General features: G+C 40.3%; 2 protein-coding genes across 6 annotated transcripts; one reads left to right on the top strand and one right to left on the bottom strand.

The window, feature by feature from the left end:
- Positions 1-63179: 63179 nt before the first annotated feature.
- On the bottom strand, positions 63180-101482 carry Hps5 (HPS5 biogenesis of lysosomal organelles complex 2 subunit 2). Of its 5 annotated transcripts, none has more exons than XM_013149889.3 (23): positions 101247-101482; positions 98003-98170; positions 95799-95909; positions 95594-95658; positions 94960-95152; positions 92428-92561; positions 89366-89578; positions 88721-88792; positions 84633-84721; positions 83340-83518; positions 82711-82869; positions 81191-81380; positions 80282-80405; positions 79294-79443; positions 78648-78725; positions 77787-78361; positions 74966-75086; positions 74471-74626; positions 73695-73814; positions 72219-72332; positions 70138-70244; positions 66048-66318; positions 63180-63952 (listed from the first exon to the last, which is right to left on the bottom strand). In XM_013149889.3, the coding sequence occupies exons 2-23, from the start codon at positions 98108-98110 to the stop codon at positions 63892-63894; spliced, it is 3390 nt and encodes a 1129-aa protein (XP_013005343.1). In that variant the 5' UTR covers positions 98111-98170; positions 101247-101482; the 3' UTR covers positions 63180-63891. The 5 variants fall into 5 exon arrangements, with proteins under 5 accessions (XP_013005343.1, XP_063112896.1, XP_013005351.1 ...); XM_063256826.1 differs by having other exon boundaries at positions 101116-101249; XM_013149897.2 differs by lacking the exon at positions 101247-101482 and adding an exon at positions 101053-101240.
- A 148-nt stretch (positions 101483-101630) lies between these two features.
- Positions 101631-143011, top strand: Gtf2h1 (general transcription factor IIH subunit 1). The gene is made up of 15 exons (XM_003461221.5): positions 101631-101852; positions 109507-109675; positions 113429-113621; positions 114589-114754; positions 115648-115741; positions 117430-117579; positions 117691-117770; positions 131172-131299; positions 131413-131500; positions 134000-134088; positions 134421-134538; positions 136576-136666; positions 136890-137005; positions 139619-139711; positions 141987-143011. Exons 2-15 carry the CDS (start codon positions 109522-109524, stop codon positions 142071-142073), a joined length of 1647 nt encoding a protein of 548 aa, XP_003461269.1. The 5' UTR covers positions 101631-101852; positions 109507-109521; the 3' UTR covers positions 142074-143011.
- The last annotated feature ends 1168 nt before the right edge of the window (positions 143012-144179 follow it).

Below are 144179 nucleotides of genomic sequence, written 5' to 3'. Positions count from 1 at the left end.
ATAAGTGCATGTTAAATACATACAACATCACTGTAAAATACAAGTGGGGCTCGTTCCTGGCTCTGACAGTGTGTGGATTTCAGGTATTTTCTTTATGCCTAGACTGTTTTGTGTATGGTATTGGGGGTTAAACCCCCAGTGCTCTGCCACTGAGCTACACACCCCTCCCTTTGTTTCCCTCTGTTTTCTTTATGTATTTATTTTTCCCACCTTAGGCCCCTGCTCTCCTGACTGGGATCAGGCAGAAATACAACACAGGAATGACCAGGTCAGCTTCAGTGGTTCTCCAAGTGCATTCCCTGCCAGGACCTCAGATGTCCTAGAGAAGTGGCTTTGTGGAAGCTCAGGGACAGGCTGGGCCGAGGTGGTGCTCTCAGGGTTATCTGAGGCGCTTGACCTAGGTCCCCCACACTCAGATGTCACAGAGGGGATCCCCGCTCCTGTGAGAGTCAAATGCCTGAGGATCTGACCAGAGAGGAGCTCAGGTGACACGAGCCCCTCAGGGACACTCATCATCCTTTACTTCATTGTATCTGCCAAATCTTTTTGGCTGTGTAAGGTGATTGATTCGCAGTCAGGACCTGGGGAATAGGTCTGGGGGCCACTGTACCGCCTCCCTGCGTGATGGACCAAGGGCTGTGTCCAGGTAAACCCATCATAAATTGAACCAGTCTTAAAGGAAACATGCACCTGGCCCTCTGAGCTCTGCACACAGCTCTCTGCAGAAGACCCATGGTTTGGCTGCCCAGCAAGGGTGTGTACTTCACATCACCAGCCAGGCAAAATCAGAATTTAAAATTGGAAGCATAGTTCCTACTGAGTGGGCATCACTTGCATGCTGTCACAGTGTAGAGTGATTGTAAAACTAAGCACAGGAAATTGGGGACTGTCCATTTCACTTAGCACTGGTCTTGTCACCAAGCAGGTGCTCTGCAATATCTAAAATAAAGAATAAATGATGGACTGAAAAAGGAAAAGGATGTGGTGGCACAGGCCTGAAATTCCAGCACTCGGGAAGCTGAGGTAGGAGAATCACTGTGAGTGGGAGGGCAGCCTAACATATGCAGCGAGTTCAGGGCCAGCCTGGGCTACATAACAAGACCTTGTCTGGAAAGAAGGAATAAGAAATCAGAAGCAAGATGAACCCTGGGCCCCACCAAGGGTCTCTGACTGGGTCTGGCTAAAACAAGGCCCCACAAGTGACCCCAGCACCATAGGTGTGGTGTAGATGAATGGGCAAAACTCAAAACCCAGTTTCGTGGGGCAGGACCAAGCCCTCCCACACACCAGGGCACCCAGGCCAGCAGCAGTTGGCTGACTGTGAGGGTCACCGAGGGAACTGGCTGATGAATCCCCAGTAGGCCACCTGCCATGCAAGCCCAGCAGCTCTGAGCCACCTATGCCTGGGCACGTGGCGGGACCTGCACAGACTGGACCCACCCACACCTTGCCTGCCCAGCCCTGAGGCCCGGGCTAGTCCAAACTTGAACTCTGCTCTGGATCTTCCTTGGTCCTTCTCTGAGGGGCTTGCAGTGCCTCTTTCATTAGAGGGCACTAGAGGGACTCCCTGCAGACCTCTAGTTGGGGCCAAAAATGTGCTGATATGAATGGGGGTCTGGGCTTTCGAAACTCACCCTCATCCATAGCATTGCATCGGTCACCTACCATCAGTCCCACAATGCACCTGCCCCCTGGTGACCAGTACCCACCGGGGAAGGGTCAGGGAAAGGGTTATAGCAGAAGAGGATGGAGGACCATGCCAGCCAGGGAGAGGGAGAGGCTGTGCCCCAAGGGTCCCATGGGAGGCTGAAGGAGGCTCTTTGTCACCAGCCTCCAGAATCTAGTGCAAGGACATGGATGGTCTGTGACGAGGACACCTGTGTGGGGCTGAAATGGCTACATGGGGTCCTCTGTGCTCTTCCCTTCCCTGTCTGTAGCAGCCCACTCCCTGGAGCTTTAATAGGGATTTCAGGAGAAGCCTCAAGCCCGACTTTGCTCCACAGAGATCCTGAGAGGGTATTGTTGTACTCTAAGAAAATAGCTTCGTTATATGTGTATTATAGCAAACCTGTAAAGTGGCTTACTAAATGTGTTTTTCTATCCTTTTTCCCTAACTGATATGTTAAGTGACCTAATTGATATGTTGAGCAATACTCTCCTCTGTAAAGAATTGCAAGAATCTCACCTAATTGATATGTTAACCATTGTTGCCCTCTACAAACTACAGAAATTGTGCTAAAACAAGCTAACAAGGGTTGTTAATCACTGTTAGGCACCTCTATTCTCCACTAAAGAGCTAAAGAAAACTAGAATGGCCCATTAATTTACACTTGTTTGAAGTAACCTGCTTGTGTGCAGAGAGATTTTCGTATGAGTTTAACCCTTTACCCTGACCTTGACACATAACCACCATTTTCTGTTCTGTATGATGCCTTTTTGCCTCCCTCTCCCCTCACCTATCTATCTAGGCCATAAAGAATTTGGGTTTCTGGTGACCTCTTCCTAACCCGGTGATGATCTGTCATAAAATGAGCCTGCCCCAAATTTTAAGAACTGTTTAGCTTCAAAGACATTACCGGGAAATACTATGGCCCAAACCCCAATCAGTGCTATCCTTTTGTTCTGTATGCATCAAATGAGTTAGATATCAGATCTTGTAAAACTTAAGTTTCAGCTTCTTGTAACTCTTGACCCCTTTGCACCCACTAGCGAAAACGAGCTGTCCTGGGATAATTAACTGTCCACTTTCTTCCCCAAATATTGCTGCAGATGTGCCACTCCGAGATAATGTCAGTCTGTAGGATGGGAGTAATTTGAGAAACACCAGGAACTCCCGAGATTGTCAGAGCTAAGTGGACAGCAATACAGTTTCCAGACTCGGGTCAACAAGTTTGATGGCTCTGCAGGTTTCTTTGTTTCTCACCCCCCCCCCTTTTCCTCCAGCCTCTTTTTAAAGTCCTCCCTTCAGTCTCTGGGACACAGTCTCCAAATTGGCTCCCGGAGACTGGTCGCCAGGCCTGGAAATTAAGCCTTTGCCACCTAAATTTTCGGTCTCTTGCCTCCTTGGATTTTATACCGGGGCCCAAGTTATAACATTTAGGGGCTCACCCGGGGTGGAAGCAAGACCCCAGACTCATTTCTGAACATTTGAAAGTAAGTGCTCTGGAGGATTTGTTTGGGCCATGGTCAATTTGTAATTTTGAGGGGACGCCCTCAATTTGGGAGCGGGAACCACCCGAGGACAGAGTCAGTTGGTTTCTCGGACAAATTCTGTCCATTTGTGACTCTGCCCCAGGTGGGGAACTGCTCCGTTTGGAAGGGGACGCCCTTAATTTGGGGAGTGAAACTCCCAAGGACAGAGTCAATTGGTTTTTGCCATTTGTGACTCTGCCCCGGGTGGGGAACCACTCTGTTGGTTAATTTGTTAATTCCTCCAGATCCCAAAATTTGACTAATTTTTGAGCAAAGGCCATTTTGCTGCAGCTTGTCTCGTCTTGTATGTCTGTTTGTGTGTCCATTTGTTCTAATTGTTCTCCTTTTGGTTACCCCAAATCTAACAGAACATTCTCTCCTAGGAACCCCTTCTATGAGCCCAGAATGGACTAAGGGATTTAGATCTTTATGTTCAGAATTTTTGTACTTTAGAATTGTTTGCCTGTTTAAATTTGTTACTAACTTAGCAAACTGTGGACCAGTCTTAATTTCAACCCCCAACTGTGCACCCTGATATAAGTCTCACCTCAGCTGGCACATCGGTAAAATGGGACCATGGGAGGCACAGGGCTTGGTGAGAATTCAGTGCGACAGTGAGCTCTTGATGCTTGGCAGCTGGCCTGTAACAGCAAGAACCTGGGAAGCGTATGCTTTTATGGCTTTTTTTTTTTTTTTTGCTTAGTTGTTGCAATAGGATCTTGCTATGTAGTCCATGCTGGCATTGAGTTCAGTATGTAGCTCAGGCTGGCCTTGAACTCAAGGTGACTCTCCTGCCTCAGCCTCCCAAATGCTGGGATTATAGGTGTGCACCACCACACCTGATCTGCTGTTATGCTTTAAACCCTCTAGTTAAAGTGAAGAACACCCTCCCCTCAGCCGTGTTTGGGTAAATGGGAACTTTCACGCCAGAGCCAATTGGATTTGTCACGGGGTTTATGGGCCACCCTGGGCAGTCTCCTGGCCAGTCAGGCTGGGCTGCAGTAGGCTCTCAGCTCTATGAGCTCATGAGCCAGAGGGAAACAGTTCTTTCCCCACATACCAGCTGCAGAACAGTCAGAGTCCCAAGGGTCAGCATGGTCCCGGCCCACCCTCTGGAAGTGTCCTAAGTACAGCCTAAAGGAGCACAGTGGGGGGAGGCCTGGGGGTGAATAGGTGCCCCCCAAAGACCTCAGCCACCTTGGCCTGAATCCCTGGGTGGCTGCTACTTGAGCTTCTTTCAAATGCAAATCACCTGGAGAGGCCACAACAGCCACCTTAGCACCTGTGCAGCTACTCTGGAGACTGACACAGGAAGATCCCAATTCAAGCCCAGCCTGGCCAATGGAATGAGGCCCTGTCTCAAAACAAAGGAAATAAAAGGGGCTGGGGTGTTGCTCGGTCAAAGAGAGCCCCTTGATTTGATTCCTGGTACCATAAACACAAGGCCCAGCGCTGAACGCAGGCCCAACCACACTGAATATCCTGATGTGCTCGCACAGACGACAGTATCACAGGGGAACTGGAAATCACTGGGGAGCCCCACAGCATAACAGGTAAGTGCTCTGGGTTTCTGTCTTTTGGTTTCTTTCCGTTTCCCCCCAGCCTTGTGAACTCATGCATGCACCTCCCCTGTGGGGCTCCTCTCTTCCCCGTGCACCTTTGCTTCCACACCAGGTCTCACGTACCCCATGTCTCATGGCCTTGTTTTGCACCACTAACAGCTGACACTTAGGTGGCTTCATGGCCCCTGCTGCTAGGGACAGTGCCAGGACTGCGTAAAGGCTTTTCTAGTTTTGTGATTGTAATAACTCGGACCCTGATATAAAATCCAAGGAAGCAAGAGACTAAAATTTGGGAAGCAAAGGCTTTATTTCCAGGCCTGGTGATAAGTCTCCAGGAGCCAATTTGGAGACTGTGTGCCAGAGACTGAAGGGAGGACTTTAAAAAGAGGCTGAAGGAAAAGGTGGGGGGGAGAAACAAAGAAACCTGCAGAGCCATCAAACTTGTTGACCCGAATCTGGAAACTGGATAGCTGTCCACTTAGTTCTGACAACCTCAGGAGCCTTTGGCGCCTTTTGAGTTACTCCCATCCTGCAGATAAGAATTATCTGCAGTAACAGTTGGAGAAGAAAGTAGAAAGCTAATTATCTCAGGACAGCTCGTTAACACTAACAGGTGGGAAGGGGTCAAAAGTTACAAGAAGCTGAAACTTAAGCCTTCAGAAGGATTTGGAACTTAACCCTTTTGGTGCATCAGGGTTAAGCCACAACATTTTCTTGTAATTTCTCTGAAGCTAAGGCACATTTTATGATAGACCACCACCGGGTCAGGAAGAGGCCACCAGAAACCCAAAATCTTTATGGCCTAGCCTAGATAGATAGGTAAGGGGAGAGGGAGGCAATAAGGTGCCATACAGAACAGAAAACGGTGGTTATGTTCATCTATCTTTCTGGGGAGGGTGATCAAGGTCAGGTAAAGGGTTATGCTAATAAGGAAATCTCCCTGCACACAAGCAAGTTACTTCAAACAAGTGTAAATTAGAGGGCCATCCTAGTTTTCTTTAGCTCTTTAGCGGAGAATAGAGGCGCCTAACAGTGATTAACAACCCTTGTTAGCTTGTTTTAGCACAACTTCTGTAGTTTGTAGAGGGCAACAATGGTTAACATATCAATTAGGTAAGGTTTTACAATTCTTTACAGAGGAGAGCATTGCTTAACATATCAATTAGGTCATCAAAAGGGAAAAGGAAAACACATAAGCCATGTTACAGGTTTTGTTATAATACACATATAACGAAGCTATTTTCTTAGAGTACAACAGTGATGATATTTTCCCTTCCACTCTGTGCTCAGAGTGGGTTGTGGGGAGAGGCGGGTCCACCTCAGCTTGCCTAGGGCCTGCAGACCAAGCAGGTGTAGGGTGTGGGAAGGGTGCTCCACCTGGGGACGGGCTGCAGGGTGTGAGCCCTTATGGCCAGGCAGTGGCTTCCTGCCCAGCAGAGAGACAAGCCTCCCTGAGAGCCGCCTTCTCCCTGTCCTCCCTGTCCTCCTCCCCCTGCTCACTTGGCCTGAGCACTACAGCGCTGCCCACAGGTCGGGCTGGGAGAGGGAGGATGCTGCCCTTCCCCACTGCCTGTAATGCAGGAAGTAAGAGCAATTGTGGCATGATGGGGAAAGACCTGCCCACCATCAGGCCCACTTAGCTGCTTGTTGGTGTCCTTGTTGTGTACCAGGGGAGGTGATGAGGACCCAGGCATGGTGGCTCGGCCACCAAGGTGCTGAGTAGAGAAGGCAGAGGTGCCACCGGCTGCACATCAGTGTCCAGAGTATTTTTTTTAAATTGAGACAGGGCCTCCTTGTGTACTCCAGGCTGGTCTCAAGCTCCCTATGCAGCCCAGGTGGGACTCAAACACTCAGTGACCCTCCTGCTTCAGCGTCACCAGTGCTGCAAGTACATACCTGACTGAAGGTCAAGGTTTTCAGCAAAAACTGCTTTTTCATAAATCCCTCTCTTGGAAGAAAATACAAATCATGTCTTTAATGAGCAACAGGTGAAGGGGCCTGGATTCACTTGTCCTCTGTCCCTGCAGGGATCCCTGACTGTCATCGAGGCAGACTGTGCCACAGAAAAGGGGCAAAGGGACTGCAGCTGTGGTCAGAAGTAGAAACCCAGCCAGAGAGAGGTGAGCTACTCAGCGGGGCCCCCGGATGGTGCTGTCTCTTCCTGCTCTGTAAAAGCAGCAGACAGGCTGAGGCCATAGGAGGCTCTGTCCAGGCAGCTGAAACATGCAGGTGATGGTGACAAACTCAGGGGCATGAGGTGTGGCCCTGTACTTCCTGGAGAAGGAGGAGAGAGCCCCATCGACACCCCCCACCCTGGCCCCATGGTCCTGCCTTCTGCCACCTGAGACTGCAGCCTAGGGTGGGAAAAGGGCCTACTCAGGGACAGGGCAGCAAGGGGTCTTCCTGGCCCCTGGACAGGTGTCCTGACCCGCAGAGCAGCAGCCGTGGGGAAAGAGAGTTCCCCTAGACTGGGGCGGGATTCCGTGCCTCCCCAACTCCCTGGTCCTGGCAGGAATCTGCAGACAGATCCCCAGGCAACAAAGAGAGCTCCCCCTGTGATAACTCGGACCCCAGTATAAAATTCAAAGAAGCAAAAAATTAAAATTTGGGTAGCAAAGGCTTTATTTCCAGGCCTGGTGACAGTCTCTCTAGGGTCAACCCAAAGACTGCGCACCTGACAGCTAAAAGTCAGGGCTTTTATCTTGTAAATCCACAAATAGCTGCTGGTCACACAACGTAAGGAGGGGGATGGGGGTGTGGCACACTACGGAAATGGTGATTACACATCTTGGAAAGGGCAAGATCAGGTAAGGGTTGTGCTAACAAGCAAGTCTCCCTGCATATAGCAAGTTTAAATAAGAAGAAATCTTGTTTTTCTTAGCAAAGAATAGAGAAGTCTAACAGCAATTAACAACCTTAGTTACCTTACTTTAGCACCACAACTGTTATTTGTAGAGGGCAACAATGGTTAACATATCAATTAGGTAAGATTTTATAATTCTTTACACAGGAGAGCGTTGATTAACATATCAATCCTTTACCCAGAGGGAAAGGAACACACAGGTATTGCTATGATATAAATAAAGCTATTACAATCTAATGCAATTAACACAATTTGTGACGGCTACAGGGTAGAGAAGGGGGTTGTCAGGAGCTATTACCTCAGGCCTTTGTTTTATGGCCTTTTAGGAAGTTAAAACTTAACCTAGTTAGATTTGAAGGGGGAAGAGGAGGGAAAGCAGCAGGCAGGCTTATACAGAACAGGCTTCACGGCGCAATAGTTAGGGGGCCTTAGGTTAGTACGTTCCCCTCTGGTGTTGTGACTGAGGTCAAATCTTTGACCTAAAGATCTCTGGGGACAAGTTCATATGTTTGTTGTTTAACCATCATTAATTTGATGCTCTGCATCTGACACCTGATATATGCAGTTAGCCTATTTACTATGTAGGGACCTAAAGTAACTAACACTAGAATCATAACAAGAGGACTGGCTATGGTCACTATTATGTTTGTCATCCATGGTGGGAAGGAGAACACTTGTTCTGCCCATCCCAGAGTTTCTCGCCTTAGTCTTTCTCTTTCTTGTATGCCTTTTTGGAGCTCAGCTAAATTTTGTTTTACCACCCCAGACTTATTAGCATACAGGTAGCATTGCTCTCCTAAAGCCAAGTATAGTCCTTTTTCGGCTAACAGGAGGTCTAGTCCTCTGCGATTTTTGGAGAGCTACTTCAGCTAAGGAGTCAATTAAAAGCAGCATCATTCCTGCAAGGCCACACAGATCCCTACTTGTTCTGCTGTTAGGAGATCTAGTCCCCTTCTGTTTTGGAGAACTACTTCATCCAACAAGTCTATTTGGTCTTGAATGACCTGAATGGTACTAGATAATGCCTGCACATCACTAACAATCTGGTTGGAAGGTTGGACAGAAACCCCTACTCCTGCTGCCCCCATACCTAAGACTCTTGATATCTATAGGCCTACCAATAAGGAATAAATTGAATTGCCCTCTTTGAGTGGCCTGTGATGTAATCTAAACTAGGAATGGGGACAGGCTCATCCCCAGGTAGGATCTCTATATCAGGCAACAGGACAGCTGTTACACATATCCCTGTCCAGTTAGTTGGGAGGAAAGTATAGGCCATATTTCCTCCACAAATAAATACTTGTTCTTTGGCAGGATAAAGGAGGTAGTCCGGTTAACTATGGATCTACAATTAATAAATGTAATGAACTCCACATCAATGTTGGAGATATCATTATGAAAACCTCTTTGGAGACAGAGAGAGTCCTTGAAGTCTACTGGTTGTACTCTAAAGGGCGACCAGCACTACAATTTAAGTAATCTTGTTTCTCCAGTGTAGCCAGAGAAACACTGCTGGGGATGGCAAGGGGGATGGGGGAGCCCTGTGCCATGCATAACCAGCAATTCTTCAGCCAAAGTTGGGTTGGAAGCATTTAAGGCTTTATGAGTGGCCTCTAGAATATCATAAGTTTGAGCATCCAGACCAACTCCCCGCAATTTAGGCAGCTTATTTTTATTAGCAGCTTGACTCATTCCTCAACCACCAGAGTTTTCTGATCTTATCTTGTGGCCCGCCCCTATCAGACACATGTATAGGGGCCACCCTCCTCCAGCACACTGATTTATCAACCATGCTGAGACATGAGGCTTGGGCATACTTTGAACTTCCTATCACTGTCAGATTTGTCAACCAATCACCTTTAACTCTTTCAGCCCTTGTCCTCATAAGCTCAGCAGTGAAGTAAGTTTTGCTATCTATGCCTATACATTCTTGTACAGAGTCATAGCAGGAGGAATGCATTTCTGAATACTAAGAACAATTCTGAGGGCATGGCCCTCACTGGCTGCCTTTGTTAGGTATCACATGGGGCTTTATCATTCACATCCACCTTTTAGTCAAACCCCCTGTAACTGAGGGTATAGCAACAAGGAATGTTAACTTGTCCCCACAATCTGTCCGAAGACTGTATGTATACAATTTATCATTTGTGTGGGAAGGATCTCGATCCTTGTTTCCTATTGTATGTATAATTCCCCCCAGTTGGTGTCTTTACCTTTAGTAATATAGCCCCCTCCACAATCACAGGAGCTCCCACATAAAGATCTTAACAATTGTTCTTTGCTTACAGGGGGACCAAAGCCACCGTGCAAGGTCAGCATCAATGTTATTAAAATCAAAGCAAGCAAATCTCAGTCAAAGCAACAAGCTCCGCCTTTTGGGCAGAGGTGCCAGGCTCTACCCACTTAACCCAGAGTACCTCCTTTTCAGTGGTCACTGCTGCCCCAGCCACTTGTTTGCCATTCTGGATGAAGCTGCTTCTATCGATGAAATAGTTGTCGGCATTTCCCAAAAGCTGGTCAGTAAGACCAGCCTGTAGGTTCCGCTGCAATTCAAGGAGGTCAGCACACTCATGGAGAGGTATCCTTTGTTCCTCCAGGTCATCATCAGGCATAAGGGTGGCTGGGTTTAAAGCTGAAGAAGTCTTGCATATCACTGACTCTGGGTCTAGAAGCAGGGCTTGAAAGTGTAGAATTCTGGCGTTCAAAAGCCTTTTTTTTTTTCAGGAGGGGTTTTGATAAGAGTCTCTAAACTGTGAGAGATTACCACAGAAATCACTTGCCCAAAGGGAGTTTCTTCGCCTCCTTAAGTAACATTGTCACAGCAGCTAATATTCTTAGGCAAAGGGGCCATACTCCTGTCACTGGATCAAGTCTTTTGGAGAGGTAGGCTATAGGCCTCTTCCAAGGGCCAATGTCCTGAGTTAGGACTCCTTTGGCAATGCCCCTGAGTTTATCTATGAACAAGGTGAATGGCTTGGTGACATCAGGGAGTCCCAGGGCTGGGACCTCTGTCAAGGCCCGCTTGAGCTGCTGGAAGGCCTGTTTACATTCATCAGTCCAGTTCAGTGAGTTTTGAGTTTCTCCCTTATGGGAGTCATATAGAGGCAAGCTTTTCAGTAAAATTTAGCCTACAGCATCCAACCGCCCCCAGAAACTCTTGTCTTTTTTTTAAATTTTCTCTCATAGAGCAATTCTAACACCTTGGTTATCTTTTTGTTAGTAGCTTTTTGTAAATTTTCTAGTTCTCAGAGACCTTTTGTGCTATATCTATTAACTGGCTGAGGGGCATTCCCTCAAACCTTTGCAATTTTTGTCTAACATGTGGGGCCCACTGAGTTGCAAAGAGAACAACTGGTGATACTGGGAAACCTCCTTACCTCTGGATGTCCAATAGGGGTGGGACAAAAGGAGAACATGGTTTTGGCATTCCAGATCAGAGAGCCGGCTTCATCTGGATGGCACACTGCTTTTTGTCCAAGGGTGTCACGTGGCAGGCCATCATTTTACTGAAATTATATTCTTAACAAAAAGGGGTTTTTCATAGGTAACAAAATTGTGCTGCATAATCTCCCAGATGTTCACAGCACATGCAAGAACTTGTATCTTATCTCTAGTATCACCTATAATCTCATTTTAATGGAAACATTTTGCAGCAAAGTACAAGCTTATGGATACTTCTATCAAAACTGATATAATACTGTCAAATTCTGAACATATTTACTTCTTGTCAAACCTGTTATTTGCAGTATTATAAACCAAGACAAATAAAATTCACATCCTCTTGAGCCTTGTACAACTTACAATATACCCCCCAAGTTAAGCTTGTATCTTTTTCCACATTCTGGCACAGCCAGACATTTTTACTTGAAGACAAAACACTTTTTTGTCCCTCTTTACTATTACCAGTCAATTACCTTTCCTCTTGCTTCTCAGACATCAAAACTCTTAACAAAACCCTTGAAGTCACCTTTTAGTAGTCTAAAACATACTTAATTATTTTATGTCTTTTTACCACATAAAAATGCTGTATTTTAAAAACAGAAGTGTAACCTTTTAACTGGCTCAAATATAGTACAACCTGGTTTTTATTTGGTAAAGTTGATATGATTCTTAAAAACCATAAATATACATGTATATGTGCACATATGTTTACATTTTAACCAGAAAGAAAAATACTCCTTTTAAAAGGCATGCCAAGGTTGCAAGCAAACAATTGAAGACTTACATATTAAACAAGGCACCACAACATTAAAGACACAAACAAAGGGTGCTTTGTGCATAGTTTGGTGAGCTAAAGGAAATAATTTTTCTTATTATGAACCTTGAATCTAATAAGCCATATGGATCCTGCAACAGAAATGGGCAACAAGCCCCTAAGTTAATAACAAATTTAAACAGGCAAACAATTCTAAAGTACAAAAACTCTGAACATAAAGATCTAAAATCCTTAGTCCGTTTTGGGCTCATAGAAGGGGTTCCTAGGAGAGAATGTTCTGTTAGACTTGGGGTAACCAAAAGGAGAACAATTAGAACAAATGGACACACAAACAGACATACGAGACGAGACAAGCTGCAGCAAAATGGCCTTTGCTCAAAAATTAGTCAAATTTTGGGATCTGGAGGAATTAACAAATTAACCAACAGAGTGGTTCCCCACCCAGGGCAGAGTCACAGACGGATGGAATTTGTCCAAAAAACCAATTGACTCTGTCCTCGGGAGGTGCCCACTGCCAAATTTTGAGGGCATCCCCTCCAAGAATACAACTACAACTGACCACAGCCCAAACAAACTCCTCCAGAGTACTTACTTTACTTTCAAATGTTCAAAAATCAGTCTGGGGTCTTGCTCCCATCCCAGACCGAGCCCCCAAATGTGATAAATCAGACCCCAGTATAAAATCCAAGGAAGCAAGAAATTAAAATTTGGGAAGCAAAGGCTTTAGTTCCAGGCCTGGTGACACAGCCTCCAGGAGCCAATTTGGAGACTGCACCCCTGACAGCTAAAAGTCAGGGCTTTTATCTTGTAAATCCACAAACAGCTGCTGGTCACACAATGTAAGGAAGGGGCTAGGGGTGAAACGGCGATTACACATCTTGGGAAGAGCAAGATCAGGTAAGGGTTGTGCTAACAAGCAAGTCTCCCTGCATACAAGCAAGTTTAGATAAGAAGAAATCTTGTTTTTTTTAGCAAAGAATAGAGAAGTCTAACAGCAATTAACAACCTTAATTACCCTACTTCAGCACCACAACTGTTATTTGTAGAGGGCAACAATGGTTAACATATCAATTAGGTAAGATTTTACAATTCTTTACACAGGAGAGCACTGATTAACATATCAATTAGGTCATCCAAAAGGAATAGGAAAACACAGACAGTAAGGCCAAGTTACAGGTATTGCTATGATACAAATATAACAAAGCTATTTTTGTGAAGAATAGTACAATCTAATACAATCTAATGCAATTAACACAATTTGTGATGGGCTACCAGGTAGGGAAGGGGTTGTCAGGAGCTACTACCTCAGGCCTTTGTTTTATGGTCTTTTAGGAAGTTAAAACTTAACCCAGTTAGATTTGAAGGGGGAAGAGGGGGAAAGCAGTAGGTGGGCTTATACAGAACAGGCTTCACAGTACGATATTTAGGGGGCCTTAGGTTATTACAGTTAACAGGAAGACAGATTTGAAGTCCAACAACCTGCTTTGGCAAAATCCCTCTTGCTTAATTCTTCCCAGCAAATAGCATGGGTGCTGAGTAACACTGTCTCCTTATTAACCACAGTTTTCCGAATCTAGTTTTGCAAATTATTTGTCTTCTGGCAGTTTCTCCTCACTGCCACTCCTTTACCCTTTCAGTTGCATAGTGTCACAGAGAAGAGTTGTATTTGCAAAATCAAGCAGAGTGGGGCACGGCCCAGGCTCCCTTTGTGTCTGGCAGAAGCGCCTGCCTGGCAAGCACAAGGTCATGAGATCAATTCCTGTTATCAAAAAAAAGAAAGGACTTCCCCCAAATTGCACACAGATATTATGCTCTTAGAGGTGGTCAGTATGATTAGAATATTAGTAAATATTCTAATAATATTACTGAATAATGATATTATTGAATATAATAATATTGAATAATGTTATCATATTAAATAATAATATAGTATAGCATAATAATGTATAGTACAATAATATATTACCTATTTCATATATATTATACTATATTATATATATTGTTAAAATATAATAATTATATATTATATAATGTATAAATATTATAGTATATATAGAATAATAAAATGATATAATATAAAATATAATAATAGATATTAGACAATATTATAATATCTAATATAGTCTAATAATCTAATGTAATCTAATAATATTATTCAACATTACTAAAAGAAAAGTTTATTCACCTCTTGTGACTTCTCTTGAGGGAATGTAAGGATAGGACAAGCAAAATTTGCCTCTAACCAGTCATCAGATGAGGTAACAATTCTGCATTACAGAGCAAGGAAAGGAATGAGCAGGGAGAACAAGTGTGACCAAGACAGTGGACTTTGTTGTACTCTAAGAAAATAGCTTCGTTATATGTATATTATAACAAAACCTGTAACAGGGGCTTACTGCATGTGTTTTCCTTCTTATGTCTTTGGATGACCTAATTGATATGTTAATCAGTGCTCTTCTCTGTAAAGAATTGTAAAACCTTACCTAATTGATATGTTAACCATTGTTGCCCTCTACAAACTACAGAAGTTGTGCTAAAACAAGCTAACAAGGGTTGTTAATCACTGTTAGGCGCCTCTATTCTCCGCTAAAGAGCTAAAGAAAACTAGGATGGCCCTCTAATTTACACTTGTTTGAAGTAACTTGCTTGTGTGCAGGGAGATTTCCTTATTAGCATAACCCTTTACCTGACCTTGATCACCCTCCCCAGAAAGATAGATGAACATAACCGCCGTTTTCTGTTCTGTACGGCACCTTATTGCCTCCCTCTCCCCTTACCTATCTATCTAGGCTAGGCCATAAAGATTTTGGGTTTCTGGTGGCCTCTTCCTGACCTGGTGGTGGTCTGTCATAAAATGTGCCTTAGCTTCAGAGAAATTACAAGAAAATGTTGTGGCTTAACCTTGATGCACCAAAAGGGTTAAGTTCCAAATCCTTCTGAAGGCTTAAGTTTCAGCTTCTTGTAACTTTTTTTTTTTTCTTTTTCGTTGTTTTTATTGGTACCAGGGATCGAACTCACGACTGCCTGTTTGCAAGGCAGGCGCTTATGCCGCTGAGCTAAATCCCCAGCCCCTGCTTCTTGTAACTTTTGACCTCTTCCCACCTGTTAGTGTTAACGAGCTGTCCTGAGATAATTAGCTTTCTACTTTCTTCTCCAACTGTTACTGCAGATAATTCTTATCTGCAGGATGGGAGTAACTCAAAAGGCGCCAAAGGCTCCTGAGGTTGTCAGAACTAAGTGGACAGCTATCCAGTTTCCAGATTCAGGTCAACAAGCTTGATGGCTCTGCAGGTTTCTTTGTTTCACACACACACACACACACACACACACACACACACACACACACACATTTTCCTCCAGCCTCTTTTTAAAGTCCTCCCTTCAGTTTCCGGCACACAGTCTCCAAATTGGCTCCCAGAGACTCGTCACCAGGCCTGGAAATAAAGCCTTTGCTTCCCAAATTTCAGTCTCTTGCTTCCTTGGATTTTATACCTGGGTCTAAGTTATTACAGACTTGATTAGATACAAGACAGTGTAACACACAGGAGGGGGGGAGCAGCAGACACTACTAGACTCATGGTAAGGCGTCATGGTGTGCCTGGGTGCAAGGCCATCTGCAGGGAAAGAGAAGTGTGATGGATAAAAAAAAAGGCAGGGGACATTAAGTGGGAAGATTTTATTTTATTTTTTATTTTTGGTACTGGGGATCGAACTCAAGACCTTGTGCTTAATAAACAGGTGTTTGTGTCACTGAACTAAACCCCCAGCTCGGATTGGAAGATTTTAATAGACATCTGTGGTCAAAGTTCTCTGGCTGTATTACACTTCAATGGGCAAGTCCTTGGAGTGTCTGGTGTAAATTTTCAGGTGTCTCCAGATGTTTCCAGATTGTCCCTGGGACCTGCACAATTCTTTGTCTTATCTCCTTTACATACCATGTAGTGCTGAACCAAGTTCCCTGCAGAGCGTAGTGCTTCGGCTGGAAAGCAGGTAGGAGGCTGAGAGAGCCAGGTTCAATTCAAACATTAGATAGATAGATAGATAGATAGATAGATAGATAGATAATAGGTAGATAGATAGTAGGTAGATAGATGGATAGATAAAAATAGAGTTTTCCTTTTCAGAGAAATACATACTATTCTGTACTTTTTAAAAGTTATATTGTAGCGATCCTTCCATATCATATTTCTTGTTTTTTTAATAGCTACTTACAGGGCTAGGGATTTAGCTCAGTGGCATAAGTGCCTGCCTTGCAAGCCCACAGTCATGAGTGCAATCCCTGGTACAAAAAAAAAAAAGAAATATCTACTTACTATATCAGTATGTGCATGAATCATAATTTAAACAAAACTGATGACTATTTTGACTGTTATCAATATTTTGTTGTTACAAATTGTGCTGCAGCTGTTAACCTTATTTATATATCCCTGGCATGTGAACAACTATAATATATCTGTAGAATAAATTTCTACATAAGAAGTTACACGATGAAAAAATATGACACTTTATACATTTTTTTTGTTTTGTATGTGTGTATAAATTTTTATGGACATTGTAAATTACCTTCCATGAAGGCTGTAAACATCTGCACTCTTGTAAGAAATAGGATAGCTTGGTCCCACACCAGCTCTCACACACATAAGCCTTCTGGTGTTTGAAATTTGGGTGAATGAACTATAACTTTGCACAATTTTAATTTATATTTCACTTTTATGAGTTTGGTTTTACGTCTGTGTTTAAGACCAGTTTGCATTTTCTAGACATTATAAATTTGTATCATCATATAAAAACAATCATTTTCTTACTGGTTTGTGGAATTTTTATTTATCATTTAGCAAGAGATTGTTTGTTTGAGACAGGGTCTTGCTATGCAGTGCCCTGGAATGCGTGCCTTGGCCTGCATTGAAGTCAAACAACTTCTTCATGAGTGTCTTTATAAGTCATTCATTTCTTGTGTCCTCCTTTTATTGCCCCAAACTCAACAACTTCACTACTTGCAATAGGTATCTAATTGTGCACATCCAAATAGCATCATAGTCTTTGGACACTTTTCACATCATTAGATTTTACTACACTGAACCTTAAACTTGACATCACCTTTTGATATAGGGGAATGAGTCTTGTTAAGATGCCTGGGTGGGGTTTGAATTTGGGCATTTCCTACCTCAGCCTTCCAGAGTGCTGGAATTACAGGTGTATGTCTCTATGCCTGTTAACGAAATTCATTTTTGTCAGTCTCAACTGTGGCACCCTACGTACTTTTTCTGCCATCGATGGACTACGGAATTTCCAATAAGAACCGCAGGTCAACTTCTAGAGGAACCTTCCTTAAGTTTACACCTCTGCTAATTAGCCTTAGCAATAAACCCTGTTACTAGTTATGTGAATAAGCTTTCCATCACTGTCAAAAATACCAATGGCTCATAGTTTCACAGGAGTTGTTCCATGATTGATTTGTCCCACTGCTGTGAGTTTGAGGAGAGGTTGAACATCATGGCAGAGAGTGAACAGAAGGACAAAGCTGCTTACCGCATGAAGGCTGGGAAACAGAGCAAAAGAGGAAAAGGTCTAGGCCAAGATGTAGGATGGCTCTCAGAGGCCTGCTTCCTCCAAATAGACTCCACCTCCTAAAGTGCCCCCCACAGTATTGCTAGTGAAGGAATCCACTGATGTTCCAGTCAACTTCTTGAAGGCCCTGCTCAAAACACTGCTGCACTGAAGACCAAGCCTTCAGCGCAGGAGCCACTGGGCCCAAAGCCAGACCACATTCGTTAATAAGTCCTTGTGTTACAAGCTCCCTTTCAAAGTGCTGTCTGGTTTCTGCTCCTGGCTGGATGTGACTGATAAGAGGCTCTTCTCTGTGCTTCTTGCTCTTCACTAATACCATTTCCATGATTTTGGTCTATAAAAGACGCAGATTGTCAGGAAACATCCACAAATGAAATGAGACTATATCAGCATTTAGACTTGAAATAAGGCATGGAAACAGAGTGAGACCACTAATTTGAAAGAATAGACAGAAATTGGTGAATAATTGCATTTGTAGGTAATAGAGAGAAACGAACAGATCAAGGTGGCAATGGCTGGGGCTGGATTTGAGGGACAGGTGCTCTAAGGTATGGATCCCCAGAAGCAGAGACCACTGAGGACTAACATCCTAAGACTAAAGATACAAGAACATAGATGACAAGAAGAATGGAGACCTAGACATAGAAAGGGCTGGAAGTACAAACAGTGGACCACAGGCCCCTGAAGAGGGGAGCAGGTCTGACTCTGGAACAGATGGGTGCTGGTGTCCATCCTGTGAGGCCACAGAAGTCATATCTTTAACACTCAATCCCCAGGCTGAGGCTGAATCTTCATGTTGGTGTTTGTTATTCAACTCTTCATAACAAACAGTTTGTCTTTACTGTAAAAACAACACATGATTGCAACTAATTGAATTCCTTAGGCATTTAGTAGACACCTATTATGCATCCTCTACTATCTTCTATGGAAACCAAACACCATCGTCCCATGTCCCTGTCCTCAGGGCTTCACAGTCAAGGCATCCAAGAGGCAGAGGAGGAAACTCAGTAATTGTCAGGCAGATCAGCAGACCTGGAGTGATCGGGTTGCCTAGTCGGTGTTCATGTCCTGACTCCATGGCCCATTGGTCTCCAGCATCATTGATAGACGAAGGAAGGAAAAAACATCACCCCAGTTTAATGAGCCAAGACCACCTTCTCATTTCTCCTCATTCACCAGAGTTGGCTCTCAGAGGCCCCAGGAAGGAAACGAAGGAGGGTCTAAGGTACTGACCCTGCCTGGCACACCCCTACTCAGCCCAGCTGGTCTCTGGAGGAGAAGCACCTGAGCAAAGGTTTGGACTCATTCCACTGCCCTCCCTTTGTCTGTTTGGAGTAGGCTCGCACATCTTCAGACATCTTCTGGCTCTGTGCGCAGCACAGGTCCTGCATTGGGGACAGATAGAGAGGGTGGCATGGAAGGAGAAGAAAGGGCCTGAGAGAAGCTTTAGGGCTCCTTTCATCCTGATCTCCTAAGACAGTCACCCTCTGCTCACCCAGGCCTGCCACCCCAGGAACCTGCGTTACCAGATCGCATCAGCAGGGGCACTGTCAGTTCTCCTTTAAGCCACATCATACTTCCTGCACATGGAAGAATCTCTGAATTGTGGTACTTGACTTCTGTTATGTCAGAGCAAGTTTGCAACTTGCCTCAAGGACCCCAGATCAGAAGAGGGAAAAAGGGCAACAGCTGAACACAAGACTCTTGACACCTCCATTGGCAAGAACCAAGAAATGGAAATAAGATTTCAGCCTGTGATTATAGCCAACAGAGATACCGTGGGTTGAAGAACATTCCCTAAACCTAGTCGAGTTCTCCAAGAAATTCTAATGAGAGCTGTTAGGGACACACTTGTGTTTGTTGGCCCATTGAGTTACTGTGAGCTGTACCTACTTAGCTGTGAAATGTTTAAAGGAGAGAACATGAGAACCTTCTTCGACACACTGAAGTGCTGGCCAGATGCTTCTTTGTTGGTAGGGCTGTCCCTAGCACTGCAGGATGTTAACCAGTACCCCTGGCCGCTGCCCCTAGGCGCTGGCAGCATGTCCCTCCTGTAGAAGGAACAAACATCTCCAGACACTGCAAATGTCTCCAGGCCAACACATTGTCCCTGGTGCAGAGCTAGGGTTCTTGAGTAAAGCTGCATACTCTTAGGAACTTCTAGGAGCGAGGTAGCAGAGTCAGAGCAATGCTGCAGACAGGGAGAGCTTCTCCTCTGGCTCCTAGGAAGTCTTTCTCACAGAGGGAGCACACGTCTCTGAGCACCTGTGGCCCTTCTCACAGACCCTTCTGATTTGGTGATTGCTTGGGGAAGTCCTGGAGCAATGATTCTCAGCTGAGAATGGGTGGCCTGAGACACTGTGGAGATGGTGAAAGTTGCAATGCCCAAGCCGCACCTCAGGTTAATTCCTGCGGAACAGGGAGGGAGAAGGGACCAAGGGGCTGTCATTTTTAAAGCTCTCCAGGTGATTTCATGTGTCTCTGTTAAAGAAAGGGGTAAGCAGATATAACAATCTTCGGCAAGATTTCGCCTTACATAAAGCTGGGCTTAAACCTCTGCACTGCCAACTGCTCTATTGAATAAGATTAAATAAATACTCCCATGACCACTTGGTGCACTGTGCCATGCAGGGCAGCACAACTCAGGACAGTGGCTGTCATCCTGGCAGCTGTCCCTCCATCCCTTACGTAAAGAATGATAACCAGCCTGGGCTGCTGACTCCCAGGACCAAGGGGCTGAAAATAAAGACCACAAGATGCTTTACCATGCTGAAAGGAAGAGAAAGATCAGAACCCCACACGTTACACGCACACGCTGGCCACCTCCCCCTGTAGCAACTGCATTTAAAGAGCCTGGTTGCTCATTTCCTCTACTTCTATTAGAATCTTTTTAAAATTTTTTCTTATTAGTACACATTTGCAGTATATGCAGTTTACACTCACCTTGGGGAGTGGGTACATGTATATAGTACAGCTTGATTCTTATTTTAATCTCTTTCCCTTCCCTCCCCCTCCCTACCCCATTTTCATTCTTAATGATACTATTAATCTTACCCCATGTTTATGACATATAATACTCATAGTCATTGAGGTTTTTAGGTTCCTGACATGCATATCTTTATTCTGTTTATTTCCCCTCCTCTCACCCACATTCTCTTGGCCCTCTTCCCATTTGCAAGAGATTTATCCCCTTGCCTCCTTCTATTCATTGTTTGCTTGATTGTTGGTTTTTTGAGAAAGGGATCCACTATGTATTCAGACTGGCTTTGAACTTTCTTTTGTAGCCCAGGCTGGCCTCAAACTTAGCAGTCCTCTTGCCTCAGCCTCCGAATGTTGGGATTATAGGCGTGTATCACCATGCCCATCTCTATTCATTTGTTGTGTACTTTGCCTTACTCAAATGAAAGGCCCTATAATGGTATTTTAACTTGTATGTCTGATTTATTTCACTGAACATTGTACTTTCCATAGTCATCCACTTTCCTACAAATGTCTGAAATTTGTCCTTTATCACCAAGTAGATTCCATTATATATAGATACCATATCTCCAATCATTTGTTGACGGATATACTGGCTACTTACAGAACTTAGCTATTAGAATCTTAGTGGTCCTCTTCTGAAACCTTGCAATTGGACCTCACGGAAACCCATAAGCCCTCAATTCTGATCCTATCAGTGTTGGACCAAGTATGTCTTAGAGGATAGCAAGAGGCCACTGATGGAAAAGAGGGGACTTCAGACTTGACCAGCACTCTCTAGGACAACCTATGTTTCATATACTTACATAAACACACACATACACACACACACACACACACACACACACACACACACACACATTTCCCATCTGCCCAGCACATACTTCACATGGAATAAACACAACCCAAGATAATTATTTTTTAAAAAACACTATAATCTTATTAGGCAAGAGAACACAGTGAGCATTTTTTAAATCATTGTTTGGATGTTTTGCTCACCTGGATTCATTGCTCACCTGATGTCTGGTGGGGCAGAGCTGCTGGTTCCTTCCTGGCTGCAGGGGAGGCTGGTGTTTACCCTGAGCCCTCCTCTCTGGTGTCATGGGCAGGGAGGTTTGGTGCCTAGGGAAGGTTCCCCCGGGTCATTCCGATAACAAACAATGCAATAGAAAATGTACTGGACTCCCATGTGTTTTTCCTCCACAGGTCGCCATCCTCAGTTATACAATGTGAGACATAAGATACCTTTGCTCCACTTTGGCAGCCTTCAGGTCACATGCTCTCCTCTGCCCATCATATGTGCTCTGCTGCTTTGGCAGAGCTGAAGCTGCGGAAGTGTAGGAAGGAGCAGGGCAACGCTGTCCTCAGAGCTCCTGGGAAGCGTGTGGTCAGCAGGGGCTGCTGCAGCCAAGTCTTGCCTTTCCTAGTCTTTGATTTAGGATGGGCCCTCCTGGAGCAGACAACAGATGCTTTAGAAATCAAGTCCCTTTTAGTTAATCTCTAAAGTCCTAAACTACAAACAGGACAGCTTAGATCTCCAAATCTGTGTCTCCTGGATGGCACCTTCCAGCACTCCTGGATGGCACCTTCCAACTCCAACATGTTAAGTTCTTAACTCTAAAAGCACAGAAATCCCCTGCTCACTTGACTCTGTCAGTTGACAAATGTGTTAGCTAAGTTGGCTTCTGAGAGGGGCATGGTAGTATAGGAAATTTTTTACTTTGCCATGTCAGTCATTAAGACCCAGAGTGGGAAGAAAGCAATTTCATGTTAGGAACTAAAGGGAAAACTCAAAATGGGGCGGGATGGGGGATGTGCACACTCTAAGAAGCTGTAACAGGACAAAGAGGGTAGTGGCAGCCCAGCTGAGGAAGTGCCAGGCTCATGGGCAAGAGAAAGTTGGGGAGAGCCCTTTGTGGTGTGTTACCTGGGGGGTCACTGTCTAACCACTTGTCATGTGAGGCAGAAATGTCTGCAGTAGGAGGATAAAGGTCTGCACAGGGGATAAAGTCCAGGGCTCACTGAAGCCCATGTGTATGAAGCATGATCAGACTCCTTGGCCAAAGTTTAACTTTAAAAATTTATTGCAGTAAAAGATACATTACCATTAACTCCTCTAAAATTACTCCTGCTCATTTTGAGCCAGCTTATCCCATTATCCTTTCTACTTCCTGATGCAGTTCTGAGCATCTTCTTTCATGAGGGTCATTATGAGACGTGCTTCAACAGACGGTGAACGCTACTACTAAACGTCACCAACGGGAAGGCAGACTCATAAAAACACCGCAGTGTGTCTTCTTCCACACTTTGCTGAATCTGCCACTGTGGGATTTCAGGCTCTTCTCCAAAGTCAAAATGACCTTGAAAAGTAAACATTTTGGAGATCTGGGGTGCCCTCACCGGCCTCTCTGCCTGTCTGGAGGACTCTGGATATCTGCGCCCAGACTGCTGGAGTTCCCTCAGGCTTCCAGGTGCAGTGAAGGAGAGAGGTGGGTTTGAGGCTTCCACATCAGGCTCCCCATTCCCGGCTTCACTTGGAGACCTGCTGAGCTCCCGATAGGTGGGCTGGCCCACACTACCAGCCTAGCCCAGCCTGTTTAGCTGCCGAGCCTGGCCATAGGTCTGCAGAGGAGGAGCTGGGCAGATCTGGGGTGCCCTCACCGGCCTCTCTGCGTGTCTGGAGGACTCTGGATATCTGCGCCCAGACTGCTGGAGTTCCCTCAGGCTTCCAGGTGCAGTGAAGGAGAGAGGTGGGTTTGAGGCTTCCACATCAGCCTCCCCATTCCCGGCTTCACTTGGAGACCTGCTGAGCTCCCCATAGGTGGGCTGGCCCACACTACCAGCCTAGCCCAGCCTGTTTAGCTGCCGCGCCTGGCCATTGGTCTGCAGAGGAGGAGCTGGGCAGATCTGGGGTGCCCTCACCAGCCTCTCTGCGTGTCTGGAGGACTCTGGATATCTGCACCCAGACTGCTGGAGTTCCCTCAGGCTTCCAGGTGCAGTGAAGGAGAGAGGTGGGTTTGAGGCTTCCACATCAACCTCCACATTCCCGGCTTCACTTGGAGACCTGCTGAGCTCCCCATAGGTGGGCTGGCCCACACTACCAGCCTAGCCCAGCCTGTTTAGCTGCCGAGCCTGGCCATAGGTCTGCAGAGGAGGAGCTGGGCAGATCTGGGGTGCCCTCACCGGCCTCTCTGCGTGTCTAGAGGACTCTGGATATCTGCGCCCAGACTGCTGGAGTTCCCTCAGGCTTCCAGGTGTAGTGAAGGAGAGAGGTGGGTTTGAGGCTTCCACATCAGGCTCCCCATTCCGGCTTCACTTGGAGACCTGCTGAGCTCCCATAGGTGGGCTGGCCCACACTACCAGCCTAGCCCAGCCTGTTTAGCTGCCGCGCCTGGCCATAGGCCTGCAGAGGAGGAGCTGGGCAGATCTGGGGTGCCCTCACCAGCCTCTCTGCGTGTCTGGAGGACTCTGGATATCTGCACCCAGACTGCTGGAGTTCCCTCAGGCTTCCAGGTGCAGTGAAGGAGAGAGGTGGGTTTGAGGCTTCCACATCAGCCTCCCCATTCCCGGCTTCACTTGGAGACCTGCTGAGCTCCCCATAGGTGGGCTGGCCCACACTACCAGCCTAGCCCAGCCTGTTTAGCTGCCGCGCCTGGCCATAGGTCTGCAGAGGAGGAGCTGAGCAGATCTGGGGTGCCCTCACCGGCCTCTCTGCGTGTCTGGAGGACTCTGGATATCTGCGCCCAGACTGCTGGAGTTCCCCCAGGCTTCCAGGTGCAGTGAAGGAGAGAGGTGGGTTTGAGGCTTCCACATCAACCTCCACATTCCGGCTTCACTTGGAGACCTGCTGAGCTCCCAATAGGTGGGCTGGCCCACACTACCAGCCTACCCCAGCCTGTTTAGCTGCCGCGCCTGGCCATTGGTCTGCAGAGGAGGAGCTGGGCAGATTTGGGGTGCCTGCATCGGCCTCTCCATGTGTCTGGAGGACTGTGGATATCTCTGCAACCAAGAAGGGTCCACAGATTCCTGAAGCACTCCGGCCTATGGTGAGTACCCTAACCCAGCTGCGATTGAAGAACTGTGGAGCTTCCAAGGGGCAGGTGGGCGCACAGTGTCCCTGAGGCCCAGCTTATCTGGAACTGCGGAGTTCTGAGCAGGCAGAGGAGGGCCACTGGTTCTATAGGCCTAAGGGCTTGGGGTAGCGCGGCGCCAGAGTCTCAGTAGCTCCAAACATAGAAGGGGATTTTCAACAGATCCTGAGGAAGCTTTCAAATAACACTTGAAACACAGAAATATAGGAAAATGACAAAACGAAAGACCAAATTACAACCTCAAACCTCCAGCCCATCTCAAGAAACCCTAGAAGCGATGTATATAGAAGAAAATATATCCCATCCACCTCATATATCAGACACAATAAACACTGAAATTGACAAGCAACTCCAGGAAGCTTTAAAGAAATTCAAACTCGAAATAATCTCCCAGATAAAAGATGAAATGATAAAAGAAATGAAAGAGATTCTAAATATATCTAAAGAAAACACAGATAAAAAATTGGAGGAACTAAACAAAAAGATAGAATCCCTAGATGAGCAATATAAGAAACAAACAGAATACATAATGCAGATGCACAGAGATATACAGGAAATAAAATACTCCACTGAAAGTTGTAAAAACCGCCTGAATGAAAGTGAAGTTAGAATTTCAGACCTTGAAGACAGGATTGCAGCTAGTGAACAGGAAAGGAAAGATCTTTTGAAAATAACAAGGAACCAGGAAACCACAATTCAACAACTGCAAGACGATGCAAAGAAGAATAACATAAGAATGATAGGGATTAATGAAAGAGAGGGAGACAACATGAAGGATGTCAGGAGGATATTTAGAGAAGTAATAGCTGAAAATTTCCCAAGCATGAGATCAGAAAATGACATCAGGATCAGTGAAGCATATAGAACTCCAAACAGTCATAACCAAAATAAAACTACACCCAGACATATACTAATCACCATCCCAGAAATCCAACACAAGAATAGATTATTAAAAGCTGTCAGAGAGAAAAGACAGATCACTTATAAAGGAAAACTTATCAGAATCACAGCAGACTTCTCAGCACAAACGATAAAGTCAAGAAGAGCATGGAGTGAAGTATTCCAGATCCTAAAGCAAAATGATTTCCAAACAAGACTGATATATCCTGCAAAACTATCATTCAAAATAGATGGTGCTATACGATACTTCCATGACAAAGAACAGCTGAAGAACTTCATGAACACCAAACCAACCCTGCAAAAAATATTGAAAGACAGTTTAGATACACAAAGGAAAAAACTACTAAGCAAAGCAAATAATTAAACAGAACAGAAAGATAAAGATGCAACAGCAGAGAGATAACATTCCTACAATCAACCAGCATTTAACAGTAATAACCATTAATGTAAATGGTCTCAATGCACCAATCAAAAGAAACAGACTAGCAGAATGGATCAAGAAACAAAATCCAACCATATGCTGTTTACAGGAAACCCATCTAACCCAGAAAGATACTCACAGACTGAAAGTCAAAGGATGGAAAACAATTCTTCATGCAGCAGGAATCCAAAAAAAGGCAGGAGTAGCCATTCTGTTTGCAGACAACGTGAACTTTAAACCAACAATGACCATAAAGGACAAAGAAGGTCACTACATACTCGTAAGGGGAAAACTCCAAGAGGAAGAGATAACTATCTTAAATATATACGCACCAAATTCCAGAGCACCCAGTTATATAAAACAATTATTAACAGAAATGAAAACTCAAATTATGAGTAACACAATTGTAACAGGAGACCTTAATACACCACTGACACCAAGGGACAGATCAACCAGACAGAAAATGAGCAAAGAAATAACAGAACTGAATCACACCTGTGAACAAATGGGTTTGATAGACATATACAGAATGTTCCACCCAACAACATCAGAATACACATTCTTCTCAGCAGTACATGGATCATTTTCTAAAATAGACCATATATTAGCTCACAGAACATATTTAAGCAAATGCAAAAGAGTTGAAATCATCCCTTGCATATTATCGGATCATAGCGCTCTGAAATTAGAAATTAATGAAAAAGGATACTGCAAAAATTCCGCAAACACATGGAAACTAAATAACACACTCTTGAGTAATCAGTGGGTCACAGAAGAAATTAAAGAAGAAATTAAACAATACCTAAAAGAAAATGAAAATGCAGATACAACTTACCGGAATCTGTGGGATGCAATGAAAGCCGTTCTGAGAGGAAAATTTATTGCACTGAGTTCCCACATCAGGAAAACAGAACGAATACAAATAAATAACTTGATGCTACACCTCAAACAGCTAGAAAAAGAAGAGCAAGTCAAGCCCAAAGCCAAAAGAAGAGAGGAAATTATAAAAATCAGAGCAGAAATCAATGCAATAGAGACAAAGAAAACAATCCAAAGAATCAACGAATCAAAGAGTTGGTTCTTTGAAAGAATAAATAAAATCGATAAGCCCCTAGCCAACCTTATTAAAAAAAGGAAAGAAAAAGCTCAAATTCATGCAATAAGAAATGAAAAAGGAGACATCACTACAGACCCAATAGAAATACAGAGGATCATCAACACCTTTTTCGAAAACCTCTACTCTCAAAAGTTTGATAACACAGAAGAAATAGACAGATTCTTAAAAGCATATGAAGTACCAAAGCTAGATCAAGAGGATATAAAACTGTTGAATAACCCAATCTCTGCTAATGAAATTGAAAATGTAATTGGGTCCTTGCCCACCAAGAAGAACCCAGGCCCAGATGGATTCACTGCAGAATTCTACAAGAAATATAAAGAAGACCTAATGCCAACACTCCTCAAACTATTCAATGAAATTGAAAGGGAAGCAATCCTTCCTAAGTCATTCCTGGAAGCAAATATTACTCTAGTACCAAAACCTGAGAAAGACCCAACTAAAAAAGAGAACTATAGACCGATCTCCCTAATGAACACAGATGCAAAAATCCTCAATAAAATATTGGCAAATAGGATCGAGCTAATCATCAAGAAGATTATACACCATGACCAAGTGGGATTCATCCCAGGAATGCAAGGATGGTTCAACATACGCAAATCAATAAATGTAATCCACCATATCAATAAAGCCAAAAATAAGAATCACAGGATCATCTCTATAGATGCAGAAAAAGCCTTTGATAAGGTCCAACACTTATTCATGATAAGAACTTTACAGAAAATTGGAATAAGTGGTCTTTACCTCAATATAATAAAGGCCATTTATGACAAACCAACAGCCAGCATCATACTAAATGGCCAAAAATTGAAAGCCTTTACTTTAAAATTGGGTACAAGACAAGGATGTCCTTTACCACCACTCCTATTTAATATAGTACTGGAAGTACTAGCCAGAGCAATTAGGCAAGAAAGAGAAATAAAAGGGGTAAAGATAGGAAAAGAAGAAGTTAAATTATCATTGTTTGCAGATGACATGATACTCTACATAGAAGACCCCCTAAACTCCATTGAAATACTCTTAGATACAATAAATAAATTCAGTAATGTGGCTGGATACAAAATCAATACTCAGAAATCAATAGCATTTCTATACACGAACAGCAAAATTACAGAGAGGGAAATAAGAGAAACTGGACTATTCACATTAGCAAGCAAAAAAATGAAATATTTAGTAATTACTCTTACGAAAGAAGTGAAAGACTTATACAGTGAAAATTATATTACACTGAAAAAGGAAATTGAAGATGATCTCAGAAAATGGAAAGACATCCCTTGCTCATGAATAGGAAGAACAAACATTGTGAAAATGGCCATTCTCCCAAAACTGTTATACAGATTCAATGCAATCCCAATAGAAATACCATCAACATACCTTATAGATCTAGAGAAATCACTCCTAAATTTCATCTGGAACCAGAAGAGACCTAGAATCGCAAAGGCAATTCTAAGCAGCAAAGACAAAGCAGGAGGCATCACAATCCCTGACTTGAAGTTATACTACAAAGCAACAGTAGTAAAATCAACATGGTATTGGAATCAAAACAGAGCTGAAGATCAGTGGAATAGATTAGAAGATACAACCACAACTACGAACACACTCAACCACCTTATTTTTGATAAAGGAGCCAAGCAGGTTCACTGGAAGAATGACAGTCTCTTTAATAAATGGTGCTGGAAAAACTGGCTCTCCATTTGCCGAAAACTAAAGCTAGACCCATGTCTATCACCATGTACTAAATTAAAATCTAAATGGGTCAAATATCTGAATATTAAAACAGAAACACTAAATCTATTGGAAGACAAATTAGGTAGAAACCTTGGAGACATAGGAGTAGGTAAAGAATTCATGAACAGGACTCAAACCGCACGGGAAATACTTCCCAGAATCAATAACTGGGACCACTTCTTATTAAAAAGTTTCTGCATGTCAAAAGAAATCTCCAGCATAGTGAAAAGAAAACCCACAAACTGGGAAAAGATTTTAGTGAACTCTCTCTCAGACAAGGGCCTCTTGTCTAAAACATATAATGAAATAAGAAACTCAGACCTCCGAAATTCAAAGATCCAATCCAAAAATGGGCATCTGAGATGAATATGCAATTCTCAGATGAAGAAATGCAAATGGCAAATAAATACATGAAAAAGACCTCGGCCCGTGCCCAGCCGCGCCTGGCCATCGGTGTGCGGAGGAGGAGCTGCGCGGATCCGGAGCGCCTGCAGAGGCCCCTTACTTTGTCTGGAGGAGGAGGTGTCCCGGGTTCCTGAGGCACCTCGGCCTGTGCCCAGCCGCGCCTGGTCATCGGTGTGCGGAGGAGGAGCTGCGCGGATCCAGAGCGTCTGCAGAGGCCCCTTCCTTTGTCTGGAGGAGGAGGGATCCCAGGTTCCTGAGGCACCTCGGCCTGTGCCCAGCCACGCATAGCCATCTGCGTGCAGAGGAGGAGCTGGGTAGATCCAGAGTGCCCGCAGGAGGCCCTTCCTTTGTCTGGAGGTCTGTGGATATCTCTGCAAGCAGGGAGGGATCACAGGCTCCTGAGGCACTGCGGTCTGTGGTGAGTACCCTAACCCGGCTGCGATCCAAGAGCTGTGGATCTACCAAGGGACAGGTGGGCGCACAGTGTCCCTGAGGCCCAGCTTGTCTGGAACCGCGGAGTTCTGAACAAGCAGAGAAGGGCCATTGGTTCTGCAGGCCCAATGGCCTGGGGTAGAGTGGTACCAGAGTCTCAGTAGCTGCAAACATAGAAGGGGATTTTCAACAGATCCTGAGGAGGCTTTCAAATAACACTTGAAACACAGAAATATAGGAAAATGACAAAACGAAAGACCAAATTACCACCTCAAACCTCCAGCCCATCTCAGGAAACCCTAGGAGAAGTGTATTTAGAAGAAAATATATCCCATCCTCCTCATATATCAGACACAATAGCTACTGAAGTTGACAAGCAACTCCAGGAAGCTTTAAAGAAATTCAAACTCGAAATAATATCCCAGATAAAAGAAGAAATGATAAAAGAAATGAAAGAGATTCTAAATATATCTAAAGAAAACACAGATAAAAAATTGGAGGAACTAAACAAAAAGATAGAATCCCTAGAAGAGCAATATAAGAAACAAAGAGAATACATAATGCAGATGCACAGAGATATACAGGAAATAAAAAACTCCACTGAAAGTTGTAAAAACCGCCTTAATGAAAGTGAAGATAGAATTTCAGACCTTGAAGACAGGATTGCAGCTAGTGAACAGGAAAGGAAAGATCTTTTAAAAATAACAAGGAATCAGGAAACAACAATTCAACAACTGCAAGATGATGCAAAGAAGAATAACATAAGAATGATAGGGATTAATGAAAAAGAAGGAGACAACATGAAGGATATCAAGAGGATATTTAGAGAAGCAATAGCTGAAAACTTCCCAAGCATGAGATCAGAAACTGACATCAGGATCAGTGAAGCATATAGAACTCCAAATAGTCATAACCAAAATAAAACTACACCCAGACATATAATAATCACCATCCCAGAAATCCAACACAAGAATAGATTATTAAAAGCTGTCAGAGAGAAAAGACAGATCACTTATAAAGGAAAACCTATCAGAATCACAGCAGACTTCTCATCACAAACAATAAAGTCAAGAAGAGCATGGAGTGAAGTATACCAGATCCTAAAGCAAAATGATTTCCAACCTAGACTGATATATCCTGCAAAACTATCATTTAAAATAGATGGTGAAATACGATACTTCCATGACAAAGAACAGCTGAAGAACTTCATGAACACCAAACCAACCCTGCAAAAAATATTGAAAGACAGTTTAGATACACAAAGGAAAAAACCACTAAGCAAAGCAAATAATTAAACAGAACAGAAAGATAAAGATGCAACAGCAGAGAGATAAGAATCCTACAATTAAACAACATTTAACAGTAATAACCATTAATGTAAATGGTCTCAATGCACCAATCAAAAGAAACAGACTAGCAGAATGGATCAAGAAACAAAATCCAACCATATGCTGTTTACAGGAAACCCATCTAACCCAGAAGGATACTCACAGACTGAAAGTCAAAGGATGGAAAACAATCCTTCATGCAGCAGGAATCCAAAAAAAGGCAGGAGTAGCCATTCTGTTTGCAGACAACGTGAACTTTAAACCAACAATGACCATAAAGGATAAAGAAGGTCACTACATACTCGTAAGGGGAAAACTCCAAGAGGAAGAGATAACTATCTTAAATATATACGCACCAAACTCCAGAGCGCCCAGTTATATAAAACAATTATTAACAGAAATGAAAACTCAAATTATCAGTAACACAATTTTAACGGGAGACCTTAATATGCCATTGACACCAAGGGACAGATCGACCAGACAGAAAATGAGTAAAGAAATAACAGAACTGAATCATACCTGTGAACAAATGGGTTTGATAGACATATACAGAATGTTCCACCCAACAACATCAGAATACACATTCTTCTCAGCAGTACATGGATCATTTTCTAAAATAGACCATATATTAGCTCATAGAACATATTTACACAAGTGCAAAAGAGCTGAAATCATCCCTTGCATGTTATTGGATCACAGCGCTCTGAAATTAGAAATTAATGATAAAAGATACCACAAAAATCCCACAAACACATGGAAATTGAATAACACACTCTTGAGTAATCAGTGGGTCACAGAAGAAATTAAAGAAGAAATTAAACAATACCTAAAAGAAAATGAAAATGCAGATACAACTTACCGGAATCTGTGGGATGCAATGAAAGCCGTCCTGAGAGGAAAATTTATTGCACTGAGTTCCCACATCAGGAAAACAGAACGAATACAAATAAATAACTTGATGCTACACCTCAAACAGCTAGAAAAAGAAGAGCAAGTCAAGCCCAAAGCCAAAAGAAGAGAGGAAATTATAAAAATCAGAGCAGAAATCAATGCAATAGAGACTAAGAAAACAATCCAAAGCAAAGAGTTGGTTTTTTGAAAGAATAAATAAAATCGATAAGCCCCTAGCCAACCTTATTAAAAAAAAGAAAGAAAAAGCTCAAATTCATGCAATAAGAAATGAAAAAGGAGAAGTCACTACAGACCCAATAGAAATACAGAAGATCATCAACATCTATTTCAAAAACCTCTACTCTCAAAAGTTTGATAACACAGAAGAAATAGATTCTTAGAAGCATATGAAGTGCCAAAGCTAGATCAAGAGGATGTAAAACTGTTGAATAACCCAATCTCTGTTACTGAAATTGAAAATGTAATTAAGTCCTTACCCACCAAGAAGAGCCCAGGCCCAGATGGATTCACTGCAGAATTCTACAAGAAATACAAAGAAGACCTAATGCCGACACTCCTCAAACTATTCAATGAAATTGAAAGGGAAGCAATCCTTCCTAAGTCATTCCTGGAAGCAAATATTACTCTAGTACCAAAACCTGAGAAAGACCCAACTAAAAAAGAGAACTATAGACCGATCTCCCTAATGAACACAGATGCAAAAATCCTCAATAAAATATTGGCAAATAGGATCCAGCAAATCATCAAGAAGATTATACACCATGACCAAGTGGGATTCATCCCAGGAATGCAAGGATGGTTCAACATACGCAAATCAATAAATGTAATCCACCATATCAATAAAGCCAAAAATAAGAATCACATGATCATCTCTATAGATGCAGAAAAAGCCTTCGATAAGGTCCAACACTTATTCATGATAAGAACTTTACAGAAAATTGGAATAAATGGTCTTTACCTCAATATAATAAAGGCCATTTATGACAAACCAACAGCCAGCATCATACTAAATGGCCAAAAATTGAAAGCCTTTACTTTAAAATCGGGCACAAGACAAGGATGTCCTTTATCACCACTCCTATTTAATATAGTACTGGAAGTACTAGCCAGAGCAATTAGGCAAGAAAGAGAAATAAAAGGGGTAAAGATAGGAAAAGAAGAAGTTAAATTATCATTGTTTGCAGATGACATGATACTCTACATAGAAGACCCCCTAAACTCCATTGAAATACTCTTAGATACAATAAATAAATTCAGTAATGTGGCTGGATACAAAATCAATACTCAGAAATCAATAGCATTCCTATACACGAACAACAAAATTACAGAGAGGGAAATAAGAGAAACTGGACTATTCACATTAGCAAGCAAAAAAATGAAATATTTAGGAACTACTCTTACGAAAGAAGTGAAAGACTTATACAGTGAAAATTATAATACACTGAAAAAGGAAATTGAAGATTATCTCAGAAAATGGAAAGACATCGTTGCTCATGGATAGGAAGAACAAACATTGTGAAAATGGCCATTCTCTAAAACTGTTATACAGATTCAATGCAATCCCAATAGAAATTCCATCAACATACCTTATAGATCTAGAGAAATCACTCCTAAATTTCATCTGGAACCAGAAGAGACCTAGAATCGCAAAGGCAATTCTAAGCAGCAAAGACAAAGCAGGAGGCATCACAATCCCTGACTTGAAGTTATACTACAAAGCAACAGTAGTAAAATCAACATGGTATTGGAATCAAAACAGAGCCGAAGATCAGTGGAATAGATTAGAAGATACAACCACAACTACAAACACACTCAACCACCTTATCTTTGATAAAGGAACCAAGCAGGTTCACTGGAAGAACGACAGTCTCTTTAATAAATGGTGCTGGAAAAACTGGCTCTCCATTTGTCGAAAACTAAAGCTAGACCCATGTCTATCACCATGTACTAAATTAAAATCTAAATGGGTCAAAGATCTGAATATTAAAACAGAAACACTAAATCTATTGGAAGACAAATTAGATAGAAACCTTGGAGACATAGGAGTAGGTAAAGAATTCATGAACAGGACTCAAACCGCACGGGAAATACTTCCCAGAATCAATAACTGGGACCACTTCTTATTAAAAAGTTTCTGCATGTCAAAAGAAATCTCCAGCATAGTGAAAAGAAAACCCACAAACTGGGAAAAGATTTTAGTGAACTCTCTCTCAGACAAGGGACTCTTGTCTAAAACATATAAAGAACTAAAGAAACTCAGACCTCCAAAATTCAAAGATCCAATCCAAAAATGGGCATCTGAGATGAATACGCAATTCTCAGATGAAGAAATGCAAATGGCAAATAAATACATGAAAAAATGCTCATCATCATTGGTCATTAGAGAAATGCAAATTAAAACCACACTGAGATACCATCTCACTCCTGAAAGAATGGCCAGGATCAAGAAAACCGACAACAAATGCTGGAGAGGCTGTGGGGAAAAAGGAACTCTCCTGCACTGCTGGTGGGAGTGTAGACTGGTACAGCCTTTGTGGAGATCTGTCTGGAGATTTCTCAAAAAGTTGGGACTGGAAATCCCATTTATTCCAGCTATTCCACTTCTAGGCATATTCCCAGAAGAACTGAAAGCATCATACCACAGTGATATATGTGCACCTATGTTTATAGCAGCACAATTTGTAATGGCCAGATCTTGGAAACAACCCAAGTGTCCATCAACTGAGGAATGGATAAAAAAGTTGTGGTATTTCTATACAATGGAGTATTATTCAGCTATAAAGAAGGATCACATTGAGATATTTATCAATAAATGGGCGCAGCTTGAGACCATACTCATAAGTGAAATAAATCAATCTCGCATGTGTGAATACCGAATAGTTTCCCTAATGTAAGTAATGATTCAAGTATATAAAAATATGTGGTAATCATGATTCCCCATTAGGTGGCCTTGGAGCCTTATAAAGTTTTCACTCATTAATTAGAAAGGCTTTATTCTGGGCTTCTTGATTTGAAAATATTTGAAGCTAGAGTATATGAAGTTTTATCCAAATATTTCAAGGAAAAAGACACTATGGTAACTACTATTAAGTCAGGTTATATGGTGGTGAAGTACTAGGTTGTTGAAACAGTCATGCTGTGACCTCTATTGTTATATTGTTATGTCCTGTTTTATCTCAATCTCCCCCTTATTGTTTTAAAAAAAGTATTTAGTCATTTCTTATGTTTGTCATAATTAAAGAAAAAATTCAAAAATTAGGATATATAAATAGTAACTCTTTTTGATTTCCTATTAACTTGTTTTGAAGTCCTGTAGTACTCCCACAATCTTGTTTTGACTGATTAGACTCTGTTCCATTCTATATGGTAGTATCAAGTTTGAAGACATAGGCAACTACTTTGAAGACAATAAGATTCACTAAGATACCCATTCTGGTTTGACTATTGTCTTCTTTGGAAGTCCTGTAATGTTTAAAATGCCTAAGTTTTATTGGTCTTGTTCTCTACTGTTTTGTCCAACTTTATAATATCTAATGAGATAGACAATTCTTTTTAAGGAAACAAGGGACAACGTTGATAACCATTGTTGATAAACTTGTACTCTGTTCTACACCATGTGCTATGTCTATCCTTGGTATTGACTGACAGCTTTGTTTTGCCATATTTGACTGTATTCTTCCCCCCCCCCCAAAAAAAAGTAATAAGCACTAAGGAGTAATGAAATCTAAAGTGTGTGAATTTTGTTGTAAAAAAGAGAGGGAAGAAAAAGAAAAAGAGCTCTAACGGATATAACAGCAAGTGTGTTTAGGGGTGTTAAATAGCTGACTGTATCAATGTTTTTGGATCATTGAACACAGCTGTTTGCAGTCTACCTGTTTGAATGTCCACCTTGTATTCTTTGATACTGTGATTTGAGGAACTATTTTCAAGATGATAATATGTAATATACTAACAGGTGATTTCTTACTGTTATGTTTTTTTTTGTTTGTTTGTTTTGTTTTTTTGTTTGTTTTGTAGTTCTGTATTACGTGTACCCTTACACCGCTTTGGTTTGTTTTGTGTTTTTCTCTTTTTCCTCTTAAATGAAAAAAAAATGAAAAAATTTATAGAAAGGCAGACTGTAAAAATATTAGGATGTGTACTAACCCACATAGTCGCTGGAGCAGGCAATGTGCAACTTCTTCCCCAAAACCAAAGTGACCAAGAAAGGTAAACATGTTGAGTCAATTCGGGATCTTTAGGGAGCACAACTAAAGACATGAAAGAGGACTTCCAGAACAGCTTCAGAAAGTGTCAAGAATGATGGGATGAGTGCATTCAAATCTAAAGGGAATATTTTGAAGGAATTAATGCAATGTGTCTTTTGCTGTAATGCATTTTTAAATTTGAACTTTTGTAGTATATCTTGACCACACCTCATACAGTATTACTCATCAATGCCCCTTAAAGGAAAACCAAATAACAAAACGCAGCCCTTGAATGGATTATCAAACAGTCCTCTGGCTGTTAAGATCACAATTGTACTCTGGGGATTGAGCCCATACCAAGAGATCCAACCACAAACTGGGAAGAGGGCCTCTCTCCGTTTTTGATATGAGATCAACTACTTGGAGAATAAACCTAACCTGAGTTCTTAACAATTCCCATACTAGGGCTGGAGATTTAGCTCAGTGGCTTAAGTGCCTGCCTGGCAAGTGCGAGGTCATGAGTTCAATCCCCGGCACCAAAAAAAAAAAGAATAGTAACAATTCCCATGCTAGATGCATATACACACACAAGTGGCCCCACAGAAACCATAGCCCTTTAGAGGTTACCCTAATTCTACCTTCCCGCATCTTGAGGAAGCCACTGCTCTTCAATGCATAGACAATTCAAGATCCATGAGGAAAATGTACCACTGGCCACTTGGATCCCCAAATACTCCAATAATAATCTATAATATCATTCAGCCTAGGCATTGTGGGCACCTGGATTTGATCCTGGCTGAAATAGGGATTGGCTGACTTCACCTACCATGAAGCAACACTAAAGAAAACTCACTTAAAAACTGGAAAACATGGCAATTTCCATGGCCTCTGCCCTAGAATACCTCTCTCAACTCTAGTTAGCATGATCATAAACAGTTGCCTGACCTTTGATTACCTCCTCACAAATCAAGGAGATGTGCACGATATTCAACAAAATTTGCTACACCTATATTAATAATTTAGTACTGGGGAATTCAACATTAAAAAAGGTTTACAGGGGCAATGCAGGGGGACAACCAGGCAGCCAGTATCTCCCAAGATCCATACCATGTTAGAACTTACGGTACTGGGCAACAAAGGAACCCACTCGCCTCCCTGGGAAGCAGCCAAGGCTCAAACAAGCAGAGGGCGCCCCAAGGAGAGAACCACCCAGCATCTCCTGAGATCCACGCCATGTTGGAACTTAGGGCACTGGGCAACAAAGCAACCCACTAGCTTCCCTAGTAGGCAGCCATGAGCCTACCAGCATGTGGGCTGAGAATCAAACATCCCCCACCATTAGCAAATGGGAGCAAGAGGTCTGAGCATCTCTTGGGAGGATAATCGTAGGCAATATAGCAAATTTGGGGAATTTCCTTCTACCATCTCTTTGAGGGCAAATATTGTTATCACTGTTTTGCTTTGTTCTGAGTAATTGTATTGCTCTATTTAATACTCTTTTTGATGTTTTATGATGTTCTGTATTTGGTTTGTGTCATGGCTTATGTCTGTGGCCCCCAGGCCTCATGCATTTGCATTGTGCTTTTGTGATTGGTTCATTGTCTAGTGCTTGGATTGATGGTGTCAGTGCTACACCCACATAGGGGTGGAGCCAAGATGTAATGTACAGTGGCAGGAAGAAGGTGTTTCTGCCTTGCTGTTTGCAGCTGCCATGAACTGCAGCCCTGCCATGCCACTCTGCCTTGGAGCCAACTGAGTATGGACTGAAACCTCCAAAAACTGTAAGAAATAAACCTTTCCTTTCCTTTCCCAACTTTGGTCAGCAGGTTTTTTTTTTCTCAGCAATGAGTAAAAAGTAACTAAGACAGTTTAATTTTGCTATACCTGATTGAAAAGACAACTATTGTGAAGATAACGCGATATATTATCGTACCAATAACTGTTATCCTGGCAACCTGCTGTGAAGTTCTGTACCAATTTCACTGCATTGTCTCAGTTGACTTGGTTCTGTCTTGTTCTGTTGTATCTTACTACCTTCAAAATAAAAAAAGTTTGCAATCAACACAATAAATAACATCAAGTAGCCTGGTGGCTCAGGCCTGTAATCCCAGCACTTGGGAGGCTGAGGCAAGAGGATTATTGTGAGTTTGAGGCCAGCCTGGGCTACAAAGTGAGCTTAAATTGATCCTGAACTATACAGCAAGACCCTGTCTCAAAAAACCACACACACACAAAGAACATCAAGAATTAACAAAGGAGATCATATCAAATTAAAAAGGGTCTACATGGAAAGGGAAGTAGACAACAAAGTAAAAAGATAACCTACAAAATGTGGAAAAAATTTGCCAGCTATTCCTCAGACTGAGAGCTAATATCTAGAATATATAAAGAACTCAAAACAATCAGACCCTGTCCGGAGCCGCTTCCGTCCCGCGGAATGTAGCACACGAACACTTAGCCTCTGCAAGCACCTTTATTGACTGGGCAACAACCTCAATACACGTCCGTCCGTGACGGCTTCTTCCGTGTTGTGCCTTTATTGACTGGGCAGCAACCTCAATACACGTCCGTCCGTGACGGCTTCTTCCGTGTTGTGCCTTTATTGACTGGGCAGCAACCTCAATACACGTCCATCCGTGACGGCTTCTTCCGTGTTGTGCGTCGGGCACTTCCTATACTTGGGCTTATATAGCTAATGTTATCCAATCATGGGATTACACGTGGGGACAGGCGATTGGGCGGCAACAAGGAAGCAATCAATCATTACCATATATGGCGGGGACAGTAAGCCGAGCAAGAACCAGGAAGAAGGATGTGTGCGCCATCTTGGGCATACGATGGGCGGGGGAGCAGCGAGGCGGCAGGCGGGTGCCATCTTATGAATATGCTCTCATGAATAACATGGCCGGCTCCCAACAAGACCCCTCCAAAAAAGTGACCCAGTTAAAAAATGGACAAGTAAAAGGAATAGATACTTCTCAGAATAAGAATTACAGATGGCCAATAAATACATTTCTAGTCATTAGAGAAATGCAGACTGAAACAATACTAATTCCATCTAACTCCAAAAAGAATGGCTATCATTAAGAAATCATACAATAAAAAATGCTGTCAAGGTGGTGGGGAGAAAAGAACCCTTCTACATTGTTGGTGTGAATGTAAACTAGTACAACCACTATAAAAATGAGTGTGGAGGTTCTTCAAAAAGCTAAAAATAGAAACTCTGTTTGACAGCTATTCTGCTTTCAGATAACTTCCCAAAAGGGTTAAAGACATCACATTACATTCATACATGCAAACCCATGTTTATAGCAGCACAATTCACAGTAGCAAAGTCTTGGAAGAAGCATACATCCATCAACAAATGAACAGGTAATGAACATGTGGTATGAACAATGGAGTACTACTCTGTCATAAAGAAAGATAAACTTGAATATTGTAGGAAAATAGAACATATCTTAAAACCATAATATTAAGTGAAATAATTTGGACACAGAGACTTAATATATATATCTCTTACATGAGAAACTCAAAATATAAACAGTAAAACAAAAAATTGATAATAGGAAATAGATTGATCTTTTTCAAATGGGAAGCAGAACAAGAGATGGAGGGAAGGGGAGAAGTGGAAGGAAATGAAAAAATTAAGATATGTTATGTACATGTACCAACCCTGCACAAGCAATGAACTGTAAACATGCACTACTAAAAATCAAAAAAAATAAGAAAATGAAAAGGCTTATAATCAGGCCATCAAGCTACATAACTTCAGTCAAGAACTAACCCCTCAACACACACACTACCTGTAATAGTATTAAATCTTATGTCTCCAGACTCACCTGGTGTCTTCATTAGTTTTATCTCACTGCTAAGACAAAATACTTGATGCCCAAAATGAAGGAAGGAAAGGTTTACTTAACTTACAGTTTTTGGAGGTCTCAGTCCATACTCAGTTGGCTCCAAGGTAGGGTGGCATGGCTGAGGGGCAGGGGTTCATAGTGGCTGCAACTGACAAGAGCAAAAAGGCAAAAAGCACACCTCCTTCCCTCCCTTATATTACATGATGGCTCCCCACCCCTGGGTGGGTGCAGCACTCACACCATGAATCCCAGCGTGAGACAATGAACCAATCACAAGTGCCAGACTCAGCCGCCTCCATGACTGCATGAGGCCATTTTTTAAAACCATAACACCTGGTTTCTTCCCATTCTAGGGCTTCTCATGGTTACCCTCCTACTTCTCTGTTTGAAGCCAGCCTCTTTAACCTAATGATAAAATTTGCATCTTCCAGGCTCCAGAAAATTCACCTCCACATTCACTTCCTTGTCTGATGGAAGGAATAAGCCACTTGTCTCTTGAACAAGCCCCTCAACAGTTTCACACTCAAATTTCATAAGAGGTACACAAACCCCAAATGATCAACAAATTCATCCCAAGTTTTGCTCTCTCTCATCCCCTACTGTCAAATGGGAAGCGGTTACAGAAGAGAGACCACCACTCAGATGTCTAAGAATCCACTTTGTTGATGTGTCAGGAGGAAAGAGTTGAGTGCTGAGCAATCAGGGAAAGGCTGTTTTGGCCTCTCTTAGCTACCCCATACAGCTTTACACCAGAATCACGTACTGTGCTGCAAAATGAGTTGTTCTAAAAGCTTGCAGTCAGACAGCCATGAAGATTTCTTTCTACAATGAGCGTGACTGTTTCATGACCCTGGCCCCGGCCAATTTCGGATCATAAGGATGAGATACATCACTGGTCCTATGACAAGGATGACAAAAAAGAAATATGCTTCTATGCTGGGACTGGGAGGAGCTGACCAAGAAGCCAACTAGCCAGTCTTTCTGGTAAGCCATGCAGGCCATGTGGGAACCAGGAAGAGAAAAATCAGATAGTGCCTCCTATGAGCCTACCAGCATGCAGGCTGAGAATCACCAATCTCCCCACTCCATTCCCCTGCAAGCAATTGGCTGGTTTGAGGACAGGCTGAGTTGATAGCAACTGAGGTACAAAAAGCAACTGAATGCTTATATTGTTTGTTTAATTTTGCAGTCCTGGGACTGAAGATCTGGGCATCTATAGGGAGGATAACATTATGCAAGATAGCAATTATGGGGGATTTCCTTCTATCTTGTTTTTGAAATCCAATATTATTCTTACTGTTTTGTTTTGTTCCAATTCATTGTTTATCTTTGTTCAATATTCTGTTTTGATTGGTTTTATTCTGTTTTGTTTTGGCTTGATTTTGCCATATCTGATGGAATGGAGAAATCTGGTAATGATAACAAGATATATAATGGTGGTCATTGTTTTTCTGTTATCCTACTTTGAAGTTCTCTACCAATTTTACTGCTTTGTTTTGATTCAATTTATTCTGCTTTGTTTTGTTGGGGTTTATTGTCTTTAAAATTGAAAAAAGATGCTTCTATGACTTAGCTGTATTTGAAGGCTCGAGGTATTTGTAGGAAGGCGCTCTGCCTTGCCCTGGGGAACCATCCCCTCTGGTGTCCACCTGCTGCTCCCTGCAGTGTTCGTGCTCCTTCCTAAAGTCAACTTTTTCTCTTTTTTCTGGATTTGGTGAATGTTTTCATCGCCCACATCACTGGCCCTCCATGCACCATCTCTCACAGCAGAGGTCATCAGTGATTCTTTTGGGGGCCATCCCTGTCCAAACCTTTCATCGACTCCTAACATCTCCCTGATTTTTAACTTCCTAGCTCCTCTGCCCCAATCCTCACTCCATCTCTTTCAGAGCTGCTGCAGCCATCCCATATAGTTCTCCCAATGACATATTGAAGAGATATGGCACCTAAAGCATAGCACCAGCCTGGGGTTTCCTCCTGAAAGCCTTCTGTAAGCTCCCCTCATGCACAGAGCAGAAGCCCAAGGCCTGGCCACTCTGCCTTGCTTCCTCCACCATAGAATCCACCACTGGAAAATACAGCTGAGGGCCTTGGCCCTCTGTGTTCCCACTGCGACTGTTCCCTGCCTTCCCAGTTCTACTGGGGTCTCACGATCCTGCTTTCCATCACCTCCTTTGTGAAGCTGTGCCCAGCAAATCAGTCACTACTCCCTCCCTTGCTTCTGTTCCTGCAGTGTACCTCTGTGTGGTCCTGTGACCACGTGCTCATGTCTATCTCTGTTACACAGCTGCTTTAGGACACTGACCTTGGCTGGGGAATCTTTCCACTCCCAAATATATCCCTCAGATAATGGATACCAGTAGTTAACACTCATTTCGTGGCTGAGATGCACTAACCACAGCCTTTGCATTGGCTGTTCCCTCTTTCAGAGCACTTCCCTCCCACATGCTCTCCAGGCTTATTGTCTTAGATTTCAGGTGACCTCACCATATCAGAAAGGCCTTGCTCGGCGACTCAGTTAAAATAGCGCTGTAGGCAACTTTCACTGTTTCCATAGCACTTGTCACAACCTAAAACAATTATTTACCCTGATTGACATGCTTTGAAATTTTGTTGCAGTTTTTCTTCTTCTTCTTCTTCTTTTTCTTTATTTTTATCTTTGAATAAAATGGATTTAGAAAAGAAAAAAATTTTAAAAATAAAACAATTATTTACTATATAGCCTCTCTCTTCCTCTCTCTCTCTCTCTCTCTCTCTCTCTCTCTCTCTCTCTCTCTCTCCCCTCCACTAAAAATGAGGCCTATGAGAGCAGGAGCCCTATTTATCTGGTAAAAATGTATAATTGGCACAAAGTATGAAGTATATTAATATTTTTCAGATTTGTCAAATATAGTTTTAACAGGAGAAACAAAAACAAGAAATTTAGAAAATATTCATGGTAAACTTTTATGTTAAAGCAAACTTCTCTATTCAATATTCTGTTTTGATAAGTTCTATAGTGTTCTATATTTCATCTCATTTTGATATACATGATTGGAAGAACAACTATTATAAAAATAACAAAATATACTGTGATACCTATTACTGTTATCCCGGTAACCTGCTGTGAAATTCTGCACCAATTTCACTGTACGATCTTAGTTGGCTTTATTCTGACTTGTTCTGTTGTATACTTTCAAAATAAAATTAAAACCAAAACAAAAACCTGGTTTTTCAGGGTAATGATACAGCTCAATAGTACAGCGCTTGTCTAAAGCACTCAAGGCCCTGGGTTCAGACCTTGGCACAGAAAAAAAAATCTGGTTTTCTGACTAGACTATAAAATTTTTTAATCCAGTTCTTTTTGGATAAGGAACACATTTAATCTAAAATTAAATAAGAAATTCATAGACTAAAAATTTTACAAATGGAAATTGACATTCCATGCAACCCGATGCTGAAGATGAGAAGAACAATTATCTTATTTTCAGTCTAATTGCACTTCAAACCAAAGTGGAATACAAAGGAACAAAAGATTACTTAAGGTTACAAATTCACAGGAAAACATAAAATATATAAATATTTATACATGAACTGTTGGTGTACTAAGCACATAAAACAAAAACTGCTGGTCATAAAATTAGATAAGCATCAACACAGGTATAAGGGGTGACTTCAATATCCCAATATCACACATGAATAGATGAACTACACAAGAAATGAACTAAGAAATGTTGGAGTTGAACCACACATTCAGACATACATAATGGAATATCTACAGAGCCATCAACCCAAAAATGAAAGTCAGCTTCTTCCCATTAATAAATGAAACTTTCTCAAAAATATACATCACATTATTGAAAGAAAGATGCTTAAAATACTATAAAATAACTGAAAAATTTCTGTGCAGATTATCAGATCACAGTGCTGTAAAACTAGAAATCAGTGGCAAAAGAAACCAAGGAAATTAAGCAAAGACGTCAAAATTAAAATGTGCATTCTTGAATCACTGAGTCTCATAACAAGTAAAGGAAGATACTATGACAGTTTATAGGACCAAATGATATCATTACAGCACACAAATGCCTAAGGGACACAATAAAAGTGATTTTAAGAGGGAAGTTTATAACCATGAATATCCACATGAAAAAAATTGCCTTGTAAATAATATTCATAGGTGAGCTTTTCTGAGGTGGCTGTATTTAAGACATGTGGTACTGCAATTAAGGCTGTGTGGTGCTAAATTAGTCTGCAGATAGAAATTAAATTAGTTCTTGATGTGATTGAATGCATTTACTGGAGACAGAATCTTTTGTGAGTGCATGTGGCTCCACATAAGAGGCTTGCATCCTTAATGGAATAAAAGGGAAAGACAAGAAGCTTCTTGCTGCCTTCTTTCTGACATACCATGAACTGTTTTTTCCTCGCTGATGTCATTTGCCAAGCCACTGTGCTGTGGAACCAGCTGAACACAGACTGAAACTTCTACAAAATGAGAACTAAAGGAAATCTTTCCTCTTTTAACTTTGAGTAACGGACATTTTGTCTCAGCAATAGAGAAAGTTACGAAGACACAGAAGAAATAAATAATCTAATGATGATGCTCAAAATCCTGGAGAACTTTGAACAATCCAGATGCAAAGCAGGTTTAAGATTGAAATTACAAAATTTAGTTCAGACATTACTAAATTTGAGACAAACATACAAATTATCATGAGCTAAAGATCAGTTTCTTTGAAAGAATAAAAAAAATATAACCAGTTGTGACAAATTTGGAGAAAAGGCCAAAATCAATGCAATCAAAAATGAAAAAAGTGAAGTCACAATTAACTCTGCTAAAATCCAGAACATTATCATAAAACATTAGAAAACATATACTTCAATAAATTGGAGGATCTAGAAGAAATATATTTCTAAATCCACGTGAAACAAAAACCCTAAACAATATAGTAATAGTCAATGAAATCAAGGCAGTAATTAAAAATGTAATAACTAAAAAAAGATCAAGATGCAACTGATATATCACTGAGTTCTACAACTCTAGGGAAGATCAAATGTTGATAACTTTCCAGCTCCGTTTTTTTTTTAATTCTAAAGAAGAAAAACAGAAAAACGGGTAGGAGAAGAATCAGAATTTTTTTTAAAAAAATAGTAGGAAATTACCTTTAATATTTATACTGCATATTGTTAATTTTTTTTAATTTTATTTAAAAGGAAAAAGAGAAAAACACAAAACAAAACAAAGTGGTGTAAGGGTACAAGTAATACAGAACTACAAAAAAAACAGTAAGAAATCACCAGTTAATAGATTACATATTATCATCTTAGAGATAGTTGCTCAAATCACAGTATCAAACCATACAAAGTGGACATTCAAACAGTGAGACTGCAAACAGTTGTGTTCAATGATCCAACCAAAAACATTAATATGGTCAGCTATTTAACACCCCTAAACACACTTGCTGTTGTATCCTTTAGAGCTCTTTTTTTTCCCCTCTCTTTTTTACAACAAAATTTACACATTTGGGTTTTATTACTCCTTAGTTCTTATTACTTTTTTGGGGGGAGAGAATAAAGTCAAATATGGCAAAACAGAGCTGTCAGTCAAAACCAAGGATAGACATAGCACATGATGTAAAACAGAGTACAAGGTTATCAACAATGGTTATCAACAATGTCTCTTGTTTCCTTAAAAAGAATTGTCTATCTCATTATATATTATAAAGTTGAACAAAACAGTAGAGAACAAGACCAATAAAACTTAAGCATTGTAAACATTACAGGACTTCCAAAGGAGACAATAGTCAAACCAGAATGGGCATCTTAGTGAATCTTATTGCCTTCAAAGTAGTTTCCTATACCCTCAAACTTGATACTATCATACAGAATGGAACAGAGTCTAATCAGTCAAAACAAGATTGTGGGAGTATTACAGGACTTCAAAACAAGTTAATAGGAAGTCAAAAAAAAGTTACTATTATATATCCTGCTAATTTTTTTAATTTTTCCCCTTAGTTAAAACAAACATAAGAAATAACTAAATAATTTTTTTAAAGAATAAGGGAGAGATTGAGATAAAACAGGACATAACAATATAACAATACAGGTCAAAGCATGACTGTTTCAGCAACCTAGTGCTTCACCACCAAATAACCCGACTTAATAGTAGTTACAATAGTGTCTGTCTTTTTCCTTGAAATATTTGAATAAAACTTCATATACTATAGCTTCAAATATTTCCATATCAAGAAGCCCAGAATAAAGCCTTTCCAATTAATAAGTGAAAACTTTATAAGGCTTCAAAGCCACATAATGGGAATCATGATTACCACATATTTTTATATATTTGAATCATTACTTACATTAGGGAAACTATTTGGTATTCACACATGCAAGATTGATTTATTTCACTTATGAGTATGGTCTCAAGCTGCGCCCATTTATTGATAAATATCTCAATGTGATCCTTCTTTATAGCTGAATAATACTCCATTGTATAGAAATACCACAACTTTTTTAACCATTCCTCAGTTGATAGTCACTTGGGTTGTTTCCAACATCTGGCGATTACAAATTGTGCTGCTATAAACATAGGTGTGCATATATCACTGTGGTATGATGCTTTCAGTTCTTCTGGGAATATGCCTAGAAGTGGAATAGCTGGAATAAATGGGACATCCAATCTCAGCTTTTTGAGAAAATTCCAGACTGACCTCCACAACGGCTGCACCAGTCTACACTCCCACCAACAGTGCAGGAGAGTTCCTTTTTCCCCACAGCCTCTCCAGCATTTGTTGTTGTTGGTTTTCTTGATCCTGGCCATTCTTTCAGGAGTGAGATGGAATCTCAGTGTGGTTTTAATTTGCATTTCTCTAATGACCAATGATGATGAACATTTTTTTCATGTATTTATTTGCCATTTGCATTTCTTCATCTGAGAAGTGCGTATTCATCTCAGATGCCCTTTTTTGGATTGGATCTTTGAATTTTGGGGGTCTGAGTTTTTTTAATTCTTTATATGTTTTAGACAAGAGTCCCTTGTCTGAGAGAGAGTTCACTAAAATCTTTTCCCAGTTTGTGGGTTTTCTTTTCACTATGCTGGAGATTTCTTTTGACATGCAGAAACTTTTTAATAAGAAGTGGTCCCAGTTATTGATTCTGAGAAGTATTTCCTGTGCGGTTTGAGTCCTGTGCATGAGTTCTCTACCTACTCCTATGTTTTCAAGGTTTCTACCTAATTTGTCTTCCAATAGATTTAGTGTTTCTCTTTTAATATTCAGATATTTGACCCATTTAGATTTTAATTTAGTACACGGTGATAGACATGGGTCTAGCTTTAGTTTTTGGCAAATGGAGAGCCAGTTTTTCCAGCACCATTTATTAAAGAGACTGTCGTTCTTCCAGTGAACCTGCTTGGTTCCTTTATCAAAGATAAGGTGGTTGAGCGTGTTTGTAGTTGTGGTTGTATCTTCTAATCTATTCCATTGATCTTCGGTTCTGTTTTGATTCCAATACCATGTTGATTTTACTACTGTTGCTTTGTAGTATAACTTGAAGTCAGGGATTGTGATGCCTCCTGCTTTGTCTTTGCTGCTTAGAATTGCCTTTGCTATTCTAGGTCTCTTCTGGTTCCAGATGAAATTTAGGAGTGATTTCTCTAGATCTATAAGGTATGTTGATGGAATTTCTATTGGGATTGCATTGAATCTGTATAACAGTTTTGGGAGAATGGCCATTTTCACAATGTTAGTTCTTCCTATCCATGAGCAACGATGTCTTTCCATTTTCTGAGATCATCTTCAATTTCTTTTTTCAGTGTATTATAATTTTCACTGTATGTCTTTCACTTCTTTCATAAGAGTAATTCCTAAATATTTCATTTTTTTTGCTTGCTAATGTGAAGAGTGTAGTTTCTCTTATTTCCCTCTCTGTGATTTTGTTGTTTGTGTATAGGAATGCTATTGATTTCTGAGTATTGATTTTGTATCCAGCCACATTACTGAATTTATTTATTATATCTAAGAGTCTTTCAATGGAGTTTAGGGGGTCTTCTATGTAGAGTATCATGTCATCTGCAAACAATGATAATTTAACTTCTTCTTTTCCTATCTTTACCCCTTTTATTTCTCTCTCTTGCCCAATTTCTCTGGTTAGTACTTCCAGAACTATATTAAATAGGAGTGGTGATAAAGGACATCATTGTCTTGTGCCTGATTTTAAAGTAAAGGCTTTCAATTTTTGGCCATTTAGTATGATGCTGGCTGTTGGTTTGTCATAAATGGCCTTTATTATATTGAGGTAAAGACCATCTATTCCAATTTTCTGTAAAGTTCTTATCATGAATAAATGTTGGACCTTATCGAAGGCTTTTTCCACATCTATAGAAATGATCATGTGATTCTTATTTTTGGCTTTATTGATATGGTGGATTACATTTATTGATTTGCGTATGTTGAACCATCCTTGCATTCCTGGGATGAATTCCACTTGGTCATGGTGTATAATCTTCTTGATGATTTGCTGGATCCTATTTGCCAATATTTTATTGAGGATTTTTGCATCTGTGTTCATTAGGGAGATCGGTCTATAGTTCTCTTTTTTAGTTGGGTCTTTCTCAGGTTTTGGTACTAGAGTAATATTTGCTTCCAGGAATGACTTAGGAAGGATTGCTTCCCTTTCAATTTCATTGAATAGTTTGAGGAGTGTTGGCATTAGGTCTTCTTTGTATTTCTTGTAGAATTCTGCAGTGAATCCATCTGGGCCTGGGCTCCTCTTGGTGGGTAAGGACTTGATTACATTTTCAATTTCATTAACAGAGATTGGGTTATTCAACAGTTTTACATCCTCTTGATCTAGCTTTGGTACTTTATATGTTTCTAAGAATCTGTCTATTTCTTCTGTGTTATCAAACTTTTGAGAGTAGAGGTTTTCGAAATAGGTGTTGATGATCTTCTGTATTTCTATTGGGTCTGTAGTGATTTCACCTTTTTCATTTCTTATTGCATGAATTTGAGCTTTTTCTTCCCTTTTTTTAATAAGGTTGGCTGGGGGCTTATTGATTTTATTTATTCTTTCAAAGAACCAACTCTTTGATTCGTTGATTCTTTGGATTGTTTTCTTAGTCTCTATTGCATTGATTTCTGCTCTGATTTTTGTAATTTCCTCTCTTCTTTTGGCTTTGGGCTTGACTTGCTCTTCTTTTTCTAGCTGTTTGAGGTGTAGCATCAAGTTATGTATTTGTATTCGTTCTGTTTTCCTGGTGTGGGAACTCAGTGCAATAAATTTTCCTCTCAGAACGGCTTTCATTGCATCCCACAGATTCCGGTAAGTTGTATCTGCATTTTCATTTTCTTTTAGGTATTGTTTAATTTCTTCTTTAATTTCTTCTGTGACCCACTGATTACTCAAGAGTGTGTTATTCAGTTTCCATGTGTTTGCGGGATTTTTGCAGTATCTTTTATCATTAATTTCTAATTTCAGAGCGCTATGATCCGATAACATGCAAGGGATGATTTCAACTCTTCTGCATTTGTTTAAATATGTTCTGTGAGCTAATACATGGTCTATTTTAGAGAATGATCCATGTACTGCTGAGAAGAATGTGTATTTTGATGTTGTTGGGTGGAACATTCTGTATTTGTCTATCAAACCCATTTGTTCACAGGTGTGATTCAGTTCTGTTATTTCTTTGCTCATTTTCTGTCTGGTTGATCTGTCCCTTGGTGTCAATGGCGTATTAAGGTCTCCTGTTACAATTGTGTTACTGATAATTTGAGTTTTCATTTCTGTTAATAGTTGTTTTATATAACTGGGTGCTCTGGAGTTTGGTGCGTATTTATTTAAGATAGTTATCTCTTCCTCTTGGAGTTTTCCCCTTACGAGTATGTAGTGACCTTCTTTGTCCTTAATGGTCATTGTTGGTTTAAAGTTCACGTTGTCTGCAAACAGAATGGCTACTCCTGTCTTTTTTTTGGATTCCTGCTGCGTGAAGTATTGTTTTCCATCCTTTGACTTTTAGTCTGTGAGTATCCTTCTGGGTTAGATGGGTTTCCTGTAAACAGCATATGGTTGGATTTTGTTTCTTGATCCATTCTGCTAGTCTGTTTCTTTTGATTGGTGCATTGAGACCATTTACATTAATGGTTATTACTGTTAAGTGCTGTCTTATTGTAGGAATGTTATCTCTCTGCTGTTGCATCTTTATCTTTCTGTTCTGTTTAATTATTTGCTTTGCTTAGTAGTTTTTTCCTTTGTGTATCTAAACTGTCTTTCAATATTTTTTGCAGGGTTGGTTTGGTGTTCATGAAGTTCTTCAGCTGTTCTTTGTCATGGAAGTATCGTATTTCACCATCAATTTTGAATGATAGTTTTGCAGGATATATCAGTCTAGGTTGGAAATCATTTTGCTTTAGGATCTGGAATACTTCACTCCATGCTCTTCTTGACTTTATTGTTTGTGATGAGAAGTCTGCTGTGATTCTGATAGGTTTTCCTTTATAAGTGATCTGTCTTTTCTCTCTGACAGCTTTTAATAATCTATTCTTGTGTTGGATTTCTGGGATGGTGATTATTATATGTCTGGGTGTAGTTTTATTTTGGTTATGACTATTTGGAGTTCTATATGCTTCACTGATCCTGATGTCAGTTTCTGATCTCATGCTTGGGAAATTTTCAGCTATTACTTCTCTAAATATCCTCTTGACATCCTTTATGTTGTCTCCTTCTTTTTTATTAATCCCTATCATTCTTATGTTATTCTTCTTTGCATCGTCTTGCAGTTGTTGAATTGTTGTTTCCTGATTCCTTGTTATTTTCGAAAGATCTTTCCTTTCCTGTTCATTAGCTGCAATCCTGTCTTCAAGGTCTGAAATTCTATCTTCACTTTCATTAAGGCAGTTTTTATAACTTTCAGTGGAGTTTTTTATTCCCTGTATATCTCTGTGCATCTGCATTATGTATTCTGTTTGTTTCTTATATTGCTCATCTAGGGATTCTATCTTTTTGTTTAGTTCCTCCAATTTTTATCTGTGTTTTCTTTTTATATATTCAGAATCTCTTTCATTTCTTTTATCATTTCTTCTTTTACCTGGGAGATTATTTCGAGTTTGAATTTCTTTAAAGCTTCCTGGAGTTGCTTGTCAATTTCAGTAGCTACTGTGTCCGATATTTGAGGTGAATGGCATATATTTTCTTCTATATACATTGCTCCTAGGGTTTCTTGAGATGGGCTGGAGGTTTGAGGTTGTAATTTGGTCTTTCGTTTTGTCATTTTCCTATATTTCTGTGTTTCAAGTGTTATTTGAAAGCTTCCTCAGGATCTGTTGGAAATCCCCTTCTATGTTTGCAGCTACTGAGACTCTGGCACCACGCTACCCCAAGCCATTGGGCCTGCAGAACCAATGGCCCTCCTCTGCCTGCTCAGAACTCCACAGTTCCAGACAAGCTGGGCCTCAGGGACACTGTGCGCCCACCTGCCCGTTGGAAGCTCCACAGCTCTCCAATCGCAGCCGGGATGTGGAGGCAGATGTAGACGCCTCAAAACCACCTCTCCACTTCACTGCACCTGGAAGCCTGGAGGGACCCAAACAGTCTGGGCTCTGGGCAGAGTGCGCTGAGCACTCACCACAGGCTGCAGGGCGGCAGGATGTCCACCGAGACATCCACAGTCCTCCAGACACACGGGGAGGCCGATGCAGGAGCCCCAGATCCGCCCAGTCCCTCCTCTGCACACCGATGGCTAGGTGCGGCAGTCCCAAACAGGCTGGGCCCCGGGGATAGAGTGGGCCCGCCCACCCATTGGAAGCTCAGCAGTTCTCCAAATGCAGCCGGAATGGGGAGGCGGGTGTAGAGGCCTCAAACCCACTTGTCCACTTCACTGCACCCGGAAGCCTGGAGGGTCCCGAACACTCTGGTATTTGGGCAGAGTGCGCTGAGCACTCACCACAGGCCATGGTGCCTCTGGAACCTGTGATCCCTCCCTGCTTGCTGAGATATCCACAGTCCTCCAGACACACAGGGAGGCTGATGCAGGCGCCCCAGATCTGCCCAGTCCCTCCTCTGCACACCAATGGCTAGGCGCGTCAGTCCCAAACAGGCTGGGCTCCGGGGATAGAGTGGGCCCACCCCTTGTAATCCAGTTTTTTCCCATCCTTTCTGCTTACTGAGTCGGTCCTAACACCTGGCACAGGGGTATACTGAACTCCTCCCCCTGGAGATGGAAGCTGTCAGCATGTCCCTGTGGACCAGGTTCCAGGTTCCAGCACTTGTCACCTCAGTGAGCTCAAGGTAGTGGGATGTAGGGAGGCAGGGGCACCCAGGGGTGAGGTCCAGAATAGAGGCCACAACTCTGCTGTCCAGGTGGTGGCTACTCATTGGCTGGTTCTAAGCCATTTAGGCCTTCTTTACCTCATGTCTGGCTCTGCATCTTTCGGAGCCTCGTGTTATTGCAAACACAGCCCTCAGAGTGAGAAATCAGCAGGAGAAGAAGAGGCCAGCAGCAGCTCGCTCCATCCAGGGTGTGTACAACTGCCCTGCTGGAATGAGCAGCCAAATGGGATCATAAACTCAGCACCAGTAATAATTAAAGGGATGGAGTTTTTCAAAAGAAAAGACACTATTTGTAAGGAGGGAAAGGCAGAAAACAGAAAGCTCCCTTGTGAGAGGGAAGGGCAGGCATCTGGAGGGACCCCTGTGAGGCCCCTCTGCCTACAGACCCCTCTCTCCCACCGGCTGATGCATCCACCACCCTTGGCTCCCATCCTGGCCTTACCCTGTTGGCCTCTACTACGGATCTGTGTCTTACCCCCGTGTACCTCCACCAGCTCCTCCAGGACTACTCTGACCTTGTCAATCTTTCTGCATACCACTGTCACCCTCCTACCCTTAGCCAATAAAAAAAGGAGCTCTCCCCATCTAGCCTAGCATGCCCCAGCTGAGCTTCCAGTTTATTACACAATATTGTCACTGTCAGTATGTGGGCCTCCAGGATTAGGTTATGGAAGTCAGAGTGCCTCTAACTGCCTGACCACTCAGGAGCCAGCTCACCTAATACCCTGGCTAACTGGTCAACTCAACTGTGTGAGGCATCTGTTCCTTAGAACTGATAGCTTAGTATGTTCAGGTGAGCTGCTGGAAGGTGCCTTCCAGGACACATGTGAGGTTGGAAGGTCCAATCTGTCAGTTTTGTATCTCAAAAACTTTAGGCATGAACTCAAAAGAGCTTTCATTTCTGATTTAGGTGCTGTCTAACCCCAGGCAATGACTGGAAAAGGTAGTCCTGGCTACAGGCGCCCCCTGATGACTGTGCACCTCCAGGGGGCCCTGGGACAGCATTTCCCTGCTCGCTAGCGCTCTCTCTCTCTCCCTTCCTTCCTTCCTCCCCCCTCAGCCTCAGCTCCCACAGTGCTGCCCAGTACAGTAACTAGCCCTATCCATTAGGTTGTCAAGGCAGAACAAACCTATACTGTGTGTCAGGTTGTATCAGGGGATAGTTAGTGACCTACAGATGAAGAACACACTAGTAAGGTCTAGTAAGACTTCAACTGTGATCTTTGATATAAGCAATGACCTCAGGCAACCTTTCCTAGGTACCAAGCCTGGCTTGTCCTTCTTGTCCCTGACCCCAGTGGAGAAGACTCAGGATAGATACCAGCCTCCTCTCTATGACAGCCAGAGACCAACACCTCTGCACCACCAGACACTGGTTGAGCAATGACTCCAAGGAATGATTTTGAGAAACCTGTTTTCTTTTTCCCAGAAGAGTGTAAAGTAATCATTCTGATTTATATTTCTCCCCAAAAGCAGCCTGTAATGGGCAGAAGGGAAAGGTGGAAAACGTCCTTTGGGTGAACTATGGGGAGTGACAATCTGCTGTCACCTGCCCTTTTCTCTCTCCATCAGCACCACCTTGCTCTTCTCTCAGACCTGGGCCCAGGACATGGCTCAGAATTGAGGTGCTGTGACTCTCAGTGAGGTCACACTGCAGTGTTTCTTAGAAAAACCACTATGGTTCCAATGAGAACCATTGCAGATGCACAGGCAGGCCCGCTTTAGAACACAAACACCACAGAGTTGTGTGTCAGCCTCATCAGTGTCTCCCTGAGCCTCCTCTGACCTTTGAGTACAGTGAAGCTTTTCACAAGCCTAATTTCCTGCTGTTTTGTCCCAGGAGCCAGAAGCCAAGACTTGTAGTCACTCCTAGATTGCACTGTTGAAGGTAAAGCTGCTGGAAGGAATGTGGCAGCTGAAGGCCTCTAGGATTCATGCCTGAGTAGAGCTGCATGCCAAGTGAATGCCAAGCCACACTGAGGCACAGCAGGAGCATAACTTCCCAGTTGGCATTTCTTTTTGTTTAAGACAAGGTATCACTATGTAGTTTAGGTTGGTCTTGAACTCACGATGCACTCTAGATGGACTCAAACTCATGCCTCCCAAGTGCTGAGATTGTAGGTGTGCATCACCATGCCTACCTTCCATTGGTATTTCTCCAGCTGACCCAGAGGTCCTGGCACCGGTCCTTTGGGTCCCCAGCCCCTGGCCAGTAGCAGTTACTGGGTGGGTCACGAGTCTGGGTCAGTCTGCGGTGCTGCGCGTACCTTAGGGATCTATGGGATAAGCTCATTTCCTGCCACAGAGCAATGAGAGGCTCTCTTGTGCAGAGCTGCTGGTCTCTGGCTGTCACAGAGAGAAGGCTGGTATCTATCCTGAGCCTTCTCCACTGGGGTCAGGGGCAAGGAGGAAAAGCCAGGCTTGGTAGCTGGGAAAGGTCGGCCCAGGTCATTGCCTATATCAATGGGCCTGGAAAAAGAAAGAGAGCAGGGTTTCCTGTTTAGGGTTTCTGATAATATTACAGTTACAGTATGTAGGAATATTATAGACAATCAGATAGGGCTGGGCCCTTGAGAGAGAGTCAAGGCAAAAGGCATAAATTCACTACAGTTGTGGCGGGAGAGATATCAGTTGGCCAGGCATCATGACAACAAAAGGACCAGGCCTACTTACTCCTTAAGCAATGAAATAACAATGCTCCAGTCTAATAAGGTCTAGATAGGCACCAGTCACATCAGTGGGCAAACAAGACCCTTGGATCCATCACCTACCTGAGAAGTTCTTTGTTTCTTTCATACATACTCCCTACATGATTGGCTTCCCCATTGGATCAATATTACCTAAACGGCTATACTTACAATCTTACTGGCTGACCATAGCTATAACTCAAATGAACCCACACAGTGGTGCTCTTGAAAACTTCCCGAGAAGTAGGATCCTTGGGCAGTCCATTCTCCAGGTGTCCCCTCTGGTCCCCCTCAGAAAGGAGCTTTCTATCCCTTAATAACTATTTTTGTAAGTATTTCCCACTCTTAATTTCCATTTTTCCTAGAACTAACTAATCCTTCACTTCTACAGAACACAAACTCGGCATATCCAACATCTCACAGGTTGGAAGCTGTAATATTTTCCTTCTATCATATTTGGAGGTGCTGACACCATTTCCATATTATAAGTGATTAAAATGTCAAATTCATGGTTTATGAAATGTTTTTTAGCTGATGGAGTCATTTGTTGCCGTGCTGCTTCAGGACTGCAGTTGAACCCAGGGTTTGTGGGAGCACCTGTCACGGGTCCTTGTCGTTGCTGAGAGCGCCCCATAGGTCTGGTGTCTCAGTTGTGTCCAAGGTCCATCACACATTCCAGAAACTGCTGCACTGCTTTTTAGAAAATGCAGACTCTTGAACCAGAAAGGGGAGGGAAGACTGAACCACAATAAACAGAATATGTCTGCTCTTCCGGTGGAAACATCTCCAGTATGAAGCTGGGATATTTGCTTCGAGAAGATACAACATTAAGGCCTGAAATTGGTATGAAATGTCCCTTCTTTTTTTTTTATTTAAGGAGAAAAGAAAAAAAAAAACAGTGAAGGGGTACAAGTTATACAGATTTACAGAAGAAAAAATGCGCAGTAGGAAATCACTAGTTAATGGATTACATATTGCCATCTTAGAAATAATTGTTCAAGTCACAAAATTAAAGCTTGTAGAGTGGACATTCCACCAATGATACTGCAAACAGTTCTGTTCAATGATCCAATAAAACTCTGTGATATCATTTTCTATCTTATACACTTAAATATACATGCAGTTATATAGTTTAGAGCACTTTCTTTTCCTCTCTTTTGTACAATGACTATTACACATTTTGGGTTTCATTGCTCCCACGGTTCTTATTGCTTTTTTGGAAGAGAGTAAAACCAAATGTGACATAACAAAACAGAATCGGTCAAGTCAAAAGGGTGGACATAATAGATAATATAAAAACATAATACAAGGTGATCAACAATGGTTACCATAATGCCTCCCGCTATCTCTAATAGAATTGCCTATATCATTAGTTGTAATACAATTGAACAAAACAGTAAAGAACAAAACCGACAAAACCAAAACATTGGAGACATTGTAGGTGTTCAAAAGTAGATAAAAGTCAACGAGAATGGGCATTATAATGAATCTCATTATCTTCTCAGTTGATGCCTAAACTTTTGAACCTGATAGTATCCAGCAAAACAGAATAGAGGAACCTCAGTCAAAAACAAGATGGTGAGAGTAATACAGGGCTTCAAATCGAGATAATAGAAAGTCAAAGTGGGTTACTATATTATATCCTGCTATTTTTTCCCTTTAATTAAACGGATAAAAATAAAAAAGTAAATAATGGAGTGGAGATTGAGAAAAAAGAGGGCATAACAGCAAAACAGCGCAGATCAAAACATAACCATTTAAGCAGAATAGTGTTTCACCACCAGATAATTCCGACCTAAAAGTAGTTACCATATTGACTCTTTCCTTGAAGTCCTTGAGTACAACTTCATATACGGTAGCATTAAGAATATCAAAACAATGTAAAACCATTTAAGAGAATGACAGCATTACAGAGTATTTAGAATTGACTAACAGAAAATGAACAATGGTTTCTGTATAATCTCCTTGTCTTTAAAAGGTTTTTGCTTATACTATCGTACATAATAGAATCCAATAAGATACAACCTGTTTAGACCATTGGAGACAGAAGAACAAAAGCTAGATGAGACTTCAAAACAAGATGGTACTAAATCAGTATTACCTATTAAGATGTCATTTTCTCCAAAATAGCTGTTCCTATCATCCAATCTTCTCTGTCTCATTTCTGTTGAGCTCTTTTTCTGTCAGTAGCTGTCAGTTTGTCTTCTTCATTTTGTTCTCTGCTCCATTTGTTGTGGCCTCTCTGCCATTATTTCTGGATTCTTTGTATTTTTCTTTTTTTAGAATATCCTGCAATACTCTCTGTAGAGTTGAATTGGTGGTTGCAAATTCCCCCAGTTCCTCTTTATCCTGGAAGCACCTTGTTTTTCCATCAATTTCCAGGGACAGTTGTGCAGGATATCTCAATCTTGGCTGGAGATTATTATCTTTCAAAGCTTGAATTATTTCCCCCCACGCTCTTCGTGATTTGATGGTTTGTGCAGAGAAATCTGCTGTAATTCTGATGGGTGTTCCCTTGTAAGTGGTCTGTTTCTTGTCTCTGACAGCTTTTAATATTCTGTCCTTGTATTGAATTTCTGGAATTTTTATTATTATATGCCTGGGTGTTGCTCTGTTTGGGTTGTAGGTAGCTGGGGTCCTGTATGCCTCATACATCTGAGTATCTTTACCTTTTGCTAAATTAGGAAAATTCTCCTGGGTTATTTCTGTGAGTAGCTTTTGTATTTCACTTGTTTGTGTCCCTACTTCTTCTTTTATGTTCTTAATCCTTAAGTTATGGATCCTCTTATCATCTTCTTGTCTTTGTATTATTGCTGTTTGTTTCTTTGTTATTTTTAAGAAGTTTTTCATTTCATTCTCCCATATTACAAGTCTGCCCTCCAGTTCAGATAGTCTGTCCTTAGTTTCTTTCAAGCTGTTATGCCAGTCTTGGATAGACTTCTTAATTTCTTGATAGTCCCTTTGAACCTGTTTCACATATTCAATGCTTTCTCTGTTTTCTCCATCAAGCAATTCTCCCCTCTTTTTCTGTTCTTCCATTCCACCATCTGTTTTTTCCTGGGTGGTGGTTAGCATTTCTCTAACTATTCTGCATACTTCTAGCTTCAGATCGTTGATAACTTCATTCCTGAATTGGTCTATGAGGCTCTCTATATGGTGCTTAATGTATATTGGTGCGGTGTCCACTATTGCCTGTTTCTCAGAATTGGGGGCCGAGGAGCCTTTCTTGTTGCTTCCCTTCCCCATATTTTCTGTTCCTTATAAAATGCAAGCTTACATAGGAGGCCCGGCTTCCCTGCCTGTCAGCCACAGCCTGATCAAATTGGGCTGGCTAGGTGTTCCCACCCACCGCTGCGCACCAGGGAGTTGCGGAGGAGGCAGCCTACGCAGGAGTCAGTCGCCCCTCCGGGCCACCGTCAGGCTCTGGGATCTGGGTTAGGCCAGCCTAGGGAGTCCGCCCGCAGTGTCACGCAGGCCAGGCACTTTTCACCAATCCCGTCCGAGAGGGGAATGTGTGGCTGGAGTCACCACCGCGCCCTGCTCTTACAGGACTGCCCGAACCCAGAAAGTCCTCCGCTGGAGTCAAACTGTGGTAGGGGGTCAGTTTCTCTCACTCACCTCGCCACCAGTCAGTTTTCGTGTACGCCTCCTTGTCCGTCCTGTTTTCGACTCCGTTCGCAGACTCCCGTTCCCAGAGCTTCTGCGCGTCTCTCCTTGCCGAGTCACAATGGAGGCAGCCAGCTGCCGGGCGGCGGGAAACCCAAATCGCGGTTTCCAATGGCGCAGGGTCGAGCCTCCACACCGAGTCTTTTCTGTTCCTATTTTAGCGCCAGGACTGTATTCTAAGTTGGTTTCTCTCAGCCCAGTTCGTTCCTGAGTCATCAGAGCATATCTCTACCGGTTCATGTCTCCTTAGTCCGCATCATTCCTGGCCTCTGAGCCAAGCCTTTCAGAGAACCTCCGGTAGTTGCTGTTGTCTGTCCACCATGTTCTCCCCAATCCGAAATGTCCCTTCTAACAAGTCATGGAAGAGGGTGATTGGATCTGACCATGAATTCTTGCTCCTTCCTCCTTTTTCTCATTTCCTGGTAGGACTATTTTGAGAGACCCATGACTGGCCATACTGGTTTGTCCCTTCCTGGTGGGGCTGTTTTCTACCCTTTCCCAGTATTCCTGACAGAAGATGGAACCGACATCCATTCAGTTCCCACAAAGACCTGAGAACTCTAATTTCACAAACTTCCTATGAGGAGGCATCTTCCCCCACACCAAAGGGGGGAAATTTGAGGCCAGGGACACTTAGTCCATTGCCCAGGGACTTCCTCACCATCAGCAGGCAGCAGAACAAAGGACTAAACCCCACTGTGTATGAAGTGCACATACTTGCAGCTAGGTGTATCTGCTTCCTGCTCCTAAACTCCATGGTTACAAAACTCAGCAACGCTAGGAGCCACCAGCAGAGTAGAAAAACTCCCCGTGCCTGGAACTCATCACCACCAGAACATGAGAAAGAGTCACTGGGGCTTTCAGGATCTCCCCAGGAGGCGAGAATGGGCAGCCAGGGTAAGTGTCACAGCACTATCCCCAAGCCAGCACAGCATAAGACAGTATATTTGTGAGTTCGAGGGCCAGAAGCACTGAAGCCACAATGTTTGCAGTCGCTATGCTGGATCTGTTTTACCCAGTAGCTGGGGCAAATGTGCTCCTGTCTGCAGCTTCGTCAGACTCTACCCTCCACATTGCCACCTTCTAATTACATGTAGCTTCATTCTCGAAAGGTCATTCTTCACCAGTGTGATACCCAAGGGATAGTTATAGTATCTGGTACATGTGTGACCAGCATCTCATGGCAGAGGCTAAGGATGCTGATAACCCACAGTGCTCAGTGCAACCCTGAGAAATAAAAATTCTTTGACCAAATATTCCACAGTCTTGAAGTTGAGAAATCCTATTCTAAAATCCTTGCCTTCTCTTTATTAAATAAATCACATCTAGAGCAGGGGACCACAGCAACTAGACAAGCAAAGCCCCCTAGTGGCTTTGCTTGCACATACTTGCAGTTAGGTGTATCTGCTTCCAACTGTGCCCCCTAGTGGCTCCCAGTAGAATTTCTAGAGGAAGCCAGCTGGGGTTATGGAATGCTCTTCACAGCCCATGGTATCTTAGGGTGTCATAAGCACAGGCTGAAATTCTGGATATTTTTAATTCCTTGCTTCCGCTTGAAGGAAGGTCTCTAGAGTGTGTTCACCTGATTTCCATAGCAGATGGTGTAGAGTGCCAGTGATGAGAGCAGAAAAATTATCAAGGAATATTGGAGACAGGAGTTCACTTAGATGACTGAATCACTGTCAAGAGGGACAGGAGGTGTTTCTGAGACAGCAATGGGATGGTCAGGGTGAGAGACTGGGGTTTCCGTAAGGGAATGAAGATGTGGGGAAGGGTCTCAGATGGCAAATGTAGATCTCAGAAACCTGTTTCCCAGAATATATTGCTCCTTGTTGATCTTCCAGGAACGTTGTCTTGCAACTGAAGTTGTACATCAAAGTGGCCAATCATCAAGGCTCTTGCGTAGGCCTCAGAAAGGCTAAGTGCGTCTGTATGTTTTAGCTTTTTGGGGAAAGATATAACATCAGCTTGCGGGAGGTAAGGATGGTTTTCATATTTACTTTTACCTGGGCTATTTTTAGTTCTCATTTGTGCATTGTTTCCTGACTGTCTGGTACGTGGACAGAAGTGTGTTATAAGAAGTTTAGGTGCTTACTTGAACAAATATTTCTAAGATGACAATATGTAATCTATTAACTAGTGATTTCCTACTGTTTATTTTTTTCTGAAATTCTATATAACTTGTACCCTTTTTCTGCTTTTTTTTCCCTCCTTAAATAAAATTAAAAAAAAAAAGAAGTTTAGGTGCTTAGCATTTAAACACTTTCTCATCACACTGATGTTGTTTTCATCCTTTCCATCCTTTCTAGATCATCAGGACGTGTTGAGAATCTACTTCACAGGCCTTTGTAATTTGCAAAATAATCACTTCAGTACTCTGATAAAACCCAAAGGGTACCTGGAGTCACCAGTGCTTCTGGAGGGATTGAGTAACAGAGACAACCGGCCTGGCCTGACCCTGCCAGGCCCGGGCGGGCAGGGCTTGACCGATGATGAGTGGACAAATCCTGCAACAGGGCCCCTCCTCTCCCTGCCCCTCCTGCCCACCTTCTCCATCTGTGCCCAGCACAGGTCCTGAGCTGCTGGCAGAGCCAGAAGATGGCTGAGAAGGTGTGGATGCTCTCCCACAAAGCAAGTGAGGGCCACAGAGTGATTTGCAAACTTCAGGCTCTAGGTGTTGTGCCTCTAGCACTGGCGTGGTGACAATGGTTTGTACCTTAGTCCCTCCTTAACTGGGCTTCCTGGCCCCTCTCAGAGCCCTCCCAGGGAAAGGGGAGAATTGGGAGGGCGGACCACAGCCCATCAGCTTGGTGATGACTCTCCTTCCTGCTTGCTTCGGTTACAGCCATGGCGAAGAGAATATTCAGGGTCTTGCAGGCCACAAAGAGGACTTGGTAATGAGCAGGAAGCCAACAGATGGGACTGGAGTGGTAGAGACCCAGTCACTTCAGACCTGCTGCCTAACAAACACGGGAGTGTGGGCCCCGAGTGCCCAGACCCAGAGTTACTGAGTTCTTTGTCCACAGATGTAGACAGGGACTACGTAACAGGTGGGTAATAAATGCATGAGGTTGAATTGTTGAAACCGTGTGCTTCATTTTGCTGTCAGGACTGCCTGTTTGGTGCAAAGGGATAACTGAACACTTTGTATATGGCTGAGCTTGACCTGCATGTTTGGGACGGGGCAAGGGGAATCACAGCAGTCACAGTGACCAACGTCTGTGTCCAACTTTCCTGAATCAGACCACTCTCCTGCAGGCCTCCCTTGTACATGGTTCCTATTTGCAGGTCTTTCCATGTCCAGGCCTCTCACTTCCTACCAGCTGTGTCCTGTCACATTCTCTGTTTCCAGGGTCTCTGTCCTGTGATATCAGTCTCTGGGGTGAGAGAGACACAGTCATGAGCAGACTGATGCCTGGAATTATTCATGATTAGCAACTGCCACCTTGACCTTCTGTTCATTTCTCAACATTTACAAATCCATCATTCACCATTTCTATCCTTTATCCTAAAAATACCTCCAAAGCACTTTCACTCCCTTCTTTTTACACTGACTTAGGCAAAGTTTACAGAACACACCTTGTCCAGAAACAAGAGGTCTGATCACCACTGACTAAAACAACAGTAATCAATTCTTTCACACAACAGCTGAAAGTATTACCTGTTAGGTTATAGGCTCTATGCTCCACACGTGTCCCATTTAATTTTCACAATTAGCTCTAATCTCATTCTATGTGCTATGCAAGTGCTGTGCGACAAGCTTCACATCCAGTGTCTGACTTAGCCCACAAAGGGCCCTGAATGAGTGCTTCTGTTCCCATTTTACAGATGGGGAAACTAACAGAAATAAAGTAACTTCCCCAAGGTCCTTTACTGAAAAAGCAGATACTTGGATCCAGGCAGCTTACTTCAGAAGACAGGCTTTGGGCCATTCCACTACCCTACAGCTCTGTTAAACAGTGGTCAGATTTGGAAACAAAAACAGAGCAACCATGCATCATGGCCAGTGTAGAATTTCTGGGCTAATTAAAGATCTAAACTATATTTGAAAACACTGCTTAATATCAAAATACTGTTCAAATTTGAATACCTTACTGGAAGGGATTTCTTCTGTTGGCCTTGGAAGAAACCTTCAGATGGTGGGATTTGTGTTTGCTATGCTAGAAATTTTTCTCTGTGACCTTCTGGTAAATGAGGATTACCGCAACAAGCCCTGCAAGAGCTGTCAGGAAATAAACGTGCAGTGTGCCAGTGCTGCCTGTCATGAGACTCCCCTGGGGCCTCTCTCCGCCACTGTGTATGGCTACAGCTGACAGCGAAGGGAGGGCTCTCACCCTGACCAGACTCATGGTCAAATAACCCAGCACAGCCACAAGCCAGGGGAGACCAGGGGAAGGGCCCACGCTTCCCACAGCTCTAACAGTGTGAAGCCTGCTCTCCCTGACCAGCTCTTCAGCTCCATTGTCACATCACATGCAGGTGTCTCAGGTAGCATGATAGCAAATCATGTCTAGGTACTCTGGCTGTATTATAAATGACGGGGGGGAAAACTCAGTTCTTTCAATGCATTCAACACTTTACTCCATGCTGAGCTCACCTTCCTGCAAATTGCCCCAAAACAAATCTCATCTATGTTCTGTCCAAATGAAACCTTTTATCTGCTTTTATATTTATTATTAATATGCTATAAATGTATGGGAGCCTGACAAATGACAATCCATGCATATGGTTTAAAATAACGTAAGTGCTTGCCACAGTCTTGTTAGTACTCAGCTTTCTTTTATTATGGCTTTCAAACACAATCTTTAAAAGTGCATGATTTTCCTGGGCTACTCCATTTAGCAAAATTTAGAGATTACATTTCCAGAAATGAATTAGTCAATTTATACAGGTTCAAATTAGAAAATGTCAAATAAATACTGGGGGGGGGGAATACTTTAGCTCAATTTAGATAGGGAAATCTTACTTAAATATCTAAATTGAACTCTTCATATTTCATTTATTTTGTGTTAATTTTGTTATTACAGGATTATTTTCAGTTATTTGTAGATTGGCTCAGAAAAGATTGAAGAAGAATCCAACTTCAGTTAATAACATTATCTTGATGTGATAAAAAGGTCCTGCTCCCCACACAGGAGCCAACAGTGGAAAAAAGTTCCCCCAGCCCACTACCCACGAGCAAATAATACTATGCTTGAGAATAAACGCTCCACGACTCCACAACTGGAAACAAGCACACGACTTCAGTAAATGAGGACCCACTCCTCTCCCATTCCAACTTTGGTTGAAAAATGCTGAGGTCACAGAGCCACACATGCCAATGGCACAGACACTGACTATAGTCCGGTGAGATGGCAGGTTTTTGGGCGATGCTTCATCTCCAGTTGAAAATGCATTCCGAAGATTCAGGAGCATGATTCAGTGCTTTGGTTTGTTTTTCAAAATATTATTACATTCTGCCAAATCTTCCATTAGGTCTGCTGAGACCACAGGTACCGATCACATTTTTCAAGCATGCTTTGTATCAAGGCTCTGAAATTTCAAAAGGGGATAAAAAAAATCATTCAAATTTAGTTATTTTTTTCATTCTTTACAGAAGACTTAAAAATCTAGAGACTTACGAGAATTCAAAAAATAAAATGATGCTGTGAGTCAAAAGACCTAGTTTGATATCAACACGTCTGAAGACAACCTGTGGAATGGTAGAAAAGAACAACTAACATGATTTTAAAATAGGCGAAAGGACTTGAATAGTTATTTCTCCAGTGATACTATACGAATGGTCACCAAGCAAATGAAAAGATGCTCAACATCACTAGTCATTAGGAAAATGCAAAACAAAACAATATCCTCATAGCCATTAGAATAGCTACTATTATAAACAAAAATGGAAGCCAAAATAAACCTCTTTCCTAAAAAAAAAAAAAGGGAGGGAGGGAAGGCACGAGAGAGGGAGGAAAGAAGAATCCTTAGTTACATTTTTGGTGCTGAGATGAAATACCCAACACCCAAAGTTAAAGGAGCAAAAGTTTATTATTTGGTTCAGTTTGTAGAGGTTTCAGTTCACAGTTGGCTGATGCCAAAAAAGGTGGCATCGGAGAGAAGCTGCTCATAGCAGAGGAAGCAAGCACCAAGTTACAAATGACAAGCGACAACCCTCTTTCCGTCCTTTGTATCTTAGCCAGGCTACTCACCCTTAGGGTAGAGGGCATTCATATCCTTAATTCTAGCACTGTATCCCTTATCCCAGCATCATACACCCTCACCCAGCCACCTCTGAGAAGCCCCACATATGACTGCATGAGGCTTAGGGGTATATCTAGACACAGCCATAACAGAAAGGAAAAGAGTGAGTGTTGATTAGGACATGACAAATCTGAGCTCTTATGCACTGTTACAAGTGTATAATGGTACTGCCATTATGGAAAGACAGAATGGGAATTCCACTTCTGTGTGTGTACCCAAAAAAAATGAAAGCAGGGTCTCAAAGGGATGTCTGAGCACCCATTTTAGTAGCAGCATTGTAGACAATAGCCATAAAAGGGCTGGGGATTTAGCTCGGTGGTTCTAGCGCTTGCCTGGTAAGCCTGAGGTCATGAGTTCAATACCCGGTAACAAAAAAAAAAGCCTTAAGAGGAAACTCTCCAGGTGTCCTTTTGATGGACAAAAGAATAAACAAATGTGCTCTGTAAGTACAATAGACTAATATTCAGCCTGACACATGCTATGACATGGATGAATGCTGAGAACCCTGTGCTACAAGAAATAAACCAGACACAGACAGAAATCCAATTGTGCATGCCTAGTTCAAAAATTCAAAACTTGTGAGAAAATCTGGACTTTGAAGAACCTCAAGATTTCAGACTTTTGGATTTCAGTCAGTAGTCTATGAACATATCCCAAAATCCAAGAAACTTTGAAACCTAAAACACATCTAGTCCCTAGCATTTTGGATAAGGAATACTCACCCTGTACTGTATGATTCCATTCAGTTGATGTGTCTAGCATAGTCAAAACACAGAAATTTTTTTTTTTTTGGTGGTACCAGGGATCGAACTCATGACCTCGCACTTGCCAAGCAGGCACTTATGCCACTGAGCTAAATCCCCAGCCCAAACCACAGAAATAATAATGATAGTTTCCAGAGAGTTGGTGGTAGGAGAATGAAGCGCTATTATTTAATGGACACAGTGTTTGAGCTTGCAATAGAAAAGTCCTGGAGATTGGTTGCACAACAGTGTGAATATACTTGATGTAACTGAACTGAAAGCTTAAAATGGTTTATATGATAAATTTCATGTTCTGTCTTCTTTCTTCTCATTTGTTTTTTGTTATATGTATTTTACCACAATTATAAAAAGAAAAAAACCTGAGACAATTAGTTAGCTGGTATCAATAATATTCTTAAAGAACTAGATACACATTGTATTTGTGTACTTGCATTAATCCAAACATGATCCTGAATGAAATGTTACTTTAGGCTCTAGACAGAATCACCAGCTGACTCTGTCTCATCTTGAAAGAGGAACTGAGACTGTACAATGGTTATAGCCCCACCCACTTCTGCAAGTCAGGTAGGTTCCAATGTTGAAAGTGTCATAGAAAGGGCACACCAAACTGGTATTACCTCTGCCTTTTCTCAGCAATCCTCAGGATATCACAGGTTCTGGTAAATTTCTCTGATAGCTCGAGGGCCAGACCACATTCCTGCAGCAGTGACCAGGCCGGATCTGGGCCCGTGGACTTAGCTAACAAGAGAGCCACATTCTCCACGCTGATTGGGGATGGCCCATCACTGAGGCTCCCATTTAGCGATTCCTGGGGAGCTGGCCTTGTGCTCTTGCTCTGCACGAGATGTAGGAGAAGTTTCCATTCCTCCACAGTCTCTGGGATCCAACCTACATACAGACATAGATATAACATTGGCTCTGACAACTCTTTTTTTTTTTTTTTTGGTGGTGGTGGTCCAGGGGATTGAACCCAGGGCACTCTACCAAGGAGCTAAATTTTCAGTTTTTGGGTTTTTTGTTTTGTTTTTGTCTTTTTCTTCATTTATTTTAAGACACAGTCTCACTAAGTTGTTCAGGCTGGCCTTGCACTTTCGATCCTCTTGCCTTAGACAGGCAGTGCACCATGAGCACTCTCAGCACACTGCCTGCACACAGAAGGTGGTAAAAGCTGAGAAAGCATTTAATTCCAAAACCTAAACATATCTTTAAAACATCTCACAGTCTTGGCACAAAGTTTTCTGAACATCTAATAAATTGTTCATAATACACAGAAATCATAAAATTAGCTTCAAAATTCATTCACTCACTAAGTAAGAACTCATAGCATACTCCATGATAGGCACTAGATTTGCAATGATGAACAAAACAGAAATAATCTCTACACTCTTTACAGTCTGGGAAAAAGGCAATTTGAGTATCAAAATAAATATATAAAGTATATTAGAACTGTACTCTGAAAGAAAAGAATAAGAATAAGAGACAATAGCTATTTTTGTTTGGAAGCCCTGAGAAAAGCTCTACGAGGAAATGGCCTTTAAGCAAAAACTGAGAGACAAGCTCAGAGAACATGGGGATGTGGTCCACGGAAATGAATACACCGAGCAGCACGTATCAGGAGTGGAGAAGGAAAGAACACAGTGAGCTCAAGGAACTGCTTTAAGCCTATAGGGCATAAAGATAGCAGCAAGTAGTGAGGAAAAGATGATAGGGCCAGTCCTTGAGCATCAGCTTAAGAATCTAAATGTTACTCTGAGTTCAATGCAAGGGGTTTCAATGAGGGAAGCCACACAATTTAATTTTTGTTTAAAAGAGCCATCTGACTGTTGTGGGGAACATATGCTGAAGGTGGGCAAAAATGGAAGTCAGATAACCAGTTATGAGGCATTACAGCAGTTCAGGTAAACAGCAAGGATCAGAGTGATGGGTGCCTGAGTAAAAGAAATAGATACGAGATATATTGGACAATAAAATCAATATGCTCATCATTTAGAGACAGAAGTGTCAAGAGAAGACCCTCATTTAATACGAGGGTAAGAATAATTTTTTTAAATGAAAAAAGAATAAAAATGATGATACAGAATTTCAAAACAAAATAATAGGAGATTAACATTGGTTAATATATTGCATGTTGTTATCGTCAAAATAGTCATCCAGATTATAAGATACAGGCATATAAAAATGATCAAACATACAAATCATGCAAGGCCCAGGAAGAGAGAAAAGCCAGTTCACCTTTCCCATGAGTCAGCAGAAGCCATGCTGAGTCTGGGAAGAGCACAAGAAGCAACCAATTTGCCTTTCCCATAAGCCATGCAAACCATGCAGGGCCCAGGAAAAGAGAAGCCAGTTCACTCTTAAGACAACCAGTGCACGGGCTGAGAATCAAGAACTATTCCCCCTCCTCCCTGAATTAAGCAACCAGCTAGTTCAGAGGACAGGCTGAGTTGATAGCAACTGAGGTACAAAACTAACTAATTGCTTGTATTGTTTGATCGGCTTTGCAGGCCTAAGGCCAGCAGTCTGAGCATCTATTAGGAAGATAACAGTATGCAGTATAGCAAATACAGGTGATTTCCTTCTGTCTTGTTTTTATTTTTTTCTGTTTTCTTTTATTTGATTTTACTATGTCTGATGGTATGGACAACTACTGCGAAGATAACAAAATATATTATGGTAGCCATTTTTTTTTTTTTTTTTTTTTTTTGTCTTTTTCACTTTTATCAGTACCGGGGATCGAACTCACGACTGCCTGCTTGCAAGGCAGGTGCTTATGCCGCTGAGCTAAATCCCCAGCCCCTATGGTAGCCATTGTTGATTTCCTATTATTTTGTTTTGAAGTTCTGTACCATTTTCACTGTTTTGTTTTGGTTGGCTTTATTCTGTTTTATTTTGTTAGGTTTTATTCTCTTTAAAATAAAAAAAGAAAAAATGATCACACAATGAAAGCACAAACTGTTCTTTCTGATGAACTGAGATTAGCAGTACAATCATCTATCTTGGGTGTATATATACATACATAACACCTCTTCCCTTCTTTCTTCTCTGCTTTCCCCATCCCAATTCTTTCCTTTTGGTTAGTTGCTTTCACTTTCACAATATCTACTGTACATTCTATACCTTATTTACTCTTTCAGTTTTTACATTAAGGAGTCAATATGATATTTACACATCTGATTTATTTTACATGAGTATGGTCTCAAGTTGTATCCATTTACCTCTAAAAGCCTCAAGTTTATTCTTTTTTATAGCTGAGTTGTACTGCATTGTATAAAAAATACCACATCTTTTTTATCCATTCCACAGCTGATGGGCATTTGAGTTGTTTCCAAAATCTAGCTATTACAAATTGTGCCACTATAAACATGGATGCACATATATCGCAGTGGTACAATGTTTTCAATTCTTCTGGGAAAATACTCAGAAGGGTAGGGTAAGAAAACTCTTTAAGTACAATTATCAAGCTGGTCACAGTGTCATACACCTGTAATCCCAATACTTGAAAGTGTGAGGCAGGAAGATCTCTGTTTGTTCAAGGCCAGCCTGCACCCTACAGTTCAAGGCCAGTCTGAAATATGTAGCAAGACACCATCTCCAAAAAAATTAAAGAATTAAAAACGAATTTTTGAAAGATTACTTCAGGGTAAAGGATATAGCTCAGTGGCATAAGCACCTGCGTGGCAAGCACAAGATCCTGAACTCAAGTCCCAGTACCAAAAAAAAAAAGATTAATACAATTATGTTAACAGAGTATTAGCTGATATTTATTTTCTTTATATTTCCTGAACTTTCCATCTTTTCCAATAGCCAACATGCTGTATTCTTAAAAATACAAACCATTTGTCTTTTTCCTTTTCTGGTTACTTTTCAGGAGACTGACCCTCCTGCTTCATTTCTGAACTAGAGAGACTTCAGTAATTATAGCTACAATGATGATGTCTGGAGCTAACCCTCTCCAGTCACTAACTTTCCCTAACTTTCCCTCTCCCATGCCCACAGGGCTGAAAAAGGCTGTAAGGAGGGAGCCTGGGTCTTTCTGTGCCAGGAGCAGGGCCCCCAGGCCATGCAATTGGCATCCACACCTGGAGAATGCAGCAGCAGTATGCAACTGGCCAGGGCCATCTGAGGGCAGCGCATACTCTGAGCGTGTCAAAGTCCTTCTGCCTCTCATTAGTGTCGGACTGATGAAGACTTAAAAATAAAAAGTATCAAACGTCTGTGAAGGGCTAGGGAATCTGATTAGGACTGCATTTTAAATTCAGTTTAATGAGCACAAATTTTTGACTACTTATTAAGGCAACATGATGAAGTAAAAAAACAAAATAAAACAACAACAACAACAAAAACCTGAGCACAGGTTTTGGAGACAGGCCTAGATCTGAATGCCAGCTCTAGCATTTACTAGCTGTGTGACTTTTGGGCATTAAGCTGTCCTGTCTGAGTCCCAGTGAAACATCTGGAAAGTGGAAATAACCACAGCTCTTCCAAAACAGCATCTGACAAAGGCATAGTAAAGTGCTTAAGATGAAGCAGACAAATAGAAAAGATTTCATAAAATATCAAAGGGTATAGATTTTAAAAATCCAAGTATGAAAACGAGCTAAAACTACATACATCATCATTAAGATGTTCATCATATTTCTTTAATGAAAAGTCTAGAGAAACTTCAGAAATACTACCCACAAGAGTAACCCGTTGGGACATACGCACCATTATCCCCTGTCATCAGGCTCATATCATTCAGATACACGATATTGGTGAAGGCCTCTCTTCTTCTCTCCAGTTCCAAGCACAGAGTGAGATATCCAGGCCAGAAACTAAGGAGAACATAGTTGGAGGCAGTTCAGGCATCCAAAGTATGCTGTCTACTATAGTGATCACTAGGTACATGTGGCTGTGTAAATTAATTAAACGGGGTTGGAGACGCAGCTCAGCGGCAGCACCTTCCTACAAGGTACTAAGTTTGATTCTCATTACCAAAAGAAAAAAAAATTAAAAGTACAGTAAATTCCCAAAGAACATATGAGTAGGGAACTTTCATAGGTGCACTGTATAAGATTCACAGGTCTACTACATAAGACTCACTTGGTCAGATTACAAATAAATCCAGAACAGGGAACTTACTGTAAATAAAATTTACAAGTCAATTTTTCAGTTGATCTGTCAATATTTCAAATATTTGATGAGCACACACAGCTAGTGGCTGCCTTATTGGACAGTATGATAGAATATTTCTATTATCACAGAAAATTCTATTAGACAACTTTGATACAGAACATTTAAGAAAAATTACATTTAAAGCCACACACCAATTATAAAGCATTTGTGCTTCACATACTTTATAAACTTTATAATTCAACATAAAATTAGTATATCTTTTCTCCAAATATGCAAACTATGGAAGTTCGCCCTTGCTCTTCTTCCTTCGATGGCTGTATAACAAATCCCACTGCATTTTCCTCTGAGAATCCCTGGGGTTCTATCAAACATTTACCACTGTAGGAATGAGACACTGTGAGGGAGAAGAAAGACACAGGTTTCTAAGAAACACTATAAATCCAGGTAAAACCATGGACAACATCTACACAATAAACAATCTCCTCTTGGGTGAGTGGATAATAAGCAGTCTCTGGTTCTCGCACCTTTTCTGGAAATGTTCCTCCCATCTGACCCCACCCTCCAACTGGCCACTAACAGATACAAATCCCCCCCCCACCGTCAAAGGCTCACCTTTTCCCTAAGTCCTTCCCCAGTGATTCTACTGAGCCTATTTTGATCTTGCCCTTCTCAGAAATCCTTTATTCACAATAACTGAGATCCAATACTTAACTAGATTCCATCTACAGCCTGAAAACTGACAACTGAGCAGAGGGCCAATCGCTGTTATACAAGAAACAGGCACAATTATCAGCATATGTAAAGATAAGGACAGCTACTACGAACAGAACGAGAAATGCAATGATAGTTATTATTGCTTCTCCAATGTCAGATCTTGAAGACCTAAAAAGCCTTCATCATCCTGTAATGATTTGATTAGTTCTGTAATATGCAGTATGTATTTAATGTGTGTGAAGATGAGGACAACTATTTGGAAGAAACTAGAGACAATTAGATAAACAGTGAAGATCTCCAGTGGACTTGCTTTATAATCTGTATTTCTTTAAAGTGTTTTTTTTTTTTAACTGTTTTGATATGTTTAATTTTACCCTCTTTAAGATATAAAACAGGGGCTGGGGATTTAGCTCAGCAGCATAAATGCCTGCTGTGCAAGCAGGCGGTCGTGAGTTCGATCCCTGGTACGGATAAAAAGGAAAAAGACAAAAAAAAAAAAAACAGATATAAAACAAGTGTGTAGGACTGATAACCATATTACTAAGTTTTTGTTAGATCATTGAGCAGAACTGTTGGCAGTGTCACTATTTGAATGTCATTTTACATACTTTACTATTGTAACCTGAACAGCTATTTCTAAGATGACAATATGTAATTTATCAACTGGCGATTTCTTACCATTTATTTTTCTGTAATTCTGTATTATTTCTACCCTTTTTTATCTCCATGTATTTTTTTTTTTTGTTTCTTTCTCTTTAAAAAAAAAAGAAAGAAAGAAACAGGCACAAAACTCAAAATGGAAAAACATTTGCTGTCTCTTAAGCAAAAAGGTGTGTTTACTTTTATGTAGCAATTGAATTGCCAAATGATAAAGCACATCAACTCAGGCTCCTAACTATGAGATTATCCACCGAAATGACTCTAATCCTAACTTCAGTTTCTATGAAATCCTCACTTACCCACAAGACTTGCAGATGTCAGTCATTTTCTCTTTGGTAGTAAAATCTGCAGGAAGTTTAATTAGATAAAGGATCAGCTGACTGTAACCCCACGAAAACAAGTGTGAATGAGGCCTGTATAATGAAAATGTTAGTAAATTAGCAAGACAATAAACTCTACAAAGCACTTATTAGTCACCTAAAAGGTAAGAATACAGTTTAATTATATTCTATTATTACTATATTTTCCAAACATTTCTATTCAGCTTTTGAAAAATTAAAAATGGCTATTTTTCCTATAATCTCTTCACGTTAAAAGAACAATAAGAAGGGGCTGGGGATTTAGCTCAGTGGCATAAGCACCTGCCTTGCAAGCACGTAGTTGTGAGTTTGATTCCCGGTAACGATAAAAATGAAAAAGACAAAAAAAAAAAAAAAAAAAAGAACAGTAAGAAAGTTAAAAATTTACTGGGTACCACGGCACCTATAATCCCAGTTATTTAAGAGGCTGAAGCAGAAAGCTCAAAAATTTGAGGTGAACCTGGACAACTGAGAGATCCTGCCTCAAAATGAAAAATAAAAAGGGTTAAGGATGTAACCTAATCCATGACAAAATGCCCCTGGTTTGGACCACCATACTAAAAGAAAAAAAAACTGGAAAGCTAGTGGGTAGACACATATAGGTCGGCAGTACAGTGCTTGCCTAGCATGCTAGTAGCTCTGGGTTTAATTCCATTGCCACATATACACAAAACCCTAGATATTTTAGATCATCAAAAGCAAAAAGAGAAGCCTATAATTCCAACACTTGCAGCCATTGCACATCCTTCTAGATCTTTGCCAGGAAAAAGACAAAGTAGGTATTTTGGAGGGGCTTTTAAAAATCTTATCCTAAAGGAAAATTCAAGGGACACTGCTGATACAAGTACCAGCATTTATCTTTCACAAACTATTTTTTAAACCCTAAATCAGGTTATACCTAGAAAACACACATACATGGGTTTTTTTCTCTAACACATGTTTATTCACCAAGAGCGCTTATGTGGGTCTATGAGAGAATTTTAAGGTCAGTTTAACTCTCTAAAATGTGCAAAATGTTCCATGAATATACATTTTTTTTCTGAAAGGAATTATCAGATTTTTATAGGATCAGTGACCAAAAAATGTTCACCAAGAAGTACATACAAGCCGGGCATGGTGATACATGCCTGTAATCCCAGTACTCAGGAGGTTGAGGCAGGAGAATCATTGCAAATCCAACCCCAGCCTGGGCTACAAAGTGAGCTCAAGGCCAGCCTAACCTGCATAGTAAGACCCTGTTTCAAAAAGACGAAAAAAAAAAAAAAAATACACACAATCTCATTACTACTATGACTTGGGTCAGTGTCTTCCCACAGCTGCTCTTGAAGTGAGCCCAGAATGGTGTATGTGAATAGACTGGTTGCATTCTAAAGCAACATCAGAGCATAGTTCATAGAAAAAGAACTCCCTCTTTACCTGGGGTATCCTTCATCATCCACAGTACTAGTGCTTGGTGGAGCATCATGGGACACTGCCAACAGTAGCCAATCTAATCTCATGGACTCTGGTTGTAGAAGGGACTCTAGGAAAGATGATCTGAGAGAAAATTGGGGAGAAAAAATCACCAATCTTCATGAAAAGAAACAAAGTGTAGGGGTACAAAGAAAATTTGATTAAGGAATCAATGTAATAGTCAAAAATGACTTGAAAACTCTTTTGCTAAAAAATATCCAGAAATGCTGGTGAAAATTTTAGTCTTCTAAGTGAGTAACTGAACCTCAGAATGGTAAGGAAAAAGTCAAACAGTGTGGGAGGAGGAGAAATAAAAATCAGTGGCAACCACCCATGGAGAAAGAAAAATGATGAGTCAGCTTGAAAAGAGAAAAAGAGCTGGAGCTGAGATCTACACCCAAAAGCTGGAATACTGTCAATGAAAAGAAGTGGTGGATCCACACACTGTTAGAGACAAGAAGTTTATCTGCTTTAGCCTGGGCCCTGATTTAAGGCTTTAGTTTTGTAATAATGTGCTAAGAATCCCCAAGAGAGGGAAAATAAAGAAGTGGGCTATTAAGCGTGACAGAATGGTACCAGGCTATTAAGCGTGACAGAATGGTACCAGACTTCCCAAACCCTCCATGTCATAGCAGGCGCAGCAACCTTGTGGTAAATAGCAGGAAAATGCTACACCAGCTGATAAAGGATAAATGGAGCACTATTCAAAAAAGGCAGGTGGATAAACACGCTCCCCTCACCGCTGGTCTTCAGGTCTTGATTTCACCAAACTGTCTAAATACGCCAGAAACTGAGCTGGATGACGACGACAAAGTTGCATGATATCCGAAGGCAAAATGGATGGATAAAACCTGATCAAGGATCGAAGGGCAGATTCCCCAAACTTCTCATATAACCTGCATTTTAAAACAGAACACATTGTTCAAGCCCAGCCATGAAACTTAGCAACTTATTGAGACTATCTCAATGAAAGGGCAGGGGGAGATGGATGCTGATATATAGTTCAGAGTGAAGAGCCTGAATTCAGCCCCCAGTATCATCAATAAATAAATATGGAATACATTAGTCTCCAACTTCAGTGAGGCAATGTGCTTTGGTTACATTGAGTACTCACTGAAATGACGTTAAACAGACAGTAAGAGGCTCCCGAATTTGAAAATGAGTAAAACTTCAGAAACTAAGACACAAAAAAATGCAAGGCTTTTATTCGTATAAACAACATGAAGACAACCTACCGGACAGCATAAGCAACTAACAAAGGGCTATCAAAAGGGACAGAGTCATCCAGTAACTTTAATCTTGTCGGTAGATCTCCTTCTCCCATCTCCACATATGTAGGGTTGGAACTTGCCATTTCTAAAAAATAAAGCACATCCTTTCCTCTGCATCTCTTAGCTGCAAATATTGACTTCATGAATACATTCACTCAACAACTATTAGTCACACACCTGCTTTGCTCACCAACTACATTCAAGGCCTGTTTGTTAAGCATTGTAGGAGAGACCAAAAGAAAAAAAAAAAAAAAACAAGATGTAATCTCTATTTTAAGGACCTTAAAATCAAACAGAAATACGGACTGGAGATTTAGCTCAGCGGCATAAGCACCTGCCTTGCAAGCAGGCGGTCATGAGTTCAATCCCTGGTACCAATAAAAAAAAAAAAAAGTTAAAAATCAAACAGAGATAAAGCTATTATAATCTGTAAATAGGCAAGGAAAGAAGTAGTGAATACATAAATATTACCCTTAAAAATTAGTGTCGGAAGCTATATATGTCTATCATAGATAACTAGAGACATAAATATATAACTATCACAAGCCGTTTATATATATATGTACCATTAATTGCCACCCTGCTCTGTTTTTTTCTAGGAGTGGTAGCCTTCTTCATCTTTTAGAATTAAATTAATTAAATTCAATAAAATTAATATTTGCCATTTTTTAAAGTATCAGTATAGCACTCAGAGTAAGAGACCAAAAAAAAAAAAAAAACTCTCTCTTATACAATGTATTAACTGTTGTTACCCTAATTACTTTTGTCATAAAATTTTATTTTTTCATAAAAAAATCAGTGTAGCAAATATTCACCCTCTGAAGGAACAGCTGACTTAGGGGGAAAGTAAAAATAAAGCCAAATCTGATGAAAGGAGTGAGTGAAAATCTGTATGGAATTATTTCTGGTTTAAAAAAAATAAATCTAAAGTAAAATGAATTTTTTTCAAGTAGTTTTCAACTGGCTCTGAAAACAAGTCTCAAACATCAGTCCGGAAAGCTGGCTTTCACACATCATTAGAAGGGTGGTCTGTCTGACAGACCATTTGTGAAACGCCAACCTCCAGTTTCTGATACATCTGTTTAAAAATGCCGTTCTCCCTCTCCTCCAGGCTTTACTGCTTCCATTTGATTGTGTCAGGCAGTAAGTACTTCGAGGAAGTCCAGGGAGGAGGCCACCACGTAGAGCAGGAGCATCACCTAAACTCAAGTAAGCAGCTGCGTTTCACACTGCCCACTGCCTTGTTCTGGTCAGCACTGGCTGCAAGCGACAGCCACTACTGCAACTGATGCGCTCTTTCCTGCTGCTCTCCTGGGACCAGGGTTGGGAATGATCACAAAATAGACACAGAGCCAACTCCTAGCAAGAAACACTGTCACACACTTCAACCTATTTGAAAAGAAATAGCTCCTTTCTTTTTTCACATAAAAGACAATCTGCGGGGGCTGGGGATTTAGCTCAGTGGCATAAGCACCTGCCTTGCAAGCAGGCAGTCGTGAGTTCGATCCCCAGTACCGATAAAAAGGAAAAAGACAAAAAAAAAAAAGATAATCTGCCTCGACTCAGAAAAATAATCTAAAATCACTTACTTTTTTAACTGCCATCTATGAATTGAAACAGATGTGTGATTATAGATACTTGTTTCTAGAAAGCTAAAAGATCAAGTCAGATGATACCAAAGTGTTATTTCCATTCTCAGCAATTCACTTTGGTAATGAAGGAAAATTTTGCAGACAGTCTAAATCAGTTATTGGAAACATGGCCACTGTTATTCAAGCCGTGAATATTCATCTCTTGTGAATGAAACCAAGACCCCAGAGAATTCTGAAGAAAATTTCTCTCTTCAGAAACAGAAATTCTGCAGGAGAAAGGTCGATATGTGGCCTTTAGGGTATGACAACATAGGCCTATGTCAGAACAAGAAACAGTATGACCTTTAGTCAAGTCTGAGGTAAGCTATGGCTGGCTGAGCACATTTTTGAGCCACAGGGGCCAGCTTTTCCCCCATGTTTGTGGACAAATGGATAGGTCACAGCTCTCAACCTGGTCTCCAGTCAGGTAGGGCTACGTGAAAGAATGCTCAACAGTGGAATGTGAACAGAGAAGAGGTACATGTCCCATCCCTTCCACTGGGCACGGCCAGCCAACCTCAACCACAATGCCCAAAGGAAGCAAGCTTAAAATAATAGAAGGCCCCTGAAATGCTGTATTACTACATGGAACTGCCCAGTACTGATACATGAGCAAGAAATAAACTTCTATTGTATCTGAATTATTACTTTACAAGATATTTATTGCAAAATCTTAGCCTTCTCAACTAATGTCATTCCTGTGCCTCAGTTTCCTCATCTAAAAATGGAATGGCATCATCTATGCTAAAGATTAGGGTCAGGATGAAATGAGATAACACCTAAAAACTGTTTACTATTTCATGTGGCACAAAGTATACTCAATATATGGTATAGACAGTATTATTTCCACATTTCTAAGATACATGAAAGCTTTTCTTATTTATATCTATCTGTACTTAGGAACATTTTACTAACCCCAGCAGCTTCAACACTGCTATAATATTTTCTCAATGTGATTGTGAAAAAAATAAAACTAATTTCCTATACTACAGTTGCAAATGTTTAAAGAACTATTAAAATGAGTGAAAACCAGAATGACTGATTGACCAAAACATAAGTGATTTTTCTACTTAAATGATTTTTAAACCCCAAACTTCCAGTTATTCTATTCTCCATATTGATTTCTATCTGTGATAACACAGTTTGATTATTACCTTTTAAGCCTTCAATAAAAGTATCCCAAACACAGGGGCTGCTAGTATAACTAAGCTTGATACTCTCCTTTGCTCTTTTCAAGTCCAGGAGAAAAAAGTACTTCTTTAGGAAGCGACAAGCCAGGATTTCAGGAGAGCACTGTTGCAAAGTATGGTCTGCATGTCCGCTCACACTTTTGACAGCAGAATTGAGTACACACAGTTCCAAACACAATGCTGTCAACTCCGCCAGGTCCTTCTGAAGACTGGTCGGTATGATGCATGGAGCACACACTTGAAAAAGGTCCTCCAAAGGTTCCCTTGGACTTACAGATTCACATGCTGTTGGGTCAACAGCTTCTTCATCGTTTAAAGAGTCCCCTTTTCCTCCTTCATTATCTTCATCTACTATCCTCTTTCTTGACTCATCAGGCAATGGCATACCCTGGTTCAGTTTCACAGGCGAGCTGCCAGTATCTGAAGTGCCTGGAAAGTCCATCGTGGCAAAGGTTCTTTCCAAGTGTGAAAGCCATGCTTGCAAAACTACTCTCAGAGACTGGGGTTCAAACAAAATCAAAGGGTCCAGTAGTTTAGTCCTGGGAAAAACAGGTAAGGTGAAATTTAGATTTCATGTACTTTTTAAAATAGTTTCAGGCTAAACAAACTTGACTGATAAAATACACCATCTGGGAAAAGGTTTCTTTTGAACTCTTTAACAATTATCTTAGCAAGACCATAAAATAAGAGACACTGATTTTCTGTTTGCTACTAATTCTTCAATTTTGATTGCAAATGAGGCCACCTCTGTCCCAGACTCAGGACCATTACTGATGATCTGCAAAGGCCACCCCAAATCACGATAAAACTCTGGTCCACACTCACATTGCTTCTGCTGTTGCTACTGTGAGCTCCTGCAACTTGTCTTCTTCTGGGGGTTGACTAGTTACTTCCTTTTTTTCTCTAGAAAAGTGTGAAAAACAAACACAATATTCACACGAGTTACCAGGGATCAGAACTTTCTTAGAGGAACATTTCTACACACTTACTAGTTAGCAGATGCTGCATTTCCTGGTGCATGGTGCACTGCCTAAAAGGACCCCCTCCTTTCATTATCCTCCTAATATTCACACTACTGACTCACCAAAAAACACTGTATCCTAGACCTTACGAGTCAGAGAGCAGTAGCACCTTAAAGTTACACAGAAGCAGAGCTACCACAGTCTAGCCCCTTGGTTAGCTAATCTAACACTCTGCTGTCCTGGAAATCTGACAAGATTAGAGGGCAGGGAAGAGGGTTATGCAGGAGAAAGATGGAAGAGACCAAATAAAACTCTGCTTCAGCAGCTTAGCTATAGGTTGATGTCATTTTCAAAATGCTATGGAATTCACAGTATTTATGAGCTACACAATAATCTTCAATGATGGGGCCACACCTGTGCTTTCTCCAACACGACGCAGCCTACAGCCCTCTCTATAATGACAGCCAGTTCCTCCAGCATTCATAGATTTGTACCATATAAGCGCTTACTCAGTGTCCTCTTCCTGTGGGCAGACAACTGAACTCACTTCCTCTTCAGGAAACTGATCTTCGTCCCTGGCTTCTGGTCTCACTTTCAGCTCAGGGCTTGTGTGAAGGGTACCAATCTTCTCAGTAGTTTTACGCACAAAGCTAGAAACACTAGAAATCAAATACCAAAACACATGGGGGAAAAAATCTCATTACTGCCAAGAATAAAAAACTAAGTACCTCAGTTTTTAATGTTTCTCTTAGTTCTGGAAAGTCAGTTTGGACTTAATAAAGTCTCTGTTTAACAATATCTCTAATCAACTATATTTTTATATAAGGCTCATAAAAAACTTACAATATGATTCACTTCATTTACTAATAGGCTGTAAAAAACCAGTAATTCAGTACTGAAGTAAAAGACTTTCAGCTCTAGCTGTGTCTCTGATGTTTCTATCAGCTTAGGCAACATAAGCCATGTGACCATCAGCCCCATCCTGGTTACAGAATAACAAAGAATTTCTTCATGAAACTTAACTTGTTCAACTCACAATATGACTATTCAAATTTGTATCCAGTAAACTCAGATAAGCAGTTAAATAGCTACACAAAGCCTTCTCAAATTCAAATGCCACTAATGGTCCTACAATAAAGGTAGAAAGAATCTGTTAATTCTGCATTCTGACCCCAAACTATTGAAGGACAAATAAATGACCATTAATACATGAAAAATGTTCCTTCTGGGGTTCAGAAAAAAACAGATTTGAATTTTTCCTCTTTCTAAGAAAGTAGGGCCACTGCTACAACTCAAATGCTCAGTTACTCAAACAGTACAGCTGAATTCTGTAAGGCTGAAATGAGAAATTAATAGCTTTACATAACAGGTGACAGGTGAAAAGACATAAGAGACTTTCTATTTCATTGAAAATGTCTTTCCATTCTTACTACAAACTAATATGACAACTGAAGTAAAATCAGAAGAGGGATTAGTTGACAAGGCTAATTGGTTTACCTGTCTTTGACTGCCTGAAGAGACACAAGAGGAGATGGAGAACGAAATGATAATGGAATGCCGAAGGGCAGAAAAGTTTCATTCTTATCTGTCTCAAACATCACTGGAACATGAGAAACACTGTCTAATGAATGGAATTAGGAGGGGGAAAAAAACAAAATCTAATCACATGGAAGTTTTTTTTTAACTTTCAAAGAATTCTGAAATAAATACACCAAAGGAAATGAATTCAAACCAAAATCACACTGACCCATATACAAATGAGCATGGAACACAGATTTACAAAATGCACAGTATGGTCCACTTAAAACACTCAGGCAAGGGGCTAGGGATTTAGCTCAGCGGCATAAGCACCTGCCTTGCAAGCGCGAAGTTCGAACCGCGGTACTGATAAAAACAAAAGCAAAAATAAATAAATAAATAAAAATAAAAATAAAATAAAACACTCAGGTACCTCTTTTGCTTACTAATCCTGAGTTCTCATATGCCAAAAAATAACGTTCAAATCTCTTAACATTCTCTTCTTAACAGTTCAGTCACAGGAATAGTTGAACACTATAAAGGGAAGGCAACGGCCCACAAAACTAGCAATTTTTCATTTCTGACGGAAAATAATTTGGTTGCTGCGGATACTACTGTTTGGGTTAATAAGCTGTCTTGACCTCTCCAGCATTTTGATACATGACCAAAATCACATGCTTTATCAATGTCATCCCAAACATGAGATTAAAAAAAACAAAACAAAAACTTAAAATAAACTCACTATAGTGGGATCTACAGGCATAGATGGAAAATTATCAACATGCTAAAAAATTATTCACACCTTATATAAACTCTAAACCTAAACAATCCTAATAAGAACAATTCAGAAAACAACTGCTTATCATCAGCAACCAACATGAGACATACCACCTTCATTTCCCTGTGAGCCACACTCCTGGTCTGGCTGGTCCTCTTCCAGATGGGAGGTGAATTCTTTTAGTCTCTCATCCTCTGAGAAGGTTTGGCTGTGAAGGGAGCAAGAGTCTTCATCTGACTGACTGCCTCTTCTACTACTAATGATACGATAAATACCAGAATCCAAGATGCTAAAACTTTCCTAAAAACAAAAAGAATGCCAAAGAAAAACAAAACAAAGTAAAATCTTCCACAGCGAAACACCAATACTAAAGTAGAAAGTCAGTAAGAACAATTATGTTGGGCGAAACTGCGTAGGTGCCTAGCAGCTGGTGCCTTGCCTGTCGTAGCGGCACCGCACTGCGTATTTCTTTGGCTTGTCTACACGAAGTGTGCGAGTCGGAATGGGGATTCTCATTGAAACCTGAGCTGCACTGAGACTTAGGTTAGCATGAAGCATCTGAAACCACAAATCAGAAGCAGCCTAACTTGTGCTGGAAGTTATCGAGGTATATTCAAGAATGGAAAATAATAACCGTAGAACAGGATATAATATGGCTTGACACACCTAAGTTTCACACTGTTGTCCAGCAGCTGTCCTTCTACTACAGTTGAGATCTTAAATGTCCCCTAACTGCCTATATGTTAAGGGCTTGGTCACCAACCTATAACACTACTGAAAGTGGGTGAAATCTTTAGGAGATGGGGCCTAGGAGCAGTCAGGTCATTGGGGGTAGGAAGGCGATGCCTGCGGAGGTGATACTAGGACCCCAGTCTCACCCTGCTTCTCTCCTGGCTTCCTGGTTGCCATGAAAACAGTTTTTGCTTTACCACATGCTCCCCACAACTATGTCCCTCACCATGAGTCCAAACACCAACCACATCAATCAACCATGGTGTAAAACTTGTAGTCAAAATAAACTTTTCCTCCTGCAAGTTGTTTATCTCAGGTACTCTGGCATAGTGATGGAAAGTGAACTTTCAAAAAAAAAGTACTGCATGCAAAGGAAGATTTAGAATCCTCTGGATACATGAATATAGTCTAAAGTGAAGTCTTTTTAAAAGTGAGTATAGCTCAGCAGCATAAGTGTCTACCTTGCAAGCGCACAGTCATGAGTTCATTCCCCAGTATCAAAAAAATAAAATAAAAGTGAAAATATTGTGCCAGGAGTGGTGGCACACACCTATAATCCCAGCACTCAGTAAACTAAGGTAGGAGGATCTAGTCCAAGGCCAGCCTGGGCTACAAAGTGAGTACAAGGCCAGCCTGAACTGCCTAGTGAAACTTTTTCTCAAAATGAAAAAAAAAAGGTGAGACCACACCAGGCATACTAGAAATACACCTAAAAACCCAGCACTCTGAGAGGCTGAGGCATGAAAACTGCAACTTTAAGTCCAGCAAGTACAATTTAGTAACTTTAGCAAGACCAAAAAAAAAGTAAAGAAAATAAAAAATGGGCTAATTACATAGTTCTGTGTGAAGGCCCTGGGTTCATTTCCTAGTACTGGAAAAAAAAAAAGTGAATACTTACATGTGATGAAATGGAGCTTCTTCTACTGCTGCAAGCTGAATCCAAAGGTTCAAATTTTAATATCAACTCATCCAATTGAGAAATTAGATCACTACAGGTTTCAAGGTCCAGCTGAGATTTCAAATGCTCCAATTTATCTACAGTCAAAGTTTTTCTTGCCTTTACAAAAAAAAAAGGTAAGCAAAATCTCAATGCAATAATTTAACATTTGTAACTAAATCTACATACAAATAGGCAATATACAGAAAGATATCCAACACAGAAAAGAAACTTCGCAGTTGTTTGGAAAGACTTAGCAAGGTAGTGAAAGAAACAGAAATCAGAATTATCTAAGAAATTAAGAATTTAAGAGTTACCATATATAATCATCTCCCTTAAAAACACATGTGAAATTTAAATAAATTTATGAGTAAACTTAATATAAAAAAGTGGAAAATATCTTCTTCCTTACCCACTCTACCCACTCCTCTACCCACTCCTCAATATCTGTCATGTTTTCTTTTGAAGACTTATTGCTGTATCTGTAGGTCATATACAAGTCCCAGTAAAGATAAGCAACTCTGTAAGACAGTTCCGCAGGCTGGGGTGGTATTACCGAGCCATGATGAACATGTATAGCTCTGACTCACTTTGCTAGTGATGATGGAATTCTGAAAAAGACAGCACGTGCGAGCAGCCAGGACCCACAGGCCTCTCCGCAGCAGGCGCTCTACACAGCGCTCCACAGACAGCAAGGAGAGATGCGAAACTTTCCCATTCAGGTGCAAACAGAACAGCTCATTCTTGTAGACAGCCACGTCCTGAACATCTATGAATCCATGGGGGTGAACACAAAGAAAGTGAACCGAATACCCTGTTCCATCTTTGCAAGGGCTGAAATGATTCTAATAAATTCATTTTTTAAAAAGGTTCAGCTTGCACTAGGGATTTAGCCCACACAAGCACCTGCCTGACAAGTGTAAGATCCTGAGTTCCATCCCTGGTACTCCCCAAAAAAGGTTCAGCTTGACTGAATCTCATCTCTACTTTTTTTTTTTTTTTTTTTTTTGGTACTGGGGATTGATCTCACAATTTCATCAGCTCTATTTCTACACTTGTATTTCAGTGAAAATCATGTTTTAGGCACGGTTCTAGAAATATCAGGAATAAATGATACAGAGAAAGAACCACATCTGTTTAGTTTTAAATCCTGTGTTTCAAATGCTTTTTTCTAGCTGGGCATAGTGTTGCACACCTGTACTCTCAGCATGTGCAAGGCAGAAGGATCACAAGTTGGAGGCCAGCCTATGAGACCTTGTCTCAAAAAACCAAATAAATAAAATGCTATTTTCTGAAAAGAATCTGGCATATAGAAGAAAATCATCTACATTAGGGATCAGATTATAACATTACTAAGAGTTACAACCTGATATTCAATGAATGGATTTTAACCCACTGTGTAAATCAATAAACAATTCACGAAAAAATATCTGTCTTTGGCAGAACAACTTAAAATTAAACTAGTTTTCAAAGGACACTGTTATGGACTTCCCCAAGAAATCAATGTTGATCAGACCAGCAAGTAAGTAATGCTTGTTCTTTCTTGCTGTCTCTCTCTCTTTTTTTTTTTTTACAAAGTAGAAAAAGACCAAAAAGCCATGTACTTTTCACTAAGCAGCAAAGCTAAAAATGCTACATTTTCTGCATTTTCAGTCTTTTTTTTTTTTAATCGGTACCGGGGATTGAACTCACAACCGCCTGCTTGCAAGGCAGGTGCTTATGCAGCTGAGCTAAATCCCCAGCCCCTGCATTTTCAGTCTTAACCCAAAACTATAGATTGATTTTTGTCTTACATATAATGGATATTATTCGCTGTATTTTACTCTTCTTAATTAAATTTCACAAATAATTATGAAATAATTATTTAACGAAAATATAATTACCTTTAACTTCACTCCAGAGAAGAACTTGAACATTCTGAGGAATAAAAATATAAATTCCTTTTTCTGTCCAAGTCAGCACACAATGCTCACTGCCAGAGAGAGAACATCAAAAGAACTCAAGTTTGCTAGGATATAGAAGTTTATGATATAATTCTCTGAATTCAGATCCTCTCATTAAAATAAAATCAGACTATATAAAGAAAACACAAGAGGGATCCAGCTAATTGAGTCTTAATACTTCCTTTATGTCCGTAACTGCCACCCAAAAAAAAAGCCTAAAATGTCAAATGAGACACATACCAAGTACCTTCTAGAAAATGAAAAGATTAATACCTAGAAAAAGAAAGGCTTCAGCACTCGGGAAGCTGAGGCAGGAGAATTGCTGTGTGTTTGAGGCAAACCCAGAGTACATAGTGAGTTCAACGCCAGCCTCAACTATAAAAGACCTTGTCTCCAAAAAAAAAGAGAGAAAGAGAAAAAAGGAAAAAGAGAAAGACAGGCAGAAGGAGAAAAAAAGAAGAGAAGATAATGGTCAAAGTCCCACTTTAGACATGACAAGCTCACTTAAAGACTAATGTCTATAGCCTATCACTATCTCATGAGCCACTCTTAGGAAAGGTGATATTCTGTGTTAGTTGTATGCACGCTAAAAATACCTGGTCTACTATGTTCAGGAGTTTTATTAAGAGTTCCATTATCTAACATTGTAGCAGGCCATCAAGGTGGAAGTGTCACTGTTACAAGAAAACTGAGCTCAGTGGAATGAAACAATATGACTAATGTCATTCAGCAGGAAGGCAGAAGAGGCAGAACGGATCCTGAGGATGGCATCCTGAACCTGAACTTTTCTCTCGGTACCTCACAGATTCAAAGATCTCTCTCTTTCATCCTCACTAACCTACCTGGGACCCCAAATATTCCATTTTACTGAATTCTCAAGGAACAGATTTTCTCACTGCTTTCACCAATAACCTTCATCATTTCTCAACTCCCTCTCTCCACCTTTCCCTTTCATCCTTCTTTTCACAGTGCAAGCTGACCCAGAACTCACGGCATAGCCAGGCTGGACTTCTCTGCCTTAAGCACCGGAGGGCTAGGATTACAGACATGTGCCACCATATTCAGCTTCATTCCCCATTTTCTTGACTCCCAAGCATAGGACTGTTCACTGTTTCCCTTACCTCCCAGATTCTGGGATGCTGTACTTTGTTGGTTCTGCACCGGCCTTTCAGTGTTCTGGTATTCTCCAACTCTGCTCCTCTATTTCTGTACAATTTACTCACATAGGTACAACTCTCATATACCTCATACACTTTTCTCAAGGTTACTATTATTTTTATATACCACTAAAAATCTCCTCCCCTCCTTTTTTCTGCCCTTCCTTCCTTCCTTCCTTCCTTTTCTCCCCTTGTCTTCTAGCACCTGAGATTGAACCCAGGGAGTACTGAGCTATATCCCCAGCCCTTTCTGTTATGTATTTTGAGACTGGGTATTAAACTGCCCAAGCTTAGGGCCAGGGACGTAGCCCAGTGGTGTAAGCACCTGCCTGGCAAGCCCAAGGTCATGAGTTCAATCTCCAGTATCAAAAAAGAAAAAACAAAGACAAAAAACAAATTGCCCAAGCTGATCTCGAACTTGTGACCCTCTTACCTTGGCCTGGTAATCTTTTATCCATGGTCAGGACATTCTCCACCTGTTATGGTTTATGTCTAGATGTCCCCCTCAAAGCCTTATGCAGTGGGGCTTTTCAGAGGTGGCTGGATCTAGAGTATGTGACTGATTCATGGTGCAATGCAATGCTAGGATTAAGGGTGTGAGGATTAAGGGTGATTACTAAATCACTCCACTGATTGGGTTAGCACTGCCCTAATCGAGACAGCCTGGATACAATATAGGTGGTATAAGAAGTTTGTCTTGTCTCTTGCTTGCTTTGCTACTTTCTGTAGTCCTCAAATAGATACTCATAATGCTGTAAGAGTGGTGACGATGGAGCCACAAATGAAGTCTGACAATAGTACATAGGTACAAGTATCCCAAACCTGTTGAAGAATTCAGCAAAGGCAGTGGCACTAATTACTGGTTAGGGGAAGGCAGAGCTATATTGTGAAAGACTTTGTTTGCCATGCCAGGGACTATAACTCTACCAGGAGAATCATACATATTCCTGAGAAAGAATATGTTTTTTAATATGTAGCCAGATCACAAACCACACTATCTGTCACCCCATATATCACATCAGAGTCAACAGCACTTCAGGTATCTGTTATATGCCAGGTACTAGGCTGGGGATGTAGACCACAACCCAAGGAAACAGCCCAAAAAGTCCACATTGAGCCTATTGTTTACGGCTACCAAGTGAGAATACTATACCAACGTGTAATTAGAAACTATGATAAATTCCATAAAGAAAGACACTAATGAGGAAAGGTTTTTTAACATGTTTTACATAATTACAGGCAAATAAACAACTGCCTTTCTCCAGTAACTTCCAGGATGAGTTACAGATTTATCATAGAGTTAACAAGCCTTTAATTCACCTTTTTTTTTCTTTTGTATGTGTGCAGTACTGGATATTGACTTAGGGCCTTCACACTGAGCTACAGAATCAGCTGTTGTTTTAGGGTTGTTTGTTTGTTTGGAGACAGAGTCTCACTCAGTTGCCAAGATGTCCAGGCTGTCCTGATTTTGGAATCCTCCTTTCTAGCTGTCCAGAGTGTTGTCACACCAGGCCTTGCTACAATTCACTTTTAAGTGCTTTAGGGGCTGGGGATTTAGCCCAGCGGCATAAGTGCCTGCCTTGCAAGCAGGCAGTCGTGAGTTTGATCCCCAGTACCAATAAAAAGGAAAAAGACAAAAAAAAAAAAAAAAAAAAAAAATGCACTTTTAAGTGCTTTGGTGAAGGTTGTATAACACACATGTTTACCCTTGGGTACAACTACTTAACATGTCAACCATTTTTGAAACATCAAAGAGCAGTTAATCTTTGAAAACCAAATCAGGAGTCCATACTCTGTGTGTCCTGCAAATACCTCTAAGTCAGTCTACTTTTTGAGATCTTATTAATTAGCAAAACAAATTAGAAATAATTTTTTTTTTTGGTGAGACAAGTAGAGTTCAAAGGGAACAAACTGCCTAGAAATTATACATTGTACTCCTACCCATATAGATGAAGTGTAAGAACTGACAACCCTAGCAGCTAATGACCCCTAGTGTGACACTCTGGATGTCACTTAGTAGTGGGTTTTACACCTAATGCAACTAGAAGGCTAAATGAATCCTGAAAAGAAACCACTATTGAGACTGACTTGAGCAGATCTTTCCTTTCATTTATAATCCCTGTCAGAGAATTTAAAGGTCAGAGAGCTGAAATTTTACCAAGTTTCCAAGAACAAGGTCTGCAACTATTTTTGTGTCTGCTTGCTAGTAAACACACATCTATGCGACAGATTTCAGTCTGGACTTGCTTTTTGGATCTTTTTGAGACAGGGCTCCACTATGCAATTCAGGCTAGTGTTAAACTCACTTTGCAGCCCAGGCTGGCCTTGAACTCACAGAGATCCATGTGCCTCAGCACCACGCACGCTGGGATTACAAGTATGCGCCACCAAGCCCAGCCTTGGATTGCTTTCATTATAGCATATAGGTAAGAGAGGTTACAAAATAATGAGTACCTACTCTAACAGAAGTTGTCCGAGAATTATAAAGTTTCCAATTGGTTTGGAAGGAATATTTTCATTCTTCTTATATACAAAATGCTTCATTTAATATAGTAATCCCCTAATTTCTTCTAAAGCTAACTGGGAAGGCTGGGTGTAGTGGCACACACCAGTAGCCCCAGCTACTTGAGAGGCTGAGGGAGGAGGACTACATGGGTCCAGGCGTGGGGGCCAGCCTGAGCAACATGGTGAGACTCAAAATAAAATGGCTCATAGGGCTAACAGCATGTGCAAGCTCTAGGTTTACTTCCCAGCACCACAAAAACAACGTTTTTTAAAAGCTAACTGACTGGAGTACTACTTAGGGATAGAGTGCAGGATTAGCATGCATGAGGCTCTGGGTTTAAAAAAAAAAAAAACCCCACAACTTACCTAAGATGCAAGAGTTTGGGGAAAGACAAAGAGTGGTGGGATCCCACTGTGTGATCATACTGAGGTTCAGATCTAGGGAGCAAACACAATTATCAATGATTTTAATCACAACACAAAAGTATACTGTCCCAATACCTCTGCAGAAAAAGTTTTACCTCCAAAGGAAATTAAAGTGTCTGCCTTTATTCAATTTCCCCCTAGTCTTAGGAAGAAAATAATTAGACATTTTAGTTTCTCTGAATCTTTTAATAAAAATTCCACTCAGTAGTAAAGCATTTACCTGGCATGTGCAAGGCCCTAGGTTCAATCCCCAGCACCAGGAAAAAAATCTGACACTTTTTCCTGGTGGTACTGGGAATTGAATTCAGGGTCATCACACTGAGCTACATCCTCCACCTTTATCTCTTTTATTTTGCAACATGGTCTCTCTGAGTCTCTAAGTTGCCCAAGTTGGGCTCAAACTTGTGATCTTCCTGCTTCAATCTCCCAGCATACTGGGACTACAGGCATGCTGCACCATGCCCAGCTTGACTCTACTCTCAAAGGCTTAATAAAATATTTAAAACATACAGATTATCAATTATTTAAACCAAATCCTTCCACATAAAAGCTTCAAATAATCCCTATGGGACATGCAATTATTACCTTGGAGTAATCACTGGAAGAGGGGGTGATGAGAGGAGTTTCTTGAACTGATGTGTACTTTTAACTTCCCCATCAAAGCTCACTTCCCACATCCTGGAGCCGGGACGAGCACAATAGATGAGAGGTTGTTGGTTCCCAGCACACCTTCCAGGGAAGAAACACGCTCCGTATTCTCCATCTCTTTCCTTGTTTCCAATTTTCCAAAACTTTTCTCTAATATCCAGAAAGGAAAAGGAAGTATGTTTACTTACCAAAAAGTTACGCAACAGGAAGCAAACCTCCTCGCGTAAATACTTGGTTTATTATCCATAGAATAAGGGTCTCGGAATTAATGAGAAGGCTTTCTGCATATCTAAAAGTGGAATGCTACCGAACCATTTCATACATCCTTGCATGCTGATTGCTTCCCAAGTCACTTTGTACAACACGGTGTTCTTTGGCCACTCCACTGGAGCTATTAAAACCTCTCCACCCTGGTCTCCAAGCCACTTGCCCTTGTCAAAAGCACTCAGTGAACTCACTCTTTCCTCAAAATGCCAGGTCCTTCTTAAACTCTATACCTTGGGACACTCCATTTCCTTCAGATCACAAGAATTAGATACATAAAGCGTTTGAGGGTGATATGGATGAGCCTGCCTCTCTAAAAACCTGTTACTTATTTTCATGTTTTGGCTCTGTCATTCCTCCTCAATCCCCATATGTTGAGTTACATGCTTACTAACAATGTTTTCACAGTACTTACTACATTATCCACAGCAATTATGTCTGCTTGAATGGTTGATAATGGCTTTTTAGGATAAAGCCCATTCCTTATTTCTCTTTAGTTGAATATACAAGATGGCTGACTACAAAAAAAAGTACTCAGTAGATAGTGGTGCTCCATAAAATCAATCTCTTTCACTGGAGAACAATCTAAGATGCTCTCTAGCATGAGTTTACTACATGAGCTCAGATAAATACTCCTATACTGATTTGCTTCACAAATAAAATACAGTATTTGCTTTACTATATAAACATGGATAGGAAAGTGAAATGTAGTACAGAGAACAACAAAGAAGCAATGGTTTTCTTACATTCCTTGGGAAATAAAATACATTACTTGCTTATTTTATACCTTCTATGGTGTCTAACACAATGTTAAGGATCTAGAGGAATACAGTTAAGTGTTTGTTGAGTGAAGATTACATTCAACTCAGTCTCATTTGTCTACCCCATTAAATGTGCTTTCTATATTTTTGAACCAATGACACACATCAGGTATAAGACTAAGTATTTTCATATGTATTATCTTACTTAACCCTTGCAACTATCTCTACATTCTGGATGGGGAAACTGATATTCAGCAAATTTCAGCAGGCACAGAATTTGAAATTGTATCATGATCCATTATCCAGCATTCTTTTCACTGTTCCAGCATTCTTTTTCTGTTCTATTCCCTTTTCAGACTGACCTTGTGGAAAATGCTACAAAGTGAACACTGTTAAAAGTAGACATGCTTGCTAGAGGAGGAGGTTCATACTAAGCACGTTAACTGCTCACTAGGATTCCAGTTTTTTTGTTTACTTTGTTTTGTTTTGTTTTAATGCAGTTGTTAGATAAATGTTAAGTTAATGCAGTCATATGTATAAAAGTGATTATTTTGAAAATACTTTGAAAATTATTTATATAGAGGATACCTGTAAAAATAACATAAAAATACTGGTATCAATATATGTTTATAGATTTTTCTTGAAAACATTTTCAAAGACAGAGGTATCCTAAAATGTTTTCATTTCTTTTTTATATAAATCACAATAAATATCTGATCTATTTGTCTATGGTCTTACTAATAAAGAAATTACAGTTTTTTTCCCGCCCCCCCCACACACCAGAAATTACAGTTTTTAAAGAAAAAAAAAAAAAGAAATGTTAAGTTAAAAAAATAGCATACATGAGGGGCTGAGGATTTAGCTCAGTGGCATAAGCGCCTCCCTTGCAAGGAGGCAGTCATGAGTTCGATCCCTGGTACCGATAAAAAGGAAAAAGACAAAAAAAAATAAATAAATAACATACATGAATTTTAAAATTTTTGTACTGCCTGGGTTCCCAAAAACTGAATTCTGATTGAGAGAAAGTAGGCACTTCAAACACAAGTTACTTCTGCAGTAGTTTCTGCATTACTCCAATCTAACTCTTAGCTATTGCCCTTTTAAAATGGATACATGAAGATTCATCATACAATTCTCTTGTTTGTGTATATTCAATTTTGCCAAAAGAAAGGAAGATCCTGAGAAACACAGTAACCAACAAACTAGCCAGGCTGGAAGATGCGCAAGCAGTAAAAATCTCTCTGGCAGAAAGACTAGCTAAAGAATTTTGGCACAGTGACACAGCTGTTTCCTATTCTGTTCTGATATTTCAAAACTACCTCAAATATATTCCTTTGCCATTCATTGTACCTTTAACTCTACCTGGGAGATTTTGAAATATTTGTCAGCTTCATAAAGGTCCTAATAATTCTTCAACCAATTTTACCCTTTAGTAAAATTCTATAAAATAAACAAAAAATATTTTTCTAAATAGCAACAACAAACTCAGAAAGAAAGCCTTTCTGCCAGCGATGCCTGCAATCCCAGCACTCATCAGGCTGAAGCAGGAGGATCACTGTCAATTCAAGGCCAGCATACACACAGCAAAACACTCTCTCAAAAAAAACAGAGTCTTAGCCAGGCGTGGTGGCTCACGCCTGTAATCCCAGCACTCAGGAGGCTGAGCCAGGAAGATTATTTCGAGTTTGAGACCAGCCTGGGCTACAAAGTGAGCTCAAGGCCAGCCTGAACTGCATAACGAGACCCCTTCTCAAAAAAGACCAAAAAAAAAAAAAACCAGAGCCTTATTGACTCTCCATGTGGACTTTGTTTGATTTTTAATGAGGTTTTTCTTTGTTTCGTTTTGCTTTGGTTAGGTTTTTTTTTTTTTTTTTTTTTTGACACAAGGCTTTGAGCTTCACCATGCTCCTCCTGCCTAAGGTCCCGCCAGCTCTAAAATTCTATGTACTAACAGCTCTTGGTTGGTCAACATACTTCTCCGTGTCACACAAGAAGGATCGAGTAAGTGAAGACACAAGCAGTCTTCCATCCAAATAATCTAGCTGGACAACACAGGAGTCAACCGTTGTTATCGTCTGAACAGGAAACATCACAAAGGCAGCAGCTGCCTAAAAGAGATGCAAGAAGAAAATAAAGTGTTTTTCATTAAAATATAAACACACAGATACAATCTCCTCGACAATTTTTTTTTTTTTTTTTTTTTTTTTTTGGATGCAGTTCCACGAAATTGCCCAGCTGACCTCAAACTCTGCAACCTCTCAAGCCACAACAACAGCACCTGGCTCCTCTTCACCTTTTATGTGAAAAGAACTTGGACAGCAAACTAAACTTTTAATGTAGGCCAAAATTTAATTTGTCTATAAGAATATGAAAGTGTCAGTCAATTAAAGTTTTGTGAAATAATTTGATTCAGAACTGCATAACTGTGTGTGATTATACATCTTAGAAGTTCCAGTGTACAAAAAAAATGGGGCTGGGGATTTAGCTCAGCAGCATAAGCGCCTGCCTTGCAAGTGTGCGATCATGAGTTAGATCCCTGGTACCAGTAAAAAAGAAAAAGACAAAAAAAAAAAAAAAGAAGTTCCAGTGGACCTGGAGCACAGGGAAACCAAGCAACGCCCCCACCTCCACCTCCCTACACAAACCCCCACCCCCCACCCTACCCCCGTTAGCAAGTGGGAGCCAGTAATCTGGCCATCCCTTGAGAGGTTGACTATAGGCAATATAGCAAATAGAGGGAATTTCCTTCTGCCATCTCTTTGAAGGCAAATAGTTTTATCCCTGTTTTGCTTTGTTCTAATTAATGGTGTTATTTTAGCCTGTTTTGTTTTGTTGAACTTCAATATACGTGAAAGTATGGATAGCTATTTTGAAGAGAAAGAGAGACTATGACAGCCATTTGTGACTTCCCTATTGTCTGGTTTTGAAGACCTAGAACACCTTCCTCATTCTGTTCAGATCAGCTTTATACTATGCTGTTTTGTATAAATTCTCTGTATGAGAAGACACGGACAACCATTTGGAAGAAAACAGAGACAATATGACAGATAGTGAAAGTGGTCTAGCTTTGAAATGTGTATCTTTTACATTGCTTTATGTCTTATTTTGCTCTGTTTTGTTGTGCTTAATTTTATCCCCTTTAAAATAAAAATTTTAAAAAAGAAATTCCAGTAAAGGAGATGAAGACATTTTGGAAATGTAACAGTGTTTTTCATCTATAGACAGTACTTCTCTCTTTTGGAAAAAGACAAATAAAGCCTAAGTTATGCTTAGAGATTTAATGGGGCTTTTTGTTTGTTTTTTTGAGACAGGGTCTCACTATGCAGTTTAGGCTGTCCTAGAACTCACTATGTAGCCTACGCTGGCCCCAAACTCACAGTTATTCTGCTGCCTCAGCCTCCCAAATGCTGAGATTACAGGCATGCACTACCACATCCAGTTTAATTGTATTTTAGATCAAAAAAAAATTAGAAATCAAATGGTAATTTTTATGGGTAACAATGGCCAGGCCAGAATATTCTACTGTAAACTAGCCAATAATAGATTTCCTTTTTTCTGCCAGGATTCTACATGGAAATAAGCCAATGAGAGACAAATTTACCATTTCTCATATTGTATCCTTGGAGGACTTTCTTTGGTCTCTGACCAGAGCATTCTGTTAGGACAACCTGAGTCTCCAACCTTCTGGAAATAACTGTGGGAAAACCCGGGTTCTGCACAGCTGAGCCAAAGCCAGAAGGTCCCTTTACATTGCATTCCAATGAGTTACATCCATCCTAAGAGAAAATATCCCTATGCACATGAGGTTTTTCTACACAGGAGCCAACAGAATAAAAACACAGAAGTTGATGTTATTTCTGTATCTTGGATTTTCCTAATTTCTTTGTTTTCTAATTTCTTTGTTTTGTTTTGTTTTGTTTTGTTTTTGAGACAAGGTCTTGCTATGTAGTCCAGGCTAGCCTTGAACTCACTACGTAGCCCAGATGATCTTCCTGCCACAGCCTCCCAGAGTGCTGGGATTACAAGCATGCACCACCATGCCCAGCCCCCATTTTGGTATTTGCCTTTTGTGTGTGTGTGTGTGTGTGTGTGTACTGGGAGTCAAACTCAGGACCTTGTGTTTGCCAGGCAGGCACTGTGCCTCTGACCTACCAATCCAATCCTTTGCCATTTTATTTGCATGAATAGTATACAGATTTCTCTTCTTTGGTAATATTCCTATATTAGAGAACACTTTATTTAAATAGGCCTTATAGGTAAATTAGGAAGTACCATAACAAGCAATGTGCAAAAATAATTGAAGTTATCTTATAGAAACCATTCTGCAATAGCCTGAAACTAAAATAGGCTACCAAAGTAGTATAAACAAGTCTCAAAATCTCCATGTCTTGACTTTAATCAGTCCCTCAAGAAATACAGTAGCTAAAACTGCATCCTTTAATTTTAAATTTTATAAGACAATACCTTATATCTCAACATATTGACGAGGACTGGAGTGGCTCTCACCTTTGCTTGTTTAGAAATGTTGAGTTTGATGGCAGAAACTTTCCCCTTATGGTCTCCTATAAAAACTCTAAGAAGAGCTGTATCCCAGCAGAGAGCTGTAACATTTCGGCCTTTGTGTTCAGAAGACACATAAATTCGTTCTGGCTTCCCACGATGCTCTTGATTTAATTCCCAAACAACTACAAGTCCTTGACTGCAAACATTGAGTCACAGAAGCAAATTTTTGAGAATAGTTAAAAAAGATAAAATTTAATGGTATCATAATATCAACTATATTAAATATATGTGCAAACACTTTCTTTTTATAAAAAAAGGAAGTATAAGTTAAGGTATTAATTTCCTTCTACTAGTTACCAAGCTAGTGTAAATGGAGAACTTAAGCTTCCAAATTATCTCTGTCCCCTTTCTTTTTTAAGGACTTTGAAATACTGTGGCCTGATTAGCATTTTTCACTAACACTAGGGTGACCAGCTGCCTGTACTGGGTAGCCGGTACTGAGAGACTTCCCAGGGCACAGAACCTTTGGTGCTAAGACAAGGACAGTAGTAGGCAAATCAAGGTCACCCTAACAAACATACTGGCCTGTTGAAAATGTCTTTAGAAAAGATCAGATGGTTTTAAAACTATTTCTCACCTGGTAGCTACAGCAATGTACTCATCATCATGTGAACAACAGGCAACCTGAGAAACTGCACCTTCCTGGGCACAAAAGGAAAAATGCTTTTAAAACCTCAAGTTTTACATTCTGTATTTATTATAAATGATTCACTACATTGGACATATTCATATTTACACAAGAGACTCTGAACAGCACATGATAGGGCTCCCCTTGATCTTACCCGGTGGGAGAGAAAAAGCCTGTGCTTCCAGCCTTCTTTCTGAATGAGGTTCACACCTCCTCCTGAGCTGCCCAAGGCCAGCCATCTCCGAGACACGGCTATGCAGGTGCACTGAAAACGTGGGGAGAGAAAAGCGGGAGGCATTCATAGCCACTTAACCAAGTCAACTACCCGCTGGAAAGAAATACTGAGCATTGTGTTCGGCTCCTCCTCCCACTGCACCCCCTGCCTGATGGACTTGACGCACTGGCACTCACTCCAATTCCAGAAGATTGAAAAATACCAAACGAATGACATTTTGTGTTGAAACTTTTTGCTGAATCTCAAAAACTCTCAATTGGCTGTGGGTATAAATGAGTAATTTTTCCTTTTAGATCATATCCTGTGTAGCTTGGCTAGGTCATTCTAAAGGTGACTGAAAGGAGGAAGATCAAGTAAGTTACCAGAGAATAATGTGGCCACTTTGGTCATATCAAGTCTGTACAATCAGCCCAAGACACACACAGCCCCTGAGTGAGAGGAACTGTAGAGGGCACACACACAGGTCACTGTGCCACCAGCTTTTGCCCACCTTTAGCCGGCCTACTGCTCTCCTAATTCTCAGAGAAAGCCGTAGTAAGCTATGCCCAGTTCCATGGCAAAAGTTACACTGGTCGGTTAAGAGACATTAACAAATCTCTTCAGTGTTGCTGCTTTCTAACCCAGAAGCAGAAGAACTTAAATATCTGCTTTCTCAGTTTCTCTTCCTGCCAGGCATAGCCAGGTGACTCAAGCCCAGCTAAGAAGGCTAAATCTGCTAAGGACATCCGCAATGCTCTCTGGCTTTCCAAATGAAAGGCACAGTGTGAAGAAAACTAAGTCTCTACTCTTGGCCATAGTTCTTGCTTAGGATGTTCTATAGAACATTAAAACTGGAGTCAGTGCTGGGCTTGGTGGTGCATGCCTGTAATCCTGGCACTCAGGGAAGACTGAAGAGAGAGGACTGCCATGAGTTCAAGGTCACAAAACAAAAATAAAAATAAAAGACTGGAGTCCGGATACCTATACTACAACTGTTACTATGATGTAGTACGGTGTAGTTACTACGATGATGGAAAGATGCCCGTGGCCTCAGTAACAGAACGGGCCACTGTACTCAACAAAACAAACTGACTCAAGCGAGTCTATAAACTCTACTCCATAAACTGCTACTCATGGGCACTGCTACACTGTGTTCTGTAACTTGCACCTAAAAAAAAATTTCTAACCAATAGCAAACCAACAGCATTGCTGCTCATGTTGTTTTACCCATTAATTCCTAGTCTCCCCTTCCTCAGAGACTAGACACATACTTGGGGTGGTAGCAGAAGTATAAGAATGAAATTATTCTGGAATTGGTTATAAGACTTTACTCGTCACCACGACATCATACTTGGAGTCATTCAAAAGAATTCAGGGTTTAAGCACAACTCTCTACAGAACCAACTTTTGCTCTGCTTCCTAAAATGGGGTTACATCAAAATCTGTCCTGGAATAACTGCAGTGGTACATGTTGTTAGAAATTTAATAGGATATACGTATATTTATTTCATTAAAATATATTACTTTCTGAAATAAGACAGCAAGAATACTGAGGGGGAAACTGATCAAATGAAAAAGGAAAAGAATATAAAAATTAAGTAATTAGTATCAGATTTTAGGACTAGGAAAGAATTAAAATGATAGCGCAAAAATTAAATCAAGAGCCAGGTGTGGTGGCACACATCTGTAACCTCAGCACTCAAGGACAAAGGCAGGAGAACTGCTGCAAATTCAAGGCCACCCTGCCTTCACAGTGAGTTCAAGGCCTGGCTGCACTACACAGTGACACCCTGTCTCAAAAAAAACAAAATAAATAAATCAAGAAAGAGCTATGAATGTGTTAATTCCATTTCAGGTATGATGAGGTCATTTATGAACACTCAAGATTCCAAAATACATAAAGAACTAGGGGACATGGGTCAACATAACAGCACATAAAAATATGACTATGAGCTGGGTGCAAGCTGGTAATTCGAGCCACTCAGGAAGCTGAGGCAGGATGATCACAAATTTGAGACAAACCCAGACAGGGGATGTAGATTAGCGGTCAACTGTCCCAGGGTTCAATCACTAAAACCAAAAAAAGAATGGAAAAGAAAGGAAACACAAAGAAAAAGAATTAATGTGGGAATCAAGAAGTTTACCTTTAGACGACTAGAGTCAAGCCGCAGAGCTGAGAGTAACGGGTCCAGTGACTCAAACTCTGCGAGCACATGGCTGTAGGATTCTGGAATCACTGGCATAAAAGGCATTTAGCCAGAAAGGAGCAACCTGTTCAGTTTCCACTGCAGTATTCCTTTCCTGAATAAAACCTGTAAAAATTAATTAAAGAAGATTACCATTCATTCAGTAAGCATTTAATGAATGGGTGAGAAAACGAGAAGACATGAGAAAAGGACATCCCTACTCTGCAGGGTCACTCCCCGACTTTAAAACTCCCAGTGTCAGATCTGGAATCTCAAGGCCCTCTCTAACTCCATTCCACTGCATTATCCATCAGCATGAGTAGGCAGAATGGACCTGCAAGACTTAAAAACTGGCCAAACTCTTTTTAAAGGTAAAGGAGTACACTGTCTTATTTCTTGGAGCTGTAAATCCTCTCTCCTTAGGAGATTGTCATTAAAATGTAACTTTCTTCTCTAAGATCTCAAATTATAAACCTTTATCAGCAAAAACTAAAATTATCATCAAACAATTTAACACTACTTAACAGCAATAGTCCTGTATCTCTCTCTCCAGTCTACCAACAGCTGGAATGTTGAATGAATCAAACAATGTACTAAATGACAAGGTGCTGGAAATTAGCACAGAAAAAATAAAAACTTCAATGAAAGAAATCAGGTGGAAATGAACAGGGATAAACAAATACAAGGTAGCAAGCATCAAACATCTAATGAGTAAACTAACAGAAGAGATCACTATCTATTCAATACTATCTTCACTTGTACATATTTGTAAAATGGCACCAATTTCCAGAAAAAAAAATTTTTTAATCTTTAAGAAAATGCTACTCATTAATTTTATTTTTCTCAATCTTTTGGTACCTGCCAAATTAAGTATAAAAAGCAACAAATTTCAGAGAAAACAATCATAAATATACTTATTTTTTACTTGTTTATACTTTGGTTTTTTACTTTTTTCAGAAATATGTATTCACTCATTCTTTTATTCAACAAATATACACTGAGCACTACCTACACACTAGGCATTGTTCTCCCTCCTGGAGATAACAGCATAGGACAAAACAATGCCCTAATTATGGACACACTCTCTAGAGACAAAAGCGTATATAACCTTATGTATTTGGGTTGGTTTTTTGTTAGTTTGGTTGAGTTGGTTTGGTTTTGTAGTGCTGGAGATGGAATCAAGGGAGTTTATGCATGCTAGGCAACTATTCTACTGCTGAGCTACATCACTAGGCCTTGTGATTTTTTTTAAATTGTATACACACATACACTGCAGTGTTTTTTCTGTAATACCGGTCTTAGCATAGCCTGACCCTTATAAAGAAAAAGGTTTTCTAAAAGCAACATAAAATATAGTATGTCTATACTCAAAATATTTGAAAACTCTAAATGTTAAAAAAAACTCTCATTTCTCATTTTTCTGCTCATTTTATTGAGTAGCTAGTAATATACCAAGCTCGGGGGTGAGAAAAAGATAAACAAAAGAACTCCAGAAATTGGGCAGGGGACATACTTGCCCGACTTCTGCCCATAGATGTGTAAGCATCTATCTGGCAATCACAAGGTCCTGAATTTGATTCAGAAACCTGCGGAAATCACTTTATAATCAAATACAAGAAAAAAAGACAAATACCATATACATACCCGGAGAGACACAGAGCTCTCATAAGGGAAAGAATTAAGAAACAGGGATGACAGAGGGATACACCACGAAGTCTTGACTCAGAAAGAAAAGAAAATAGTGTGTATGCAATGATAAGCAAAGATACAGAGATGGAAAAATGCAAATGTATAGGGAGAACGCAAGTTTAACCTTTGGTTGAAATACAGAATAGAATGGAATAAAAAAGATAAAAGGTCAACAGTAATTTGGGCCCAACATGAAAAACACTGACCCTCGAATTTAAGGAATTTAGCTGGGTGTGATGGTGCATGACTGTAACCCCAGCACTTGGGGAGTCTGAGGTTGAGGGATCCCCTTGAGTTCAAGGCCAGCCTAAATTACATAGTGAGATTCTGTCTCAAAAAAAAAAAAAAAACAATCAAATGAAGGAATTTACACTCTCTGGTAGGCAACAAAAAAGTACCAGTGATAGATCATATAATTCTGGTAAAGTGTGGGCAGACACTAGGAAACAAGAACTTGAAAAAAGTGTTGGGTGGTATATAAAGACATTTCAATTATTCAGGAAGCCTTATAAGAAAAAGACAAAACCCTCTCCACTTTCTCAGTAGTGGAAACTTAAAACAGATTTGTAACTACTACTGCAGTGATCAAAAGCAGAAAGTGACTTAAAGCAGAAGAAACCTCACGTAATGTGATCCCTTTTCTCCTCCTTTCTCCAACTCCCCATCTCCCACCTTACCCTCTCTGGCGATACTGCATCTCTTTTCACTGTATTGCCTTGTGCCTCCGTGATTTAATATGCTGTGTGCTGTTTGTTCAGTCTTTCTCCATCTAACAAAACTACCTTTCTGTAAAGCTGAGTTTAAATGTGACTACTATGAAATTGCACAGCTCTAGCTTAGCAAGAGTCCATGGAAGGCGGCGAGAAATACCAGACAGTGAAATGACTTCTTAAAAGGTTCACTTGTCCAAGGGTCACAAAGATTATACAACATAGAGCTGACACTAAAATATACGTTTCCTGGATATAGACTGCATCGTCTTACAATTCCCCACGATTGTGGTAAGCTGTGTGCGCAGGTCACACATCAAATGCAAATCACTGCGATGTCTTTGATCCACTAGGTGCGTGGGAAGAGGAAGAGGCGGCGAAAGAGATAAGGGAACAAAAAGTGCACTGATATCAAGGGGAAGGAACAGATTTTATTTCCATAAAGGAACCTTTCCACGCAAGAAATAATGATCAGAGAACTCCGTCTCAGAGAAATAATGTACTTATTATTTCAAGCATTCATTCCTCCAACCTGTTTGCACCAGGAAAGATATAGGAATGAACAAAATAGTTCCTACCCACAAGAAACTCATCAAGCGAATCTACTACCTTTCTAAGAGCGGCAATTTTAATATTGAATTCAGCTGTCCAAAAGCGAGGAGCCCCGGTTACCAAGTTTCAACAGCCAGGCTCACAGAACAGCAGCCCAGGCGTCCCAACTCTGCCCCACCGCATCCAGGCATGCAGTTTCCAATTCGCAAAAGGTCAGACGCATTTTCCGGGTTCAGCGCCGCTCAACTCACCGCGAACTGACAGCCAAAAGCGAATTTCAGTCTCCTTCTTCGCCCCGCCCCGCCCTGTCTTACGTCACCCAAGAGCGCCAGGGACGCGCGGGCAGCGCGGTTAACAGCACTTCCTCATCATGTGACAGACTACGCCCCTCGCGGCATGTGGTCCCTCCCCCTGAGGCCGCGGTCACAATTACGCTCCCTACGGCCTGCAGTCGGCCGACCGCCGCGAGCTGAAGACACGCCGCTGACCGACACCGAAGGACCGCTAAGCAAAATGGGTGCCACGTTGGAACCCAGAACGCTTCACCGCCAGAGGCCAGTCCGAGGAAACGAAACAGGCGGGAAGCGGTGGGGGAGGGAGGCAACGAGCGGAAGGTGTCATGGCGGCCGCGTACTGGGATCACGTGTTCCGCGAGCTCCGCCTTAGTACTTCCGGTCACGTGCCCTCAGAACCCTAGCCGCCAGCGATGGAGGCGAGACCCCCCTGTAACAGGGGCGGTGGCGACGGCTGTAGCCGCTGGGTTTCACCTTCTTTATTGTAGCGGCTGTAAGGAGCTCAGCGGACCACGACCTGGTCCAAGTCAGTTACTCCTTGCTGGAGGCTGTACCTTCCACCTGGTAAGTTTAAGCTAAAAATGGGGTTGGGTAGGTGGGCAGTGAAGAGCTGACAGGCCCGGGGGTCGCGGAACGGCGCCGATTTTGTCCCTTTTCCCACGTCTCTGTCGCAGTCTGCACAACGGCCAAGCTTGCCGTTTCTTTTGCCCTTAATCCCGAAGCAGGAAAGAGGAGACCCGACTCCTGACCTACTTGTCTAAAGGAATCCTGCCCTTCCACTGAGATCAGGGACTCAAAGGTTAACCCAAAACCATGATCGGACTTGCCTCGTGAGGACGAAGGAAGTAAAGGTCGTCCCTGGGCGGAGAAGCCCCTTCCCGTTAGGAAATGTGCTGCTAAGTCTTCTGGTTCTGTAAGAAACGCTCTTGCCTTCCCCTCAATCTGTCAGTCTTACAGCTTCTGAAAGCCTTAACGCATGAGCAAGTCCACCCAATCCCAATTTTAGTCCTGCCGAGTTTGATTTTCATGTAATGAAAAGTAGACCATCAATACATGGACTGTCATCACTTCATATAACTTATCCGTGGGCCTCAGCGGCCAAATTGAGTGGCATGTCTGGTTGATTCTTTTTTTTTTTTTTTTTTTTTGTCTTTTTCGTTTTTATCGGTACCAGGGATCGAACTCACGACTGCCTGCTTGCAAGGCAGGCACTTATGCCGCTGAGCTAAATCCCCAGCCCCGTCTGGTTGATTCTTAAACACCCACTTTACTTGTCCGTAAAGTAAGGGTGGCAAGAAGAAATACAAAAACTTAATGTTTGCCCAGCTCAGGAAGGCTGAGGTAGGAAGAATGCAAATTCAAGACCAGCTTGCATAACTTAGTAACTCATCTTGTGTGAAAATTCAGGGAATGGCTGGATATGGCACTCAGTGGAAAGGCCCTGAGTTCAATTCATGGTATTAAAAAAAAAACTTTTAAATAAAGAAAATAATTCACCAACCTAAAATTGAGTGATTTGTGAGCTGAGAATATAGCCAGGAAGTACAGTGCCTGCCTAACAAACCAAAGCCGTGCATTCCATCCCCAGCACTGCAAAAACAAAAAATAAACTGAATGGTTTGAAATATAACTTCCAGCAAATTCTTGCTCCATACATACAAACCAGTATTTTCATTATCCAGATTTTTTTTTTTTTTTTTTGAGACAGGGTCTCATGCTAGCCTTAAACTGTCTTTGTAACCCACACTGGGTTCTATGCTTCTACCTCCCAGTGATTCTGTCTCAGCCTCAGAGTGCTAGGATTACAAACTACAGGCTTGCATCGCATGCCTGACTCCACACTTTTTTTTTTTTTTTTTTTTTTTTTTTTGGTAAGACAATGTCTTGCTTTATAGTTCAGGCTGGCTTTGAACTCACTATGCAGTCCAGGCTGGTCTGAAACCCATGGCAGTCCTCTGCGTGCTGGAATTTCAGGTATGTGCCACCATGCACAGTTTGTCTGACTTTCCAATCGTTTCAAAGAAGTCAGATGTGATAGTGCATACCTATAGTCCCAACACTCTAAGGGACTGAGGCCTGAGGATTGCAAATCCAACAGCCATCTGGCAATTTAGTGACTTAGTGAGACTCTATTTCAAAATTATTAAAAAAATTTTTTTTTGTCTTTTTCGTTTTTATCGGTACCAGGGATCGAACTCACGACTGCCTGCTTGCAAGGCAGGCGCTTACGCTGCTGAGCTAAATCCCCAGCCCCCAAAATAAAAAAAGTTTTAAAGAGCCCTGGGGATTTAGGGTAAAGATGGTAGTTTCAATCCTGTGAAAGAAGTAAAAACTGTGAAAGAAAAGGCAAAGTTGAAGGGATTAAAGGGTGGGCATGGTAGTGCACACTTCTAATCCTAGCATTCAGGAGGCTAAAGCAGGACAATTGCTGGGAGATGGAGGAGTCTAGAGATGTACACTAACATGTCTGGTTTAAATTCAGCTTTAAAGGAATATATAACTCAAGTCGGCTTTTAACAACAAATGATACATTTGAGTCTGTCTTAGGTGATATTAAATAGACACTGCAGTGCAAGTGTAAAAATAAAATTGTACCAAATAGAGGGAGTTCTCTTTGAAAATACTAGGAAATTGGTGGGAAAGGAGAAAATTCAGTTAAAAGTAGTGAAGTAAGTGGTCTAGTTTCTGTTGTGAATACTTCACTACATATTGACCTCAAGATTTATCTTCCTTCTGCTAGTTTATCACTCCATCTTAAAGCCAGCTTCTCTTCTTTTTTCCCCATAGCATCGGAATGTTGTCTGGTGACCCCTGAGCTTTCCTAACATTTTTGGCCACCATTTCTACCTTACAGATCGTGCTCACAGAATGTCTTTGCACTTTTTCTCCTCTGTCTGTTCCTGTCTTGTCAAGCATTGATGTGTGGCATTAATCTAATAGTCCATCTTTTCTCCACTTTGATTACTGACTGATTATTCTTGCCTTGAGTTTAGGAGCACACCCTTGTCAGCATACAGTATTTATTATTAGTGGCAGTCAGCCCGTTTCCCTGTGTCCTACATCTGTCACATTTTCCTCTTGCCTCCCCCTGCACTGCCATAAGAGGAAAGAGTAAAAAACTATTTGAGCCTATGAATTCTTCTTAATATCTTTGCCTGTGAAACTAAGTACATTTTTATTACTGTGTATATACTCTGAGCTCTTGTTCCTTGGAACTTTGTTTTGGTTTTTTGTTTTTTGTTTTTTGTTTTTTGTTTTTTGTTTTTTTTTCATCTGCAAACTATTGAGTTATCCCTGGAACTTTAAAATGTTGAAACATTTTAGGATGGCAAGCAGCATTGCAGATCTGTTTTTGTTGTACAGTAAAAGGATAAGGGTGAATAGCAGTTATCTTACTTGTTGCCTTTTTCCCTCTGCATTTATCTGCACTTTAGAAGAAGGGAATTTGGTCATGGAAATGTAGAGATAAAATAAAGATTTCTGTTCAGCCCTTTGGAATTCTTTCTGTACCTGTTTCCTTATAGGGTAGTAGCCGGATATTGAGATCTGTGTGGGAAATGGTACTCTCATCTGTGTATTGGAGATACAGTTCTTCTGGAGTACAGCCAAGAACAGATAGGCAAGGGTTTCTTGTTGTGGGACTGAATTCTTTTAACCATAGAAATCTTACATAGATGTCACAAATATTTATTGGGCTCTTCCTACAGACCACTGTCATGCTGCTGTGTGCTGTATGTGGTGAACACAACACATGCAGCCTCCGCCTCTTTTGTATAAAGTTTGCAGTCTGTCAAGGAGACATACATTTAAAAAATTACATTAAAAGTAAATTGCAGTTACAGTAAGTGTTATAAAGAGAATAATAGAGACCTTAGTTAACTTTGAAGCTTCAAATACATTGAAGAAAAAGGCTTTTAACTGTTTTCAGACAGGGTTTCATTAAGTCACTACATTACCTAAATTAGGCTAAAACTTGCTAGTCCTCCTGCCTTGGACTCCCAGAATGCTGGGATTACAAGTGTGCAACCACTACGCCCAGTTTAGACAGATAAATTTTTAATTGTAATGAATTCATGCCTTTCCTAGAGGATTTTTCTGTTTAAAGAATTCTAGTAGGGGCTGGGGATTTAGCTCAGCAGTATAAGTGCCTGCCTTGCAAGCGCATGGTCATGAGTTCAATCCCCACTACCAATTAAAAAAGAAAAAACCAAAAAAAGAATTCTAATGACAGAATATTTCATTCCATGCCAGGATTGAATCTGCAGCCTAACACATTGCAGTAAATACCCTACCATTGAGCTACATCTCCAGCCTTGACAGATTTTTTAATAAAGAAAATAATCTTCTAAGTAATGCTAGACTTTCATTGACTACTCATTTAAATAGAACCTACTATAATATTCTTCATAAGTGAAATGTTCTACGGCTCTTAAAAGGTTCTGTTGGGAAGAAGCTTGCTACCCAAGGACTCAAAAGAAATCTGGAAATCACAGAAGCCGTTGTAGGATAGCCTCTGTGGTTTTCATAACCCTCCTAAAATTAGTCTTTATACAATTAACAGAAGTGATACAAATGACCAGGGAAGCTTGCCAAGCAAATTAGCTGAGACAATTGACCAGTTGTGGCCAGCGTTTAATAACTTACCTCTGGTCTGTTTTTTCTCTGCTGCTTGTACATGCATACACTGTCATGAAGGGTCATCTTCAGGAGTTGGTACGCCAGGCATGCAGTCTGGCACTGAGCTACATCCCCAGTCCTGGATAGTTCTGTTTTGTTTGTGGTACTAGGATTGAACCCAGTGCCCCACTTTGTTACATCCCCAAGATACTTTCTATTTATGTTTTTTATTGTGAGATAGGGTCTCACTAGGTCACTAAGTTGCCAATGCTGAACTCAAAACTTCAGATCCTCTGCCTCAGCCTTTCCATAACCGGTTTGCACCACTATGCCCAACATTGTTTTTTAATTCAATAATATGAAATGAAACTATATCTGTCCCCTCCCTATTTGATCACTTAGTGCTTTTGTTGTTGTTAAAATCTGAAAATGCAGGTTTTCAAACTTTTAGGCAACAACACATACAACCTTTAATCAAAATCTTAGGACATCAAAAGGCCAATTAGTTAAAAGGTACCATATAGTAAGAATTTTAACCTTGGACTGGGGATATATTTCAGCAGCATGGCACCTGCCTGGCAAGTATGAGGTCATAAGTTTGACTCCCAGTACTGAAAAAAAAAATCAGAATAAAGAATTTTAACCTTTTCTCATAGTTGGTATACTGTATAGATATCAAAACTAGAGTTTATAAAACTACGTAGGGAATATTTTCCATGTCAAGTCTAAAACACTACATAATTCACCGGGGCTTTAATATCTGTAGAGTGCGTTCAAGTAATGGACACACAATTTAAAATGAAGAAAATTAATTTTAGGGTTGCAGGATTGTGGAACTTTTAAGGCCTTTTTTAAAAGCTGCAGAGTTTAATAAAAGCAGTCATCTGTGTTTCCTTCTGGCAGTTTACAGATGCCCATGTGATGCAGTCTTCTCCACCTGCGTGACTCAACAGTGAAAACTGAATTCCTTATCTTCACTTTCAAACCTGCTGTTCCTTCTCATTTATTTCTGTAAATGGCATCATGTGTTATGTCAGTAAGAATTAGGAATAGGATATGAGCATCCAACCATGATAGTACCTTCAGCACTTACAGTAGCTGCTTCCTTTTCCTTGCCTCCAGTGCTCTTCCTTGATCCTTTCTTGTTCATTTTCAGAAGTTTTGAGAAATTTTCTATTGCTTATCACATAGGATAGCATTCTCCACACTTCATTCATCTTAACCCTCCAGTCTCATAACCATTAATCCCCACCATGAACTTTATGCTGCATTCAGAATGGATGTGCATACCTTCAGAGTAGACATACCATACCTTTCCTAGAGTTTCAGGCTTTTTCCAAAAATACTCCTTTTATCTGAACTGCCTGTTTCCCTTGCTGTCTTTGTAAAAATTCTTTTTTCAAGATCCTATTTAAGTTGGGGATATAGCTCAGTGGCATAGCACCTGCCTGGCAAGTACAAGGTTATGAGTTCGATTCCCAGTACCCAAAAAAGGAGGGGAAAATCCTGTTTATAACATGTATTTAAAAAATGAAGTACTTACACATGCAGCAATACAGTGAACTTCAGAATGTGATAAGTGATGAACCAGAGACAAAAGAGTACACACTATGGCTGGGCATCTCAGCACAGGCCGAGATTGGAGGATCACTGGAGTCCAGCCTGGGCAACATGGCAAGACAGTCTTTTGAAAAACAAAAAAGGATCTTGGACCAGATATGGTAATAACACACCTGTGATCCCAGCACTGCAGAGGGTGGGGCAGAAGGCTCCCAAGTTAGAACCAAACCTAGGCAATTTAGCTTTTAAAAATAATAAAGAGGGCTGGCGATGTAGCTTAGCTGGTACCACAACCTTGGATTCTATCCCCAATTCAGAATTGTGGGCAACTCTGAATTGTTGCTTGGGATACATAGGGTTATAGGTTTGATTCCCAGAAGTTAAATAAATAGATAGATAGATAGATAAAAGGGGAGAGCTGCCAGGCATGGTGGTACATGCCATACCCAGCAATTGGGAAGATGAGGCGGGAGAATGACTTCAAGATAGAGACCAACCTGGGCTACAAAGTAAATTCAAGGTCAGCCTGAACTGCGTAGTGAAACCCTGCCTTTAAAAAAACAATGTTGGGCTGGGGATTTAGCTCAGCGGCATAAGCACCTGCTTTGCAAGCAGCCAGTTGTGAGTTCGACCTCTGGTACCGATAAAAACTAAAAAGACAAAAAAAAAAAACAATGTTCACAACTCAGATGGTCCACTTCAGAGGAATCAAAATTTCAGTGTGTACCATTTCCTGGTGCTGGTAACTGAGCATCACACAGGCTAGGCAAGTGGTCTACTCTGAGCCACTTTCCTAGCCCTTCTTTTTTTTTTTTTTTTTTTTTTTTTTTGTCTTTTGCTTTTGTTTTTATTTTGAGATAGAATCTCTCTATGTTGTTCAGACTGACAGTTGCATTTACTACAATCCTCCTGCCTCAGCCTCCTGAGTGGTGGGATTACAGGCATATGCCATCAGCCCTGGCCCCTAGCACAATTTTTTGACATCTAGGTATGCTGACTTCTCTAAAGTATACTTTAAACAGCATTTTAAAAAGTAAATTTGTAGCTGGGTGTGGTGGTGCACACCTGTAATCCCAGCACTCAGGAGAATGAGGCAGGAGAATGACTTCAAGGTAGCCTTGGCCACAAAATGAACTGAAGACCAGCCTGAACTGCATAGTGAGACCCTGTCTCAAAAAAGACAACAAAAATTTGTAAAAATTGAGCCATTCCTTTGGAAATGAAAATTAGTGTCATAACTGCATCAAAATGGCTTATAGAAGGCATTTGTGCCACAGCGTTCTCTCTCCTGGCCTATGGCAAATATAACTGTCAATTTGAGCATCTTTCCAGTAGAGCCTCTCCTGCCTCAAAGTCGTCTTCTCAGCCTCTTTTCTAGACAGCCACACTCAAACCTCAAGGAGTTGAATTAAGCATTAAAATTCTTAGAAGTTGGTGAAGGGGCTCCAGGCACTTTCTTATGTAGCTCATTAGCCATGTTCAAGTGAATCCTTAGCCAAGAGGGGTTGAAGACATGTTGTTGTTAAAAATGGGAAACTAGCATCTGGAATTTAAGCATTAATGTCAGTTTTGTTTTGTACGTATACAGAAAAAACTAGGTGTAATACCAGCTGTAGGGATGGTTTTGAGAAGTTCATACAAATTCTTTTGACTTAAATTTATTTTGATTGCAACGAATTTGACTATTCATTAGGATCCTTTGTAATCCTGTAGTTCTAAATATAGAATAGATACAAGATTGCGTGCATATTGTCAAATCTTGTATTTATGATGTAAGAGTAAAACTGAGGAAAGTAAGTAAATTGGAAATACTGGTTAGCATATGTGGAAATGGCTTGAAAAATTGTCAGATGTTACGGAAGTATGAGGTAAACTCACACCTATGATATGAGCCAAACTTTAACTTTGAATGAAAGACGAGTTTTTCCCTTCTATTACTATCTTGCATTTTAGGTTTTAGCTTTGGAAGGGACTAGAAGTCAACAAATGCAACCCTAACTGATATGTGAAGTATATTTTTCTTCCTTTCTTTTTCTGTTAGCACCTTACAGCCATCATGGCAACCTCATCTGAAGAAGTTTTGCTAGTGGTAAAGAAGGTGCGTCAGAAGAAACAGGATGGAGCTCTGTACCTCATGGCAGAAAGAATTGCTTGGGCACCTGAAGGCAAAGATAGATTTACAATCAGCCATATGTATGCAGATATTAAATGTAAGTTAGCTACACTAAGATCTGTTACAGATGTATTTGCTAATAATTTTATAAAGTTATGAGTTTTATTTTACATCATTAAAGAAAGTAACCTTGTATAAATAATTGCAAAATGGTATCACTAAATATGTACTATTCCATTAGCTACTAAATCTTTTTACTTTAATACAGCATATGTAGGTTTATATAAGTATGTAAATATATCTTGTATAAGATCTCCACCCATACTTTCAAGAATTGCATAGTAAGGCAGGCATGGTTCGGCACACCTGTAATCCCAGCACTTGAAAGGCTGAGCCAGGAGGATTACCAGGAGTTGGAAGCCAGCCTATGCTGGCTTCCATAGTGAGACCTGTCTTTTAAAAGAAAGAAAGAATTGTGTACCATTCCAGTGAGTGGGTATACTGTCATGTTCAACCATTCTTCTGAAGGACAGTTAGGACATTTCTAGAAATTTATTATTACAGCTATTTTACACTGCAGAACTAAGCACCACTGTCTTTTAAGTGATTGTATGGGGAGGATTTCTGCAGGGTGTTAATGTGTTTAAAATGGTTTGAGCATTTTTTTAAACCTTTTTTTTTATTAGTACCTGTAGGTGATACATTCAAAATGTGACTATATCTACCACTTCTAATGCTCTGTGTATGTCTGTCCGTGCATTTTAAGTGCATATAAATGAAGTTGAGCATGGTGGCACATTCCTACGATCCTAATATTTTGGGAGGCCGAGGCAAAAATGTTAGAAGCTCAAGCCCAGCATTGGCAGTTTAGCAGCCCAGCAAGAACCTGTCTCAAGTATTGAGAGTGTAGCTTGTGTGAAGACTCTGAGTTCAGTCCCAAGACTGGTTGGGAGAGTGGGTGTTAACAGATAATGCCAGATTTTTTTTTTTTTTTTAATAACATTGCACCATTTAGGCAGGTTGTCTAATTCATCTTTTTTTTTTTAATTCATCTTTGATTATATGGTCATAAGCATTGGGAAGAAAGATGAGAGGCATTCTTTAAAATTTTCAACCAAAGGCTAAAATCAAGACACTGTTCTCTTTGGAAATTTGTGAGATTAACATTGAATTTATTACCTAGAGAATATGGTAATATTGTGATTTAATAATAATTAGGTTTAAAATAATAATAATTAGGTTTAAAAGCACTGAGTGAATCTTGGTGTTTAGTATATTTATTTTGAATAGAAATTTCCACCATTCTCCCAACATCTTGAATAGGGAGACCCAGGAAAGTCTGGGTATCCACTCCCTTGGCATATTGTAGTACCTTAACTGTGAGTGTTAATGTGGATTTATTTATTTTTCAGGACATAAATTACTTCTGTTTTGCTGCTAGAAATGCCAGAATTTCTTTCTCCATTGAAACAATTTAGAATCATCATTTTCAAAGGGAGCCAGGCCTCACACATGCCTGTAATCCCAGCATTCAATAGGCTGAGGCAGGAGGATCACCATGAGTTCATAATTAGCTTGGGCTGTGTAGCAAAACCCTGCCCAAAAAGCTCCCCCCAAAAGGAAGAAATACTTTTTAAAATTTGGCACAGTTCATTCTGCCTAAGCTAGATGGTCTTTGTAACTATCCTGGTATTAGGACCTTCTTCTGCTTTGTTTCTGTGGAGAACTGCCACAATTCCTGATAAGTCTTACAAACTAACTGCAATTCAGAGATGAACAAAAAACTGCCTGTGTTACCATTTCTTGTAAGTAGGAAGCAAGGCCTGTAACTTAGCAAAACACACTCATTGTAATTCCCAGGGTATACAATAAAGAACCTCCTATTTCTCTTCAGTTACCAGCTATGGGGGGAGGGCATGCATACCCAAATCTAGATGTGTACCAGAACAGTTTTTATTTGAAAGAATGTCCACTTCTGAACATTACTAATAAATTACTTAAATGATAATCAGCAGTAGTCTTTCACTAGCTCATTAAAAAAACCTTAAGTACGTAGCCTCTCAGAGGTAGGAGCTAAAATAGAGAAAGGTAGAGCAATGACTAAGGAAAGATGCCCGGGAAGGAGCGATTGTTTTAGAGGGATGAGGTAATGGAGTGTGTGGGCTGTTTTGTTGTTGTTTGTTTGTTTTTGAGCCAGGTTCTCACTGTGTAGTTCAGGCTGGCTTGAGTTTACTGTATAGCCCAGGCTAGCCTCAAACTCATAGTGATTCTCCTGCCTCAGCCTCCTCAGCACTAGGATTACATGTTTGTGCCACCACATCTTGCAGGACTGACAGATAAATTACTTCATTATTGCTGCTTTTAAAATAGTATTTTGTCTACACTGTGTTTTAGCCTTGTGTTTGTGGTCAGACTTTTTGTTAAAGTTTAGAGATGAGTTTATGCTAAGAACTGTATGTACTGTGTCATACACTGTGAGTCACCCATTTAAGGAGACAAACCCTCTATCTCTGTTTCCTGTGGTAAGAAGAGAACCTCTGCAGTTACCGTAGGGCTGCTTTTTAACAACACAAGTTTCTCAGTTCTTTGGTGTATATTGGTGCCATCTGCTATGATATTTTTATGAAAATCTTCAAAATTACAAAAATTTTAAGAATGGCTGGGGGTTTAGCTCAGTGGCATAAGCGCCTGCCTTGCAAGCAGGCAGTCGTGAGTTCGATCCCAGGTACCAATAAAAAGGAAAAAGACAAAAAAAAACAACAAAAAAAAAAGAATGGCAAAGGAAAACATAAGTAAACTATCCCACCTATATACTATAATTGATGTATTGCCACATTTGGTTTATTATTTATGTGTACATTTAGTGTTACTTGATGAGATAATTATCCCAAGACATTTTGGGATTTTGTTTTGTTTTTGAGAGCATTCTCAGCATGTAATCCAGGCTTATCTGGAACTCAGCAATCCTCCTGAGTCAGCCTCTGGAATGCAGGGAAGATAGGCATGTACTGCCATGTCAAGCTCAAGAGCATTTTAATAGTAAATATTCAGACCACTATTACATTTCCTCAGTTATCCCAATAATGTCTTTTATAGCTATGTTATGTTGTGTTTTGTTTTTGGTATTGGGAATAGAACTCAGGACCACATGCCTTGGCAAGGCAAGTGCTGCGCCTCTGAGGTAAATCTCTGGCCCAGCTATGTTTTATTTATTGATTGATTTATGTTTTGGTTTTGGTTTTGGTAGCAGGGATCGAACTAATAATCTCACACTTGCCAGGCAGGTACTTCACCGCTGAGCTAAATCCCTGGCCCAGCTATGTTGTTTTAATAAGAATCCAGTCTGCATACATGTGATTGTAGTTTCTGGTCCCTTGCAGGATATAATACAGGCTTATAAACTGGGCATAGTGGTACATGCCTGTAATCCCAGTGGCATTAGCGCCTGCCTGGTAGGCACAAGGTCCTGAGTTTGATCCCCTGTACCCAAAAAAAAAAAAAAAAAAAAAATGTATAGAGGAAAGAAGCAGTGTTAGCAATGAGTATGAAGGGACTAGGGATTTAGCTCAGTGGCATAAGCACCTGCCTTGCAAGCAGGCGGTCGTGAGTTCGATCCCTAGTACCAATAAAAAGTTTAAAAAAAAAAAAAAGAGCAAGCAATGAGTATGTTAATCCATACTCTGATCAGGTGGGATTATTTGAAAAAAGTACATTTGTGTGCAGAAACATTATTGGAATGGCTGAACTAATGCTGCTAAATAATGCTGGGTTTTAGGAGAAATAACCCACTACTTAACCTGGTCTACAGTGTGAGTGTCCTCATGAGCCTCATACTTTTTTTTCTTTTTAGGCCAGAAAATCAGTCCAGAAGGAAAAGCTAAAATTCAGCTTCAGCTGGTCCTTCACACGGGGGACACAACAAATTTCCATTTTTCCAATGAAAGCACAGCAGTAAAAGAGCGTGATGCAGTAAAGGACCTTCTTCAGCAGCTACTACCCAAATTCAAGAGGAAAGCAAATAAGGAACTGGAAGAGAAAAACAGGTGAAAGATGAGCCTTTTAAAAAGATAGTAGGTTATCTCTCATCTGCTAGCAGGGTGGTAGCTTGTTCTTGCTCCCTCTTTCTTCTGTGATACATGTACAGGAAAACACCAGCTTTGGTGTCTTTACCCCTGTGTTTGCTTCCCAACTGCCATTGGACTTAGAGCAAATAAGCATAGAACTAGTTGGACTTTGAACTAGCCATTGAACTTAGAGCAAATGAGTCTATGCAAACCTAGAGGTTAAATTAACTATCAGACCTCCTGTCTGATTAGAAGCAGAACTGAGTTTCAGAAGTACTATGCTTCCTTTATTTCTTTTCCCAGTTCTGTCACAGAGAGATGAAGATACTAAAATGTGTTTTTAAAAAAACAGAATGTTGTATACTGTGAGAAAATGAGGTAGTATGTAAATCAGTAAGGATTTTTGCTAAGATGAATTATTACATTACCAACATCTGTGAGACCACAAGTACTTAATAGTTGCCAGTGTTTATCACAGAAATGCGTAGTTGCTGGGAAGATCTCAAGTATAAAGTTGATCACTTCCCTGTTCAACTCTGTATGAGAGAGAGAATATTGCACAAACACAGAAACGGTGATCCTTGTGTTATTTGCCTTGTGTTAAAGGCAAATAAAATCAAATCCATGACCCCCCTGAAAAACTTAACTGTGTTTATCTCCACTTAGTTTATTCCTTCAGTTGTGATGTTTTGCTCTCAGCTACTTTAAAATGAACTAAATAGGCTAGGGATTTAGCTCAGTGGCATAAGCACCCGCCTGGCAAGTGAGAGATCCTGAGTTCAATCCCAGTACAAAAAAAATAAAATAAAATAAAAACCTATTTGCATCTCATTGCTTACTCATTACAAAGTAAAAGTTTCAATATTTGTGTCATTAAGGTCTTAAAGTGTTATCTTAATGATGTTTTATCCTAGAAATGCAATCATGTGTAATACATTCTCTCTAGAATGCTGCAAGAAGATCCTGTTCTATTCCAGCTTTATAAAGACCTTGTTGTGAGTCAGGTGATCAGTGCTGAGGAATTCTGGGCCAGTCGTTTAAACGTGAATGCAACCAGTAGTTCTTCCACTTCCAATCACAAGCAGGATGTTGGCATTTCTGCAGCATTTCTGGTATGGACCTGGTAGATTTCTAGAAGAGAAAAAATGAAATCCCCAGTGTGTGTTAACAGTGCCATTTATTTTGCAAAATGTAGCAGTTCCATAAAGTGAGTACAAAATTTAGTATCAGTGGTATTTTTCTAAAATACAAAGTGTTTTAAATTTGTTTGTTTTTGTTAGTTACATTAAATTTATTTTTGTGGTCAACTAACATTTTTTTGGTTTTTGGACTTGACTTTGGCATGGTAGAATTCAAATGGACTTTGAAAGTAACTCTTAGAATTTAAACTAATACCTATTCATGATACTTACATGCTTAGAACTTTCTGGTACCTTTCTAAAATGATTGCTATATAAATAATTCAAAGTTTAAAAAGTGTATCTAATAGAAAAATTGGAGCTATCTTCTTAACTATGGAATTACAAAATGGAATTCTGTGCTCTAGTAAAACTAGAACTAGCAGAGCTAGGACATGCAACAAAACTTTGAATACAAGTTGTATACTGGGTATTTACTAGGTGCTTAGTATAAGTAAACTGAATTTATAAAGCATTTGCTAAAGAAACCAGTAGGTTAACGTTAGATTAAGCAGTAACCCGGGTGTATAGTTCTTTTGGCAACTGTAAGTTTTATGTTAAAGCTCCCTAGCTATTTACCTTTGGCTACTCTTTAGCATGCCTAATTAACTTTATTCAGCTTTCATGAAAGCAGATTTTATAAGTCACTGTGAATAAGAAATGAACCTATGCTTGTTTGATCCTTCTATCTTGCTAAAAATGAAAGTACATTCTCTAGAAAAGGCTGTTTTCCATTCTGGTACAGTGTCCATTGGGAGCTTAGATATACTTCCTGTTGCTCTGATTAGTGTATGGATAAATACATATGTGTGTGGACTTTGTTTTAGGCTGATGTCCGACCCCAAACAGATGGATGTAATGGTTTGAGATATAATTTAACTTCTGATATCATTGAGTCCATATTTAGGACCTATCCAGCAGGTAAGAACAATCAGTTCTTCAGGTGGTTAGAATGTTTGTTTGAATTCCATATTATATCATTGGAAAATAAAAAGCTACTTTTATTCCTGATTAAGTTGAGTAAAATACATGCAGTATGTTACCCAGTGCCCAACAGAAGGTAGACACTAAGAGCTTCATGAAAAGTGTGCCATCATTAATTCACTGGTTGACTACAGATTCTTTCAAATCATCAGTGGTACTTACATAGCCCTCAACATACCAGTGTGAAATGATTTGTTACACAGGCATTGGTAAATGAATTTCTGCATACCACTACCTCAAGATCATAGACTATCTAGAGTGACCTTTGTAACCCACAAATCACTGCCTCCACGTGATGCCTGATTACAGCCCAGTGGTTTTTGATGTGTAGTTAAGAGTGAGAACCACTGCTTCAGTCATACTTCTAACTAAAGGGTATTCTCTTAAAGAACATGCCGTTGTGGCTTCTCATTTCCTCACCCTGTTCCCCAGTAGTCCTTAGGAACCACCTCTCTCTCAGGGCTCAGCTTAGGCATCACCTGCTTGCCACCTATAAAGTCTTGACCTCCTCTGGCAGATAAAGTCCTGTTCTAGAATGTTTGCCTTGGGGATGGGGATTTAGCTCAGCGGCATAAGCGCTTGCCTTGCAAGCAGGCAATCATGAGTTTGATCCCTGGTACCGATAAAAACGAAAAAGACCAAAAAAAAAAAAAAAAATACTTTAGAATGTCTGCCTTAGTGTGTGATCACATTATGTTTCTCATAATAATAACATAGTGTTACTATGTGTCAGGCACTCTTTTGAGACCTATGTTCATCACAAATACCCTAGAAGTATAGGTGATGTTAAGACCCTCTTTTTACAGATGAGAATACTAAGGTACAGAGAAGTAATGTTTGCCCAAGGCCATACACACAGTAAGTGGCAGACCTAGTGTTTTGTTGTTTTTTGTTTTGTTTCTTTTTTTGTCTTTTTGAGACAGAGTTTTACTATGCAGTTGAGGTTGGCCTTGTACTCACTTTGTAGCCCAGGATGGTCTCAAACCCTCAGTGATCCTCCTGCCTCAGCCTCCCAGAGTGCTGGAATTATGGGCATGTGCCACCTCGCCTGGCAGACATAAAATTAAACTCAGATTCCAGCTCAATAAACCACACCCTTGAACACTGCTCATTAGATTATAAACTTGTAGAGAATTGAACCGGTAGCCCAGTGGCTGTTAAGATCTTTATTTCTCTTAGCACATAACAGTGCTATGGATTGAGAGCCACTGTATATAAATAAGCCAGCAAACTTAGGTCTGACATCAAGTTTCTTGATGTTTCTACTAAAATTTAAGAACTTTAAAAAATCTGTATTGGTATATAATGAGTAGTTTAAAGTTCATAAAGATGTTTTAATGTCTCATCATGTTTTACAAGTAGAATTAGATTGTAATATACAGTATATAAAGGTGAGTGCTTCACAATCTGGTTTTTGCTTTTAGTTTGTATTTCATTTATCCAATTTGAGAGGTTTTAAGAAATGGAAGTTTATTGTGGATATGGTGATGGGAGGTTGAGGCAGGAGAGTTGCCACAAGTTCAAGGCCTGCCTGGGCAAATAGCAGGACCTTGCCTCAAAAAAAAAAAAAGAAAAAGAAAAAGAAAATTCAATGTGTAACTATTTTTTACCTTTTCCCCCTACAGTAAAAATGAAATATGTAGAAAATGTTCCTCACAACATGACAGAAAAGGAATTCTGGACACGGTTTTTCCAGTCACATTATTTTCATAGGGACCGGCTAAATACAGGGTCAAAGGATCTCTTCGCAGAATGTGCCAAAATAGATGAAAAAGGTAACTGTCCTGGACACACTTATTCTTTTTGCCAGTGTCAGATCATTAGAGCTGTTAATAAACTTCTTTAAGATACACTTTGATGAACTTTGTATTTCATTGATTTTCTAGGGTTAAAAACAATGATTTCAATAGGAGTGAAAAACCCACTACTAGATTTGACAGCTTTGGAAGATAAACCATTAGATGAGGTAAGAAGCAATGAAAGGAGTTAGAAAACAGTCTTTCCTTAGACTTCTCTGTTGTTATATGGCTTTAATATTCCCTTCAAATGTTCACTTGTGAAACTGTAAAATAAGCAAAATACTGTAAAAGTGATTTATCAGAAGTGCTGTTTCTATGCCAATTCTCTTCACCTAGAAAAAAGTACTCTTAGTAGTGCTGTTTGCTGTTAAATTTACCTTGAAAACAAAAGTACCATATGAGTTGCTAAAACTCACCAGAAATATTTTTTAGCTCTCCCGTGTCAGATCTGTTGGTAGTCATCAGGAAGCTAAATCCAGCATCCTACTCTAATTAACATTTAACCCAGTATGATCACATATTAGCACACAGGGAAAACAAAACATTTGTTGACTGCCTGCTGCTTTCATGACCCTTGCCCCACACCTACCCTGTGTAATTCCAGCTTCGGGAGCATCAGGCTGCCTGCCTCAGCCTCATGACTCCAGGCATACACAGAATGGACTCTGTGCCCTCCTTTCTGGTCCCTGCCTCCATCTTCTGATGCAGAAACCTGCCTTCCTCAGTTTCTCCCATCAGTGTTGTCATTTTCTTGCCTTTCTTCGTAGTCTCTTCTGCTGCCCATATAAACATACCACACTTTTCTTTTTTCTTCTAACGTCTCTCTTATTTTAGTACAGAACTCTGCAAGTCACAAAAACTAGTATTGAAATTTTATGTTGGGGTAGGTGCTGCAGTCTAATTTATAAACTAATAGAAAATAAATCCTTTTGGTTTTGGGTTTTTGTTTTTGGTACCATGACTCAAACTCAGTACCTTGCACTTGCCAAGCAGGCACTTATGCCGCTGAGCTGTATCTCTGGCCCAGAAAATAAATCTTAACAATTCTCCAAACTCAGTTATTTCCTAGGTGAATCTCAATGTACTGCAACATTTTAATCATCTGGAGGAATTACTTAATAAGACTTAAAGATAAAAACTTTAATATGATGAAAAAAATTAGTGTTTTATTCTAATAAAAATGGTAGTATATTGGGCACATACTTTGTGCTTTCACTTTACTTATCAGTATTCAAGTAAGTGCCACATAACTACCTTATCTAGATGCTGACGTGACTTTTTTTTAATGTTTCTAAATTTAACAGTCTGTGGTTTTGCTTCTTAATAAAATGAAACTACATAATTTGTGTGAGAGTTAAGAATGGTGGTACAAGGGGCTGGGGATATAGCTCACTGGCACAAGCACCTTCCTAGCAAGCATGAGGTCATGAGTTTGATCCTAGTACCAAGGGGAAGGAAAAAAAAGAATGGTGGTGCACACCTTTAATCTCCAGCACTCTAAGAGGCCAAGGCATGAGGATCCCTGTGAGTTTAAAGCCAGCCTGGTCTACATAGCGAGACCCTGTCTCAAAAAAAAAGGGGGGGAGAGGGGGACTAGTGGCATAGTCAGTGGTCAAGCACATGCTTAACATATGTGAGGCCAGGGTTCAATCCCCAGCACCCCTAAAAAGTTAAAAGGACCTGGGACATAGAAGTGTTCAGTAATAGACTGGGCATGGTGGTACATGCCTGAAAGTCCAGCACTTGGAGGACTGAGGCAGGATGGCTCTGATTCAAGGCTCGCTGAATTTTATAACAAGACTTTGTCTCAGAAAACCAAAAAAAAAAAAAAAAATTGTTCAGTAAGAGGTTGTTACCACCAGCCATATTTTTAAATACCTGGTAGAGCTGGGTGTTGTAGAGATAAAATCCCAACACTTGGGAGGCTGAGGCAACAGGATCACAAGTTCAAATCTCACCTGGACAATATAGCGAAACCCTGTCTCAAAAGGGCTAGGGGTGTAGGTTAATGCAAAGGCTCTGAGTTCAATCCCATTACTATTAAATAAATACGCACATACATATATACACTGCATAGTATTCCTTTGGCAATAGCAGTATTTATATAACCAGTCTTGACTCCATTTTTTCTTAAGAATTCTCTTTTCCTGTCAGCTTCTATTTTAACTATCACAAGATACGAGTTCAAGCCTCCTGAATACGTTCTTTTTCATTACTTATAAATACTAGTTATCTGGTAATAGATCTCAGATAGGCCTTATCTGGTTCCCCATCGTACCCGGGGACCAGGCCAGATCAGAGACTGTGGCAGCGACGGCTGGGAGCTCCGCCCAGCCTGAGGAGACACTCTTCCTGGCCTGAGGAGCAGGCCATAGTTCCCTGCTGGGTCCAGTGAGTGGGGCCATCACAGGATACCCCATCCCAGGCTGGTAGATCTATCTCCCACACCTGGAACAACACTGGAAGCACCCAAATTCAGGAAAATGACAAAACAAAAGTCCAAAATGCAATCTCAAACATCCAGCCCATCCCAAGAAAGCCCAGGAGCCATGAGCATAGAAGAAAACACATGCCACATGACTGAAATACCTGAACTAATGGTAACTGAAATAAAGAAGCAAGTGTGGGAAGCCTTAAAGGAATTCAAACTAGAAATATTCTCTCAGATGAAAGAAGAATTGATAAAAGAAATGAAGCAGATGCTAAACATAGCTAAAGAAGATGCAGTTAAAAAATTGGAGGAACTAAACAAAAAGATAGAATCCCTGGATGAACAATAATAAGAAACAAACAATACATAAAACAGCTGCAAAGAGATATACAGGAAATCAAAAACTACATTGAAAGTTGTAAAAACTGCCTCAATGATGTGAAGATAGAATCTCAGACCTTGAAGACAAGATTGCAACAAGTGAACAGGAAAGAAAACATCTTTTAAAAATAACAAGAAAGCAGGAAATAACAATTCAACACCTATAGGATGACACAAAGAGAAACAACATAAGGTTGATAGGGATGAATGAAAAAGAAGGGGACAACATAAAGGGGGTCAAGAGGGTATTTAGAGAAGTAATAGCTGAAAATTTCCCAAACAGATTGGAAACTGATATCAAGATCAATGAAGCATATAGAACTCCAAATAGTCACAACCAAAATAAATCTATACCCAGACATATAATAATGACCATCCCAGAAATTGAACAAAAGAATAGAATGTTAAAGGCTGCAAGAGAGAAAAGACAGGTCACCTATAAAAGAAAACCTATCAGAATCACAGCAGACTTCTCAGCACAAACAAAGTCAAGAAGAACATGGAGTGATGTATTTCAGATCCTAAAGGAAAATGATTTCCAACCTAGGCTGCTGTACCCTGCAAAACTGTCCTTCAAATTTGATGGAGAAATAAGATACTTCCATGACAAAGATCAGCTGAAAAACTTCATGATCACCAAGCCAACCCTGCAAAGAATACTGAAAGACAGCCTAGATACATTTAGGAAAAAACCAGTAAACAAAGTAGACGAACAGAGCAGAAAGATAAAAATGTCAATAATAAACCAATTTATAACAGTTCTTACTATTAATGTAAATGGTCTCAATACACCAATTAAAAGAAACAGACTGGCAGAATGGATCAAGAAACACAATCCAACCATATGCTGTCTACAAGAAACCCAGCGAACTCAAAAGGATACTCACAGACTCAAAGTCAAAGGATGGAAAACAACACTCCATGCAACAGGAACCCCAAAAAAAAGCAGGGGCAGCTATTCTGTTTGTAGACAAAATCAACTTCAAGCCAATAATGATCAGAAAGGATAAAGAAGGTCACTACATACTGGTTAGGGGAAAACTCCAAGAGGAAGAGATAACTATCTTAAATATATATGCACCAAACTCCAGAGCACCCAGTGATATAAAACAAGTACTAACAGAAATGAAAAACCAAGTCAGCAGTAACACAATTCTGACAGGAGATCTTAACACACCATTGACACCAATGGACAGATCAACCAAACAGAAAATCAACAAAGAAAAGAACTGAATCGCACCTGTGAACAAATGGACTTAATAGACATATACAGAGTATTCCACCCAACAACAACAGAATATACATTCTTCTCAGCAGTTCATGGGTCATTCTCTAAAATAGACCATATATTAACTCACAGAACATATTTAAATAAATGCATAAGAGTTGAAATTATCCCTTGCATGCTATCGGACCATAGTGCCATGAAATTAGTAATTAACGATAAAAGATACTGCAAAAATCCCACAAACACATGGAAACTGAATAACACACTCGTGAGTAATGAGTGGGTCACAAAGGAAATTAAAAAAGAAATTAAGCAATACCTACAAACAAATGAGAATACAGACAACTTACTGGAATCTATGGGATGCAATGAAAGCTGTCCTCAGAGGAAAATTTACTGCACTGAGCTCCCACATCAGGAAAACAGAATGAATACAAATAAACAACATGATGCTACACATGAAACAGCTAGAAAAAGAAGAGCAAGTCAAGCCCAAAGCCAAAAGAAGAGAGGAAATTATAAAAATCAGAGCAGAAGTCAACACAATAGAGACTAAGAAAACAATCCAAAGAATCAACAAATCAAAAATGGTTCTTTGAAAGAATAAATAAAATTGATAAGCCCCTAGGCAACCTTATTTAAAAAAAGGGAAGAAAGAGCTCAAATCCATGCAGTAAGAAATGAAAAAGATGAAGTCACTACAGACTCAATAGATATACAGAAGATCATCAACACCTATTTCGAAAACCTCTACTCTCAAAGGTTTGATAACATAGAAGAAATAGACAGATTCTTAGAAACATACAAAGTACCAAAGCTAGATCAAGAGGACGTAAAACTGCTGAATAACCCAATCTCTATCAGTGAAATTGAACACGTAATTAATTCCTTACCTACAAAGAAGAGCCCAGGCCCAGACGGATTCACTGCAGAATTCTACAAGAAATACAAAGAAGACCTAATACCGACACTCCTCAAACTCTTTAATGAAATTGAAAGAGAAGCAATTCCCAAGTCATTCCTAGAAGCAAATATTACTCTAGTACCAAAACCTGAGAAAGACCCAACTGAAAAAGAGAACTACTGACCAATCTCCCTAATGAACACAGATGCAAAAATCCTCAATAAAATATTGGCAAATAGGATGCAGCAAATCAAGATTATGCACCATGACCAAGTGGGATTCATCCCGGGCATGCAGGGATGGTTCAACATACGTAAATCAATAAATGTAATCCACCATATCAATAAAGCCAAAAGTAAGAATCACATGATCATTTCCATAGATGCAGAAAAAGCCTTCGATAAGGTCCAACATTCATTCATGATAAGAACTTTACAGAAAATTGGAATAGATGGTCTTTACCTCAATACAATAAAGGCCATTTATGACAAACCAACAGCCAGCATCATACTAAATGGCCAAAAATTGAAAGCCTTTACTTTAAAATGAGGAACAAGACAAGGATGTCCTTTATCACCTCTCCTATTTAATATAGTATTGGAAGTACTAGCCAAAGCAATTAGACAAGAGAGAAAAATAAAAGGGATAAAGATAGGAAAAGAAGAAGTTAAATTGTCATTATTTGCAGATGACATGATACTCTACATAGAAGACCCCCTAAACTCCATTGAAAGACTCTTAGATATAATAAATAAATTCAGTAATGTAGCTGGGTACAAAATCAATTTCTAGCATTCTTATACACTAACAACAAAATCACAGAGAGAGAAATAAGAGAAGCCACACTCTTCACACTAGCAAGCAAAAAAATGAAATATTTAGGAATTACTCTTACAAAAGAAGTGAAAGACCTATAAGGGAAAATTATCATACACTGAAGAAATTGAAGATGATCTCAGAAAATGGAAAGACATCCCATGTTCATGGATAGGAAGAACAAACATTGTGAAAATGGCCATTCTCCCAAAACTGTTACACAGATTCAATGCAATCCCAATAAAAATACCATCAACATACCTTATAGATCTAGAGAAATCACTCCTAAATTTCATCTGGAACCAGAAGAGACCTAGAATAGCAAAGGCAATTCTAAGCAACAAAGGCAAGGCAGGAGGCATCACAATCCCTGACTTGAAGTTATACTACAAAGCAACAGTAGTAAAATCAATATGGTACTGGAATCAAAACAGAGCATCAATGGAATAGATTAGAAGATACAACCACAACTACAAACACACGCAACCACCTTATCTTCGATAAAGGAGCCAAGCAGGTTCCCTGGAAAAACGACAGTCTTTTAATAAATGGTGTTGGAAAAACTGGCTCTCCATATGCCAAAAACTAAAACTCGACCCAAGCCTATCACCATGTACTAAGTTAAAATCTAAATGGATCAAAGATCTGAATATTAAAACAAACACTAAGTCTTTTGGAAGACAAATTAGGTAGAAACCTTGAAGACATAGGGGTAGGTAGAGAATTCATGAACAGGACTCCAACTGCACAGGAAATACTTCCCAGAATCAATAACTGGGACCACCTCTTATTAAAAAGTTTCTGTAAGTCAACAAAAATCTCCAGCATAGTGAAAAGAAAGCCCACAAATTGGGAAAAGATCTTAGTGAACTCCCCCTCAGACAAAGGACTTTTGTCTAAAACATATAAAGAATTTTTTAAAAAATCAGATCCCCAAAATTCAAAGACCCAATCCAAAAGTGGCCATCTGAAATGAATACACACTTCTCAAAGGAAAAATACAAATAGCAAATAAATACATGAAAAAATGTTCATCATCATTGGTTATTAGGGAAATGCAAATTAAAACCACACTGAGATTCCATCTCACTCCTGAAAGGATGGCCAGGATCAAGAAAACCAACAAGTACTGGAGAGGCTGTGGGGGAAAAGGAACTCTCCTACACTGTTGGTGGGAGTGTAGACTGGTACAACCTTTGTGGAGGTCAGTCTGGAGATTTCTCAAAAAGCTGGGATTGGAAGTCCCATTTATGGGCTGGGGATTTAGCTCAGCAGCATAAGTACCTGCCTTGTAAGCAGGCAGTTGTGAGTTCGATCCCCGGTACCGATAAAAATGAAAAAAAGACAAAAAAAAAAAAAAAAAAAGGAAGTCCCATTTATTCCAGCTATTCCACTTCTAGGCATCTTCCCAGAAGAACTGAAAGCATCATACCACAGTGATATATGCACACCTATGTTTATAGCAGCACAATTTGTAATTGCCAGATCTTGGAAACAACCCAAATGTCCATCAACCAAGGAATGGATAAAAAAGCTGTTGTATTTCTATACAATGGAGTACTACTTGGCTATAAAGAAGGATCACATTGAGGTATTTGTCAATAAATGGGCGCAGCTTGAAACCATACTCATAAGTGAACTAAATCAAACTTGCATCTGTGAACACCGAATAGTTTCCCTAGTGTAGGAAATGATTCAAATATATAAAAGTACATGATAACCATGATTTCCCATTATGTGGCCTTGAAGCCTTATAAAATTTTCACTCATTAATTGGAATGGCTTTATTCTGTGCTGTTTGATATTATGGCCTATGATGCAGTGAACAGCTACTTTGAAGAAAATAAGATATCATAATAGCTAGTACTGATTTAATATCATCTTGTCTAAAGCCGCACCAAACTATGGCTCTTCTGTCTCTATTGATTTTCTCATGTTGTGGCTTGCTGGATTTTATCCTATGTGGTAGTATAAACAAAAATTGTTATAAGCAAAGAGACCTATAGAAACCATTGATCATTTTTTCTGTTAGCTGGTTCTAAATACTCTACAATGCTTTCATCCACTTGAATGCTGTTACACAGTCTTGATATGTTTGATGCTATAGCATATGAAGTTATATTCAAATATTTCAAAGAAAAAGACACTATGGTAACTACTATTAAGTCGTGTTATTTGGTGGTGAAGCACTAGGTTGCTGAAAGTGTCATGCTTTAACCTGTATTGTTACGTTGTTATGCCCCCTTTTATCTCATCCTCTCCCCTATTCATTAAAAAATTATTTAATTTTTTAATATTCCTTTTTTAAGCTAAGGGGAAAAAATAAAAAATCTAGCAGGATATATTATAGTAACTTTTTTGATTTCCTGTCACCTTGAAGTCCTGTAATACCCCAGTTATCTTGTTTTGACTGATTAGATTCTATTCTGCTCTGTATGAAAGTATCAAGTATCAGAGTATAGGCAACTACTTTAAAGGCAATAAGATTCACTATGATGCCCATTCTGGTTTGACTATTATCCTCTTTTGAGGTGCTGTAAGATTTACAAAGTTTAGGTTTTATTGGTCTTGTTCTCTACTGTTATGTTTAACTTTATAATACCTAAAGAGATAGACAATTCTTCTTAAGGATACAAGAGGCATTATGGTAACCATTGTTGATAACCTTGTACTCTGTTTTTACATCATGTGCTATGTCTGTCCTTGGTTTTGACTGACAGCTTTGTTTTATCATGCTTGATTTTATTCTCTTACAAAAAAAAAAGTAATAAGATCTAAGGGAGCAATTAAGCCCAAAATGTGTAAATTTTGTTGTAATAAAGAGGGGAAAGAAAAGTGCCCTGAAGGATACAACAGCAAGGGTGTTTAGGTGTGTTACATAGAAGACCATATTAATAGTTTGGATTGGATTACTGAACACTACTGTTTACAGTCTCACTGTTTGAATGTTCGCTTTGTGTGCTTTGATCCTGTGACCTGAAACACCGTTTCTAAGATGATAGCGAGTAATCTATTAACTAGTGATAGCATACTGTTTTTTGGTTTTTTTGCCTTTCTGTAGTTCTGAATTACTTGTACCCTTACACTGTTTTGTTTTGTTCTGCTTTTTTTCTTTTTCCTTTTAAATAAATTTTTTTTTTTTAAAAAATAGCCCTGGGGCTGGGGATTTAGCTCAGCGGCATAAGCGCCTGCCTTGCAAGCAGACAGTCCTGAGTTCGATCCCCGGTACCGATAAAAAAGAAAAATACAAAAAAAAAAAATAGCCCTTATCTAATTCTACAGTTTCACAATCATAAATCTAACTGCATACTTGATATCCCCAATTAGACACTTCATTATATCTCAGCTTAAGATGCTTCCCATCCTCATAAACCTTTCTATTCTGTTTTTTTTGGTTTTTTTTTTTTTTTTTGGTCTTTTTCGTTTTTATTGGTACCAGGGATCGAACTCACGACTGCCTGCTTGCAAGGCAGGCGCTTATGCCACTGAGCTAAATCCCCAGCCCAACCTTTCTATTCTGGCTCTTCCATATGTCTGTAAACCACATTAAAATTTGCTCAAGCCAAAACCAGGGCAGTTCCTTGGTTCAGTGCCTTTATTTGTGTCCTGCATTCAGTTCATCATTATGTCCTGCTATGCATCTCTGAGCTCCACAGAATCTTGAACCTTTTCACTTCAGTTGCCACTGTCTTCGGCTTGACCACTCATGTTGCCTCCTTAGTGATCTTTCTGTTTGCACTTGTATCTCCTACCATTCATTGTCCTCTAGCAGTAAGCCTTTTCTTTCTTTCTTTCTTTTTTTTTGAGATGGTGCTGCTATGCAGTTCAGGCTGACCTTGAGCTCACTTTGTTAGCCCAGGCTGGTCTCTGGCTTGCAAGAGATCCTCCTGCCTCAGCCTCTTGAGTGCTGGATTACAAGTGTGTGACATCATGCCTAGCTTAGCAATAATTTTTAAATCAGATGATAATGTTTCCCATTGTGAAGCTTTTCAGTGGCTTCTCATGGAACTTGGAGTAAAATAAAAAATCCTTGCCAAGTATAGTTGTACATGCTTGTAATCCCAGCACTTGGGAGTCTGAGACAAGGCAATCATCTCAAATTCAAGATCAGCCTGGGCTACAAAGTAAGCCCAAAGCCTGCCTCAACTGTATAGCAGCACCCTGTCTCAAAAAACAAAACTCCTGTGAGGCGTGGTAGTGCACACCAGTAATCCCCGCACTGGGGAGGCTGAGGCAGGTGGATTGTTACAAGTTTGAGACCAGTCTGGGCTACAAAGTGACCCAAAGTCAGCCTGAACCACTTAGCGACACCCTGTCTCAGAAAGCCAAAACAAAAACCAAAAAAAAAAACTCCTGTAATGTTCTGCTCAATTTGGCCCTACTTGCTTTTACATTTGTTTCAACTTCTTCCTTTTACTCATGTTCCAGATATAAAGACCTCCTTTTACTTCCATGCAAAAGTTTACAGTCGTCTTTCTGCTAGTCAGCTTTTGCTCTGTTTTGTTTTGTTTTCCAGATCTAGTCATTCCATCTTGTTAGCCTCTCTCTTTTCTTCATAACATTTGTCACTTTTAAAAAAGACCTTACTTGCCGGGCTTAGGGGCCCACACCATCATCCTATCATTCAGGAGTTTGAGACCAGTATAAATTATATAGACCCTATCTCAAAAAAAGAAAAAGAGATCTTGTTTTAGCCAAATGGTGGTGTGCATGCAGCAGAAATACTGTTTCTGCCTTGCTTGCTTGTTTTACTTGAAAACTGCTAGTCATTGACTTCTTAGTGGTACAAATTCCGTGGGGCGTATTCTTTTTTTTTTTTTTTGTCTTTTTCTTTTTATTGGTACCAGTGATCGAATTCACTACTGCCTGCTTGCAAGGCAGGCACTTATGCCGCTGAGCTAAATCCCCAGCTCCCCATGGGACGTATTCTTGTTACTGTTGTCTCCAGCACATGATAGTATATATGAAGCACTGGTAATTATCTGGTAAGTGAGTGAATGGCCTAAGTCCTTTCATGATCTTTTACCTCTTGGTAGGTAAGGAGGATCCTGGGATCGAGCCCAGGGCCTCACATATGCTACATAACTGTATTTTGTGTTTTAATCATCTTTAGTCTTGTCTCACCCTTCATTCTGCATGTACCAAATTGTGTATCAACCCAAGACAGCAGCATTACATGGCTCTTTTTTTTTTAAACAAAAAATAAAAACGAAGCAGTTTCAAAAAAAGAAATTAACACTAATTAATATATTGCATTATATTGGGGTTGGGGATTTAGCTCAGCAGCATAAGTGCCTCCCTTGCAAGTGTGTGGTCATGAGTTCGATCCCTGGTACCGGTAAAAAATATATATATATTGCATGTTGTTATTTTAGAGTAGTTGTTCAAGCAAATAAATATGTGAAAAAATGTTCAGCATCTCTGGTCATTCAAGAAATGCAAATTAGGCTGGGGATTTAGCTCAGCGGCATAAGCGCCTGCCTTGTAAGCAGGCAGTCGTGAGTTCGATCCCCGGTACCGATAAAAACGAAAAAGACAAAAAAAAAAAAGAAATGCAAATTAAAACCATACTGAAATTCCACCTCATCCCAGAAAGAATGGCTAGTATCAAAAAATCAAGCAATGACAAATGTTGAAGGGGCTGTAGGGGGAATGCAGTGCAGCCACTGTGGAAATCAGTGTGGAGATTCCTCAAAAAACTAGGGCTACAGGTCCCATTCGACTCAGCTATTCACCCTTCCAGGTATCTTCCCAAAAGAATTAAAAACATCATACCACAGAGATGTGTATGCACCCATATTTATAGCAGCACAGTATGTAATAGCTAGATTTTGAAAACAACCTAAATGCTCATCAACTGAGGAATGGGTAAAAAAGGTGGTATTTTTATGCAGTGGAGTACTGGAATATAAACTTGAGAGTTTTACAGGTAAATGGATGCAACATGAGTCTATATTCATAAGTGAAATAAATAAGACACGTAAACATTGTATTGTCTCACTAGTGTAAAAAGCTGAAAGAAACCACACATGTATATAAAAGCTAATTAAGATAGTTACTGATTTCTCCAAGTTCTCGGAAGGAAAAGATCTGTGCTGGTGTTGTTTGGACAATAGAATGCAGATGTCTTGTGCTCTGGGTGGATGATTTGGGGATGACAGTGTGCTAAGCAGGTACCATTACTGCCCTTTGATGGATGTGTTTCAAAATTTTGTTATTTTTTTTCTTTTTATCTTTGAATAAAATGAATTTGAAAAAATATTTAGATACTGAAAAAAACTGACCACAAAGTACTCTTTTTTGATAAACAAGTTAGTAGTGTAGTTCCCTGGCTTATGTGGTACCACCTTTTTTTTCTCCTTTTCCCTATACCAGTTGTTCTTTCCTTTTGAGCACTTTTTTTCCATTTTCATAATATCTATTGTATATTTTGGATCTTATTTACTGTTTCAGTTTTTTACACTAAGAAGACAATACTATATTTATACATGTGAGTCTGATTTTTTTCACTTACCAATATGCTCTCAAGTTGCATCTATTTACCTCCACAAGCCTCAAGTTTATCCTTTTTTATTGCTGAGTAATACATGCTTTTGTTTAAACAGTTGTCCTTGCCCCAGTGTTACTCTCCCCATATCTGCCTGCCAAGCACCTGTTTATCTTGCCATATTTATTGAAGGTTTTTTGAACCTCTTCCCCGTTAGTAGGATTGACCACTTCTTCTCTCATACCACCTGTCTCCTGCTTGCCTGTACTGGCTGATTGCCTGTCTTCCTGCTAACTAGTATTTAGGCTCTGTAACCCAGGGTTCTCAGTTGATCAAATAATTCTTAAGTGCTTTATACATAATGTGCAGTGTACTGGGAATAGGACTATTTAAGGTATATAGTCCTATTTAAGACCAAGGTCTATAGGACTATTTAAGACCAAGACCAGCCTTGTGGAATTTATACAACAGAGGAGAGAGAGTGGCTGTTTTAAAATAAAATGAGGTGAAAACATGATCTTTTTTGAAAGTGACAAAATGGGGTAACCTGGTGGCATGACTGGGCTTCATAGGGGAAGCTACTTCAGAGTGGTTGGGGAGGCTTCTGTGAAGAAATGACTTTAAAATGTTTACTTAGGGGCTGGGGATTTAGCTCAGTGGCATAAGCACCTGCCTTGCAAGCAGGTAGTCATGAGTTCGATCCCTGGTACCGATAAAAACGAAAAAGAAAATAAATAAATAAAAAAAATGTTTACTTATCTTCAAATTGTAGCACATAGCATGCACACATTTTCTATTTAACAGTATTATTTAAAGCCAGGTATGGTGGTGCACCCTTGTGTACCACCTTGTGCAGCACTTAGGAGACTGAGGCAAGAGGATCACTATGAGTTTGAGACCAGCCTGGACAGCATAACAAGACCCTGCCTCAAAAAAAACAAAAAAAAAAGAAAAAGTATAAATTATTTAATTCTCCAATAGCATATTTTACAGAGCTTGAAAAAATTGATTACCCTGCCTTGCCTAAGAATTAGAAAAAGTAATAAAGCTAGAATTTGAAATCCGTCTGACTCTGTAGTCCATGCTTTTCCCCCTACTGTATTTTGTTTAGTGTTTTGATGACTAGATCAGAAATTGCTCTTTAAATTGGAAATGCAGCCAGGCATGGTAGTGCATACTTACAATCACAACATTCAGGAGGCTCAGGCAGCAGGATCACTGAGTTTGAGGTCAGTCTGGACTACATAGTGTGACCCTATTTGAAAAAAAAGAAAATTAGAGTCTTACTTTGATTTTTAATCTACCAAATTTTATCTCATAGGGCTATGGCATTTCTTCTGTGCCCTCTACTTCCAATTCTAAATCCATCAAGGAGAGCAGTAACACTGCCATCATCAAGAGGTTTAACCACCACAGTGCCATGGTCCTGGCAGCAGGTCTCCGGAAACAGTTAAGTATATAGGCAAAGGTGCCATTGCTAGCTCCTCAGGCTCTCCAGGTGGAGAGGGGAGGTGTGGCCTGCTCCTAGTTTCTAATATTAATTTTTTCCCTTTTGTTTTAAGAGAAGCACAAAATGAACCAAACGGGGAGCCCAGCCGCATGGATGGAAGTTCTGGAGATGCAGACTGCTTTCAGCCAGCAGTCAAAAGGGTACGGGCAGGGGCTGGGGATTTAGCTCAGCGGCATAAGCGCCTGCCTTGCAAGCAGGCAGTCGTGAGTTCGATCCCTGGTACCGAAAAAGACAAAAAAAAAAAAAAAAAAAAAAAAAAAAAAGGGTATGGGCAACAAATTGGACCATGTAAGACTTGGATTTTCCAGATAAAAGATACCTGTGATGATTTTATGTTGTGTAGTTCAAGTTTTTGGCTGCAAATGTAGAGCATTGCAAAGCTGCTCAACTTTGGCTTAGCCAAGTTTGCATGGACTCAAATCTGTTTTTATTGGTTGTTTATTTTCCCTTCACGTGTGTGTGTGTGTGTGTGTGTGTGTGTGTGTGTGTGTGTGTGTCTGTATTATATATATATATAAATTGTATTTTGTGTATGGCTTTGTTATCTGGGAAAGAATATTTGACAAAGGAGATGAATAAAGTTTCATGTATATGTTTTAAAAAGAAAATCAATTTGCCTTCCTGTTAAACATAGTGTTTCAGAGCTGGATATATTTTTCATTAGATATTTTTAAAAATTGTATGGGATTATTGAGGACTACTTGCATATTTCTTTCTGCAAATTTGCAAAGTTATTCTAGTGCCTATGTTTCTCCGAAAGTATAAAAATATGCTATGAGCTGGGCATATTGGTATACACCTGTAAACCCAGCTATTCAGAAGGCTGAGGCAAAAGGATTGAGGCTAGTCTGAACAATTTAGCAAGACCTTATCTCAAAATTTGTAGTATTTATGCTCTTAATTCTACTCTGACAGAGGTCCACTTCCAGACATTTGTTTTAAGAAAATAAAGGTATGTGCAGAGATTTGAATACAAGCACTCATTAAAGTATTGAAGAGACAGTGGCAAACATCCAGTGATGCATCTGTTCAGTGAAGATTACGCAGTCGTTAGTTACTTTAAACGGTTAATTGGGCTGTGGTGTATCTCACTGGCAGAGCACCTGTCTAGTGTGCATGCAGCTCTGGATTTAATCCCCAGCACCAAAAAATTTCATTTATGAAACAAGGACTAAGCCAAGCATGGTGGCACACACCTGTAATCCCAGGACTCAGGAAGCTGAGGCAGGAGGATCACCATGAGTTCAAGGCCAGCCTTGGTTACATAGTGAATTAAAGGCTATCCCAAACCACATAGCAAGATCCTATCTTAAAAAAAAAGAAATGGTGACATGCAGATGGTTGTCAATTTCAAATTTTACTTTTACCATAGATTTATTAAAATATTGTGTGTTCAATTCATGATATTTTTAGTTTGCAATGGGTATATCAAGACATAACCTCATTTAAAGTGTAGCAATAACCTAGCATAGGGGACCACATTTGTAATCTCAGCTGCCCTGAGAGACTGAGGTATAAAAATCACAAGTTTGAGACCAGCCTTAGCAACCTCAGATCCTTTTTTTAAAAAGAAAAAGACCAGGCAAGGTGACACACGCCTATAATCCTAGTACCCTGAGAAGCTGAGACAAAATCTCAAGTTCAAGTTCAGCCTAGGCAGCTTCTGAAAAAAAAATTTTTCCATGTTGATTTTCCTAATGTATACTAAGTGCTGGCCAAAAATACTCCAGTGTGTCACTAGCTGACTGCTATGTAAGAAATTCAAATTAGGCTGGGTGTGGTGGCACATTCCTGAAATCCCAGCAGTCTGGAGGCTGAGACAGGAGAATCACTGATTTGAGGCCAGCCTGAGCTACACAGTTCAAGATCAGCCTGAAAACATAGCAAGACCCTATCTCACCAGGGGAAAAAAAAAGCTGAGCTGAGGATGTGTAGCATAGTGGTGAAACACTTAAACCTACTCAGTGCAAAACTTGAATCCCCAACAATACAAGAAAAACAAGAAAAGCATAAAATGTATCAGCATGCCTTGAAGTCAGCTAATGGATATAGGGAAGTAGTACAGATAAGAGGCTGAGTCTAGGTAACACTGTTAAAATATAGGGGCAGTTTCAATGTTATGTTTTCAAATTGACATTCTTTAGATATACTGGATAAGCTGAATGTTCTGATTCTATGCTTGGTAGCTACAGAAGAATTGCATAGCACCACCATAGCTGGCTATGTGATACACAAATTTCTATGTAGCATATTGACTTTATAAAGTGAAGAATTCAAGATGGGCGTGATAGCACTTACTGTGATCTCAGCCCTCAGGAGACTGAGGCTGGAGGATCACTGCAAGTTTGAGGCCAGCCTGGCTACAAAGTGAGTTGAAGGCTTGCCTGAACCCTGTCTCAAAAAGACCACCCAAAAAAGTAATTCAGTAATAATATGATCAGAAAATTGATTCTTTATGTAAGTGGTTGATGAGAAAATTGGTTCAACCATTTATCTATGAAACTTATCTCTAGGAAGTAAAGGTCACAGTAGAAAACTTTCATTTTTACCAAACAACTACATGATTTTACTTTTTCAGACATGTTCATTACTTGTTAAGAGACAGTTACTGACCAAAAGTACTGTGTTAATAATTCTAGGCAAAGTTACAAGAGTCCATTGAGTATGAAGACTTGGGAAAAAATAATTCCATAAAAACAATTGCACTAAACCTCAAGAAGTCAGATAGGTAAGTTTGGTTAATGGTAAATAAATTCGAAGCAGAATAGTTATGTAACAAGTCACTGCCGAATATACTCCACAAATGTAGCACTCACTTTTTTTGGTTTATCACCATAAAAGTACAGTATCCCTTTCTCTTAAAAATTTACTTTTGTAGGCCGAATATGGTGACACCTTATTTCTCTTACAGGAATTATTTTATTGTAATAGTGTGGTTTTTGTTTAGAATTTGTAAATTTTTGCTTTGAGCAGAAATGTTTCAGCCACTAAAATGCTGGGAAATCAGATACTGACTACCTTCACCATCTGAGTGATTATTTCTTCTGTGCTAATTTCCAGGTATTACCATGGTCCAACTCCGATCCAGTCAGTACAGTATGCAACAAGTCAGGACATTATTAATTCTTTTCAAAGTATTAAACAAGAAATGGAAGCTTACACACCCAAGTTAACTCAGGTAGGTAACTTCTGTCTAAAGTCCAAAATTTCTGTACCATAATTCCTCAATTTATGAGCACAACTATGTAGGTAATAGTTTAACTGGATTTAAAGACATTCTTTCTACTAAAGGAATTTTTTTTTTTTTTTTTTTTTTTTTTTTTTTTTTAGTACGGGAGATCTCATGACTGTGCACTTACAAGGCAGGTGCTTATGCCACTGAGTTAAATCCCCAGCCCGTACTAAAGGAATTTTTAAAAAACCAAGATGACTCTGACTCTGACTCTTCGCATTTTAGTTAGCAGTTCTGTCAACCCTTATTTCAGTATTTCAATTTGGTTTAGTAAATTTGATAAACTTTGCAGTGTTAATGCAAGTTATTCCTAAGAATACATAGTTGATCTCATTACTCTGCAGTTTCAAATCACGTTATTAAGTCCCTTCATTTCTGTAGTGGTAATCCAAATGCCTTTGTTGGCCAGCTTTATTTCGTACATGTTTTAAGTCAAATCCATATGTACATAAATTTCTGTCAAAAAATGTCCACTGGAAAATACATATACTAATGCCATGGCTCTTCCACGGATGATTTATCTCTCCCATAGCCACAAGTACCCTGGCACTTGTGAGGCACTCACAGAATAGATAAATTATGTCTATAAATGTTAATACCAACACTGTGGAAATATATGTCCCCTTTTGGTTATGTTTGTTCATTTCCTTAATAAGTAAAGGTGAGGAGCTAGAGGCATAGCTCAGTGGTAGAGCACTTACCTAGCATATGCAAAGCCCTCAATTCAGTCCGCCTCACCATAAAGAAATGGAAAACAGATTTCCTGTTCTGTTGATTCCACACATACACTCTTATATCAAGAGATACATGTGGGGGCTGGGGATATAGCTCAGCGGCATAAGCGCCTGCCTTGCAAGTATGTGGTCATGAGTTTGATCCCCGGTACCAATAAAAAAGAAAAAGACAAAAAAAAAAGAGAGATACATGTGGACATGCAAGGCGTATTGTGTTCTGTTTTGCATTGCCTGTGATTGAACCCAGACTTTCACCACATGCCTAGCACAAGCTCTGCCTCTGAGCTGCATACCTAGCCCCATCAATAGGTTTTACTTTCACTTGTCCAATTAGTGCTTAAGAATGATCTTAATAAAAAAAAAAAAGAAAGATCGTAAAAGGAAAATCTTGCAAGTTTTGAATGTACAGTGGACTTGCCTGATACAGTAGTCCCCCATTACCCACAGGGGACACCTTTCAAGACCACCACTAGATACTGCAAAGCAAACCCTATAATTTAATGCCTTTTCCATCTTAACCACTAACCACTTGCCAGGCACTGTGGTCATCGCGTTAGCAGTTAAAGATGCAACAGCAAAAATTAGTATGAATTTCTTTTGACTTCTTCACAACTTCACACACAGATGATTTCTTTCTAACATAGATCTTAGTAACCTCAGCATTTTTTCTTTCCCTACATCCAGAGCTTTCCATTAAAGGAAGCAATTTATGGCTTCTTTTTGCATATCTGAATTGTTAGCATCAGTGTTCTCACACTTTGGGGCCACTATTAAGTAAAATAAAAGTTGTGTACTGGCACTGTAACACTGAGCAGTAGATCTAGAGTAGATCTGGTAACTGAGATGACTTCCGAGTGTCGACAGGCTGGCTAGTGTATATAGCATGGAGGTCCTGAACAAGAGGATGGATGACTCATGTTCTAGTCCAGCACATAGTACTGTACCATTTCATCATCCTACTCACAACTGGGCTTAGCATGAAACGCATAGGTTGTTTCTTCTGGCATTTCCCATTCAGCGTTTTCAAACTATAGTTGAGAATAGGCAATTAAAATTTCAGAAAGCAGAACTGATAAGAGGAAATACTGTGTTTCTGAAATCAGATTTTCTACACATCATTTCTGGCTTTGAGGAAAGTAGTTTACTTTGCTCTAAATGGTGCTTGTATACAGGAATAAATGTTTTACTTTTTGCTATAAAACTGAAATGATCAGAAAGATAGAAAAAAGGTAAATCTCTTCTTTTTCAGGTTCTCTCAAGTAGTGCTGCTAGTAGTACCATCGCAGCACTGTCACCTGGAGGAGCACTTATGCAGGGAGGGACACAACAAGCCATAAACCGTAAGTCCAGGGCCCTTTGAGTTTTTTGGTTTGTATTGGCTTTGGTTTGGGAGCAGTTGTGGGGTCTTCACTGAGCAGTCATTTTGTGTCCATGGTGCTAGGAGTTGAACCCAGGATCTCATACATGTTAACCATGTACTGTGCCACTGAGATACCTTGAGCAGTCCTTTGTCAGACAGCAGACATGTGAAAATAGCTTACCCTGTGGCTCTTCCTTTTGCAGAGATGGTGCCAAATGATATTCAGTCTGAATTGAAACACTTGTATGTGGCTGTTGGAGAACTTCTTCGACATTTCTGGTCCTGCTTTCCTGTGAATACACCATTCCTAGAAGAAAAGGTGGGAACTAGTTCTAAGCACAGTTAGTTACTGTAGTAGTGGCTTAGGTGTTATTTTCAAATAGGAAAATAGTATTGAGTGTTTACCATGTGCCAGACACTGGTGTGACCCTTTTGCATATATTATTTCGATTAAGCCTCACAGTGTTTTTATGGAGTGTTTCAATTATACTCATTTCATGAATTAAGAAACTGAGATCCAGACTAGTTCTATAACTAATAATTATACAATTTAAAATTTAAGCCTACTTTTAAGCCACAATAAATTGAACAAAAGAGACCCACACAAATCACGTGAGAAAAAATACATAAATTTATGTAGGCATAGTGGTGCATACCTCTAATCCCAGCATTTGGGAGGCTGAGGCAGAAGGATTACCACAAATTTGAGGTCAGCCTGGGCTAATAATGGGTTCAAGACCAGCCTAAAGTACACATTGTGAGACCCTGTCTCAAAAAAACAAAAAAGAAAATAAAATTTTAAAAGAATCATTGATTTGCTGGGCACAGTGGGCATATACCTATAATCTCAGCACTTGGGAGACGGAGGCAGGAGGATCACCTCTAGTTCAAGGCCAACCTGGACTACATAGTAAGAACCTGTCTCAAAAAAAAACCACTATTGATTTGATACATTTGATAATGAAGTCCAAAAGGAGGACTGACGAAAAACAGTACTACCTTATTTACTGCTTTTGGACCGGGGATTTAGCTTAGTGGCATAAGTGCCTGCTTGGCAAGCACAAGGTCATGAGTTCGATCTCTGATACCAAAGAAAAAGTTATTTACTGCTCTTTTTTTAGTGCTTCACATTGAATTCAGGGCCTAGACAAGGCGTAAATCCAGCTCCAATGCTAGCTGCTTAACACTAAAACCTGTAAAGCAAATCAGATTTGAAATAGAAAAATACAACATTGATTTCACTTTAAAATAATCATTAAAAAAAAGATACAGGTCCGGGGATTTAGCTCAGTGGCACAAACGCCTTTCTGGCAAGTGCAAGGTTGTGAGTTCGATCTCCAGTTTAAAAAAAAAAGATAAAAGAAAAAAGATAAAAGAGTCAGCAGTGGCAGCTGTAATCCCAGCACTCAGGCTGAGGCAGAGGATCGTGACATGAATTTGAGGCCAGCCTGGGCTACATACTGAGCTGGAGTCCAGGGAGCTCCCTGTGTCAGAGAGACCCTGTGTCAAAAACAAGAAAAAGATGCAGAATAGTGGAATAGCTTAGTGACAGAGCATGTACTTAGCACATGTGCGCAGGCCTAAATTCAGTACCCCACATCCTAGAAAAGCACAGAGAGAAAATCCTCACTAAAATACCACATAGATCCCAGGCATGGTGGCACACACAGTTCTATCTACTTGGGATTCTGAGGCAGGAGGATCCTAAGTTTGAGGGTAGCATGAGCAATTTAGCAAAACTATATCAAAGAATTTTAAAGGGCCTGTGGGTATAGCTCAGTGGTAAAGGGCTTAACATAGACAAAGTCCTGGGTTCAGTCCCGTACCACAGGAAAAATAGAAGATCCACTAAGCAATTGATAAAAGAATAACTTGACATGGTGGCATACCCCTGTAATGCCAGCATTGGAGAGGCTGTAGCAGGAGGGTTGCTGTGGGTTCAAAGCTTGCCTAAAATATATATAGCTACCAGGCATGGTGGCACATCTGTAATCCAGAACTCAGGAAGCTGAGACAGAAGGATCACAAGTTGGAGGCCAGCATGCGCTATCAGGCCACTCTGGATTATAAAAACGTACAACAAAAAAGGAATGAATATAAATGACCAATAAATTAAGGGGCAGAGTATAGCTCAGCAACACAGTGCCTGCCTGTTAAGCACAAAGTCCTGAGTTCAATTCCCAGTGCCAAAAACATCAAGGGAATTTTCAGGGGTTTTTTTATTTTTTTCTTTTTCAGTTTTTTTTTTATTTTTTTCTTCAGTTTCCCCCACCCCCAGCCCAGTAGTGGGAATCAAACTCATGACCTCGAGTTTGCCAAGGTCAGCACTTGTGCTGCTGAACTAAACCCCTGACCAGACTTACTATTAAATTTTTTTTGCACTGGCTATAAATTCTTTGACATAGAAATTCACTATTTAGAAACTCACCGAATTCTGAGTGCAGTGGCACATGCCTGTAATCCCAGCATGCAGGAAGATCATTGCAAGTTCGATGCCAGCCTAAGCTACATAGTGAGCTCAAGGCCTTCCCAAACTACACAGTGAGACCCTGTCTCAAGAAAAATATATATTGTGTGTGTGTGTGTGTGTGTGTGTGTGTGTGTGTGTGTGTGTGTAACCACAGAAATATTGCTCTACTGCCAAGCATGGTGGCCCATGCCTGTTACCCAACCACTCAGGTTGAGGCAAGAGGATCACTGTGAGTACAAGGCCAGCCTGAAATGCCTAATGAGACCCTGTCTCAAAAAAAAAAAAAAAAAGATGGTCTCTGAATAAAGGATATAACATATTTTTTATTTTCTTCCTTTTACATGTTTTTAAATTTTTTCTATAGCAAAAGTAAACTCCTCATAGAGAAGATAGTAGTCATTACTTGGTCCCCACAGGTTCTTTTGTATCTCTCTGTAATTCATTGTTTCTCATCTTTTTTAGGTAGTGAAAATGAAAAGTAATTTGGAACGATTCCAAGTTACAAAGCTTTGCCCATTCCAGGAAAAAATTCGGAGACAGTATTTAAGCACAAATGTAAGGCAACAATCTAATTTTGATTTTGATCTCATTTTCATTTTCTTTGCAGTGAAATGTTTGCTTTCAGATAGATGGGGAGACACTTTGTCCTCTGCTGTTGCTCATTAGTACTATTTTTTTTTTGACTGGAAAGTGCCGTTCATTCAGAAGAGTGTGTAAAATGCATATTCTTCAGTCAGGTCAAGTAGTGCAACTGTAATAATCATCCCCGTGTTTTATAGATTTATAAATCTGTGCATAAATAGCTAAAAAACTGTATTGGTTTGGAAAATAACACACACATACCTAGCAATGGAGGGAAAGGCAGTTTTTTACTGCCTCACAGTAAACTGAAAAACAGTTCCTGGCTTCAGCTTCCTTGACTGGTCACGGCAGGGACAATCACTGAGGAAGGAAGTGTCACTTTTAGTTTCATTTCTAAACCAATTGCAGAGCAGCCATGCAAGGCAGTTTGTGTATGTGAATGCAAATCCTTCCAGAGGTTAACTGGCAAAGACTAGTACATACAGACATAAGATCCAGTATTTCAGTAACCAGTATAGTCAGAGGATTTTACAATTGGAAGGTGATGTTCGTGTTTGTTTGTTTCTTAGATATTCTTTTTTAGGTTTTTTTGGTACCAGGGATTGAACTCACAACCTTGAGCTTGCCAGATAGTCATTTAAGCCACTGAGCTAACTCCTGGCCTCCTTACATGTTCTAAGTTGGCTTTCTTGTAATATAAAATTGCATCACTTAAAATGAGAAAAGAGCCTTAGAGAGCCTCCCACAGCAGATTAATGGTGACAGTGTTTTAAGTCTTGTACCTTCTCAGTTGATTGTGTCTCAAGTGCTGTGTTGAAACAGATTTGGAGGCCATGCACAGGCTTAGAGGAGGGCGTGGTGTTCATCTTCTCTGCACCAGTCATGGAGGCACAGGCCTAAAATCCCACCACTCTAAAAGTCAGAGACAATGGTGGCAAGTTCAAGCCCTGTCTGGGCAGTCAGCTACTTAGTGAGATTCTGTCTCAAGAAGAAGGGATTGGAGGGGCTGAGGAATTAGCTTGGGAGGGTAAGCACCTGCCTGGTAAGTGCGTGGTCATGAGTTCAATCCCTAATACCAAAAAAAAGGGTGAGTTGGAGCTGTCACTCAGTATGAACGACCTGGGTTCAGTCCCCAGTACTGAAAAAAACACACAAAAAAATTGGTGCTTTATGCCAGGCATGGTGGTACATAACAGTAATCCCAGCACTCAGGAGACTGAAGCAGGATTGTTGGAAGTTCAAGGCTGAACTACATAGCAAGACCCTATCAGCAGTCACAAAAATAATTATAATAGGCAAGCTGGTCGTGGTGTTGCATGCCTATAATCTCAGCATTCTGGAGGCTGAGGCAGGAGGATCCCAGTGAAGTCGAAGCCAGTCTGCCCCCAATAAAAAAGCCAGTGTAACCCTGTATATCCATAATGAGGTCAAAATCCTTCCCCACCTGTGTATCTATGGTCCTAGCCTAAGGTGCACTGTCACACATGTAAAATATTGACCCCACTTAGGTTTTCTATAATGTACTGAGGTACTTTGCAATCCTGAAATGCTGTAGCGGAAAAATACCTCAAAAAGTGAAAAAGTGGCTGGGCATAGTGGTGCTGTCCTGTAATCCCAGCACTCCGGAGGCCAAGGCAAGAGAATCACTGTGAGTTTAAGGCCAGCCAGAACTGCATAGTGAAACTCTCCAAAAGCGCCCCCCACCCCCAAAAAAAGTGCTTCATAAAATTGTGCAGGAGCTCTTGAAAAGCAAAGATTCCTGAGAACTGAAGATGTAGCTCAGTGGTAGAGTGCGTCTACCAGAGTGTGCATGCAGCACTGGATTTAATCCCAGACATTGCCAAGTCAAAATCAAGAGAGAGCCAGCATTTCTCAGTTGTTCTGTAAGATAATGCCAACACCACACCACCATCACCCTAGCCTTGGTGGGCAGACCGGTCAGCACCCTAGTTCAGCTCTGTCCTTTGACAGAAGAGACAGGGGCCTGTAGTCGTTACCACTTTCGCATTGTCCCATTGTCATGAATGGTAGCATAGACTTGACAACTGAGAACAGGTGTGTTTCCATCTGCTGCATCCCACTTGCTCCCTTTTCCATGCGCAATGAGTCTAGTAAGACCTGTGCAGGGGCTCACGCATTACCTGGGTGACTAGGGAAGCCGTAGGAGCTGCGATGAAATGCTCAGTGGGAGCCAGATTCAAGTCGGTTGCCTATGCCTGGTCGTTACGTGTTTTGCCATGTCTTTCAGTTGGTAAGTCACATAGAAGAGATGCTGCAGACGGCCTACAACAAGCTCCACTCATGGCAGTCACGGCGCATGATGAAAAAGACGTGAGGAGTCCACAGCACTCACAGATTTTGTGAGATTGGGAAAACTGACCCGCAGGGATTCCAGAAACCTGGCCTGACAGACATGCTGATGACCACCAAGGAGTAAGAAACATCTGCACCACACCAACTCCCAGAGCTGATGCTGTCGTACTTGCACATTGAGAACTGAAAGGAAGGAAGGGACGTGCTTCAGCTAAACTGTGGGGAGGTAAATTAAGGCAGAACCAAAATGAGCAGAGTTGCAAATATATATGTATATGTGTGTACATGTATATGTGTACATATATATGTATTTAAAGACTGTTTACTGCAGTTACTCAGGAACTGCTTTTGATTCACATTAAGCTGCTTTCAGAAATCTTTAAAAAAAAAAACTTTTTAAAAGGGTGCATTAAAAAACCTGATATTTTTTGGTTTTATTTTTTTGTGTAAATTTTTTTCCTCAGTTTATGGCACAGGGTAGTCCTTAAGTATTTCTCCTCTATCCTCCACTTGCATCCTCAAGTTTTCCTGAATTCTAGTTGTACCTTATGTCAGCAAATTAAATAAAGAGAATACTTTCAAATAAAGCAGAGGGAGACTGTTGCTCAACCATCAGGAAACAGTTGTAGTCAGAAGACATCATTTGGTCCTGTGTTTCCTACGGAAATAAGAAACATAAATAATTGCACTGAATGTTTGTGGTTGGAGTCCCTAAATAAAGGGGGGATATTTGCTGAAAGTCGCGTGGGTTTTAATGCAGAATTTTGTCAGAAGACAATGGCGCTGCATGTTTTTCTTTGAGTGCAAATGTATATTGCTAAGATTTTTTTTGAAGATGGCATGTGCTTTGAGAAGAGGAGATTTGCATTTTTAAGAGTTTAAAAATCTTACAAGTGAGAAATATAAAAAAAAGCTTACTTATTTTCACCTCTTTAGAAGAAATAAAAGATGTTTCTCGTATCTCCTTTTCTTCAGTATCTGACTGTTCCTGTTCTTGGCGCACCGATAATCATTGCATAGTGACTTAAAGAGCCTAAAGGCGTACCGATAATCATTGCATAGTGACTTAAAGAGCCTAAATGCAAAAAATGTGTGTATGTGTTCTCATTTCTGGAATATGTGCCATATTTTGTTCCTATAGGGATTTACCTAAGAATTTAGATGCTTGTATTAAAAATTACACAAAAGTAAAACTTTTTACAGATACTCTCTTAACTGGAACACATCTTGTGGTTTCTCATGTGTGATACCTTACATGGGTGAGCTGCTCAAGGACTTTTTATATACATGTTTATAGTACACAAAGTTTACATTTATCTTGAGGAGTTGGTACATATACATAATGCAGTTAGTGTCATTTTTTTCTTAATCCCATATCTTACCCACCTTCCTCCTTCTTTAAATACCCTTTCCCATTTGCATTCTTTTTTTTTTTTTTTTTTTTTTTTTTTTTTTGGTACGAGGGATTGAACTCAAAACCTTGTGCTTACCAAGCAAGCACTTAAACCGCTGAGCTAAATCCCTGGCACCTCTTCCCTTTCTTGTTTACAAATGCTTTTTTCCTTCTATTTATTTTCTTGTCCTTTTTTTCCTTCCCCTCTCCCTTCCCTTGTTCCCTACATTGAGGTTATATCTATTCTTTTTAAAAGTGTATTACAAGTTGATATCCTTAGTAATAATAACCGAGGCCAAAACTATTGAGACTTTGAATTGGTAAAAGAAGCCACATCATCTTTTTTTTTTTTTTTCCTTTTTTTTTTATCAGTACCAGGGATTGAGCTCACGACTGCCTGCTTGCAAGGCAGGCGCTTATGCCGCTGAGCTAAATCCCCAGCCCCAAGCCACATCATCTTAAAAATGCACTTACAGTACATTTTAGGAAGTAGGAGGTGAATAAAATTCCTAAGGTGCATTTAGGGAGTGCAGGAATCAAGGGTGGTTTTACCAGAAATAACTCTTTAATTTGTATCTAGCGGGCATTTGAAATAATTGAGCCTTAGAGTTCTTTAAAAATGAACATCAGGGGCTGGGATTTAGCTCAGAAGTTTAAGTGCCTGCCTGGTAAGTGCAAAGTTGTAAGTTCAGTCCACAGTACCAAAAAAAAATTGAACATCAGGGTGGGCATGGT

Source organism: Cavia porcellus, unplaced genomic scaffold (assembly GCF_034190915.1).
Source record: "Cavia porcellus strain 051 isolate PalLab524CR breed Dunkin Hartley unplaced genomic scaffold, mCavPor4.1 scaffold_9, whole genome shotgun sequence".
Classification (NCBI taxonomy): Eukaryota; Metazoa; Chordata; class Mammalia; order Rodentia; family Caviidae; genus Cavia; species Cavia porcellus.
The sequence above is the reverse complement of the archived record's forward strand: the minus strand, read 5'-3'. Positions and strand labels throughout refer to the sequence as shown.

What these genes read in the sequence shown, in the direction of transcription:
- Gtf2h1 (XM_003461221.5), top strand. Translation starts at nt 109,522, where the DNA reads ATGGCAACCTCATCTGAAGAAGTTTTGCTAGTGGTAAAGAAGGTGCGT. An exon ending in ATTTAGGACCTATCCAGCAG is followed by an intron (nt 115,742 to 117,429) that starts GTAAGAACAATC and finishes TTCCCCCTACAG; the next exon opens with TAAAAATGAAATATGTAGAA. An exon ending in AAGATAAACCATTAGATGAG is followed by an intron (nt 117,771 to 131,171) that starts GTAAGAAGCAAT and finishes TTTATCTCATAG; the next exon opens with GGCTATGGCATTTCTTCTGT.
- Hps5 (XM_013149889.3), bottom strand. Translation starts at nt 98,110, where the DNA reads ATGCCTTTTATGCCAGTGATTCCAGAATCCTACAGCCATGTGCTCGCA. An exon ending in ATTCCATCATCACTAGCAAA is followed by an intron (nt 82,870 to 83,339) that starts GTGAGTCAGAGC and finishes TTTTTTGTAAAG; the next exon opens with GCAAGAAAAACTTTGACTGT. An exon ending in CCACAGGAAGAGGACACTGA is followed by an intron (nt 78,726 to 79,293) that starts GTAAGCGCTTAT and finishes ACACTTTTCTAG; the next exon opens with AGAAAAAAAGGAAGTAACTA.